This window comes from Mustela nivalis, assembly GCF_964662115.1.
Source record: "Mustela nivalis genome assembly, chromosome: 9".
In the NCBI taxonomy this organism is placed as follows: domain Eukaryota; kingdom Metazoa; phylum Chordata; class Mammalia; order Carnivora; family Mustelidae; genus Mustela; species Mustela nivalis.
The window spans coordinates 6,566,100-6,710,278 of NC_139028.1; the positions used below are offsets into that span (position 1 = coordinate 6,566,100).

The 144,179-nt window shown below is 42.8% G+C and overlaps 2 protein-coding genes and 1 pseudogene across 11 annotated transcripts; all 3 read right to left on the bottom strand.

Moving 5' to 3' along the window:
- Nucleotides 1–14,166: 14,166 nt before the first annotated feature.
- On the bottom strand, nt 14,167–57,983 carry LOC309841117 (uncharacterized protein). 4 transcript variants are annotated; one of them, XM_082684017.1, is made up of 6 exons: nt 57,368–57,983; nt 56,594–56,787; nt 33,744–33,885; nt 26,766–26,943; nt 21,202–21,405; nt 14,167–14,501 (listed from the first exon to the last, which is right to left on the bottom strand). In XM_082684017.1, exon 1 carries the CDS (start codon nt 57,831–57,833, stop codon nt 57,507–57,509), a length of 327 nt encoding a protein of 108 aa, XP_082540143.1. In that variant the 5' UTR covers nt 57,834–57,983; the 3' UTR covers nt 14,167–14,501; nt 21,202–21,405; nt 26,766–26,943; nt 33,744–33,885; nt 56,594–56,787; nt 57,368–57,506. The 4 variants fall into 4 exon arrangements, with proteins under 4 accessions (XP_082540143.1, XP_082540145.1, XP_082540146.1 ...); XM_082684019.1 differs by lacking the exons at nt 21,202–21,405; nt 26,766–26,943; XM_082684018.1 differs by lacking the exons at nt 14,167–14,501; nt 21,202–21,405; nt 26,766–26,943; nt 33,744–33,885 and adding exons at nt 40,622–40,698; nt 44,451–44,588.
- LOC309840457 (large ribosomal subunit protein eL32 pseudogene) lies at nt 39,228–39,696 on the bottom strand (annotated as a pseudogene). The gene has a single exon. The product of its transcript is annotated as a large ribosomal subunit protein eL32 pseudogene (transcript).
- Nucleotides 57,984–58,496: 513 nt separating the features above from the next.
- LOC309841115 (conserved oligomeric Golgi complex subunit 2-like) lies at nt 58,497–93,120 on the bottom strand. Of its 6 annotated transcripts, XR_014298943.1 has the most exons (5): nt 92,967–93,120; nt 91,224–91,327; nt 87,867–88,046; nt 86,083–86,210; nt 72,178–72,261 (listed from the first exon to the last, which is right to left on the bottom strand). XR_014298943.1 is itself a non-coding variant. In XM_082684014.1 (4 exons), exons 1-4 carry the CDS (start codon nt 92,997–92,999, stop codon nt 58,571–58,573), a joined length of 435 nt encoding a protein of 144 aa, XP_082540140.1. In that variant the 5' UTR covers nt 93,000–93,120; the 3' UTR covers nt 58,497–58,570. The 6 variants fall into 6 exon arrangements, 2 of the variants coding, with proteins under 2 accessions (XP_082540140.1, XP_082540141.1); XM_082684014.1 differs by lacking the exons at nt 72,178–72,261; nt 91,224–91,327 and adding an exon at nt 58,497–58,664; XR_014298942.1 differs by lacking the exon at nt 87,867–88,046.
- Nucleotides 93,121–144,179: the final 51,059 nt, after the last annotated feature.

Consider the following 144,179-nt stretch of genomic DNA (forward strand, 5'->3'; position numbering starts at 1 on the left):
ATTTTTAATCAGTCTCTTAGGTCTATAATTTAGTTTTTATACATTTCATTTAGTATTTTATTTTATCTTCATCATCTCTGAGTATTCCTGACCAGTACTCATTGGTCAAATCTTTCTTATTAATCTATTCCAAAAATTTGTTTGTTTCTATAATATTTTGTTATGATTGCTGTCGTTCTTAGGTTTTGCCTTTATATTCTTTTTGTTTTGTTTTGTTGTTTTATGCTTTGGTGTTTTTGTTGTATTGTTTTGTTTTTCTTTTGAATTAATACAATTAAACCTTTAGATTTCTTTCATACCTTTAATTATTGTCACTTATTTTCACAAATGATATTACCGTAGTACAGTAATTCTAAATATTTCTGAATTAGCTGTATTATTTCTTTTTAGGTATAAAGTTAACTTCCAGTTACATGGACTTAATATTTTGGTCATTCTATTCTAGTTTTATTGCCTTATCATTGGAAAATATAGCCTGATACTTAACTCTAGGGAATGATGTGGGAGAGCTAGGTTCTTGTCTCTTGGAGTCAAAGAAGGAATCTCGTGGGCAATGGAGAGTGAGGAAGTGACAGAAGTTTATCAAGTGAATATATAGAAAAAGCTCTCACAACTAAGAGGGGTCCCCACACAGTTAACAATGAGTGCCTTCAGGGTTTATTTTTTATAAAAAGGTAACCAGGCAACTTTAATCCTTTTAACATCTCTATCAATAACTCCTGCAATGGCTTACCTCCTTTTGAGGGTCTGATTATTCTTTTTTGGTTACAGGTGTTTATCATAGAGACACCCACCCCACATGACCCACTCCATACACCTAGGGCAGGGTGGTCCTCCATCCCACATACCTAGATCAGGGTGCTCTTCCCGGGGTAGGGTGGTCCAATTTATCTCTTTACCACATCACATTTTGGGGATTTCTGAGAGCCTGTTCACAAAGTTCCCTATGGATCTCTTCCTCCCTAGCCCCACCTGTCCGTTACTCATTTTGAGAGTTGATATTACCAAAGTACTGTAATTCTAAAAATTTCTGAATTAGCTGTATTATTTCTTTTTAGGTATGAAGTTAACTTCCAATTATATGAATTTAATATTTTGGTCATTGTTTTCTAATTTTATTACCTTATTCTTGGAAAATATAGCCTGATATTTAACTCTAGGAATTTATTGGCATATACTTCTGGCCTAAATAATGGCCTGTTTGTGTAAATGTTCAACTTATGCTTATATACTTACTGAAGACTATTGTTTTGGGGTCAGGATGGCTACATTTATTAATAGATCAGGACTATTAGATTCTCTAAATTTTGATGTCTCTTAATTTAATCTAATTAAATTATCAGTTAATGAAAGAAGTTAAATTTTTTATGTACTACTGCATCTAAACTTATCAAAGTCTTTTGCTATTATTAGACAAGTATGTCATCCTGTTTTTATACCAAGTCTTACATTAAAAAAAATCATACTATATGAAATATTACTTATTATTATTATTATTATTTTTAAAGATTGTATTGATTGGGGTACCTGAGTGGTTCAGTCAGTTAAGTGTCTACCTATAGCTCAGGTCATAATACCCGGGTCCTGGGATAGAGCCCCGCAGGGGGTTCCCTGCTCAGTGGGGTGCTTCTCCCTCTCCCTCTGTTATTCCCCCTCCTGTGTGCATGTTTTTCTTTTCTCACTCTCTCTCAAATAAATAAGTAAAATTTAAAGATTATCTCTCTCAAATAAATAAGTCAAATTATTTTTCTCAATGGGAGGGAGAAGCAGACTCTCCACTGAGCAGGGAGCCTGATGCAGGGCTCAATACCAGGACCCTGGGATCATCACCTGAGCTGAAGGCAGACAACTTGAACCGACTAAGTCACCCAGGCACTCCAGTTGTTTATTTATTTATTTATTTTTATTATGCATATGTTTTATCTCTCTTTTCTTCAAGTCTTTTTTTCGATCTTTTTACTTTTTTACTTTTTTCATAAAACTGAATTATTTCAAGATGACTTGGTCATCCTCTTTTACCCCACCCCATAGGTCATAGAGTACATTTTAACTGTTAAAATATTAGTATTTAAGTGCTGCCTACACAAATTAAGGCAAATTATCTGTGGTCTGTATTCCTGAAAATATTTTTTTTTATTATGCCTTCCTATTCCAATGACATTTTATAAGGATCTAAATGTTTACATTTGTGATTATTTTTTTCAAAATAATAAAGCTATTACTTCATTCTTTTTTATATCTGATGTTATTTAAAAAATTTCTGTCAGTCGGATTCTTGTTTCTTTATTAATGAATTATTTTTTTTCTCTCTAACACTTATGATTTTTTTTTTGTCTTTGGTATGTATGCCCTAGTTTGGGATTCATAGAGTCAACTATAGTTATGAATATTTTCTTTCTTTTTTTGTATGTAAGTTTTAATCCAGTGTCTTGACTATTTTATGCTTGAGAAATAGATGTACATTAATATTCAAATATTTCTTTCCTTTTTCTTCTTTCATTTTAAAAAAAAAGTCATTATTTTATTTTATTTAAAAAAATATGTATTCATTTATTTGGAGTAGAGAGAGAGGGTCATGAAGAGTGGCTGATTATATACTTTCAATTTGGGAGGAGGTTAGGGATAGCACAAGCCTCCAAGGTATTTTATAAACAAGGTTTCCAGGACCTTGAGGGGGCTAGCTATTGTTAGGGAAAGGTCATTTATTACTATTTAGTAAAAACTCAGGGAAGAGACTCTTCTGATGTGTATCAGTGGGTATATGCTTGGGAGATGATTGCCAATGTATATCTTGAGGGCAGGGGTGGGGAATAGAGATAAAGAAGTTTCCAAAGTAATTTTTACATGTGAAAGTAGATTTTCAGTATCCTGGGGGGGGGGGGTTGACTAAGAATGCTTTTTGCCCTGAGTAGATGTGTTTACATGGAAGCAGCTGAGTCCCCAGAGGAACTTCAAGGACTTGTCAACAGGCTATGAGTAGTAAGGAAATCTAATTTTTTCTCTAGCTTTTGTTCCACACGTATCACCTACATCTTACACCTCTTTTATATTGATAATTTTAATGCTTTGCTGGTATCCAGATGACTATGTCCTTAAGTGACTTCTTTTTTTTTTTTTGGCTTAAATAATAGAAATTTATTTCTCATAGTTCTAGAGGCTGGAAGTCCAAGATCAGAGTGTTGTAGGTTTGGTCTCTCCTGAGGCCTTTCTCATTGGCTTACTAAGAGCCATCTTCTTGGTTGAACTAACATAGCCTCTTTCTCTGTGTAGACTCATCCTTATGTCTCTTCCTCTTCATATAATGACACTAGTCCTATAAGTGCCCCATCCAAACGAACTCCTTTAATCTTAATGACCACTCTAAAGATCCTGTCTCCATGTACTGTCACATTGGAGGTTAGAATGTCCTTGTGGGGGACACAATGCAGGTTTTAAGATGGTCCAAGTCTGTGATTTTTGAGGATGTATGTTTGGGTTGTTTTTATATTCTTGAGGCAACCTATACATTTTACTCTTTCCTAATGAATTTCTCATTTCTTCAAGTCTCTGTCAGCTTCAGTTCTTATTGGTAGCTATGTTTTCTTCATGTTCCCTGATATGCATTGCAAAAAAGAGAGAGGAAACCAATGGGCCTAACTCTCTCTCAAAGAAAGATGATACCATAGTTCTCTAAGGAGAGAAGAGATTGTCTTTTTTTTTTAAATATAATTTTTTATTTTTTATAAACATATATTTTTATCCCCAGGGGTACAGGTCTGTGAATCACCAGGTTTACACACTTCACAGCACTCACCAAAACACATACCCTCCCCAATATCCATAATACCACCCCCTTCTCCCAAACCCCCTCCCCCCAGCAACCCTCAGTTTGTTTTGTGAGATAAAGAGTCACTTATGGTTTGTCTCCCTCCCAATCCCATCTTCTTTCATTTATTCTTCTCGTACCCACTTAAGCCCCCATGTTGCATCACCACTTCCTCATATCAGGGAGATCATATGATAGTTGTCTTTCTCCGCTTGACTTATTTCACTAAGCATGATACGCTCTAGTTCCATCCATGTTGTCGCAAATGGCAAGATTTCATTTCTTTTGATGGCTGCATAGTATTCCATTGTGTATATATACCACATCTTCTTGATCCATTCATCTGTTGATGGACATCTAGGTTCTTTCCATAGTTTGGCTATTGTGGACATTGCTGCTATAAACATTCGAGTACACGTGCCCCTTTGGATCACTACGTTTGTATCTTTAGGGTAAATACCCAATAGTGCAATTGCTGGGTCATAGGGCAGTTCTATTTTCAACATTTTGAGGAACCTCCATGCTGTTTTCCAGAGAGGTTGCACCAGCTTGCATTCCCACCAACAGTGTAGGAGGGTTCCCCTTTCTCCGCATCCTCGCCAGCATCTGTCATTTCCTGACTTGTTGATTTTAGCCATTCTGACTGGTGTGAGGTGATATCTCATTGTGGTTTTGATTTGTATTTCCCTGATGCCGAGTGATATGGAGCACTTTTTCATGTGTCTGTTGGCCATCTGGATGTCTCTTTGCAGAAATGTCTGTTCATGTCCTCTGCCCATTTCTTGATTGGATTATTTGTTCTTTGGGTGTTGAGTTTGCTAAGTTCTTTATAGATTCTGGACACCAGTCCTTTATCTGATATGTCGTTTGCAAATATCTTCTCCCATTCTGTCAGTTGTCTTTTGATTTTGTTAACTGTTTCCTTTGCTGTGCAAAACCGAGCACACCGACCGGAGTGAAGCGGGGTCTTTTATAGGAAGGTACAAACAAGTTATGGGTGGGGCGCAACTGATTGGTGGACAGTTTGAACTTTTGAAAAAGGCATACTTGGTGTTAGTGGATTGGCCCTGGAAGACCCCCCTCGCGGGAAGAGAAAAGCGGGAAGGGGAAACAAAGAGGGGAAGTTTGACCTTATTACTGGGCAGAAAGGCATCCTGTCTACGTGACCTATGTGACCATGCAGCCCCCTTGCCTACGTGATCTAGGGGACCATGCAGCCCCCTTGCCTACGTGACCTACGGGACCATGCCCCGGCTATTAGGAGAGGGTATCTTGTTCAAACAGGAGTCAAGTGTCATGCCCTAAAAGCCAAGCGGTTACAGAAAGGCAAAAGAGCAGTTACATTGAATTCAACCCTGGGGGAAGGGTCTTTTCATTGCAAGGGGAGGAGGGGTACTTTTACACAACAAAAGAGCAGTTAATTACTTAACGACGGGGGGGGGGGGTCTTTCAAGGACATCATACCAACAATGCCAAATAATTTTCAGACAACAGCAGGATATCCAAGAATTCAACTAAATTCTGACACTATCTACCTGAACATAGCGTAAGATTTCATCAGTTAAGGGATCAGTCCTCCAAGACTATCTCCAACCCCATCTCAGATGCCAGTCTCACTGTAGGCCCCAGGTTATTACCTGTGCTTGTGACTGAGCAACTACAGGTTGGAGGTCCCAATGGCCTACTTCTTACGTTCTTTTAATTTGCTACAGGGGCTCACAAAACTCAGAAAAATACTTACTTTATGTTTGCCAGCTTATTAAAAGATATAATAGAAGATTTAAATCAATAGATAGATAAAGAAGTGCCCAGGGCAAGGTATGGAGAATGGGCACAGAGCTTCTATTACCTTCTGTAAGACTGCCACTCATCCTGCCTTTTTATACATTTAACAAACTAAAAGCTTTCTGAACCCAGTCCTTTCAGGTTTTCTGTGGAGGCTTCATGACATAGTCATGACTGACTAAATCTTTGTCATTTGCTGATCTAATCTCCAGCTCCTCTTCCCTCCCCAAATAATCCTGAATTGGGAGGAAGGGGAGGCATGTTGGGCAAAAAGTTATGAAGGCTTTCACCAAGTGGTTGGTCCTTCAGGCAAACAGCCCTTGCCTTGAGTGAGGTCTGAAGGTCACTTCATTAACATAACAAAACGCACCTCTCTCACCCTTATCACAGGAAATTCCAAGAGTTTTAGGAGCTGTGAGTCAGTAGCCATGGTTGAAAACCAAATATTCAGATGACCAAAATATATTTCTTGTAAACCACTATATTACCATACATGCTTAAGTATTTAATTATGTGATCTTTTAAACTAATATTTTTCTAAGAGTCTAAACTGTTCTGTCAGTAATCTGGATTGGGGAGTGATGTATTGCCAAATTTCTGTCGTTTCAGTCCAGGAAGTCAAAGAGAAACAACAGGAGAGCCCCTTAGGGCAGGAAGTTCAAAGTAACAATGTTGACTACTACTCCCTTTTCTTGATTTTTTTTTAAAACAAGCAAAGCATCTCTTCAGAGTTGCAGTTTAAAGCCAAGAACATGTGGAATTGGGAGAAAAAAATAGTTAAATTTGGAGACTTGCAGAGGTAGAATCAGAGTAGTGAAAGCCATTACAGTAACAGAACTAACTGAGGTCAGTCTTTGGTGAATCACAGAAACAGGTGGAGTTGTCAAACAAAGGAATCTTTGTTTACAACATACAAGGAGATCACAGGGAATAAGTTCCAAAGCCTTGACTGTTTGAACAGGAGAGAGATTTTTATTTAGTATTTAAGATGAATACTCAGAAGGGAGAGTTTTATTATCCCGTGTATGGTTGGTCATAAGGTTGTGGATGCATGCACATCCACATATGTATTTGTGCAATATGTATTGCATGTTCACCTGAATGAAGCTTGTATTCCACCGAGGGCAGAAACTTCAACGTTAGAATAAAGCAGAGGTAACTGTTGGACAAGGGAAAGGGACTCTGCAGGCTTCAAGAGCAGATATAAACTAGATGGGGTCTTGGACTCATTTTCTGGGACAAGGAATGCAAGGCCTTGATTACTTTTGAAATAGCACTAGGAGTTTTACCACTGATTTATTGTCTCAATAGCTTAGGCTATTTCCTGGTCTGGTGGTGACTGTTAGTTTTCCCATTGCCTTGTTCCCTCAAAATCCTTAACTAGTGAGGGTTTTGCATTTCTTTGTAAGAACCTCCCAGGAAATTTTGGAAGAAGTGTGCTTGGGCAAGTACACAGGTGGGGTATAGATCATTGAAAATAGCTGGGGACAAAAAATGACTTTTCTTATGTCAGGAAAACTATATCTCATCTTTAATTTTCTGGGAACCTCTAACTCTTTCTGCTGATGTTACCAGCAGGCATCTGAGATATTACTGATTGTTCTCTTGAACCTAAGGAAAAGGAAATGTAGAAAGCAAATGACAAAACTTTAAAATCTATCCTGCAACTCATAATTCACTGCAGCCACCTCTCTGTCTTTCCCTTTCTCTTTTTCTCTCTTTCTATTTCTCTCTCACTTTCTCTCTCACATACGCACAACACACGCAAATCAACTTAAAACAATTTTTAATTTTCCCTATTCCATTTTAATATACTTGAGGCATGATCATTTTCTTAGTAAATACAAGAAAAAAAATCTAGGATTCCATCATTCTGTGTGATTAAAGCATTGAGGAATTTACTTCCAATAGCACTTATAAAAACATATTTTATTTAAGTAATATTATATAATCAGGTGCCTGCATTTTTCTTATTCTCCAACTAGTGTTATTTGGCAATTAATATTTTGTCAATCAATATTCCCCTATATCTGAATGTGTGGGCAGTGAGAGATGAGTTAGAGGCAAGGATGGTGAACACTCCCAACAACCGCAGACTACATATATCTTAAGCCATGATTTTCTTTGCAAAGGTCAACATTGATAATGTTCTAGTCATACCTCCGTGTACCAGGAAAGAAGTAGCATATTTCTTGAAAGACACAGCTATCAAAGCTCCATTGAGAAACCGTAAAGATAGAGAAGGGATTTGCAAATTATATATCTGATAATGGACATCTACTCTGATTATTAAAAAATGAATAAAAATAAAAAACCTTACTAATAACCAAACTGAGTATCCAATTTTACATGTGAAGGAAATAATGGAAGAGACATGTCACCAAAAGGATATGGATGGCTTATAAGCACATGACAAATTTCTCAACATTTAGACATTAAAGAAATACAAATTAAAATCATAATGAGACATGCTTACATATCTATTAAAATGGCTAAAATTATAAAGGCTAATTGTACTTCGTCTGAGCTAGATTGAGAAGCAACCAAAAATCTAAACTGTTGTTGGCATATATCATGATACAACCACTTTGGAAAATAGTCTGAAAATTTTTTTAAATGCAAAATATGTTGCAGTTACACAAATAGCCATTTTACTTCTAGGCATTTAACCAAGAGAAACAAACCCTATGTTCATACAAGGACTTGTATATGAATTTCATAGCAGCTTTATTTTTAAGAATTGAAAACAATGGAAATGTTCATCAATGTCCATCACTAGAGCAAAGACAAATTATGATCTATTCATTAAAGAGATTACTATTCAACATCAAAATGAACTATTTACAGTTGGAGATTCTCAAAATAATGATGCTGAGAAAAGAAAAGCCAGGCAACGAATAATATATACTGTGTGATTCCATGACTATAAAAAATCTAGAAAATACAAATTTATATATAGTCACAGTCACCAAATATATTGGTGAGATTTTAGTGCCTTCTTCTGTGCTCCCATAGCTTCCTACACTTGGATCTCCGAGCATTTGTTACACCATGTGAAAATATGAACTCTTTTTCTTTATTCTGTCTTACTACAATAAGAATCCTTGAAATTTTATGGACATTTGAACTCTCAGTTATTAGCAGAAATTCTATCACACAGTAAGTTTCCAAATATAAAAGCCAGAGTTTTACAATGACTTCTAAGCTTTTACATGATCTAGCCACTCATTTAACCTCTGTGACCTCTTTCCCTGCTACTCTTCAGTCACTCACAGTGGCCTCCTTGCTATTCCTCAGAAATGCCAGGCATGATCCAACCTTATGGCCTTCAAGATAGCCAATTCCTTTGTCTGGAGTGACCTTATTGCTGATAGTTCTGGGCAAATTCATCACCTTTCCATACCTTTGTTCAATTGTCAGCTTCATTGTAACTACCCTGATCTTCCTATTAAAAATTTTAACTCATAATTGCCTAGCAACCTTGATTTTTCTCACCCTGATCGAATTTTTCTTTTTCCCCATTATACTCATCAATTTTGAATGCACTATGCAATTTTTATTAAGGTTTATAGCTTTTAATTGTCTCACCCATGAAAATAAAAGTTCTACAAAGCCAAGTATTTCATTTACCAGTGTAGTCTGAAGTAATATCTGCCATATAATAGGTTCAATAGACAATTGGTAAATTTCAGAATAAATTAATGTTGAGAGTATACTGAATTTCATAAGTCATTTCAATAATTTTTTTCCAAAATATAAACTATGTAAAACATACCTTAAATTTACTTTCAAAATATTTTATAGCATATAATGGACAATATACATAAGCCTTAAAGAAACAATCATATAAATAACCATTTCATACCTACTTAAAAACTGCATAATACCGCACTCCTAGATCCTCTCTGAACGTTCTAAATTAACCCTTCAAAGGAAATACATTTTTAAAAATAACAGATTTTTTGTCAAATAATTTAATAAAATAAAAGTTTCATTCATCTATGTAGATCATAATAAATGTTTTTAATAAGCATGAAATTATAACTCTGAAGTGTGCTAAAATGAAACCACCTGCGAAGGGGGAGAGAACAAAAATAAACATCATTTTTCCAAATAAGAGGAATTTATTACTTTTGAATCCAAGCATGTGGATTTGTTCAAACTGGCAATAAAGGAATATGGAAACACAAACCATAGAAAGTCATATTTTAGATTTCTAAAAGACTTCGAAGTGAAGAGTATACATTTTTTAAATGCTACATAATGCTACATAATGACAAGATGACAGGTTGTGACAAATAGCATTTTAAAAGCTCTACTCATAATGGAACGGAAGGTGTCATTTCCCTATAATTTTATATATATATCATTAATTTACTATATCTGGATACAACATATTAACAAACAGATGTTCATCAAATACTAAATCATTTTTAATGGAACATAATAATTTGAACCTACATGTATTAATCATTTTTTTCGATCTAACATTTATAGTCTCGCTAAACATTTTATCAGTTGTCGACAAAATTCAAAAAAAATAGGATAAAAAGTCGTGTTTGGAAAAGTAGATTTTTTTTCAAATTTGCATTTAAATGAAAATATTTGATGATATTTTTAAAACTTTAAATGTAATTTTATATATATCTGACCTATCAGATGATATAAAATTTTTGGAGAAAATATGACATATTTTTTGATCTTGGTTGAAGGTATTAATAAAGAGCAACTGTTTGTATTATTTGTATTGTGATATCTTAGTTAATAAATATGAATAATTGGTATAAAATATGTTTTTTAAAAAATTTTATTTATTTACTTGACAGAGATCACAGGAAGGAAGAGAGGCAGCCAGAGAGAGAGGAATGGAAGCAGGCTCCCTGTTGAGAAGAGAGCCCACTGTTGGACTCAATCCCAGGAACCTGGAATCATGACCTGAGCCGAAGGCAGAGATTTTATCCCACTGAGCCACCCAGGCGCCCTAAAATATGTTTTTTTTTTTTAATATATATAGAATTATAGTTCTTGCCAAAATATGGAACTAGCTGGAACTGAATGCCTCCTTCAAAGTCAGCTCTGGAGAAATTATGCAAGTGTAATATGGAACTATTTCAGATATTAACCAAAAACAAAGAAATGATGATAAATTCCTTAAAAGACTCAAAGTTGCTCTTGACTGGTATGTTTCAAGCTCTATTCCTGGTTTGAAGACAGGTTTTAACAGGCCTGTCACTGTAGAAATCAGCTGGATGTTTAGAGGCTATCAGAACTGTACAAAAACCTTGAAGGGGTAAAGACTTGAAAATTCTTTAGAGAGATTAGCTCCCTAAGGCATTATTCCTCCACACGTTTTCCTCCAATCAATTAAGACTGATGGATGAGGGGCACCTGAGTGGCTCTCTCATCACGTGGGTGGTGGGTTAAGCCTCTGCCTTCATCTCAAGTCATGGTCTCTGGGTCCTGGGATCCAGCCCCACATCGGGCTCTGCTCAAAAGGAAGCCTGCTTCCCTCCCTGCTTGCCTGCCTCTCTGCTTACTTGTGATCTCTCTCTCTCTCTCTCTCTCTTTATCTCTCTCTGTGTCCAATAAATAAATAAAATCTTTAAAAAAAAGGCTGATGGATTATGAAAACTGCTCCCTCCAAATGATGCTTCTTCATAAGGATTTAAGAATTTAAAATTGTAAGAATTTAAAATTGAAACTTGATCGTAGGATTTATCTTATAGAATAACATCAAGTGAAGGCAGTTATTATTAGTTTTGAAGTATTTGTGATGCTGAATTCTTGGCCTCATTAGTAAATTTATTTTTAAATTCTCCCATGGAGTGGTGATTGGCCTTCAGTCTTTCATTGATGTACATCATTGGGTCAAATGAGATGTGTGTGCCCAGAACTATATATAATCTTCTTTGTATTTCGCTGGAGATGGCATTTCTGAGTTTTGTTCAATTGAATTTGGACAGATGTTTTAATAGTCACTTCTAGAGTTGGCCCTGGAGAATATCCTCCTTTTTTTCTCTTCCCGATTCTCTGAAAAACCCTGACTAATTCACATTATCACAGTGATATCACAATTCAAGTTTTTCCAAACACTATAGCTGCAAAATAGAAGGAAGCTACTCAGAATGTAATACTATTGTGAATGGTTGAGAAAGAAAACATTATTATAATTAAGCTACCAGGTTTCAATGTATTTTATTGTTGCTTAGAAAATCCTAGCATACCCAGACTTTACAGAGATTTGATGATCCGAAGAAGAGCTGAACTCATGGACCAAAATAACTATGCATATAAAAAGTACAATTACTTACCTAAAAAAGATAATGTGGTTAACTTTATATGGCAATCCAAGTGTTATTGAAACAGGAATTTAAAAAATAGCTTAGGGGCGCCTAGGTGGCGCAGTGGATTAAGCCGCTGCCTTCTGTTCAGGTCATGATCTCAGGGTCCTGGAATCAAGCCCCACATCGGGCTTTCTGCTCAGCAGGTAGCCTGCTTCCCTTCCTCTCTCTCTGCTCGCCTCTCTGCCTACTTGGGATCTCTCACTGTCAAATAAATAAGTAAAATATTTTTAAAAATAGCTTAAAAGTATATGATAAAATAATGATATACATATACAAAGAAAAGATACTATACTGTGAATATAAATTAAGTGAAAATTGTTGAAATAAAGAATACAATAAATGGAGACTAAGATGAATATAGCTGTAAAATGTATAAATGAGTTGGGAAAAACAAACAAACAAACAAACAAATTAATGACTTCTTCCCAAATGCAGCAGAAAAGAAAAAAATAAAGAAAATATTTAAATAAGTACTGAGATAAATTTTGGAGAATTAAAGAAAGATAAAAATTACCAGACTTAAAATGATGCCAAACATGAGAAATCAGAAACAAAACAAAACAAAATCCACACACACACAAAACCACTCATATACATTATGATGAGTTTTAAGAATATCAAAAACATAGAAGAGCATAAATGATGCCCAAGAGAAGAACAGATCACCTAAAATGTACAAGAATAATACTGACAGCAGAATTCTCAATAGTAATGGCATATAAAGGAGACAGCTGGGGGTTTGTATAGATGGAAAAAATATTTGAAACTAGATATTATACATCAAGCCAAATTATTGATTAAATTTGAGAGTACAGTAAAAATACAATGAAGCATGTTAGGTCTTAGAACATTTATCACACAGACACACACATTTTAGAAAACTTCCTTGGAGGACAGCTCAATTTAGATAGAGAAAACAGAATTATGTACTCAAAGGCACATTTTGAAGGAAGGATTGAATATAGTCTGCACTGCAAATATTCTTTAATCGTATGTTCTGAATTTCCTAAATTTAAGAAGTATTTGTTCAAATATTTATCTTTAAATAAACCCTAGGAGACTTTTTCTTGGATTCTGGAAAATCAGTCCATTTGGATACAAATCTTTTTGTCACTGATGGAAATTTTGATATCCCTTAACAGTGGAATGCCTAATGTATTGTTACAGCAATTGTAATTTGTCAATACATGGGTGATGTGTGTGTGTTGTGTGTGTTTATTATTATTTTTGATGGTTTTACTCTTCTATGAGATTTTTAAGTAGACATAATTTTAATAAATTATGATTTGTTGAAATTTATCTGAGGTTATATATAATAAAATGAAATTTGTGTGAACTAAAGAAGTGCGTCTCCATTTTTTTGTTTTAAGAGTAGACTGGTCTTTTAAAATTGTCCAAAGAAGTACATTTTATTCATTATTAAATTTGATGATATACAATAAAGTATTTATGGGCATATGGAACCATATAAAATTCTATTAATTCATATTAATAATTACCATAAGAGGAAAAAGGGATATTTTTCGAAATGAAAATTAGCGTATTTTTCAGAATATGATATAGTGTTATTCACTGAACAGAGGGAACAAATGTCAAAGTTTAACACAGTTTACAGAATGTTTTAACATAAATTGAAATTTAAATCTGACCCAATTTCACAGTTTTAAGTAAAATGGTAGCACTTATAGTTGGGGATGCCCAGCTTGCTCAGGGCGGAACACCGCCCCTTCACAGAAGCTGGGCAGCGGGGGATACCTCGCTTGCTCATGGCGGAATGCAGCCCCCTCACAGAAGCTGCGCTGGCTGGAAGCCCGGCCGGCCCAGGGCGGAATGCCGCCTGCTTCAGGAAAGCGGAGCACCCGGGAATGACAAGTTAGCTCAGGGTGGAATGAAAACCGCCTGCCTCCCTTATTTGCCATAGAGCCTTTCTCTTCCCAGAAGTGCCTGTTGCTAGTTAGAAGAGTTCTTTCAATGTGCTTGTTTAACTATAAACTTTATCCTCCTTCTTGCTTGTCAGCAAGATGGGATTAACATTTGACCTTCCTCAATCCTTCTTTGGCTATTGTTTTCTATCCAATAAAAGTGAGACTGTCGAGTTGCTCTTGGCAGACGTCCTTTTCGACTGTTGTCCCCTGCTCCCAGTCTTTTCCAGCTGACTGGTTCGTGCCTAATTCTTCTCTCGTCGCCATCTGGAAGCGGCACCCAAGCTTTCTTGGGCTTCCTATTTTTGGTGTTCTGTTCCACTCATCTCTGCCACCGCCCCCAGGTCCTCAAAATGGTTTTCTATGGTATCTTCCAGAAAACTTCTGATGTCCTCTTTAGTATGTAGGCTACATCAGTAGGGAATAGCGTTAAAACCTCTTCTGTTCCATGTGGATATTCACGTCGTTGAGCACCGCTTGGTCAAAGTCTGCCCTTTTCTGTTGGTCTGTTTTCTCTGGTCACTTCAGGAGTCCTTTTGTAAGAAATCCTATCCCATCAGATGCTCCTCTCACTCTCTTTCTCCCTTACTCTTGCTCTGGCTTCTTTCTTCAGATTTGCCGGGGAATGACGAGTCCTTTTCATTCCTATGAAGATAGAAGAATTGGCTAATCCACAGATACCATTTTTAGTGATATACAAGTGTATATATAATAACTGATATGGAGATGTACATGTGCACCTACATATATATTCTTTAATCTATAAAGTATGGAGGTTGGATTAAGTCTGAAGTCTCTCATACAGCTTGATAACCTGTGACTCTTTGATCAATAACTTCCATTTTCCCACAGGTCAGAGAAATGGGAACAAATGCACATATGAACATATGTAGCATGTTAAAAAATGATCACAAATCCTATGACTCCCCATTCCCTTTGATTCACATGGGCTATGTGACTGTGTTAAACAGTGAAATAAATGTGTCAGTTTCAGGCCCAAGTCCAAAAGGAACCCCTCTCTTGGAACATTTGCTATTGGAGCTCTGAGTGGACAGGAAATAAGTCCAACAACCTTGTTACAAAGACTGCACGGAAGTGGAGGGCCATCTGAGCCTCATCTCCCAACTGTACCCATCAAAGTGACAGGCATGTGCATAAAGTCATCCTGAATCCTCTAGACCAAGCAGCCGCCTGCTGAAGGCCACCACCCACTGACCTCAGTTAATGCCGTATTAAGCATAAAAATTGCCCCATGAGATCCTGCCCTAATTTCTGACCCCCAAAACATATGTAATATGACAAAAGGGTTGTTTTAAGCCCCCAAATTTTGAAGTCATTACATAACTAATTGGGTAACATGGCAAATACGTATCCAAACTAATGGAAATCAAGGAATATGTTTAAAGGCACCAAGTTATCTTAAAAAGTTCTCTGAACACACAGAAAAACAGAAAGAGACCCATAACTACAGAGAACAAATTGATCGTTTCCAAAGAGGAGGCAGCGGGTGGACAGGCAAAATGCGTGAAATACAGTGGGAGATAACAGGCTTCCAGTTACAAAATTAATAAGTTGCAGGACGAAAGGCACAGCATAGGGAATATGTTTGGTGGTACAGTACGGCGAGCACAGCATAACATACAGACTTGTCAAATCTTGTTGTTTTATATCTGAAACGAATGCAACATTGTGGGTCAGCTATAATTCAATTAAAAAAATCAAAGGAAGTTTAAAAAAATTAAGAGTGAGCTCTGTTATCCAAATAGGACATACGAGATGGATTTCCCATCATACCATAAATTGAAAACGACTTCTCTTGATAGAACAATGCTTTCCTTAGTCTTAGTCCCTACTCCCTCCACAAAAACAAAACAAAACAAAACAACAAAAAACAAAAAAACAACTACTTTTGAAAAACATCTTGGTATTTTGAAAATTATAACTGCAGTGAGTGATGAGAGTGAAAACAAACTGATAATCCACGTTTCCTCATTTCTTATCCCTTTTATGAAGATGAACAGTAAAATCATATGTAAGAATTAACCAGAGAGAGGTCCATTTTCCACTCACTATAATCAAGCTGGAATTCTCAACTATTATTTAGTATTAGTTGATTCTGGTGGCAAATGTAAATATGGTTTCACTTCTTGGGCACATGAGGAAGATTTGGTTGGTGAAACAGACATAACCAGGTTGGCCCAGGCCTGCACTGCCAGGGTTCAGAAAATTGCAAGATACAACCTGACACTTAAAACTTCCCATCAACAACTACCGCTGCCCCCCCAACATCTTGTTTCTTCCCACAGACAGCTCATACTGAGACCTGTCCACTGTCAGGGTCAAGCTAAAGGGGGATGCCCACAAACTAGGTGGGAAATGAGAGGATGCAACTGCAGCTCTCTGGGGATGCCTAAGGCCACTGAATGCCCCGTCATGATTCTCCAGCACAGATGGGGGCAGCCTGCACCACGTGGGTGGAGCTCGAGGACACAGAAAGTACTGGAGTGGCAGTCAACAAACAAATGTGTTTGTGTAATATATAAACCCCCATAGGGTTGTCAATTGGTGGGATTCACTTTTTCTAACTGTTCACCCCATGACATACAACTTCAGGAAACCCAGAGCCCATGGATTATTGTTGAAGGGCACATTCGGACTCAATCAAAGTGTAACTAAGCGTAATCATACAAATAAATACAAATATCATTAAAAAATCAATACCACCTCAAACTTTCTTTTTCATTCCCAAATGAGCTTTTATGGGTTTTAATATCAATTAATGTGCTTATAGAACTGGTAAAAAAAAAACAGTCAATGATGAAATTTTAAAATTACCACTCTGCTTTCCCTAATTTCTGTTGATGTACTTTTATCTCACACAAAAATGAATTACTAAGGAATAAATCATACTTCACTGAACACGTTTCAGCTGAAATGATGCACCAAGATGTACAGCTTTGGTCAGGCTTATACTGTTGTTGTCAACATAGTATATGGGGTGTAAGAGCTACTGTCTTTTCCTTCTCCCATGAATATTAGTCCTAACAGATTCTTCACGTGGAAAGAAAACTTAGTCTAGAAGATACACTAATTCATCTCCTTCCTGGTGAAAAATACTGTTAGAGGTATTAGTTTTAGATAGAGAAGCAAGTTCACTTTGGAAAAAAGCACACACACACAAAACCCTCCAACATGACCTTTAATACAGTGATAAGGGTGAAAGTGTAAACTTCATTTGGAAACAGCACTCAAAATACTGTTTTGAAGGGCCTTTACAACAGCGGTATACTCTTTGAAAAGATTTTTCAGATCAACTGATTGAATCATATTTAATTTACCTAGGGACAATTAGATAAAATTTAAAATTCCAAACAAAAACTTTTAGGACACAAATAAAATTATATGTGCTTTTATTCCTGCAACTATCTCCAAAATCTAATATTCAATGGTTTAAATTGCTGCATTTCTCATTTGCAATGCAGATGAAGAGAGGAACACAGCAGACACATGTGAGATGAGGTGTGAGGCATAAAAGGGAGCACAGGAGGCAACTGACCAGCTGAATAGCGACTGCCCCAAAGATGACCATATCCTGAGCCCAAGAAGCTCTGAGTACTTTACCTTACCTGGCAAATGGGATTTAGCAAGCATGATTAAATTAAGGTGTGAGGGGGGAGAGATTATCCTGGATTACCTCGGTGGTCCCAATGTAATCATGAGGATCCATAAGGAGACAGGAGGATCAGAATCAGAAGGCAATGTGAAGTTGGAAACAGAGGGATAAAAGGTGGTGCAATGAAGGGCCACAAGTCAGGGAATGCAGGCAGCTTTAGAAGCAGGACAAGGCAAGAAAGTGGATTCTCCTCTAGAGCCTCCAGAAGGAACACAGGCTGCTAACACCCCGATTTTACCACACTGAGACTGATTTTTGAACTTCTGACCTCCAGAACTGCAAGATAATCAATTTGTGATGTTTCAAGCCACTGAGAATTTGTCATTTGCTACAGTGGCACTAAAAACTACTAGAAGAACTCACTGAGACATATTGAGTCTGTACAATGGCAGGGACCATTTCTAGGTAGGACTATCTTCAGGGTGTGGTAGTACTGGATCTGGAGAGTTGACTGCCAGCATCCTTCCTCCCTCCCCCTCCCTGAACCCCAGTGCACTGTGTGCCTCCTCCACTGCAGCCCAGGTGACTCACAGGAAGCTGGCCCCATCCACACTACAGGGAAGGGGTCTGTCATGGAAGCCAGTCATGTTCCTCCTGGGCCATTCACACAGCCAGCTGCACGACAGTCAGTGCCTTGTTACTGTTCTATGAGAGACAGTAACCTAGGTTGTCCCACACACACAAACAGGAAGGGCTTTACAGAAATATCTGGGTTGTCTCTGAATGTGAACAAGAAAAGCAGTGCCCCCACTTCGGGCAGCCATCACACAGTCAGCAGGGGGTTGAAGACAAACTGGCCAGAGGGAAAGGGCACAGTAGGGAAAAATGGAGAAAATCATGGAGACAGTGTGAATAAAACACATTCTCCGCAAGCACTGCCATGAGCTGCTTCTTCATGAGATTGAAGGTTTTTTTTTTTTTTTTTTTTTTTTAATCTTTAAGACAGTTTGAGTTAGGATGAGACAACCATCCAAACTGATTCAGGAGGTCAGACTTTACGGAAACTAAGAAATCCAGATAATAAAAGTAGATGACTCACATGTGTGAAAAGTTTCCTTTCCCACTAAGGGCGGGGGGAAAACTAGAACCTTGAATTTGTGGCTATTCCGTTATACTTGCTATTTTTCATCACTCAAATGTATTTTTCAAGAATGAGGAAATTATTCTCAATAAATACAGTGATGGTTCCCTGAAAATTTGTAACCAAGTAGGGAACAGTCAGAGTCTCTAAACAGATTGTTTTGAATTGACTTAACAATCACACAAAATAGACTGTAAAATTTATCAAAGAGTGGGGCTGAGTTTCTTATATATGATTTCATGCAAATTTTTGTCTACCTGATGATTTTTAGTTTTTGTCTACAGGGTGAGTGAATAAAGGTGTCTCAGCATGGTCCAGAACTAATGGTGTTCCCTGGCTCACTATGAAATCCAGGGTCATTTCTGTTTCCTTTTCCATGAACTTCTCCTTCCTCTCATTTGGTCTGTTTTTCAATAGGACTGTTTGTCTTCTTCTCAATTTGTAGGCACGTCAGAGACATGAACTCCTTGAACAGCTGATGTTACAGATGCTTTTCACAGCCTGTTGCCCACATGCAGCTTTACTCTTTTTTGATATACAAATCTTTTTCAAATTTTTAAAATAAAGTGGCATGTCATTTCTTCTATGGCCTGTGGGTCTTATCTCTACCTAAGGTAGTCTACCACTTCCCAAATTTTTACATGCCCCTAGATTGTCTCCAAATTCTTTATCATTTTGTTTGTAGAGTTAGAACTTAAACCAATTTACAAGGTTAATCAATCTGACATCTGCTTACATATGTGATAGGAAGCAAGAGTTCTAAGAAAGAGAGTTCTTTCAGCTCTGAGGAATAGAGCTTAAAGTCAATATTCAATGATACTCTGTCTCATTTTCGAGAAGGAACTGGTGGTTTCTGTTTGGAACTCTGACAATTTTTTTCTTAGTCCCTGAAAGTCAAATAGGTTTACGGCTGTTTTGGTTTGAGTCTGTTCAGCTAATTCTCCCTGGGACTTGAAGGCTTTATGAACTGAAGGCATGACTGTTTTTCAGCTCAAGTAAATGCTGCATTAGTTCAGTTATAACTTCTGTTATTTTCTCCTTTTGTCCTCAGGGTACTTGCAAGGTAGATTTGGACCTGACCTCAGATCTTACTTATTCGTTTCTCATTTCCATCTCTTTGAAATTTTCCTCAGTGTTCTGGGATATTCCTTTGGAAAATCAATTTTGTGGGGCACCTGGGTGGCTCAGTGGGTTAAGCCACTGCCTTCAGCTCAGGTCATGATCTCAGGGTCCTGGGATCGAGTCCTGCATTGGGCTCACTGCTCAGTGGGGAGCCTGCTTCCTCCTCTCTCTCTGCTTGCCTTTCTGCCTACTTGGGATCTCTCTCTGCCAAATAAATAAAATCTTTAAAAAATCAATTTTGTTCTCAGCAGTGATCATTACTGTTTACAGGGTTCCTATTACATGTTACAACTAGTGAATTTAAGTTTCAAATCTTTATTGTATTTTTATGTTTTAAAAGATTTATAAAATTTATTTGACACAGAGAGAAAGTGAGCACAGACAGGGAGAGTGGCAGAGGGAAAGGGAGAGGGAGAAGCAGACTCCTCACTTAGCAGGGACTCCCCACCCCCCACCACAGGGTTTGATCTCTGGCAGACATTTAACCAACTGAGCCATCCACGCACCCCAAAGCTCCCTTTCAAAATCTTCAGTAAGTATTTTGCTGCTCTTTACTGTAACTGTATCCCCCTCAGACTTCTTGACAATAAGTTTGTCTAGCTTTGTAGTCAGTTCTTAATCAATGAGGACATGTGCTCTGGACCTCAGTTTGGTGCTCCTCCACCAAGATGCTACTTGCCACTCAGGTGTGTGAACTCTTGCAGCTCAGGCCTAGTCACACTTTTGGGAACTCTGGGGCATCAGCGAAGCTGCTCTAAGGGGACCATGCTTTGTGCATAAAAGCAGGCCCCTGCCATGAAGCAGCCCCTCTCAAACCTCCCCAAGTTGTCCTTCCTTACACAGCAAAGTCTCTAAGAAGCTCAACCTGCTGGGAAAGCCCATTTCTCTATGACCAAGGACCACAAGAGAGGGAAGGTATACCATGGGCCCCACACAGAAAGAGGTCTTCACTGAAAGCCTTCGAAAGAGAGTCTGCCTTTTCTTCCAGGCATTCCATCATGGCACCTCAAAATCCTGAGATGCTCTTCCACTGCTCCCTCTGAGATGCCAAGAGGCACTTGGCAGTCAAATAGGTTCTTCCCACAGCCCACCTACATGATTCTTGAGGGCCTGCCTGGTGCTGGGGATGGGTGAAGGCAACACAGGCCCCTGGTCTTATGCTCTGATGTCACTGGCTCTTGAGCAAAGGAGGGAAAATGAGAGGGTCCAGGAGACTGCACTCAACACCATGTTCTCAAACATCTCCCTGGCCCCCAAGATCACCTTGTCATGGCAATGTCAGCAGAGCATGGCAAGTGCTATCTCAGAAGTCCCTCTGACACCTCAGCAACAGAGAGAGAGCCCATCCATAAACATAATCCCTAGAACCAGCATCCTTTAGGAACCAAAACCCCTATGAGTCAATTACTTTGGTATGTGTTAGTGTACTTTTACCTATGTAAAATATAAGAAAAAGATGAATGACATACCTGTATGATTTGGGGCAGTACAGCAACTCGATTTTGAGTGTTTTGGATTATAGCTAGATACTTTTTTTCCAAAAAGAAATTTATAATCCATTTAATAAAAACAATGTGAATTGCCATGTATGGAATTTTTATACTATAAATGTTTTCATTGTCTTGAGTTGTAGTAATGTACATACACTGGCGCTGGTCTCAAATGGGGGATGTCTGGAAGGAAACAGAATACATGATTAGGGGAGTGAGTGTAAGCCACCACCCTAAACAGTTCAATTTCTCACAAACATATATCTCAGCTATATATTTGATTGGATGAATATCAACTAAAATTTTAAAATTAAAGTACCGGAAATTATTAGGGATGACATTTTTTGGTAGACTTGTTTCTGATTCTACCTTGTGACCTGACAAAGGTGGGATGGTGACTCCTGTTACTGCTTGCTTATTATAGCTATGGCATACAGCGGTGGAAGTACTAAGTACTAAGCCACTAGAAAATTTGAGAAATGATAAGCAATTCTAATAGTAAGGATATTTTCACATACATTATAACTAATTTAATATTTTAGGACTGAAACAAATCTAGAAGAATGTACAGACATTCTTCATCATTTCAGGTACTTTAACATCCAATACTACCCTAATCAAATCCATGGGACTTTAGTTTTATAGCCTTTTCCTTGTAGATGAATCTGAAGAATAGAATCAGTATAAACAACTTTATGTCTGAAAGAATTTATCTTTGAGTATCAGACTTGACCAGCTCCACAGAATTAATAACAAGTCCCTTTCTTGGTGCAGCCACATTGGGAAACAGTGTGGAAATTCCTCAAAAAAATTAAAATGGAGCTGCCCTATGACCCTGCAACTGCACTCGGTATATACCAAGAAGATACAGATGTAGTGAAAAGAAGGGCCATCTGTACACCAATGTTCATAGCAGCAATGGCCAAAGTCACTAAAGTGTGGAAATAACCAAGATGCCCTTCAATGGATGAATGGATAAAGATGTGGTCCATATACAATATGGATTATTATGCCTCCATCAGAAAGAATGAATACCCAACTTTTGTATCAACATGAACTGGTCTGGAAGAGATTATGCTGAGTGAAATAAGTCAAGCAGAGTCAATTATCATATGGTTTCTTACTTCTGGAGCATAAGGAATAACACAGACGACATTGGGAGATGGAGGGGAGAAGTGAGTTGAGGGAAATTGGTGGGGGAGACAAACCATGAGAGACTGTGGACTCTGAGAAGCAAACTGAGGGCTTTAGAAGGGAGGCAGGTAGGGGGTTGGGTGAGCCTGGTGATGGGTATTATGGAGGGCACATATTGCATGAAGCACTGGGTGTGGTGCATAAACAATGAATTCTGGAACACTGAAAAGAAATAGAATAATAAAAAAAGTCCCTTTCTCCTTTAAATTTCATAATCAATACAAAAAGTTACATGGTATTGGACTTGAGCTACTACTTGCTGTATGTCCAGCTCTCTTACTTTCTTTTTTTTTTTTTTTTATTTTCAGCATAACAGTATTCATTGTTTTTGTACCACACCCAGTGCTCCATGCAATCCATGCCCTCTATATTACCCACCACCTGGTACCCCGACCTCCCACCTTTTATATACCTGGAGGCACTTGCATGAGGCAGACAAGTTCTCAATAAAGAACTTTAATTCAATATAGTAAAGTATACTATGTTTTCCACAGTGAATATAGACTATTTATCAAATCAGAATCAAGTTCTGAAAAAAATACCCATATACAGATAGCTAACAAATACACAGCCCGGTACCTCTAAAGGTTAGTACTTCTACATATTTCAAAAGGCATCAAGTTTTTGCTGCTTTCCCCTGATCCAAGCATGCACATTTGTGTGTATGTAAGTAAACACCCAAAGACAACTGAATTAGTAGTCCACATTCACCACATGGATTAATGCCTGTTGTGATCTCTTTCCCTCCCAAATTGTTTCTGATTATTCACTTTAACTAATTTTGCCTGCTTTCCAATAATAGGGAGAAGAAAATTTGCTTCCCCACCCCAGCACCAATCAAAGGGATACTTATGTCCTGTGAGCCTTCATTTTTCATAGGGGAAAACAAACAAACAAACAAACAAAAACCCAAAAAACCCTGAGCAGTGAAACTAGAAATTCCCTCATGTTTCCTTCCTTTCTGGAGCTTACTGCCCTTAGGTTGCACAGTTGCCCAAATATTGGCCCCTCCATAAGAAGCTGTAAGTAGCACGTAGTGGATGAAAGATCCAGGATATAAGGAAGGGCTACTCTGGGCAGTTGCATGGCCTGGGATGGTCTACCTCACCACTGGGCAAGGTCTGGGGTCTGGGGTCACCATACCTCAACACCGTTAAGAGAAGACTTCAACGAGAATGTTTATTTCAACATCTTTGCATGAGAAAATAAACACTGCCTTCAATAAACAGTTTCAATTAAAAATTAAAATTTTAAAACTTAATTTTAAATATAATTATACCAAGAAGAATCATGACACATGTTGAATTATTTTAGGAGCCACAGTCTTCCTGAGGTACAAATAAATAGTTTGTACAAATAGGTAAAATCATTTATTAGGAAACTTTAAACCTCTTACAATAAAGTTACCATTAAATATAAGAATAAAGTGACTATTTTGCTTAAAAATAAACAAAGGTCACTTTGAAAGAGAATGGCAGCTTCCCTGTGGACATCCTCTATACCCAGCCCAATCAGTACTTACCAAGTACAAGTTTGTAGATTTTGCTAACATGGTAAATGATGGAAATAAATGAGGAAGACAATATTTTCAAAACAGTGTAAAAAGAACTTTAAAACAAGTATCTTGATTCTCCTTATTCTTCCACTCTAATTTGTAGCCTTTGGATAATATGTGGGAAAGAACATATATACATTTAAATTTTAACTTAAATGTCTACTGAAATAAAATGCTATCTTATTAAAATTCCTATCCAAAATTTAAAAGAAGTCATGGTGACAAATAATGTTGACAATCATGTAATGTAATCCTATCTTAAAACTCAAATTATGCTAAGAATGAATATTTCAAAACTAAATGGTTCACTTTGTTAAAAATATTCTTACTGAGTATTAAAAAAATCACCCAATGGTATCATGTTTTTAAACTCATTCTACTCATCATGCCTGTATTTTATCTTACCAGTTCTCTCTAATGACAGCATTCTTTCTTGTCTGCTCTCCTCTCTCATTTCCTTTCACCAGCACCAAAAACACAAAGACTCCAAAGTCCTGAGAGCAGACTGGAGTATCCCTTTGCCTTCTAGAAGCTGTGCATTTTGACCCTACTGGTCCATTCCACCTGCCCAATAGGCAAGATTGCCCAATAGGACAGTGCAGTCAGGAAGGGAGGCAAGGACAGAATCTTGAGGGATAGCAGAGAGAAAGAATCACCTTAAGAAAACTGGCAAGAATTCCTATCTTACATTGAGGTCTTCCATCCATTTTGAGTTTAATATTTTGTTCTAATAACACAACTCTGGGTGGGCTCCGAGATGGCTCCTCAGTAGGGACACATCACCAGGAAGACCACACCATGATTAGAATTTAGAATCTTCGGCACCCCCACCCCAACCCCTACATTCCCCCAGAGAGGGGAGGGGGCTAAAAGCAGAGCACATCTATGTAAGGAAGCCTCCATAAAAATCCTCATAGCAGGGACGCCTGGGTGGCTCAGTTGGTTAAGCAGCTGCCTTCGGCTCAGGTCATGATCCCAGCGTCCTGGGATCGACTCCCACATCGGGCTCCTTGCTCAGCAGGAAGCCTGCTTCTCCCTCTGCCTCTGCCTGCCATTCTGTCTGCCTGTGCTCGCTCTCTCCCCCTCTCTCTCTTTGATAAATAAATAAAATCTTTTTAAAAAAATCCTCATAGCAGGGGTTTCAGGAAACTTCCAGGTAAGTCAACATATCCAGGTACCAGGAGGGGGATAAAACCCAGCTCCACAGGAATAGACATTCCTGTGCTTGGGACCCTCCCAGACTGTGCCCTTTGTGTCTCTGCATCTGACTGTTCATCTGTATCCTTTATCATATCTTTCATAAATTGCAAATGAAAACAAATGTTTCCCAGAGTTCTGCAAGCCACTCAGTTGAACCAGAGGAGGAGTTGAAGGAACCTCTGATTTGTAGCCAAGTTGTAGAGAATTTGTGGGTAACCTGGGCTCCTCCTACTTATGACTGGCACCTGAATGTGATGGAACAGTCTCACGGGACTGAGCCCTTAACCTGTGGGATCAGATGCCATATCAAGGCAGACAGTGTCAAAGCTGAGTAAAACTATAGGACACCCAGCTGGTGTTGCAGAGTTGCCTGGTGAGGGAAAAATCCACAGCCTCAGCCACAGTGTTAGAAGTGAAGTGTTCTGTGTGAATATGGTAATATAAAAGCAGATGGGAGAACTGAAATGTTTGCTTGACATACACTCTCACACAAAATATTATGTATGCCAGGTCTTTGCTGATGTGATATAGCACATATTCAAGTTCTAGTAAAATATCATAAAGTCAACTCAAAAAACAAACAAACAAACAAGCAAACATACAAAATATGGATGAGCTGGGAGAAAATAAGCAATGTTTCCTCTTTCCTATCAAGAGAAAGACCATTCTTGAATTATCCAAGATTTTGCTTTTACCTGAATAACCATACAGTTCAATAGGACTTGAAGGAAAAAGCATGTTTGATCCTCAGCGATCCTTTCCCCTGATATGGCCGGCAAGAGTGGAGTGATTCTTGTGGATATATCTTTGCTCCAGAGTGGGGAAAAAAAGGAGTTCTTTCACCAACGTTCAAAGGGTTTTTAAAAAATGGCCTTCATTAAAATACATCTGCCCCTCCTTTGGAACCTGCTCACGCTACACTCCAGGCCAGCGAGCATCAAGGGGTTGGAAATACGGTACAAACTCCCATGAAGCCACCTCTCCCTCTAAACTATTCTTCTCTCTGCCAAATTCTGCTTCGGTCAGCCTAAGGATCAAATACCTGTCTTTGGGCAATAAAGTGATGTGCATTAATCAATCATTGGCCCTAACTGGCAAGTTCCTTAAAAACTCATGGGACACAGATGGTTGCCATGACTTTCCCAGGAAGCAGCTACTGTCTTTCCATGAATGCGGCATGAAAATACAGGGCTGGGTGAGCAGATGAATGTCCACTCGTGAAACAATCATGCTGAGGACAATAAACAGTAGTTTTGGATGGCAGATTTAAATTTCATTCACAGCCAAGAAAACACTCCAGATACATGATGTGTCTCCAATTCCTGTTGTTCCCAACATCTGAGTCCTCCCTTCCATTCCTGTTTCCACCACTTCAGTAAATGTCTCCCATCCTCATTGCATATAAAAAAGGCTCTGATTCTTTCTATTCTAATGTCTGTAAGACATTACTGTGAACAAGAGCAGGAAATAATTCCTCCTCCAAACCCATCTACGAAATAAAGGGTTCTATTCAGGATCATGACAAGCTGAGGAATCCCTCAAGAGAACTTCCAGAGTCATTTCAACCTGTAAGGCTGGCTAAAATGTTTCTCACCATCCGCCACACCAGGGCTAGGACTGATGAGTGTCTCCACCATGCAGGTCCCTCTGGATGACATGATCGCTGGGAAACCAGGCACGAGGCAAGCAAAAATCAGCACCTGCTCTTCTGCAAAGTTTGTCTGAAGTGCTTGAAGCCACAGAAGAAACAGATTGACTCCTTCAGATCTTACCTAAAAACAAAATTAAAGGTGACAAAATTAAACACATGTTTATGCAGAGATGCACTGCAATGCAGATTCAGTTCTGAGAAAGAAAAACTAGAAGTTAAAGGTACCGTTAAACTCCTGCACCAAGTTCTTAGTGACAAGAAATCAGGCGTGCTGCAAGAAGCCCAAGGGTGAAGAGTTGGGGTCTGGAGCCACAGTGCCTGGTTCCAATGCAGGCTCTGCTTTTTGCTTTTTGCTTGCTTAGCTGTGGCCAGTGGAGAACCACCAAACTTCTCCCTTTGCATCAGTCTCTACCTCTGAAAAATAAGGATGATAAAAGAATTTACCACAAAGTGTTTGCACAGGGATAAGTGACTTACAACAGTGCCTGTATCATCAACTGTCATTTAATCACAAAAATAATACAAAGACAATCATCCTCCAAATTTACAGTGTGCTTTGAATAGGGTTTTTTCTATAATATGCTTATGTATCATGGAAAGTTCTTGAAAAATCTCAGAGCTAAATAAGACCTTAAAGACCTGGCTCAATTATTTGACCTTGAAGCCCATTCATCAGGCATTTCTACACCAGCCCTCCTTTTTTTTTTCTTTTTTTTTTTACCTGTGCAGGTAGCTACCTTGAGGGCTGCCGCCAAATCATCACTTCCACAAAGAACCATTCAGAAATTTCTGGAACTCATATCATTGCTGGACTTCTGGCATAAGTCCATTGTTCCTGGTGGATGCTTCCAGTAGTAGGAAATGGAACATGCTCAATGAGGGCAGGGGGTTGTGTTTGACTTGCCCACTGCCATATCTCCAGCACCTAGAAAGGTGCCTGAAACACATAGCTGGCATCCAGTAAATGTGTGCAATAAATGAGTGAACTAGACAAAAATAGATATGCACTGGTAGACGTGGCCTGTGGAGTACAGCTTCAAAAGCAGGAGAGTATTGAGAGTCCTACATGGTAGGTTGCATGGCACTGAGTTAAAGAAAATGGGTCCTACAATCAGACCAAAGGTTAAACCTCGAAAGTTGTGCGATCTTGGACAAGTCACCTACAAGAACAAAGACCCCTGTCTTCTATTGATAACAGCTGCGAAGAGAGAATCCATTTCAGAATGAAAGGGGACACAGGACGGCTGTGTACGACACTTATATTGTGGTCAAGTTGGCAGGGTAAATTCACTTCATGGGGTCCCACACCATCATCCCTCACTACCATTTGAAATACATGGTAATAAGAGATGAAATATATATATGTATATATATTTTTTCAGTGTAACAGTATTTGTTGTTTTTGCACCACACCCAGTGCTCCATGCAATCCGTGCCCTCTAATACCCACCACCTGGTTCCCCCAACCTCCCACCCCCTACCCCTTCAAAACCCTCAGATTATTTTTCAGAGTCCATAGTCTGTCATGGTTCACCTCCCCTTCCAGTTTCCCTCAACTCCCTTCTCTCCATCTCCCCTTGTCCACCATGCTATTTGTAATGCTCCACAAATAAGTGAAACCATATGATAATTGACTCTCTCTGCTTGACTTTTTTCACTCAGCATAAACTCTTCCTGGAAGAGATTATATATATATTTTTAAAAGATTTATTTACTTACTTATTTATTTGACAGAGAGAGATCAAAAGTAGACAGAGAGGCAGAGAGAGAGAGGAGGAGGAAGAGGGCTCCCTGCTGATGCAGGACTCAATCCCAGGACCCTGAGATCATAACCTGAGCTGAAGAAACAGGCTTAACCCACCCACTTAGCCACCCGGGTGCCCCTAGATTAAACACATATATTTTTTAAAGATTTTATTTATTTATTTGGCAGACAGAGATCACAAATAGGCAGAGAGGCAGGCAGAGAGAGAGGAAGGGAAGCAGGCTCCCTGCTGAACAGAGAGCCTGATGTGGAGCTCAATCCCAGGACCCTGGGATCATGCCTTCAAGCCGAGTCAAAGGCAGAGGCTTTAACCCACTGAGCCACCCAGGCACCCCTAGATTAAATATATTTTTTTTAAGAGAAGAGAAAAGTTAGCAAGTGAACCTCGGTAAAAAACAAAACAAAACAAACAAAACCCAAAACTGACAAACATCTCCATGAAGCAGCAACCGCAGAAATTCTCAGTGATGCACAGATGTGTAGCGACAGGAAAAGATGTCTGGAGGCTGACTTCAAGGAGGAAAAGTCGCTCCCACTGGAGATAAAGGCAGACAGAAAGGCCTGCTCGCTTGCTGCCTGAAGCCACAACTTCAACTGGGCTGCGGACTTGATTGCACACCACTTGCTTCACCAGAACACTGTGAGGTTTCCAGTAGCTCATTACATCTAAACACTACTGCCTCCTTTAACAAGGTTTCCCTTCCAGATTGCCCCTGACTTACAGGGATAGGCAGTAGGTGTCCCTCCACGTGCTCCTTCCAAATTCTCTCCTCTCTCTGCTTTCTTCTGATCCACTTTTTATTTATGGGCTAGCTTTACAGGATATCCCTTCTGTGATTAAACAGGTCTTAATAATTCTACCTTTTGTAAAGGAAGCCTTCCCCAATTATTTAGATGTTGATAAATACTTACCTCTGAATCTCCATAAATCATCACTTTATATGGCACCAACATGTAGAAAATAAGAATGAAGTTACCCAATTTTCAGAATGAACCATACAAATGACAACCTACCATCTAAAGCCAGAGACAGAAAGAGAACATCTGCATAAACTAAAGTAATGCAGGTTCCTTATTCATTCATATTTATTATGCAAAATGGAAGTTTTAGGAAGATTAGAATAATGCATACTTGTTCTATTATATAGGCAACTAATTCCTCTGTAGATGGTAATGTATCCATAACTCCATCTCCAATCTAGAATTTCTGAACACGAGGAGAGGGTATTAAAATCTCCTCTGTGGGAGGCAGAGCATTACAGTGTCTGGCTCTGGCCTTCCTGCTGCAGGATGAGACTTGCAATTAGTGATGGCAAATGGAATTCACAAAACATTTCTGGGCTTTTAAAGACATCAGAAAACTAGCAAAGGACTTAGAAAATGGTAGGAAAGGAAGCAGGAAGAGGGAGGTGGCAGAAACAAGTGAGCCAAAACCTGATCTGTAAGCAACAAGCTCAAGAAAAACAAATCAGGGTGCCAGAGAACAAATGCCATTTTCACTGCAGGATCTCTACAGGCCTGTGCCCTCCAGACCCCGTTCCCACCACACGGTAAGTTGGGGGAACTGAACCCGAGATTTCCTTAATAAACCAGGACCCTCAAATGGAACCAAAGTGATCCCAACCAAGAACACTCCCAGCCTCCTGGCAAAGGAAAGACAAACCCTCCAGGAAAAAACAGACAGACAAACAAACAAACAACAAAAAAAAAACACACCAAAAAACAGAATTAAAAGAGATTACATCTATGTTTTAATAAATCTGGTCTCAAAATCCCTTCACAGAGCATGCAAGAAATGAGGCCACTGTGAGAGACAGAAGACTGAGGGAAAATGAAGACTTTAGACACTGGAATGATCAGATACAGAATAGAAAATATTACATGTTAATTGTTTAAGAACACAAAAGAGGTTTAAAAATGAAGAAGGATCAAGAGCCTATCAAAAGCAACAGGCCAAGTGTGAACATGGAACTGAAGGAAGTTAAACAGGGACCAAAAATCACTGAGACGTAAAACACAACAGAAAAAAACACCAGAATGGTGGGGCAGTAGATGAGCCCCGAATGAAGGACTTCACAACACTGCACCAAGAAGTGAAGACATTCCCCAGAATGCAACACAAGGAGGCAGGAGAAGAGGATGAACGCCAGCTTGAGAGACACGAACAACAGATGGGAGGTTTAAATAAGAATCCTGGGAAGTACAGCAGAAGGACAGAGTCAAAATTTCAGAAGAAAACAGCTGAGGATATTACAGAAATGATAAATCCAGAAATACAGGAAATGAACAGATACCAAGCAAGATGAGAAATCTTCAATTAAACATTTTGTGGTAAAGCTATAGAACACCAAAAACTAAGAAAAGGTTTTAAGGAAAAGGCATTTAAAGGAATGAACAGGGTGGAAACAGGGTTTAAAGCTGCTACAGTGGTAAGGAGATGCTAGTAAAATGGTACCTGTAAAGGGTGACAAGAGTATTTTTACTGCCACTACTGCTAATACTGTGTCTAATGCACATAACAACTGAAGACTGCGAAGGTTAAGCTGGAGCAGAAAAAAATTAAACAAATTATGACCCTCAAAAGAAGGATCATGCCGGGGCACCTGGGTGGCTCAGTGGGTTAAGCCTCTGCTCTCAGCTCAGGTCATGATCCCAGGGTCCTGGGATCGAGCCCCGCATCGGGCTTTCTACTCTGCAGGGAGCCTGCTTTCTCCTCTCTCTGCCTGCCTCTCTGCCTACTTGTGATCTCTGTCTGTCAAATAAAAAAATAAAATCTTTAAAAAAAAAAAGAAGGATCATGCCAATGAATTTCACAACTCTGGTGATCACTTTAAAAGCATCTCTTCTTTTTATCATAGCATTTGTATCATGTCCATGATGAGATATTACAGCACACATGATAGAATATTTTAAAACAATAGTCCATTTTGCATAAAACTCCATGTTGAAAGCAAACGACTCTGTCAAACACTTTGAAGAAGGTAAAAGTAGTGGAACCATGTTTTGTCACGAAAGCCCAGGGAGAAAAGCAGGTAGTAAAACCAAGTAGCAGTATCGAGGAAGGGCAGCCTCAGGAAGAAAATGAACACCGTTTTCTTCTGCTTTGTTCTCTTTTTTGTTTTCTTGTTGTTGGTATCTTTTTTTTTTTTTTTTGGTCTTTCCCAGAAATCACTTCATATATATACACTTATCTGTTCAACTTCAGTGAAAGTTGGGAGGAAAAGGTGCCAGAACTTTTGAATGGTTGTCTTCAGCTGAGTGCTTATTTTCTTCCTTCAGTTTCTCTGGGGTTTCCCACTATTCTTCAATAAACATGTGTTGCTTTCTGGCAGGGTAAAGCCAAATGCATTTTTAAAAGAAGTAATGGCAGGTCATCCTTCCATTCAGATCAGGAGAGAGCCCATACCAGAAAAGGCAGAGAGGGTAGTAGACTCCCCTCTGTGAGTTCCTGCCCTCTTGGTCTTTCCTCAGCCCTTGCTCTCTGCTATGTCTCTCCAGTCACACCCCAAACCCAGAGAAACAAAAGGACTCTTCAAAACTTAAACCCTGTGAGAAGGGCCACGCGGAGGCAAGGAGAGCCCTGTAAGACTCTGAGCCATGTGGTCTGTATCTGAGACTGCACATCTCCTTGAGCCACGTTCCATTCCCTCCATGCCTAATGTTGGCCTTGTGTTCTACAGAAGCAGTCAGGGCATCCATACACTCCTCTCTGTGTGCTTTTCTGTATACCTGATCCCATCTCAACCCACAACATCCAGCAGCATACACCATCTGTCATCTCCCTTCAGTCAACCTGCAAATAGGTAAACACAGCCTGTAAAACCCACCCTTGTCCAAGCTATGTCTGGAGTTATGATCATCTGTGTCTTTACCATCAAACTTTCTAAAAGGCTATTCTTGTGTGTGACCTCCATGGTCTCACGCCCAGTCACTCTATCTCTATGTCTGGCTTAGGACTCCACTACTCACCTCCCATTTTCTTTCAGTACTCAGTGACAACCTCCTCGATTTACCCCCACCCCCTAATCAAGCTGCTTTGCAACTTTTCACATCAGCAAACATTGCTGACATTTCATTCCTTGAAATCTCTCTTCTCTAGACATCTGTGCAAAAATGCCTTCCTGGCATCAAAGCCACATCCCTCCCCTTCCATCCACTACTCCTTTATTCTTCCCCTTTATCTTCCCAAGAAAAGAAGGAATTACCCTAAATCCTTAACTGTCACTCTCTCTACAAGGAATATATCCCTTGGCAACAGCATGATTGCATCTCTCTTCCCCCAAGCACCCATTCCTACATTTTGACTGTCCAACCAGAACCTACACCTGCACGTCCAACAGACACCTCAACTCAGATTGCCTAAAGCTGCACTCCTCCTCTTACCTCCTGCACCTGGCTCCCTTCCTGAGTTGCCACGACTGTTGTGGCAGTTGACACATCAGACTCAACATTCTGAACGCACGGAGGCACCCCTAAGCCTACTGCAGCATTTTATTTTCCATAGCCGAGATATGGAAGCAGCCCAAGTGTCCAGCAACAGAAGACAAAGTGGTACATACACACAATGGTATATTACTCAGCCATCAAAAAGGATGAGATCCTGATATTTACAACAGTATGGATGTACCTAGAGGGTATTGTGCTAAGCAAAATAAGTCAGACAGAGAAAAACAAATACTGTATCTCCAGGGATGAATCCTTAAAAAATGCCCTACATATTCAAGTTTTAAGGCAGGACCAGAAACAACAGTTTTAGCATATATCACCACGATATAAAATAAAATCTTAAAAAAAAAAAGGAAATAATAGGACAACAGCAATTAGGGTAAAAAGACTTAACAACTGTCTTGCTCAACATCACCAGCACCACACCAGCTACACGTCTGACCCCCAGACCAGCATAGCAGGTGTGAGGACAGGTCCAAGCAGAGAAAGTGTTACTTGTCAAATTTTTTGAAAAATGATAAACATAAAAGATGCCTGGGTGACTAGGCTGGTTGAGCGGCCAACTCTTGATCTCAGCTCGGATCTTGATCTCACGGTGGTGAGTTTGAGTTCCACACTGGGCTCTGCACTGGGTGTGGAGCCTGCTTTAAACTAAACTAAACTAAACTAAAATAACACCTCTGTCAAAAGTACGTGAATTCACAACTTACATGTAAGTCAAGTTCTACTTGTTCTAAGACAGCATGAAAACCAAGATGTCGTTATCAAGACAGGAAGCAAGAGAAATTGTGTATTCCATGTGCCGTGAGATGACTCCAACTGCATCCAAGTCAGCCATGGCCCTCCACACATCTGCAAGAGAGGGTATATTATCCACATTAGCACAGAGGAAACCAAGGCTCAGAGAAGTTAAAAAAAAAAAAAAGAGTCCAAGATCATAGCATCATTTAGCAGCATAGCCAGAATGTATAGGAATTACCTCAAAACAGGCCACACTAGTGGAAGAATACCTTAGTGTGGAGTTATGAAAACCCAGGTAGAACGCTGCCTCAGAAAGGCAGATAATCAATAAAGGAAAAATAAAGAGGCGCCTGGGTGGCTCAGTCGGTTAAGCATCTGCATTGGGCTCAGGTCATAAATAATCGTGGGATCTTGCCCTATGTCAGACTTCCTGCTCAGCAGGGAGTCTGCTTCTCCCTCTGCCTCTGCTCCCCATTCATTCTCATAAACAAACAAATCAATAAAATCTTACCCCCAAAAAAAGAAAAAAATAAAGATTATAAGCTTACAATAAAGATATGAATGACGAGTCAAAGCTTTCAGTGACACACCCACACCTGCCTACAGTTCACTGGCTAAAACATGGGTGGAATTGATGGGGTTAGAAGAACAGGAGGCACATAGGCCCGGACAGCACAGCCCCAGCAGATGCAGAATCCTGGTGTAGGTTTAGCTAGCTTTCATTGTCCTTTAAAATGTCAAAGCTAAAGAAATCTGGTAGGGTTATTGAAGTCTGATCCTGGGGGATGCCTGGTTGGCTCAGTCTGTTAGGCAGCAGCCTAACATGACTCAGGTCATGATCACAGGGTCCTGGGATCAAGTCCGGCATCAGACCCCTTACCCAACCAGAAGCCTGCCTCTCCCTCTGCCTGTTGCTCCCCCTGCTTGTGCTCTCTCACTGACAAATAAATAATCTTTAAAAAGAAAGAAGAAAGAAAAAAAAGAAAAGAAAAATAAAATCTGATCCACAGTATAGAACAACACAAAGGATGGTACTTTCTTGGGCTGATTTCTGTTTGTTTGATTTTAAGTAGGTTCCACAGCCAGCACGGACACTAGTGCAGGGTTTGATCTCAGGACCCTAAGACCATGAACTGAGCCAAAGGCAGACAATCGATTAAGCCACCCAGGCACCCCACTTTCTTGGGTTCTAATGGGACTTTTCCTAGGTTCTAATCCTAGCTGTACTGGCTGCCAGGGGGAATGAAGTCCAGCACAACAAGAAAAGCATCCCAAGGCAGCAGTCCTCTGCAGAAGATTTGCTGGTGGCTGCCATCATCAAAGAGTCAGTGGGTGAAGTTGTTGAAGCACAGTGGGAACAATGATAGCCACTGCCTTTTGGGTGTCACTGAATCATCCTACTCATCTTCAGGAAGCCTGGCCCTTCTCCAGTCAACGCAGCAAAAGCAAACTTGTTAGAAGAACAGGGGAGGGGGTCATCTCCCTCCCTCCCAGAAACTGAAGCAACCAGCCAAACAGTGCAGCACTGGAGTAAAAATAAAAATATGAAGGAATGTGGCTGCACCTGGGTAGCTCAGTCTGTTAAGCATCTGCCTTTGGGTCAGGTCCTGATCTCAGAGACCTGGGATCTGAGACCCACATCAGGCTCCATGCTCAGTGAGGAGTCTCCCTTTCCTTCTCCCTCTGCCCCTGCTCCTAGCTCATTCTCTCTCTCTCTCAAATAAATAAAATCTTTAAAATAAGAAATTTAAAAATGAAGGAATGAATCAAAATGCAGAATTCAGAAACAGAACTACAGATATAAAAACTACATATAAAAACCTGAAATATGACCCGGTGAGTGAGGAAGGATTATTAAATCATGATACTGTATGAATTGATTGCCAATTTTTTCTTAGAACATAGAGCACACTGCACTACACGAAAACAAAAACACAAAATTAGGATTGAATACAAAAACAAAATTATCAGTGTTATTCCATCAAGTGTTTCTCTAACCTACTGATCAAAACCTCAGTTCATCCTCCAAAAGAATCTGGGCACCACCTCAGCACACATGAACACATTTTCAGGCCACAGTTCACACTGCTCCAGTCCCCACTCTAAGTCCTGAGCCATGGGCTCCTCCAGGCAAAGCCACCACCAACTAGGCCCCTGCCCTAGAAATCCCCAAACCCAACCACTTCACAACAGGGAGACTCAGGGAGATTCAAATGGGCAGAAACGTGGGACCTTGACTTTTTTTTTTTAATTAAAAGAAAAATACAGCAAGAAACATTTCTAGCACAAAGTGAAGAGCTCATCTTTCACAATGTCGAGAGTATTAGAATTATCAATACACCATCAGTAGTTTGATAGGTCAAACAGGCCAAAAGCTGGAAACACAAGAGGAAATGCTCACAGCAAACAGACCTGAAAGCCAGGGCCTGGACCGGCTGACATGGCTCTGCCGCTTACCACAGCGAGAAAGTGTAACTTTCCTGGGCTTCAACTTCCCTCCTGGCCAGCAGGAAAGTGGCAACACCACAAAATTCATATCTGGTCGGGGATTACGTGAAAGGAGAATGCTCAGTGAGAGCCCCGCCACACCGCCCGTCCAGCCACAGTCTGTGTCCAGTGAATGGGAATTTCCTCTACTGCAGCCACACGAAGAGCTGAAGGATCTGCACAGGATGCCTGTCTATTTACCAGTCACAAAACCACGTTCAGCCATAAACAGAGAGGGCAAGAGACCCCAAGAGATGGGAATATCCCTCACCCTTGCCTGGACCAGGCTTTCAAGACAAGTTGGAAAGCCCACAGCAGCTCTGCCACTGACTCTGAATGAGCCTTTGGAAGACAACACCATCCCAAACAGCAGTTTAATTTACTTCTCTTTAAAAAGCAGTGAGACAAGGTCTTGGCCACATCTTCATAAATTAACAGCTTAGGAGGCTAAACCCCAATGATTTAGTTATGTCCCCAGCAGGCACACCTCTACTCGTGGGCAGCTTCAGGGAGAAAGGGTGCCTCCCCATCCATGAGGACACCCTCTGACATTCATCTGAAGATGCTTCCTACCCATGGGCATTTACTCTCTGGAACCCCCCCCATCTAAGTTCCTCTCTGGATGCTGCACGAGGCTTCTTCCTCACACCCCCATCACCACTGGTGACACCGCATCTACCCCCGAGCCTTCAAGCAGGATGCACCTATCTTTGCTGCCAAGCGTCCCATCAGCCCAGCTCCATCACTGATTTCTGTACCCATAATTAATTAACTTATGCATATATGTATTTATTTATTTTTACAGCTTCATTTATTTTAGGGAGAGATAGACAGAGAGAGAGAGATACAGAGAGAGCACACACACACAAATACAGGGAGATAGAACCTCCAGCAGATTCTACACTGAGAGCAGAGCACACCTCAGGGCTCAATCCCACCACCCTGAGATCATGACCTTAGCTGAAACCAAGAGTTGGATGCTTCAACGACTGAGCCACCAGGCACCCCTCTGTACCCTTAATCTTAAGAAAAGACAGACACCGCTTCTTTCTGTCAGCCACGGCCTCATAAGCCATCTGTCACACAGCCAAAGGTTCCAGAGGGTAGGACCAGGTCTGCAACACCAGTGATGCCAGAGTATCTCCATAAAACTACAATCTAGTGAGTACCAGACTCTGCTCTAAGCTCCTAATATGGCCTTCTATTTTGTACCCCTCACAGACCTACATGCTAGGTATTATCCACAGTGCACAGAGGAGGACACTGAGGTCCATGGCTTACCCAAGCGATCTACTTTTATGTGGCAGCAGCAGGGGCCTGAACCCAAGTCTGTGACTCCAAGGCCCCTCCGTCAACTCTGTTACTCATGCAGCCCCAACACAGTCATCAAATACCTCCCTAAACCCTCATCCCTCCTGTGAAAAAGCATGGTCTTCTGCCATTTCCCAGATGGGAAGAAAGCCGGCGTGAGCCAGATATAGTGACCTGCCCATGATGGTACAGGCGATGTCCCCCCTGTTCTCCCTCCAACACCCATGTCATTCTGCACGAAGCCCCATGGGGTCCTTCATGCTTCCAGTGGAAAACTCTGGTGAGACCACCAGTCTCCTGGCAGGCCTTCATCTTGACCCTGGACGACACGACCAGTTAGGAGAAACCGGCTAGTTAAGCCTCTGAAATGGGGTCCTACCACCCAGGAAAACACCCTTATCTCCAGGGCATCGCCCGTGTGAATTAGCTGGATTTGTAGAGGGCTCCACAAGCACCAGCCTTGCTGAGTCACTTTCTCTAAGGTGGTGGCTGAGACAAAAAGGACCCAGGAAAGAAAGGCATAGGCTGTTGTGGAACTCCAGTGCCTTGGCATCAACAATTAATGTGAGCAGCTGCCTCTGCTCACCAGATCTGCATTTTATGTGGGGCACACTGTTCAAAGTTTACACCCCCCATCTCTGTAACCTTCACGACAACCCCTGGAGCTCCCTGCACCATCATTACCACCTCACAGACAAGGAGACAAGGCATGAGGGGTGTGTAGAATGATGCAGCTCTGTGCTGGGGCCAACCTGGGGAGGACCCCACAGGCTTGCTCTTCCCACTGCTGCAGAAGCAGCTGAAAACAATGAGTTTTTCAGTTTGCATTATGTAGAGTGGAAAAGTCAACCATAAAGATCATTCAATTTTTAAATGGGTTATTCCTCAGGATAAAAACAGTTCCAAAAAATAATTTCCGAGAAGTTCAACATATTCCTCCTTCCAGGTGCCTGGCATGTGATGGAATGTTGTTAAAATAAGTTCTGGCCCATCAGCATGCCAGACAGAAACTGGAAGTAAGCTGTTACAGGTCCCCAAAGGCTCCGTCACAACCCTAAGGAAAAGACATAACTTTCACTGTCCCAAAGTGGTTATGTTTAAAAAAAAAAAAACCAAAAAAACAAAAAAAAAACAGGCACAGGTGGAACATTTTAAATTACAGACTTTCAATGCAGGGGCAGTGGGGGCAGGGGGGGGTGTCCCCCAACTACCCCCAAATGTTTCAGCTATATATAGTGACTTACCAAAGTGACTCCTCACAAGTACCTACAAGGCGACTGACAGGCAACTGACCGATGAGGAAGGTATTCGGACTGCTTAACAAAACCAACACAACTTAGAATCTTCATTATTAAGAAGAGAAAACCATTTATTAAACACTCGCCAGGCACCAAACCCTCTAGGCACTGTCACACGATCTACTCATCACACGGCTGCCAAACTCAGTGCAGAAACTGAGGCTGAGTAAGTCACCTAAGGTCATGCAGCACCAGAAACTGGATTCCAACCAGGTCTGACATCAAAGCCCACCCCAGCTTGCTGCAATGCTTCAGAACCTAAGCTTTGTGATGATCAATAAACTACATGCTTAACAATGTTTACACATCTCTGTTAGAATTCAGAGAAAGGTTTTTTTTTGGTTTTTTGTTTTTTTTAGTTTTATGCTTTTATTAACACAAATATGACGTGCACAACAAGCTGTCTATTCATTTTCTTCACTGCGCAGCCTGGCATTGGGATTGGTGACTCTGATTGCCAGCTGGGCTGCTCTTTCCACAATAGCTTTGCGGTTCTTGGAGGAGACGTTTTGAGCAATCTCTGCACAGTAAGATTTGCTACACATCAGCAGCACTTCAACTCCTTGACGTTGTGCACTAGGAACTTCCTGAAGCCACTGGGCAACATGTGCTTTGTCTTCTTGTTGCTCCCGTAACCAATGTTGGGCATCAAGATCTGGCCCTTGAATCTTCTGCGCACCGTATTGTCAATGCCTCTTGGCTTCCGCCAGTTGCGCTTAATTTTGACATATCGGTCTGACTGGTGCCGGATGAACTTCTTGGTCCTCCTTTTAACGATCTTGGGCTTCACCAAAGGTCTGAGGGCAGCCATGATGCCCAGTAACAGATGGCTGCCACCTCCACAGGCAGCGCCGAAGAAGAGAGCCCAGGGAAAGGTTTTTAAAAATAACATACACAAGGGGAAAAAATGATACAGGTTCTGGAGGCAGGCTGCCCAAGGTTCAAATCTTGGCTCCTCCACTTGCAAGCTGTGTGACCTTGGACTCCTTTAGCTCCCCTGTGCCCATATTTCCATGCATTAAAATGGTAGCCATAACAGACCCTATCTCCTAAGGCAAATAAAGCATTTTGGTGTTGTTGTTCTTGTTTTAAGATTTTATTATTTATTTGACAGAGAGAGAGAGACAGAGTGAGAGGGAACACACACAGGGGGAGTGTGAAAGGGAGAAGCAGGCTTCCCACTGAGCAGGAAGCCTGGTGAGGATTAGATCCCTGCACCCTGGGAGCATAACCTCAGCTGAACAACTGAGCCACCCAGGTGCCCACAAATAAAACATTGAGAATCATTCCTGGCAGGAGTTAAACCTCAGAAGGTGTGGGCTGGTGTTACTTCTTGCTGGCCACTAGATAGGCCACTGTTTTAGCAACTCATTTGCATAAACAAAGACCAGGCTCAGCCACTTTGTGCTTACCCTATGGTTTCTTCCTGTCACTAACATCTCTCCTCACTCCTGCTCTGTGGCACTAAGCTCTGGGCCTCAACTTCCCAACTGTCAAATGAGGTGAGGAGCCCAGCTGATCTATCTGAGGTCCTTCCAGCTGGGCAACCTAGGGTTCTTGGTAACTCAGGGCCCAGAAATTTCAGAACAGTCCTAACACAAACATTACCAAATGACACTCACTCAATTTCCTCAAATCTTCTCTTCCGTGTTATGTATAAATGCTTATTTTCATGGCAAATCTTCTCCAAGATCCCAGAGCTCCACGAGCACCCATAATAGGCTGGGCAGGCATCCCCAGTGCTGAGGCTGGGGACATGATGGTCAGAAGCTCTGACCTCCAGGGGAGATGGATTCCAAATCAAGCTGCTCTGATAAGCAGGTCTTCCCTGTTAGAGAGGATTTCAACAGAGCACAGTTAAGAGGAAGTGCAGGTAAGAAACTCAGAACTTGGCCCACCGGACAGAGGGCAGTAGGACAGTGGGCAGGAGGGGTGACAGAGGGATTGAGAGGAATGGCACGATCAACAGAGGCCAGCCAAGGCAGCCCTGATGCTCAATGTGAGAGGGTGGGCTGGGGATACACTGTGAAAATGGCTTCAAAGGCAGGAAGCAAGCCCAGCTCAGCACAAAGCAAAGTCCTGAGCAGGAACCTTCTGGGACCAGGTTGGACACTAAGGTGAGCTGATAATGGCTGTGGCACCCAGTGCAGTCTGAATCTCACCCATGCCTCTCACAGGCTGGGTGACCCCGGACCAGTTATGCTATGTCCTTTAATGTTTCCTAAAGGGTATATTCACTCCATAACCCTGAGCCATGTTCTCATTTCGGTGAGTGTGGGAGGCCGCAATAAGGCTTGAGACGAGAACCAAACCAGACCCTGACTTGTGCCTCCTTTAAAGTCCAAATAACCTAACAAAAGGTTTAGGACGGGAAAAGTTCAGTAGCACTGGGAAAGAGTCTGTGCTATGTGTTGTGCGCTCGTCTACGTGACTTCCCACACACTTACTAAACAAATGAGAACAATTCGGTTGGGCTAAAAAGTTCGTTGCTGGTCCTTGCTGCCTTAGTACAGCCCATAAATTACTTTCAGGTTTGCTGTATTTGTACTGGCATCAGCCATTTGGCATCATGAGGAACCGTAGTTGCTTAACTAAACACAGATGTAATGTCACTATATATATGGCCTTAATGCTTTGAATAAACTTAGCACTGTTGGACATCCTCCTCAGTGCTCCTCCTGCCCCCCATCTCTTTGCTTCTCGATTTCTTTTCTTCACCCTCTTACCCTCATGTTCCTGGTTGATTTGTTGCGCCGGCCACAACAGGTGAGGATCTGATGGTGCCCACAATCTACTGAGATCCAATATATACAACTAGGACAGCCTGGAGGGGGGTGGGCAACCCAGGCTGGACAGGGAGTTAAGAAGGAGTCAGGAAGGGCGCCTGGGTGGCTCAGTGGGTTAAGCCGCTGCCTTCGGCTCAGGTCATGATCTCAGGGTCCTGGGATCGAGTCCCGCATCAGGCTCTCTGCTCAGCAGGGAACCTGCTTCCTCCTCTCTCTCTCTCCGCCTGCCTCTCTGCCTACTTGTGATCTCTCTCTGTCAAATAAATAAAATAAAATAAAAAATCTTAAAAAAAAAAAAAAAGGAGTCAGGAAGAAGTCATTCCCACACTTGAGGCATGGGTTGGTACTGACCAGAGACACTGGGCAAGAGACAGTGTCCTAGGACTGCTGTAAGACTAGCCGGGTCCAGGCAAAGCACCTAAGAGTGGGTAGATGTAACCCATCTGTAAAAGGTGGACGGGGGGTGGTGGTTGCAGCTGGTTGAGCATCTGACTCTTTGTTTTGGCACAGGTCCATTCACCTGGCCCATTCACCTGTGCCTGCATGTGTTCCGTGGTGTGCTCTTTATCTCTCTCTCTCTCTCAAATAAATAAATCTAAAAAAAAAAAAAAAAGGAAGTCAGGAAGGATCAGGAGACCTGCTGTTAAGGTCCCAAAGACTCCACCCTCCTCAACTAGCCTCCGGAAATAAAGTAAGTGGATGCCCAGGAGCCTCCTGGACACAAAACTTTCCAAAGCAAAGTTTTCAATTTCATACTGGAGAAAAGGTTGCTGTGCAAATTCAAGACAAAAAAGCCAGCCAGGGTGGGGTGGGTTTGGACGGGGTTGGTCCTGTAGGGCTCTGGCCACTAAATGCCCACTGCCCAAGCCAGGAGCCTGGAGTCTGTGCAGCCAGTGCTTCCTGAGGCTTCCACATCATGGCCTCGCCCTGAAGTTTCCTCCTGGAAGCTCCTTACCCAGGGAGGCTATGTGTGAGCAGCCCCTCACACACACCCCAGCTTCTGCCCCTCCATCCAGCTGGAGTGAAGGATCCCCAAGCTGCTCTCTCTGGTCTCTCCTGCACAGAGAGGAGTATGTGCCCCGGAAAGGAGGGTCCCTGAGGATACCTGAGTCCCTGGCCCGAAGACAGCTGGCTTGAGAATGTGGGGTTTCGGTGCTCTAGGCACAGCAGTTCCTAGAGGAAATAGGGTAGGGAGCTCCAAGGTGGAGGGGAGTCCCGGGAGTCTGGGATGGCAGATGCCAGTGGCCCCCTAGTGGAAGGGTTTCAGTGACCCCAGAGGTGAGACGGGCCAGGGGTCAGGCCTGGAGGTGTACAAGGACCTGTGGGGTAGGGGGCCGGAGATGGAAGTGAACCCAGGGTGGTTTCAGGCACAAAGTAGAGGTGTGGGGGTGGGGTGGGGGGAAGGGGTCCATGGGCCAGAAAGGAATGGTATCCTGGGGCTCCTGGGTAAAAGTCACTTGAGGTGGAGGGGGCCCAGTGGGGCCCAGGCCGCGCGGAGCCAGCTCCTCTCGGGCTGGGGAGCCCGGCGATTCTGAGGGACAAAATTTTCCATCAAGTTCTGGAAAAGAAGCCTGTCAGCACAGGCGTCTCTCCGGGGGCCAGACGAGCCCAGTGGTGCTGGGCCCCTTGATGTCAGTAGGGCCCCACGGGTTCCCTGGATACCGAGAAGTGGAGCGAGGGCTGTGGGGCAAGGGCTGTGGGGCAAGGGTTATGGGGCATAGGAGCACCAGGCCAGCAGGAACCTGTCCGCCAGGCCCCCCTCCTGCTCCCTTGGACGAAGCAGCAGGTGGCAGCGGGCAGGAGGGACATAGCCTCCCTCTCTCCCTAGCGACCCTACCCCTCCCCAGCCCCTCAGTACCTGAGTCAGCAGGGCACCAATGCACTCCCCAGCGCCCTGCCCTGCCAGCCCAAAACCCCTGCCTCCCCGGGTGGCACTACTTGCTCAGTGAGTTCGCTGGGCCCACAGAAGGCGGTGGGCGGGGCAGGCAGTTGCGGGCGAGCTGTGGCGTGTGGGGGGCGGCAAACAGTGGTGCAGGCCTCTGCAGACCCGCACGCCCTCGCCCAGCCTCCTGTCTGTCCTGTCCAGTGAGGGGCCTGGCTGCGCCCCCTGCCGGCTCCTGCTGCTCTTCTACTGAGTCCAGGACCCCAGTCCCCCGCCCAGTCCCAGCCTCCCTGCCCCTGCTTGAGCTCCAGGCTAGGCCCGCTGCCGCTCCTGGGCGGCCGAGCTGCGGCCCTGGTGCAGTGTGGCTGGCCCTTTTCTCTCCCCAGGGCACAGTGGAGCCGCGAGGGAAGGCCTGAGCGGATCTTCCGTCTGCTCAGTGCCAGTGGACACTCTCCAGGGGCCTCTCTACCTGGTGGGCTCCACCTATGGCCATCTTGGAACCCCTGGAATCCCCTTCAGAGACCAGGTGAAGCCCTCCTTGGGGAATCCAGGCTCCTGGGACCAAGGCGAGTTGATCTTGTGTACTGCTGTGTTTGTTCCCTGGCCTGGCATGGATTGACAGTTGCTGAATTGATCTATTCTGGGGTCATCAAGGGCAGAGCAAAGAGTTCAGGGCTGGGATCCCCAGGCCTGGGGTCCACACAGGCTTGGAGCCCTCTTGGCTGTCCCTGACAGAATGACCAAAGAGGAACCCTCAGAAACATGGATCTGCCTTGAACTGGCAGAGCATTCAGGGACAGGAAGGGGAATGTCTCCTTCGCAGAGTATCTGGAAGCCTGCAGTGGAAGATGGATTTGTCTGAGCCATGGTCATTAGTGTTGGGCCAAGGAACGCCTGGATTGCTTCTCCTACCTGCATCCTAGGTCTAAAAGGGTGTCTGGGTGGCTCCCTCAGTACAGCATCTGTCCAGGGTCCTGGGATCCAGCCCTGCATCTGGCTCCCTGCTCAGTGAAGATCCTGCTTCTCTTTCATCCTCTCCCTCTACTTGTGCTGTCAAATAAAATTAAAAAAAAAAAAGTTAAGAGGGGGGACAAAATGGCGTGGAAGTAGGAGGAGGTGTCTTTTCAACTTGTGCCCCAAAATGAGCTGATTACCTACCAATCACCCATGAACTCCAATCACCCATGAAATCAGCCTGAGATAAGAATTATACATGTCTGGATCTCTACAGGGGGAGAAGAAGCCAGTGGGCAGGTAAAGCGGAGTGGGAACTGTGAACTGATATCAGAAGATAAACAAAAGGGGGAGGGAGCTACCAGGGGCAACCAGTTGGAAAGTAATACCCCAATACAAGCGAGAGTGCCCTGCGTCTGGGGACCAGCATTAACTCGGAGACTGGTTGAAAGCACTCCAAAAGAGCAAAGCATCTCTGGGAAAATTGTGGGAATCGGGGCAGCTAGGGACAGGGGCTTAAGTCCCTGGTCCCAGGACAGCCTCCCGTGGCGCTGAGGCAGAGAGTGCGGCAGAGAAACCAGCTCTTGGTCCCTAAGCTGCCAGCGCAGGGAGAATGCATGGGGTCCGTTTCCTGTGAGGGGATGGGAGCCACACCAGGGGGCAGAATGCAAGAGTCCTGCTATAGAGCCTGAGATACTCCCCTGAGAGAGGTATAAAGGCCCAGCAGGTGCCCTTTGATACACGCCCTTGTTTCAGAGCCTGCACCAAACTCTCACCCCAGAGAGGTGCGCGAAGGCCCAGCCTGGTGCTCTAGGACCTGTGCCCAGTTCTCAGAGCCTGAGACCCGCGCGCGAACCTCTGCCTTCCCTGAAATTGGTGCGTGCAAGGTGGGCGCTCTTAGACCCAGAAAGACCGGGCACTCCCAGCCTGGGCCAGCGGGAAAATCTCAGTGTGCGATTGCTGCTTGGAACCTCTCTAGCAGTCTAGAGGTGCCCAAAGCTGCTGCTGCCGTGCTTTTGGGTACAAGCAAAAGATCCTCCATCCCCAGGGACAGCGACTTGGAACCTGCTCTGCCAGCGGCCAAGGGGGAGCTTAATAGGGCTCTGTAGCCAGACTGAGGCTTCTCTCTGAGAGAGAGGATCAGGGTGCGGTTTGTTTTCCTCTAAAACTACAAAAACCATCAAAAGCGGTCAAAGTGAGAAAAAAAAAAGTGAACAAACAAAAAACCGCCAGAGAACAAAAGCCTGAAAAAAAAAAAAAGTTTCCTCAGAGCCCACCCCCTTGAGGGGGGCAGTAGGACTTAAGTCAGGGAACATCATTGACTGAAAACCCACATGGCAGGCTCCTTCCCCAGAAAACAAACCAAGAAAGAAAAAAAAAAAAAAAGAGAGAGAGAGGGAGAGAGAAAAAAAGTACTACAAGAGAACTACCACTACTTCATAGGAAAACCTTTATTTTTCATTCATTCCCACGATTCTGGTTCTTTTTTTATATATATATAGGTAATTTTTTTAACCCCATCAGGATGGAGGAAGGGGTACATGGCTGAGTGCCTCCCGGGACTGACCCTGTGTGACGCCACCCGGTGCCTGCAGCTGCCCTCTGGAAGGTGTTGCTTTAGCGGCAGAGCCGGAGGGCACCACGCGTGTGTCTGTCTCCAAAGTCCTGGGCACCACATCCCAATGCCTTCCTGAGAAGCAGAATCAAGGACAGTTGCTGATCTTCATTCCTTCGCACCAAAGGTATCTCATACACCATCTTTGGAAGTTGGAGCCAGGGGGCGCCTGGGTGGCTCAGTCAGTTAAGTGTCTTTCTTCAGCCCAGGTCATGATCCCAGGCTCCTGGGATCCAGTCCCACACATTTGCCTCCCTGCTCAGCGGGGAGCCTGCTTCTCCTTCTCCCTCTGCCATTCCCCCAACTTGTGCTTTCTGGCTCTCTGTGTGTCAAATAAGTGAATAAAATCTTTTAAAAAAGTTTGGGCGAGGGGGCGACTGGGTGGCTCAGTTGGTTAAGCCACTGCCTTTGGCATAGGTCATGATCTCAGGGTCCTGGGATCGAGTCCCGCATCGGGCTCTCTGCTCAGCAGGGAGCCTGCTTCCCTCCCTCTCTCTCTCTGCCTGCCTCTCCATCTACTTGTGATTTCTCTCTGTCAAATAAATAAATAAAATCTTTAAAAAAAAAAAAAAGTTTGGGCCAGGGACGCCTGGGTGGCTCAGTTGGTTAAGCTGCTGCCTTCGGCTCGGATCATGATTCCAAGGTCCTGGGATCAAGTTCCACATCGGGCTCCTTGCTCGGCAGGGAGCCTGCTTCACTTGCTGCCTCTGCCTGCCTCTCTGCCTGCTTGTGTGTACTCTCTCTCTCTATCTCTGGCAAATAAATAAAATCTTTAAAAAAAAAGTGTGGGCCATACTCTTTAGCCATTCTACTTTCCCTGGGGTAATTTGCCACCTCCCTGAATTTACCTGCATCTTTCCCAAAATCTACTTATCTTCCAGCCTTCGTGACCATAATGAGTCTATAAATTTTCAATAGACAGTGTGAACTTACACTTGCTAATATTTGCATAACATGCACCTCTTTCGATCTCAAAGAAAAGCTTCACACCGCAATGGTCTCTAATCTACAATTAGGTTCTGTTCTGAGATCCCACTGGAATTCTATGCGCCTGTCCCCTAAGATCCCATAAATTGTGGTCCAGTTTCCCAGCCAGCCAAGGAAAGCACATGGGAAATCTTGCTGAAGTATGAGTAAGAGCCAACGAAAGGGAACATATTTATCTGCCTCGAATGCTGGGACCTGAGGAAAGCAAGTTTCATTACAGACAAATCAGGAAGGAGGTGCAGATTGCTTTTTATGTCACTCTGGAGTGGAGGTCTGCTCACTCACAGAAGCTCAAAATCTGCACAAAGGACAATGCCCCCCACCCCCAAAGTCAGCTGGGGATTCTCAGGAAAACTTTAATTGAAAGTATTACGGATTCTCCAACTTCCCAAAATGCAGGAGGAACATCTACAAGCAAGACTGTCACCACTTTTAGAAAATTACACTTATTTACCTTTTTTCTTCCTAGAAAATCATCCTCTCTCCCAATCCATGATCTTCTTTTTGTAACAGTTTCCTGAAGAAGGAAACAGGTGTCCTCCCATTTCAGTTCCATCCAAAATAATAAAATAAAAATCTTTAAAATTTAAAAAAAAAATTGTGATTTGTTGAGACAGAGCACATAAGCAGAGGGACAAGCAGACTCTCCCACTGAGCAGGAAGCCCGATTTGGGGCTCGATCCCAGGACCCTGAGACCATGACCTGAACGAAGGCAGATGCTTAACCAACTGAGGCACCCAGGAAGCCCCAAAATAATTCAATTTTTAATCACTTTGCCATAGACACTTTTGGGTGGCTTTGAAACACCAGAATCTCATGGACTTATCAGTGTCCTCTTCACCATCTCAGAAAAGGACTGGGTGCCTCTCAGAGGCCTCTCTCCCCTCCTGACCCAGGTCCCAGCCAAAGGTCCTTCACATTAGAGTATGAGGAACTGAGCGGGATGGGGTGTGGAAGCACCCTGGGGTGGGGTGGGGGACTCTGGGGCCCTCCCACTCCCAACTTCAAAGACAGCGCCTGCTTTCCCCTGCCTCATATAGGTACCCTGGGTTTGCCCTCTTTAAGGTTCCTGGTTGCTGCAAAGGTCTGAAAATCTCCTAAGTAGCACAAAAGCCATCATGTGCATTATGGCCACACGGGACAGAGGGAGTTTAAAGGAAGAAAGATAAAGCTCCCCAGAATGAGCCAGCAGCTCTGGGCTTCCCCGCACATCTTTCCTGACCCTCAGAACCCTGGGAAGGAGCCCCTTGGTGCAAAGTCACAGGGGGAGCCCACGCACAGCCCAGGCCTCCTGCCCCAGGTCCTCTCCAGCCATAAACTGACCCCCTAGCCCCTTCCAAACCGTCTACATCCTCGAACCACCGACGTGCGGTTCAGCACCCATCTCCAGAGCGCAGGATGCACGTGGCTTCCCGGCACCCTTCCGTGGCCGCTCCCAAAATCACCGTGGGAATGTCGCAGCAAGGAGACAGGCAATCGATTTTTATCCTCTGGGTTGTCTTCCCTCATAGCCCCTCAGGAGTCCCCACGCAGCAATGCCGCGTGGGCCCTACTGCTCTGAATACACTTCCCCGGAGGAATCCGCTTTTCTTCAGCATCTGTGTCTGCAAACCCGGCTCCTCTAACACCCCCCACCAAACGTACCAAGAACCAACAGGGGAAGAAGTTCATTTCTGGCCAAAAAGCCTTTAATCCCTGAGAGCTGTGGCTGATGCAGGAGCACCTTTTCTCCAAATGGTGATTTCGATACGAGGTCGTTTTGCCTGCCGGCCCCCAACATCCCTGACGTGTGGCTCCCAGGGGCCTCCCCGCGGCCAGGCCTGAGAGTGGAGCCCAAACTTGGGCTCATTTTCCACCGCGCTGAATCCAGGCAGCAGTCCCGTCTCACTACAAAGGGTGCTGAGTAACGAGGTGCCGCCACCAGGAAGAGAGGCAGCAGGTCAGACAGATCTGGAGAATGACACTGGCCTTCAAGGGCCCCTCACAAGGGAAATACCATTAAGTAGCAGATCTGAACAGATATACTGTGTTCCACATTCACGCCGTAAGGATGGGGTTTCCTCGAGCCCTAATCAAAGGAACTCTTTCACCTGAGATCACTTGACCAATCGTTGACTCAGTTTCCTTATACTAAAAATGAGGATAATAATACCTCACAAGATTGTTTTGAGGAGCACACACGTTACAAAATGTTTAGAGGCACCTGGGTGGCTCAGTGGGTAAGCATCTGACTTCAGCTCAGGTCATGATCTCAGGGTCCTGGGATAGGGCCGTGTCAGGCTCCTTGCTCAGCGAGGAGTCTGCATGTCCCTCTCCCTCCCTCTTCACTTCCTACCCTCTCTCTCTCTCTCAAATATATAAATAAAATCTTAAAAAAATGAAGTTCTTAGAACACTATATGCACATAGTACAGGACACAGAAGTACTTGTTAAACAGATAAAAGGGTACAAGAGGCTGGCTTCCCTTTAGATTTCTAATAGGCTTTTGTCTGGGGGTCTCTAGCTCTTAGGAAGTGGGCAGGCCGCAGAAGCCCAAGATTGTAGAGTTCCTCCGAGGCCAAGTTCAGTTTTCTATGCAGGACAGAAAACCTGTAAAACACATCCCAGACTTACTTCGCTGCCTTCCTAGTAGGGAATCCGTTCCCTCAAGAGTGGTCCAACCTCTCTTCCACTATTTGGGATGTAGAAAACGTTTAGACATTTCTCCATTGGTGCTGATTCCATCCTCATTTTTAACAATCTAGCTGTGTGTTCATCTTGTCTTCTGTTAGTTCCTTTATTCAACAAACACAGAGGACTCACGTGTCCTAACTGTGACCAAGACATCCAGCATCTCATCCCACAAGGGAAACATATTAGCAAATGTGGCAGCAAAGAGGGATGGGGTAAGGCAGTGACATCTGAATCAAGACCAAACTAACAAGCAGAGCCTGCCATGAAGAACATTCCAGGTATGGGCCCCATAGGCATGAAGGCGGAAATGAATAGATTATGTGCAGAGAGCAGGACAGGGGACTAAGGGGACACTGGAAGGAAGGCTGCGGAGCAGCTGTCGGCATTGGAGGCCTTGCGAAGGACTCTGGAATTCCCTTTGGTTTCAGCCGGAAGCTACATGAAGGTTTAAGCGGGGAATCATCAGATTAGCCTATATTTGTAAAAGATCGCTCCTCTTCCACAGAAGAAATGGGGATGGGGTGGGGGTGTCCACGAGCCTAGAAGCTGGAAATGGAAGCAGATGAAGTTTCAAATATCCTGGCCAAGGAGTGAGTCTGTCGCAGCGAGAGTGTCAAGATTTGCAGTTCTAAACTTTTTAGTAAAGTGGCTTATTAAACACACAGCTAACTATTGCCCGGGGTTCCTACTTTTGTAATAAGTTTTTTCTGAAACTCAAAAAGGGGAGAGGGGCTCTCTGCACCACGTGCCAGTCGGGGCGGAACATCATCATCACATTACAGGGGGTTTTCAGAGCCTGTTATCCTTTTAGTACGACATCCCTCCCACCCCGAGACAACACCGTGCCTCTTTCCGCCAACAGAAGTTGAGTTTTTCCCTTTCCCTCTTCCTTCTTTCGAGGGCAGAGCTCAGGGCTTCTCCAGAGATTCCATCCTAAGTTCATAGATCTCACCGAGCCGACCACATTCCCCTCTCTGTGGGCGCTAGGAAATGCCGGAAACATCTGTATCTGCACCTGAACATGGGACCTTGGATCCCAGCTACAGTTACTTGTGCTGTGGTAACAAGGACATCATGTCGCGTTTCAGGACATTTTCGTATATAAGGCCTCGGGTTGGGATGCTCAGGGTAGGAAAAGGGTGGGTTCACCCCTGGGCAGAGTGGCATACCTTCTCTCTCCTCCTGGCCTTTGCCCGAGTTGGAGATGCCCTGTTCCTTCCTCTTCACCTGAGTAATCATTATCTCTGCTTCCAGAAGCAGCTCAGGGGGCCACCTCCATCCGAGGGGCCACCTCCTCCCCAACCCCGCTGGACCAGGTGACTCTCCCCAGAATTCCATATAAATCCCTGTTAACGTTTATCCCACTGCTTCCCAGAGGCTCTTTCTCCTTGTCTTTACTTTGTCTCTCCTGCTGGACCCCAGGAGACAGGTCTCACTCATCATTTTATCACAGCAGGGTTCAGTATGTTGCTGAATTAACACATGGCATGTCCCGCACATCGCTGGCAGCTGGATGAACTGGAACACAGTGTGGCAGCATGTACTGAAGCAGGGGTTCTCAGAGCACCAGGGGATTCAGTCGGTGAAGCATCTGCCTTTGGCTCAGGTCATGATCCTAAGGTCCTGGGATCCAGGCCTGCACCGGGATCCCTACTCAACAGGGAGTTGGCTTCTCCCTCTCCCTCTGCTTCTCCCCTCCCTCTCAAATAAATACATAAAATCTTTTCAAAAAATAAATTTTAAATAAATTTTAAGAATATTAAGCAGTTGTTCTCAGCTGCAGGTGATTTGGCTCCCCAGGGGACATATGGCAATGCCTGGAGAAACGTTTGGTTGATGTAATTGGAGGAAAGGGCGCCACTGGGCATTTGGTGGGGAGAGGCCAAATGGAGGTGGCCAACATCTGGCCATGCACAAGACAGGCCTCAGCAAAACATCACCCAATCCACGAGGTCGACAGGGGAGACCCGCATCTAATCTAGGACCTGGAAAACCTTTTCCTAGGTTTACATGATCAAGGGAAATGTATCTGTCCATCAAAACCACAAGAATGTCTAAAGAAGCTTATCCTCGGAAGCCCCAAACTGGATGCCATGTAAAAGACCATTAACAGGAGAACGGATAACTGACTACAGTACCTACGTGATGGAAGACAACAGACGATAACGAAATTTAAGATGCCACATACGCGACAACAAGAAGGAATCCACAGATGTCCTGAGGAACCGAACCACCAGAGCAAGGTAACAGGCAAACTTGATCACTGGTGATGGAAGAGAAGCAGGGGGCAGGGAGTGACTGACTGGGAAGGAGCAGGAGGGAACCTCTGGTGTGCTCAGAATGTTCCTGATCCTCATCTGGGTAGTAGTTACACACAGCGTGCCGCATGCTAGGACTCATGTGCTGTGTGTGTGTATTACACCTCAGCAAGCTTTACCAAAGGCAACGGTCCTCTAAGAGCCCCGGCGGGCAGGATTCACACACTGGAGCAGGTCCTCCGAGCATGACTTTCTAAGGATTTCTGTGCACAGCCGGCAGGAGCATTGTAGATATGTTTATGGAGACCTATTTCACCACAGACACCAAAAACCTTACAGTGGGTCCTTGATTCAATTCTGCTTCGGTCATTTTCTGCTAAGGATTGTGCTACAGATGTGCACACAGACTTAGGTTTCAAGAATATTTATCACAGCAGAACAAATACAAGAGGGAGGCAGCAACAACACGGACCCAGAGGAAACTGTGTGATACCGCGGACTCATTAAAATCGACATTAAAAAATGTAAATGGAAAACGACTACAATATATTAATTACAATTAAAGAGCAGGTCACCCAACAAGCTGACACCTAAGATATATGAAGAATATACTCAATATGATTAACTATGATTAGCTAAGGTCATGAGGGATTATGGGATTTCTTAAAATTTTATCATTTTTCCCTAAAATGTACATATATTACTTATTAATAAGAAAAAATACACAATCACACTTTTTAAAAATAAAGGTGAGTTTTCAACTCTAAAACTGAGTACCAGGGGCGCCTGGGTGGTTCAGTGGGTTAAAGCCTCTGCCTTCGGCTCAGGTCATGATCTCAGGGTCCTGGGATCGAGCCCCGCATCGGGCTCTCTGCTCAGCAGGGAGTCTGCTTCCTCGTCCCTCTCTCTGCCTGCCTCTCTGCCTACTTGTGATCTCTATCTGTCAAATAAAATAAATAAAATCTTTAAATAAATAAAATAAAACTGAGTACCAGACCCCACACAACTCCCAGATTCCCCATGGATTCAGAGCCCTGCTGCCTGCAGAAGCGCTCTAGCTCTATCGACGCTCATCACAGTGGCTGAGACAGATTAAATAAAGAGATAACATTGCAGATTTCCTGTCTCTTATCCGACTGTGCAGATTGGTTACACAAATCCAAATCCAAACATGCATTAGATCTCACTGAACTGCGTACGCCCTGAGAAAAAGACCCTGTAAAGCAATTCCCTGTAAAAATACGAAAGTATTTCTGACAGCAAAAGTTTTCAGATTGCTGTAACGAAAAAAAAAAAACTAAAAAGGCACGACCTTCCCTGATTAATCAAGTCTCCCTCGAGAGAAGGCTACCACTTCCCCAGGTAATCTCATCGCCTCAGACGAAACCATGTTTCTCTGTGAAGTGGAGGTGATCGCGGCTCTCTCGGAGTACTCACAAAGGTTTGGCGTGATTATGAAACGGAACATTATGACCGGGGCCCGCTGGTTGTGGTCACCGTCATGCCCACAGCCTGAACACCACCTCCCTCCAGGAAGCTCCCTTCTCTGAATTCTGTGTGGTAGGGGCACGTGGCTGACTATTAGGGAGCACTGCATAAGGCGTACCCTGTCGCTCGCCCAGACGCACAGCTCCTCCCGGAGCCACCGAATGCCATACAGAGCTAAAGCTGGGAGCAGTGGCTCACCGTGGACACCAATGACGAGGGCCCAGGTACCTCAGCTCACAAACCCATTACAAGCATATACATTTAACTCTAGCTTTAAGATGTTTCTCCTCTTACTTCTCAGTCAAAAAAGACTTTAAGCTGAGTAAACCAACAACAAACCCTAAGATAAAACATTTAACCGTGTTAACTTCCTAAGGCCTAAGGTCGTCTTCAGCTTCTCAAGGTCACACCTCCCTGCTGAATGATTACCGAGGGTTGCTGACACAGTACACAGAAAAAAAAAAAAACTCTTAGGATGTCCAGCCTCTAAGAGAAAAAGCAAACAGCTCAGAATGCAGCCAGCCATGGCAAAGGAACCACCGACAAAGCCAAACACAGAGGGGCCCCTGAGCATCTGGGAAATCTGCCTGTTCCTTTGCCTCCTCAGAGGAAATGAGTCACAAGACTGCTCAGAATGGGAAATGAGAAGGGCAGAAGCCCGGAAACCAGCGCGTCCTGAATTTCGTGCTGCTTCCAAGGAGTGAGCCCGCCTGCTGTGCTGCTGTGTCAGTTATTTACACAGTGGGCAGGTGAGGCTGACAGCTTGAAGGGGTTATTTTAGAGGGAGAGCTGTAAGTCTGATCAGGAGAAGGTTCTGGACCCTGGGGTCCCAGCACGCATCTCCAGCTTCCAAGCTGACCCTCCCTTCAGACAGGGTTTAAGAGGCAGCAGGGCAAGCATGGTCTTTGTATTTAAATCACCTCAAGGGGGCCCATATCTCCAGGCACAACCAGAAGCCAGGGAGGAGAGGGAAGGGGGAGAGGGAGAGGGTACCTCCACTCCTATCTGCTGGCTGCACTTCTGGAGCACCTGATCCAGGAAGCTAAATGTGTGGACAGAACAGAAGGAAGAATCTGGGAAGACTGGAAGACTAGAAGAGCTGTTCGTGGACTAGTCTCAACCTGAACCACAGAAACACCTCTGCCTCCCTGCCCTCCTCCCCTCGGCTGGGCACCAGGTGCCTCCCTACTGCACTCCAGATGCAGATCCAAGCTCAGGGGTGCCCAGTGCCGATGCCTCTCTCCGGCGCAAGGACTCTAGGGCATCAGCGGGACTCCTAGACAGCACCTGTGATCTCTAATTTAAAACCAAAACCAAAATCCCCAACCAGCCCAATCCAGCACAAGCAATACATATTTATGTGTAAGACACCTATGCACACATACACATTCACTTATCTACACACACACACACACACACACACACACACACGCTTTTGCAGCAGAAGGCAGGCATGAAACCTGTTCCCTAAGTCCTTTGCTTTCCTCATCTGCTTCTAGCAGCAACAGCCATTTCTGCTACGGATTTTCCTATTCGAGGGTTGATCACAGATCCAAATGCCACCATCCTGTTTGCCACCCTTTCCTACCCCACCGGCCCGCTGACGTCTGTCAGTGAACCAGGGAACAAAGATGGAAGACAGGCCCAAGCTGCCTTCCTAAAGTGGGGTTATATTTGACACTTTAATAAACCTCAGAGCCTGAGCCTCTCTGCTCTCAGACTGGCCAGGGTGCAGCTCTCACTCTTACCAAACCCGTCCATCTCTCCTCCCCCCACCGCGGGGCACAAGGGTTTTCTCTGCCCGGCATCTATTTCCAGGCCCCATAAATCATATCCCATTGTTCCAGGCCATCTGAACTCATGCTTAATAAACCATCCACCTCACCCTTCCGCCACCACCCCGAATTTCCCACAGGGAAAGACTGTTTCAAGAAGAAAAGGAAATTCTTCATTAGGGCTGGATTTTAAAAGCAAGCTTCCACAAAAAACCAGAAAACAAAATTGGGTATAAATACCATCCAATAACCACTAAATGTCTTTGGTTAAAGCACCTGCCTGCCTGTGATTCTCAGGTCCAGATGTGAGCTCAGTGCACATCCAAAGGAAGCAGAATTTGAACCTGATGCTAAATGACAAATGATCCTGAACTTCATGACCATTTAAGTGCCACAGTGGCTAGACTAAATTGCTCTGATGCAGAATTTCTCCCAAGTATAGATTACTGAGAAACAGAATATTGCTTGAAAATGTATTTAGGTGCGCTCATCCTTCTCAGACCAACACTCATGGGCTCTTAGTCATAACCAGGCTTAAGCTAACACGATTCCCCTATTTTCCCCAGAGAGGGAGGGAAACAAGAGGACATGTCTCTCATGTTCCAAGATCAAAAACTGGATCACAGCACTCACAGCATCAAGTCTGCCAAACCAGAGCTCTGGGTACGTACAATTCTTAAAGAGCTAATTGAATGGAAAACAGCCATCTGGGGCTGGAAACCCTTATGACATTCTGGGAAATGTATGGGCTTTAAAAGGATTATGCAGGGTGATGGGACTTTCAAAATTCCCAAACTCTGAACTGAAGCCTAAATGAGAATATGTTAAATTCACCCATTCCAAAACACAGCACAGTTGACTCGGACCCTAGAGCCCAGCTGTAGCTCAGGGTGTCCACACTGCAGCCTGTCTGTGGGAGGTCTGCAGACCACTCCCTGCTGAGAGAGTCCAGCCAACCCAATCAGCCTACCAGCAGGCTGTGGCACAAGGTCCAGATCCTAGCCCAGGCACCAGCCAGGGTTCCCTTTGGCCTGCCCTCTTATGGTTGAACAACAATCATGGAGAGCCACAGGGAGAGCGGCATTGGGTCCAGTATGGCCACTCCCTGGTCCTCCACAACACTGGTTGCACACTCTTCAACACAAGAAAATGGTGTGCAGAAACAAGGGCCTGCCACAGTAGGCTGTCGAGCAAGGAACAGAAAGCATCAGGGGACAGGTGGGACTGCTGGCTGGTCTCCACCTCTCCCAGAGGGCAGAGGCCACAGAGCTTCTGCAGGCTAAGCGGAGACGTGTCAGAATTACCTTCCCAAAAAGTAGGCAGTAAAGGAGGATTTCAAGCAGCCACAACCACCAGCAGGCCTGCGACCTCCAGATATCAGGGGCTTGACCATGACCGTGTCGGTAAGCAGAACACACAAGTGCCTTCTGGAGCGAGAGAAGACAGCTTAACGCTGATAACTGGTCCTCTCACTCTTCTCTGCTCTCAGCAAGTGATCCTGAAAGAGATGGACAAAGTTGGTCAGATTCACTGGAGAAAACACGAGCCAGTGAAGACGTCCCAGCTCGCACTAGGCCTCCCTCCAAAGGCTGGCTGCCCCACCCCTGGCACCTGGGTAACGCTGCTCTGTGGCCATCCACACAAAACGATTTACGTACCCCCCACCCGCAACAAACACACACAGACACAGACACACACACACACACACACACAAGCTGCATCGGGCTTTAGGAACCTAACTCAAACGCACCCCTAACAACAACCCCACAGGTGTGACTGGGTTGGACACTCCCAGCAAGGGAGGGAAGGCCCCCCCCTTGGGTCCTTGCCAGTGGCAGGGTGCCACCTGGACCTCCGCCTCATCCTCTCCATCCACGGGGAAGTCAAAGCGGCCCCCACCAACCACCACCACGCAACCAGATTGATTCTCGCACTTCAAATCCCCGCTGCCAGGGCCCCATCTGTGTGCTGACCGAAAAGCCGCCCTCAAGCAGCCGGCCAGCGGAACGTCTGGAGTTCTCCTAGCCCCGCGCTCACACCTCCCCAGGCCGCCCCCGCCCCCGCGGGCCGCGCCTTACCGCCAGTGTCCACGAAGCGCGGGGGCGGGCGGTCCCGCAGCGTGGCACTCCAACCCGCCCTGGCCTCGTCCTCATCGGACTCCTGCCCTTCGGGGGCGTCGGGAGGCAGCGGGGGGCCGGGGCGCTCCTGTTCGGCGTCCTAGGAGGCGGCGGAGGAGGAGCGCGAGGCGGAGGACGTGCTGTAGAAGGCATTCCCGCCGCTGTCCGGGCCGGACTCGCCGAACACTTCGTCCCAGATATGCAGGCTCTCGTGGCGCGCAAGGGCCGCCTCGAGCAGCGCCGGCGCCCTCCTCCGCGCGCTCCCGCCGACCTGGGCCATGGCCCCGGCCGCCGCCCGCGCGCCCGCCCCCCAGAGCGCCTCCCAGCCACACGCGCCGGGCACCGGGCCCGCGCCGCGGCCCGCCGCCCCCCACCAGCGCAGCCCGCAGCACAGCGCCTGCCGCCCCACGCCCGGCAGGCCCGCCATCTTGGCCGCCTCGGGCCCAGCGCCCTCGGAAGCGCCCTCGGAGCTCGGGCGCCGCAGGCTGCAGGCCGTGGAGGGACGCAGGGCGCGAGGGCGGGAGGCAGGGGCTGCGGCCGGGCCCAGGTGCCCCCGCTACCGCCGCCGCTGCGTCTCCTCGGCGCCCGCTGCGTCCCCGCGCGCCCTCCCGCCGCACCCCGCGCTCCCTGGCCGACCTTCCCGGGCGCGAGCCGCCAGAGACGGACCCGCCTCCTCGCACCTCCGGCCCGCCCGCCGGCCAATGGGGAGCAGGCAGGGGCGGGGCCGGCGCGAAGCACGCCCCAAACCCCTCGGCAGAGCGGGGCGAGGAGAGCAGCTGCGGCGGCGGTGGCGGCACGGGGGAGGGCGGACGGTGGCTTCCTCGCCTGCGGAACCTGTGGCCCGGGACGGCCACCCGCAGGCCCCGCGCGGCCCCGCAGGGGGAAGGGAGGAACTGAGTGGATGTCGGGGGTTGGGGGGGACGCAGCCGGTCTTCCCGCCGCCCCAGCCGGCTCACGGAGCGTGAAGCCCTCGCTCTCGGTCCCCTTCCGCAGTCGGCGCCGGCGGCGGCGGGGAGCTGTCCGCCCCGGTGGTTCTGAACCAGGCGCTGCGGAAATTCCAGGTAGGCGCCGGGCCTGAGGGTCACGATTCCCGTGGCTGCTGTGGCTGCTGCTGCTTCGGTGCTCCACAGCCGGCTGTACCTTGAGCTCTTGCAAGCACAAGGGCTATCTGGCTTCCGGGAGCCTTGCTCTAATAAGGAGCCCTCCTCGCTGGTTCATTCCTGGGGTCAGGTGGTGACTCAGTCTCGCTTCAATACCCCTGTAATTTGAGGGGGTCAACATCCGATCTTAGTCATTCCTTCCGTCTTTGACCTTTGACATCTTTAAACTCAAAATATTCATTACCTTCCAAATATTAATTACTCTAACACCACCACTGCAACATCTTCACCCATACATTTGACACACTTGTCTGTTAAAGTACAGCACAATCACCCAGGCTTCAGTGTTCTGATAAGCAATAGATCAGAAAGGTTTCATCCATCCCTCTGCCTTGGCCAGGAGTGCGTGGCACTCATTCCATTGATGACGATACACGTGATCAGGCGTTTCTTGCTCCTCTCTCCCTCCCACAATAATGCAATAAGTCACAATGATGGTAATTGGGCCATAAAGTCACTTGCACTCTGAAATAAAATAAATCCACAGAGATGTGAAGGGCTTGCAAATCCTACTGGGTATTAACTAAATAAGGATTACACAAAAGGGAAAGGCATATTGCTATTTCATGCATAAAGGATGCAGATGCATAAAGGGTGAAGATGTTGGTACCACCAGCTAAGGTCGTTCTAACAGCAGGTGAGCAGCTTCTGCTCTTGCCCTCCCCTCGCAAGCCCCTGTTTCCTCCTCCCAAACCAGAGTCTCTGTACCAGCATGAATTCCTGATCATCACTGAAAGATGATATATAAAAAGGAAAGGATTCACATGACATTGCTTTGTATATGAATTGGCTGATATACGTGAAATTGTTTGCAAAGCATTTCAAATCCGTTGGAAGAATTGTGTCACAGAAAAGAACTGGTTTCCAGCACTTCTCTATACTGTGTTAACCAGGGAAAGATTCTGAAGAGAGTTCATACAGGTAATCAGACTTTAAAAGGTCATTGACACATAGATTAAAGACGAAAAGTAAGATTGCATAGCTCAAGTTCAAATTCTGCAATTAGGAATTCTGTAATACTCCTGTAAAATTTAATGACATATATTTTAAAAAATAATTAAAAGGGATCAAAACACTGAAATACATAGGCAAGAACTCCTTCTCTTCTCCAGGCAGCCAATGAAAAAGTCAGCAGCTAAAGTAAGTGAGTATTTTAAAAACAGTAGCTAGCTTTGCTACCCAGAGGAAGCAGGAAGTAGAGCAGTAACAGTTACAAGCATGGAATCAGTCTTCCATTGTGCCAAATCTGCATTTGTATGGTGCTAATCCCAAAGAAACCTTGGAGTATTTGTGCTTATGAGCTCTCAAGTGCTTGTAGCTCACAGAGCATGCAACACTGGGAGAGGATTATATGGTCACAAAAGAAACAGACTGGGAAATCAAATTGTTATCCAAACCCTGGCCCAACAAAAATGAGATGGCTATGTCCATTTAGAATCAAGGGTTTAGCAACCAGTGCTACTTTGTTTAAACAAATGTTTCCGACCAAGAACAGTAAAAATACTTCAGCCTTTAAAAACAGGTGGCTGATTCTCCTTGTAAAGGAGGGGAGGAAAGAGAAGAAAACAACTGGAAAACAAAAACCAAAAAACTTTCCCATCTGCTTGGCAACCTCCTACTCGATGCTATGATTATGGTTCTACATCATTAAGTTTTACAAGTAATGTTTTCTGGGAGGATAATTATAGAACCAGCATTATACTGAGATCTTTTAACTTTGAGTCATTTAAACACATCTTCCAAATAATACAACTTTGTAATATAATTAATTTTAAGATTAATTATAATTAATATTGAGCTTTTGGTTCATAGTCTGCACAAAAGGCTCCAGGGTAGTAAGAACAACCCATTTCTGTAGTAGATTCCTTAGGCTTTGTTAAGCCAGAGAGGTTCATGCTCTTGTGAAACTGGGGATAATAGCCATATTTCATTGAGTCTTGGCCTCCTTTCCTGGTATAGTTTAATAAGAAACAAAAAATGCTACCATTCAAACTATGATACAATGTTTTCTTTTCATTAATATTTTAATTTAAATGTATTCAAAAAGCTCTTTGGTAAGTATTTAGACAGATTTTTATTACATATGGCCTTAATGCATACATAAAATAAAAGTTAAAATTTTGGGTTAACGTTTTTCCAAACCTCACATTAAGAATCTCACTACTTTTATTTACTTTCTAACTGAGAGATTTCAGTGCCCAGATTTTTCTCACAATATGTTCCTCTGAGCCACCCAGAGCTTTTGTCATGCTGCACTTAAAAAATTATTATTAGACATATAGCTGACATTCAATGTTAAATTAGTTTCAGGTGTACAACATAGTAATTTCACAATTCTATACATTACTCAGTGATCACCACAGTAAGTATATCATCACGTCACCATATAAACTTATTATAATATCATTGGCTGTATTCCCAATGCTGTACTTTTCATCTCCAGATAAGAACAAGAAATTATTTTATTTATTTTATAACAGGAAATTTGTACCTCTTAATCCCCTTCACCTATTTCACCCATCCCCCATCCACCTTCCCTCCCATAACCACCAGTTTGTTCTTTGTATTTAAGAGTCTATTTCTGTTTTATTTTTTGTCTGTTCACTTGTTTCTTTTTTTATATTCCATATAGACGTGAAATTACAGGGGCCCCTGGGTGGCTTAGTGGGTTAAAGCCTCTGCCTTTGGCTCAGGTCATGATACCATGTTCCTGGAATCGAGCCCCGAGTCGGGCTCTCTGCTCGGTGGGGACCCTGCTTCACCTGCCTCTCTGCCTGTCTCTCTGCCTACTTGTGATCTCTCTCTCTTTCAAATAAATAAATAAAATCTTAAAAAGAAAAAAAAAGGAAGTGAAATCATATGGTATTTGCCTTTCTCGGTCTGACTTATTTCTCTTAACCTAATACCTTCTAGATCCAGCCATATTGTCACAAATAGCAAGATCTCATTCTTTTTTATAGCTGGATAATATTCCATTATATATCTATATGCACCATATCTTTACCCATTCATCTACTGATAAACACCTGAACTGCTTCCATATACTGGCTATTATAAATAGTGCTGCAGAAAACCTAGGAGGGCATATATCTTTTTGAATCAAGTGTTTTTATTTCCTTTGGGTAAATATCAAGTACTAGAATTACTAAAGCATATGGTAAATCTATTTTTAATTTTTTGAGGAACCTCCATACTGTTTTCCACAGTTGTTGCACCAATTTACATTCCCACTAAAAAATACAGAGGTTCCTTTTTCTCCACATCCTGGCCAACACTTGTTCTTTCTTGTCTTTTTAATACTAGCCATTCTGACAAGTATAAGGTGATAGATCTCCCTGTGATTTTGATTTTATTTTCCTGATGATGAGTGATATTGAGCATCTTTTCACATGTCTATTGGGTGTCTGTATGTATTTTTTGGAAAAATGTCTATTAAGTCATCTGCCTATTTTTGAATTGGATTATATGTTGGGGTTTGGGTTTTTTGGGGGGTTTGGTGTGTGTGTGTGTGTGTGTGTGTGTGTTCTTTACATATTTTGGTTATTAATTCTTTATTTTATTTATCATTCACCACTGTATTCTCCCATTCTGTAGGTTCCCTTTTGGTTTTGTTGCGGGTTTCCCTTACTGTGCAAAAGCTTTTTATTTTGTTGTAGTCTTAATAATTTATTTTTGTTCTTGTTTCCCTTGCCTAAGCAGACATACCCACAAATAATGTTGCTAAAACCAATCTCCAAGTGATTACTGCTTATTGTCTTTTAGGAGTTTTATGGTTTCAGGGCTCTCATTTATTCATTTAATTTTTTTTTTTAATTAAGCTTTACACTGAATGTGGGACCTAAACTCACAGCCTCAAGAATAGGAGTCACATGCTGTAAAGGCTGAGCAAGACAGGCACACCTCACACTTCACATTTAGATCTTTGATCCATTTTGAGTTTCTTTACGTGTATGGTAAAAGAATGTGGTCTAGTTTCATTCTTTTGCAAATGGCTCTCCAGTTTTCCCAACACTGTTTTTGAGGAGACTTTCTTCTGTTACATATACTTGCCTCCTTTGTCAAAGATTAATTGACCATATAATTGTGGATTTATTTCTGGGCTCTCTATCCTGTTTCTGTTGATTTATGCGTATATTTTCTCCCAGTACCCTACTGTTTTGATTACTATAATGTTGTAGTATATCTTGAAATCCAAGAAACTGATACCTCCAGCTTTGTTCTCCTTTCTCAAGATTGTTTTGCATGCTATACTTCTTATAAAAGTATTCTGAGGTCATCCATTCTGCTTGGTTTGATGCTGGTAGGGTTTCTCTTTTTCTTTTTTCTTTTTCTTTTTTTTCCTTATCTGAGATTTTGTTCTCAAAATCTCTTGAGCTTTGTTCTCCTTTCTCAAGATTGTTTTTTTTTTCCTTATCTGAGATTTTGTTCTCAAAATCTCTTGAGCTTTGTTCTCCTTTCTCAAGATTGTTTTGCATGCTAAACTTCTTATAAAAGTATTCTGAGGTCATCCATTCTGCTTGGTTTGATGCTGGTAGGGTTTCTCTTTTTCTTTTTTCTTTTTCTTTTTTTTCCTTATCTGAGATTTTGTTCTCAAAATCTCTTGAGCTTTGTTCTCCTTTCTCAAGATTGTTTTTTTTTCCTTATCTGAGATTTTGTTCTCAAAATCTCTTGAGCTTTGTTCTCCTTTCTCAAGATTGTTTTGCATGCTACACTTCTTATAAAAGTATTCTGAGGTCATCCATTCTGCTTGGTTTGATGCTGGTAGGGTTTCTCTTTTTCTTTTTTCTTTTTTATTTCCTTATCTGAGATTTTCATATAATAAACAGTTTATTTTCTTTCTTTAAATGGTCCTCAAAAGGCCTGTGGCTTGGCATGCCAAGGGATGTAGATGATCAGTTGTGCCCTAGGAGCAGTAACCACATGGCACAGGGTCAAGCTGTGGTAACTTTATAGGGACTTCCACCTGCTCAGCCCCAACTATAAGACAATTCCTGACATTGGAGATGTGAAAGAAAATGGGAGGGGAGGGGCATCTTAAAATCCATAAAATATGGCATATTGTCTCCTGTTTGTACTTTTACAATTTCTGATTTTGCAAATGGCCAAGCTGCCGCAGGGAACAAAAATGAGGTCCTAAGGTGGCAGAGACTGACCTGGCCAGCCCTGTACTGCACAGGCTATGCGTTACTGGATCAGTATGAATGGAGAAAGCAGGGGTGAGTCAGGGAAGCTGCTGCTTCTCCCTACATTGCCTTCATCACCCACAGGGAGGGGGCCCAAAGCCAAGGAGGACCTCCTAGAACTGAGACAGGGGAGGGGAAAAGAAAGCTGAACGATGCCACAGCTGCTGAACCATGACCAAAATATGGGGGAGAAGGCTGGAGGCAAATGTGCATGGTACACCGTGACATTTGGAGTCCTAGGTGACATAGAAGCTTAAGGATCCAACCTTGCTCAAACTGATTTTACATGATGATTTTATCTACTAATCAACCCAGAGATGCAGAGGATGAAATAGGGCAATACTATAGAAAATGCTTGAGAGAAATCTCTCTTATGATTGAGATAACCTGATATTTCCATTGATTCATTCATTCATTCATTCATTCGTTCAACAATTATGTACTGAGTATTATGTATCAAATCCTCTTCTGAACACAGAATAAATAAGGAAAAAAACCCACAAATACCATTTTTATAGCACATGCATTCAAATAGAAGAGAGAGAACAGACAGTAAATAAATAAATATATAATATGTCAGCTGTTGATAAGAAGTCAAAAGTAGAGAGGGACAGAAACTATGTTGATTGTGATGGTGCTGGTGCTGGCTGTGTGTGCAGTTAGGGGAGATTACTCTGATAAGAAGACATTGGCAGATCCTTGAGTGGATTCAGAGAACAAGACGGGTACATTTAAGAAGAGGAAACAAGTGCAACGCCCCAAGAAAGGCACGCACTTGCTGTACTCTGTTAAACACTAAGGAGGCTGGTGAGCGGAGGCAGAGACAGCTGAGTGAAGAGGTAGGAGATGAATTGAGAAGGAAGTTGAGTGTTAAATTTTGTAAGACTGAATTTTGTATTGAGTGAAGTGGGGAGCCATTGGAGATCTTAGAGCAGAGAAATAACAAGGTCTGACTTTTGTCTTAAACGGATTGCTTTAACTGCTGAGTGGAAAATAAACTAGAACAGAGCAAAGATGGAATCCAGAAGACCAGATAGGAGACTATTACAATAACTCATAGAAGACGGTGTTTTGGACCACAGTGGGAGTAACTGAAATGTGGAGAACTGGTCAGATTTAGAATATATTTTGAAGATAGAATCCACAGTTTCTACCAAAGAATTAAACGTGGGCAGTGAAAGAAAGAGATGAATCAAGAATGACTCTACAGTTTCCTGTTTGAGCTATTGCAAGACCAGCAGAGCTCGAGAAGAATAAGAGCTTGGTTTTGAACATGTTGGGTTTAACTCATCTAGGTAGATCTGGAAAGCAGGCAGTGGAAGAAAGCTCAAAATCCAGGTCTGGACTGGAGGTGGAGATGTGGAGTCATCAGGAGATAGATGGTAGAAGAGGGACAGTCACCAAGGACTCAGTGTAGACAGAGGAGAAGTCTGAGGTTGGGTCCTGGAGCACATTCATACTCAGAGATCAGGGAAATGAGAAGAAATCCCAAGTGGAGGGGCATGTCCTCACTCAGAAGGGATTGGAGTAAGGGTTCCACCCAGGTAAACTTAGTGGGATTCTGTGGGTCTTCTTTCCTTACCGATTTTTCTTTTCAAGATTTATTTGAGAGAGAGAGAGAGAGAGAGAGAGAGAGAGCAGGAGCACACACATGCAGGGGGAAGAGACAGAAGGAGAGGGAGAGAATCTCAATCAGATTCCCCGCTGAGCATGGAGCCTGACATGGGGCTCGACTCCATAACCCTGAGCTCATTACCTGAGCCAAGATTCACACGCTTAACCACTTAGCAACCTAGACACCCACCCAGTTTGTTTTTCATTCTTTTTTAAAAATATTTTATTCATTTATTTATTTGACACAGAGAGAAAGAGAGAGAGAGAGATCACAAGTAGGCAGAGAGGCAGGCAGAGGGAGAAGGAGAAGCAGGTTTCCTGCTGAGCAGAGAGCCTGATGCGAGAGCCCGAGACCCTGAGACCATGATCTGAGCTGAAGCCACCCAGGTGCCCTCAATTTACTTTTCTCAGTGAAGTCATCAGAATGGTCGGTCATCAGCTGTATCTGATGGAAGGTGTTCAATTCTCACTCTGAACAAAATGGCTGTACATTAGAATCACTGGGAGAATTTTAAAAGCACACTTATATCCAGACCCTAATTGGATATTAATCTAATTGGTTCTACACCAATTAGATCAGGTCCTTTGGAGGTGGGCACTCCTGTGTTTTAAAGTCTTCCAGGTGATTCAAAAGTGTGGCCAGTGTTGAGAAGCCCTGGCTTAAGGTTGGAGGAAAGAAGATGTGAAATAGTCAAAATATTTCACGAGAAGAATGGAGATTCTGTCGGTCAGAGAAACATACTTGGATTTGTGGCTGAGAATTTAATGTGAAAGGGGCGCCTGGTAGGCTCAGTGGGTTAAGCCGCTGCTGCCTTCGGCTCAGGTCATGATCTCAGGGTCCTGGGATCGAGTCCCACATTGGGCTCTCTGCTCAGCAGGGGGCCTGCTTCCCTTCCTCTTTTTGTGATCTCTTCCATTCCTCTCTCCTACTGTGGTCTCTCTCTGTCAAATAAATAAATAAAATCTTAAAAAAAAAAAGAATTTAATGTGAAAGCTTCCAGCATTGTTGCTTTTCTCACCAACCACCTTCAGCTGCCAGGGGCAGACATAGGGTGGACAGAATGTTGGGTTTTTACCAGGGTGGGGTTTTATCAGGTATGTATGATGTATGATGGAGGTGAGAGTATGGGACAGGGATTATAGTTATGGGAGCGGACTCTGTGCCAGCTGCGGAGGCCTGTGAGAATTTGGGGTAAGGATCAAGAACCACAGAAAATGAAATAGGGGGATGCCTGGGTGGCTCAGTTGGTTAAGCAGCTACCTTTGGCTCAGGCCATGATCCCAGCATCCTGGGATCAAGTCCCACATCAGGCTCCTTGCTCGGCAGGGAGCCTGCTTCTCCCTCAGTCTCTGCCTGCCACTCTGTCTGCCTGTGCTCGCTCTTGCTCCCTCTCTCTCTCTGACAAAGAAATAAAATCTTAAAAAAAAAAGATTCTCTTCAAAAAAAGAAAATGAAATAGGTAAATGGATTCTTCTGAGTGACTTAGATAATTAATACTTCTTGAAATAATTTAGTGCAGCCAGACCCCTGCAAAGCAGCACAAACAACTCTGATGAGTGCTTCAATCTACCACTTCTTCCCAGGGCTTCAATCAATTGCTTTCAACAAGTGAACATTGAGATATTTAGAGCAAAGGAAAAAAAAATAAATATTGGAAGTTCGCATTTTTTTTAAGATTTTATTTATTTATTTGACAGAGACACAATGAGATAGGGAATACAAGCAGTGGGAGAGGGAGAAGCAGGTTTTTCCTCTGAGAAGGGAGCCCGATGCGGGGCTGGATTCTCAGGCCCCTGGGATCATGACCTGAGCCAAAGAGCAGATGCTTAACAATTGAGCTACCCAGGCTCCCCTGGAAGTTAGCTTTTTACATTCTTGGAAAATGGGATTTTGTACATTTATGTCCTTTTTCTGTCCCCTTGTGGATATTTTCCCTCTTGAAACACACCCAACCCCTGCTCCACAGGTGTCCAGTAAAAGAAAGGGATCTGAGTGCCATCCCCAAAGTTCACTTGCGTTTAAAGGAGAAACAATCCTGGGAAGCTGTTTTACACAAAAGAGTAGACTGCTCAGTTGTAGAAACTCAGGTATTATAAGAAAATGGGAGAGATATTCGTTACTAGAAGGGGGACTTGCTCAGCGTTTCTAAATTCACATTGGTAGATTGTTGAACTGTTGTAGGCTGAGTGTTAAAATCACATCTTTCCTTCCGTTTTCTTACAGAGACAATGATGGTTCTTCCAAGATTGTCTGTGAAAGGCTAGGCACCTGCAAAACCACACATTTGACCTGAGCCATCACCCAAGTAGAATGTAATCCGCTCTCAGATCATAGGAGAAAAAAGAGAGAGAGAGAATCCCAAGAAGAAACACTCACGTCAGGATTTTCATCAAATTTAGTGCACGTCTCACCATTTATCTTCATTTGCGGTAATTTTTTAAATAAACACTAATGTCGAATTGCCCTGCGTTACAACGAGCAACTCAATTATCAGAAAATCACGAGTCTCCAACGTTTGTTCTAATTACTAAAGCAGAAGAGTGGACAGAGTTTAGAAAATTTTCAACAAGGCTTAAACAAGAGACATTTTCCACTTTTTTCTAATCAGGTCAACATAGATACCACTTTCCATACAACCTTGTAGGCAGTTGGTATTTTTCAGAGATATCATTTGGTTCTTTATAGAAGGCTTAAAGTTGGAGGTCCATAAAAACGACAATCAACTTTTATGTGTGCCTTCTATAGGCCAGGAACTGTGCTAAATGAACAGTATCTAACTTAATCCTCCTAACAAGCCCTGTGAAGTCAACACTACTGACTATTCTCACTCCAAGGGGGGGGGGGCAAAGCAGATGCTTCGAGAGTTGAACTCAGTTTTCCAAGTTTATACAGCTCGTATATGATGGAATCAGGACTTGGGCTCAGTCTAATGCCAGGTTGGACCCTCAGTGGCAGCTACTGTAATTTTTTTGACCGTCACCTGCTTCCCTCCCCCATCCCCGCCCCCATCTCATTCCCATTTAGGGATAATCAGCCATACCTAAATGACAGTGGCCAGGCAGGAAGGGTGGCTACTGGGTTTAATTATTTATATCCAGGGGGAAGAGCCGCCTCGCCCCATACGTTCTGCTTCAGTTCTTGCCCTGCCAGGGGAGTAGCCATCCTTCAAACCATCAGTGTTAATTGCTGGTGAGGGATAAATTAGGCGGCAGGGGTCACACACAGTTTACTAGTCATGCATATTTCTTTCAGAATACCTAAGTACCATTCCCTTGGAGATGAGAAGAAATTATGGGAGGGATGTTAAAAGGGACTCCCAGAAAAATTTCTGGACCAGTCATGATCACTAGCCCTTATGATACCCTTGGAGTCATTTTACTGGTTCTTGAAATGAGTGCACTTGCCCTAGGATAGCTTGGACCCTCCCAGTAATCAGAAGCTCCCAGGATGGGTCAAAGATTACTTTATTTGCTATAATTCTGCAAGTTGAATGTATCTCTCAGCCATTTCCTGTGAATGCTATTATGGGGCAGGCACAGGGGGATGACTATGGGACAGAAACATATCAGGTGAGAGGGATCCTATGCTTTTGTATGAAGGAGAAGCCCATTCTCCTTGGTGATGGGAGTTTCCCTTCTGCTCTGACTCCTTCCCAGCCGGGATCAGTGGGGAGCCTCCTCCTTTGGGCGACAGGTCTCTTTCTTTCTAAATCTTCTTTTTTGGGGCCAAAAAGAAAGACTACCCTTCTTTTCATCTTTCAGCTTTTTCATCCTGGCCAACGACACTCAAACACCCTCGCCCCCAATTTGGGCTGCTAGACTATGCCAAGAGGCCACATACTGGATATATTACCTCAGGCCCAGTGTTTGGACTTCACTGAACCTTAATTGTAACATCTGAGAAGGGTTGGGGAGGCGGATGTTGTGAGGATTCATTAAGACAATGTTAAATTTTTATCACGGAGTCAAGAAAGATCTCTTGTTAGGAATGTGTTCAATCTTACCAGGATAGAGGGCAAAATAGCATTTTACATATATTTTTTTAATAAAGTATTTCTTTTTAAAAAATTATTTATTTGACAGAGAGACAGAGCAGGAATACAAGCAGGGGAGTGGGAGAGGGAGAAGAAGTCTTCCTGCTGAGCAGGGAGCCCAATGTGGGCCTCCATCCCAAGACCCTAAGATCATGATCTGAGTGGAAAAACGACACTTTAAGGACTGAGCCACCCAGGTTCCCTGCAAAACAGCATTTTTTTTAAAGTTTTTATTTATTAATTTGACCGACAGAGATCACAAGTAGGCAGAGAAGCAGGCAGAGAGAGAGGGAGAAGCAGGCTCCCCGCTGAGCAGAGAGCCCGAGGAGGGGCTCCATCCCAGGACCCTGGGATCATGACCTGAGCTGAAGGCAGAGGCTTTAACCCACCGAGCCACCAGGCACCCCGGAAAACAGCCTTTTAAACAATATTTTTATTTTTATTTTATACATATATATGTAAACAGAGAATTGAATGTATACATATAAATATAACTTGTAAACACATTTGATATATATTTATGTTTATCCTAGGATGCAACACTGCCCTCCTGAGCAGCGCAAGAGGGTGGGTTTTTACAAAGAATCACCAAACAGCTTGACCCAACTGAACGGCCTGCCTTGCGCTGCTGCTTAAGAGAAAGCCTTGAGTTGGGAAAGGTTTGGCAAATACTGAGAAAAACCAGTCAATTAATATGTTAAAAACACTACCCAACCACAGTATGAACCATTTAGACATATGGCTTTAATTTTGACTTTAGTCTCCAAAGCCTAGGGGTCCCTGGGGAAAGGAGGCAGAGGGAGAGAAAGGACCAGCTTCTCTGTGGGCCAGGTTTCTGGGGTTGCTCCCAGCCCTGCCCCCAGAGGGAATGCCCCCACCCAGGGCTTTGCTCCCAGAAGGGCCCCTCCCACAGAAAGCCCCTTCCCAAATGGCCCTGACCTTTGGCCACACCCTCAGAGGTCCCATTATCCACCCCCAACCCCCTCACACCCCCCTACCCTGCCAAGCACCGCCCTCAGAAGGGTTCTAAGGTGAAGTCAGTGTGCTTCTCTCTCAATGTCTAGGAATTACTCAGTTTTATTTTTGACTTTGTGTTTTTTGAGCGAAGTGGGTGGTGTAAGGACCTACTTTATATTTTTATATTTTAGCCAGAGGCTTCCATTGAGGTTACACAATAACCTTGTTGTTTAACCCTTAAGCTGTCCCTGCTCCCCTTCTCCCAGGGGACTTACTTAAAAACAAGTCCCGGAAATCAACCTCAAGTAACAAAGCCCAAATACAAGGGTGGGTCAGGCCAGGTAAGACATCTGATCAGTGGAGGGCTGCATACTGTCTCCCTAGCTACCAAGGAGTATGGGTCCCGCCCTTTGTGAGTCTTTTGGGCGAAAATCCTAACCAAGGTGATAGGCTAGGTCAAATATCTACTAAAAGGTAAGTTGTAATTCAATTGGTCACCTAGCATCACTGTGCAGCTTTCTCTGTGTGTTACAATTTCATTGGCCACCTGTGCATGACCAGGCCCAACCGCATGGCCTATGTCCTTAAAAGCTAGTCTGTAAAGGAGAGAGGGGTTGACTTCTCTGTAAGAAAAGCGGCCCTGGCTGGTCAGTTTGATTCTTGATGCTTGGTGCCAAATAAAGCTTTGTTTGACCTTCGCTTTGTATCAGTCTCGCTCTTTTAATCATGGACCCATTATTGGGGCATAACAGGTGGGATAGTGGAGCACGTACATAGTGGAGGGGACAGCCCACTGTGGGTATCCACCATTCCTTGCCTGTACTGCTCATTTGCATGTACTGCTCGCCCTGCCCGGTGAGCACAGCATGGAAATGGACACCTCGTGAGTGGTGGTCAACGAGACTCGCTGACCACGTGATGTCTATGACCGAGTCAACCGGAGCTCGCCTTCCCTACAGACCAGAGCTTGCTCTGAGCACCGGCAGGAGGCGGTGGCCTCTTGTGAGCAGCCCAGAACCCTGTCTTGTCATTTCTCACTCATGTCACCTCCCTGTGTTAGCCAAGCCTTGGAAGTGGTGACTTAGGAGGGAAGGGAAAGAAAGGCAGCCCCTGGCTCCTGATCCTGTCAAGTTCCGTAATCATCAGGAAGCCGAGGGCAGCAGGGTTGGTGGAACAGGTGTGAGTCCCCAGGTGAGGTAAAGATGGCAGAGCTTGTCTTGTGCAGGATTTCAACGGTTCTGATAAGAAGAGGGCACGTGGGTGTGCCCCAGCTGTGGAATCCCTGCGTGAATTATTTAACACTGACATTGCACCCGGTGAAGATGAATGGCATAAATCATGCCCACAATCACATTATAAAATTTTTATTTGCTTGGAATGACATTAAATGCAAATAGAAAACAGCAGCCATGCCCCTTCAGAAGACAGATGATGGAGGAAATGAGCTTTCTATTTTAGTACCTTTAACAAACACTTCCTCCCTGTCTTTGCCCAAAGGGCCCTATATCTTCATTTTGCATGGGGCTTGTAAATTATGTAGCCAGCCCTGGGGACAGCTGTGCAGTGTCTCAATGACCCAGTGCAGGGAATGGCAGGAGCCTCCCTCCTTGATACAGTAGTATTACACAAGCCCCTGAAGCTGAAACAGAACTTCAGGATAAAGTCTGGGGGGGAGGTCCTCAAATTTCTGAGTCATGGGCTGTCGTAAACAAAATAACAGCCGGGTGGCTTAGGCAACATACAATTTATTTTCTCATGGTTCTGGGCGCTGGAAGTTCAAGATCAAGGTGGCAGTAGGGTTCGATTCTTCAAACTTCGCTCCTTGGCTTGCAGATAGCTGTGTTCTCCACTCTGTCTTCAAACGATTGTCCTTCAGTCTGTACTGTCTGTGTCCTAATCTCTTCTTCCTGTAAGCACACCAGTCCTGTTGGCTTGGTGCCCACCCCCAGTGAGCTCGTTTTCCCTTTATCACCTCTTTAAAAATCCTGTCTCTGAATACTGCCACATTCTGAGATGCTGGGTGTTAGGACGTCAACGTAGGAATCTGGGGGCATCCAACTAAGCCCATAACAATAGTCAAAACTGGATCCGAAACTGAAATATAGACACATTTTAAAATGCTAAAAGTGTATATATATAATTTTTGTGGTAGGCCTGAGATGGTTGGTAGGCTGAGATGTATTTGTAACCTTTGAGGGAAACATCCTTTGGAATGATCAAAGAGAGCTTCTATGTAATTCCATACATCCACAATTAAACCCCAGAGCTTTTTAATTTGGAATTTGGCTGTTTTGTGCTTGGTGGTAACCAAAACCAGCCTAGGGCTTTTCTTTTGTTTTGGCAGAAAAGTAGGAGGCAGAGGACTTGAGCATTTAGACATCTTGCTGCTCTTTGGTTTAATCATACTCTACTGAGTTGCCCGAAACTAATTAAGCTCTTGGCTCTGTAGAGGAGAGATGATGTTCCTTACATGTCATTGGCCACAATGTTCCTTTTTTAAATTGTTGTTAACATTTGTGTTATTTTTCAGTATAAGAGACAAGCTTTACCTTAGTTTGGGCTGATGTAACAAGAGCTCCATAAACTAGGTGCTTTAAAGACATACTTATTTCTCTCAGTTCTGGAAGCTGGGAAGTCTACGATCAAGACCCTGGAAGATTCCGTGTCTGTTCAAGTGCCCACTTCCTGGGTCACAGATGACCATCTTCTCCCTATAACCTCCAAGGTGGAGGAGGCGAGGGATCTCTGTGGGGTCTCTCTTATGGAGACACTAATCTCGCCCATGAGGACTCCACCCTCATGACCTAAACATCTCCCAAGGACCCCATCTCCTAGTTATGTCCCTTTGGACATTGAGTTTTCAACTTATGAATCCTGGAGGGATACACTGTCTACAGTGAGCTTCGTCAAACATCTTTTATGTTCAAGGCACTGTTTTTTGGCAAAATTAATCATTTCCTACACATCCTTTGAAGCAAGAGTATTTCTGCACTTTGCCTTCCTTTAGAACCTTTCTCTAGAGAGGATCCTAAAAAGTTCAGAAAAGATGCAGAAGAAACCTGCTGGTTAGCTCGTTTTTCACAGTAGAGCAGAATTCATTTTGAAGTAGGTTAATCTTAGAAATCCAGGCGAAGACACTTCGCTTGAAAATCATCTCAAATGATCAGTTAGTTTTGTTAGTAGGAGTAATAGTAACTATAAGATCAATAGAACAACTTTTTGTTCTACTGTGGGCCTACTGTGTGCTGGCTACCTCGGAGCACCTGAGTCGAACCATCTCGTGATCCTTTCAACAGCCCACTGAGGGTCACACTGTCTTCTCCTCCACGTTATGGATGAGCCTTAAGTCTGGGCCAGAAATGACACAACTTTCCCAAAGCCATATTGCTACTGAGGGGCCAGCTGGGATCTATGCCCACTCTGGTGCCAGAGCCTGTGATTGCAAACGTGGGCTGCACTAGCTGTTCAGAACAAAGGACTGTTCATGGAGGTGACACAGCTAACCCGTGAGACCCACCACCCTTTTCCCTAAGGTCATCCCGGTACAGCCTGCAGTGATGGCCCGAGTTAAGCATTTGAACTTGGTGCTGCAGAGGGCGTGTTTTAGGGACAAGATTGGTGTTAAGGGGGTCTAATGAAGCCCAGAGGGAATGGAAGGAAACAGGACTTGGGGAAATATCTGGGTCCCTGGAGCTGTCATCTCCTTTTATTACTGTGCACCTCTCTTTCACAAAAATAAATAAATACATAAATACATACATACATACATACATACATACATACAAAAAATATTTGTGGACATAGCACAAATTTAAGCAAATTTTTGATAAATTATAAACTCTACTACTCTACTAAATTATTATAAAAGGCATGCAAAAGCTAAACAGTTAAATGGATGACATGAAATATGAATAAAACTTATAATATTTTCTTCCAGCCCCTTACTGGACTATTTGTCAAACTCCCTTTGGAGAAGACTTTTTAAAGATTTGTTTATTTATTGAGAGAGAGAGATACAACACGTGTGTGCACATGTGAGTAGGGGGGTGGGGCAAAGGGAAAAGGAGAGAAGCAGACTCCCCATTGAGCACAAAGGCCTCACTAAGGGCTCAATCCCATGACCCTCAGATCATGACTTGAGCCAAAATTTTGAGTCAGACATTTAATCAACTGAGACACCCAGGTGCCCTGGAGAAGACTTTTTAAGAAAGAGATAGGACACTGGATTTATAGCAATAATTCCTAGAATTAACCTTTAAAAGTGGGAAGATAGAAATGGTTTTTTAAAATTTTTTTAAAGATTTTCTTTATTTATTCATAAGAGATGGGAGGCAGAGGCAGAAGCAGGCTTCCCGCAGAGCAGGAAGTCCAGAGTGGGACTTGATCCCAGGACCTGGGATCATGACCCTAGCTGGAGATAGACGCTGGAGATACTGATAAACCAAACTTTAGGGAAAAATACTGAACTTTACTGGGAAGATGAAGCAGAACAACAGCATATGGCAGCAACATGAGTTTTAGACAGTTGTTGGTCACCCAGAAGGCTTAAGGTGGAGAGAAAAACAAAAAGGCTGTAGTGACCCAAAATTGTCCGAGTTGTGTAATTTGACCCAGGAACTTCCGGGTGACATAAAGATTTGTTTATTTATTACACGGACAGTGCCATGTGGGGACAGAGCGAGGGGGAATGAGAATTCCATACAAACGTGTGAGTGGCTCTTCTCCCATCTCCAGGGGGGAAGGAAGAGATTGGGTTTACTCCAGTAAGCATGGTGATGAGTTGGTGAGGTAGGTTGACTAGATGTCTGGACACCTGAAAAAGACAGCTAAGGGGGCTTCCTGGCCATCTTGTCAGTGTTTTATTGAAAGCTTGTCATGTGCAAGACTTTCTTTTAACAGGTTGCCAGGTGAATTGATGTACAAATCAGACTACCGGCCACCATGTGTCATTGCTCAGGTGGTCCATGACACAGTGCCCTGCAACTAAGGGGATGCACTTAGCATTACAGACATCGTTCTGTCTTTGTTATTTTGAAATTTAGAAAATATCTTATTAATTTGTTCACCCCAAAGAGGCAATTTATTGCTTACTATGACAGTCTTTTGGTAGAGGACACAAAACTGCTTTCTTTGTTATGAAAATCAATGTGTTACACCAATTTTCTGAAAGATAGAAATGAATTGCCTCCTTCCAGCTGGGTCAGGACATAAGTGTACCCTATGTACTGGTTTTTCAATAGATTCCATTTACAGATTGTACATGTCTCTCAATACAGAAGACATTTGCTCACATTTATGTGTAGAACATTCCCGACCCTGGTCCAGGTAGCGGATGAAACCGTCACTCTGACTGGCAAGGCATAACGAAGAAGAGTTTTCCTGTAAACAATATGTGGTCATGGAAGGAATCAGCACTGCAATTCGTGGCTGATTCCAAAGGCTCTAAGAGGTGGTAGATGCACAGGCAAAGTGGTGACTTTTGCAGAGGAAGCAGGCTGGGGAGAGATAGCAAAACAGAAGTTTGAGAGGGCCCTAAAATCTCCTGTGGGATTATTGGCCATTGAGCTTGAGAAAGGCTATGGTGAAAAATTTAAAGAGCATCAGATCAAACCCTTGGCCACGGGAGGTTGAAACTGACATGAGCAGCACTATCTCTATTCTTGACCCAAGGCCACAGGATGACAAGCTTTGCTTTTTCAATGTGGTCTCAAGTCTCTATACTGCCCTATAAAGAAAATAATACAAATAAATGCTGAGAGTGTAAAGTGTAAGCAGAGCTCCCCTTGGCCATTTCCTAAGTTTTGTCCACTCCGAAGTGAGTATCACTTTGGTGAGTGCATTGCAGGAAATGGCCTTAATGATCAATGGCAGACCTCCACTCCAGAGTGACATAAAAAGCAATCTGCACCTCCTTCCTGATTTGTCTGTAATGAAACTTGCTTTCCTCAGGTCCCAGCATTCGAGGCAGATAAATATGTTCCCTTTCGTTGGCTCTTACTCATACTTCAGCAAGATTTCCCATGTGCTTTCCTTGGCTGGCTGGGAAACTGGACCACAATTTATGGGATCTTAGGGGACAGGCGCGTAGAATTCCAGTGGGATCCCGGAACAGAACCTAATTGTAGATTAGAGACCATTGCGGTGCAAAGCTTTTCTTTGAGATCGAAAGAGGTGCATGTTATGCAAATATTAGCAAGTGTAAGTTCACAAAGTCTATTGAAAATTTATAGACTCATTATGGTCAAGAAGGCTGGAAGATAAGTAGATTTTGGGAAAGATTCAGGTAAATTCAGGGAGGTTTTTAATTACCCCAGGGAAAGTAGAATGGCTAAAGTGTATGGTCCAAACTTTTATAAAAATTTTATTCACTTATTTGACACACAGAAAGCCAGAAAGCACAAGTAGGGGGAATGGCAGAGGGAGAAGGGGAAGCAGGCTCCCCGCTGAGCAGGGAGGCAAATGTGTGGGACTCGATCCCAGGACCCTGGGATCATGACCTGAGCTGAAGGCAGACACTTAACCGACTGAGCCACCCAGGCACCCCCTGGCTCCAACTTCCAAAGATGGTGTATGAGATACCTTTGGTGGGAAGGAATGAAGATCAGCAACTGTCCTTGATTCTGCTTCTCAGGAAGGCATTGTGATGTGGTGCCCAGGACTTTGGAGACAGACACATGCTTGGTGCCCTCCAGCTCTGCCGCAAAAGCAACACCTTCCAGAGGGCAGCTGCAGGCACCAGGTGGTGTCACACAGGGTCAGTCCCGGGAGGCACTCAGCCACATACCCATTCCACCATCCTGCTGGGTTTGGAAGAGCGCTATCAAAGTCCCTGCTGCTGAAGGACCATCCAGAGTGACATGTCCCATGGGGCATGACGGCATTCCTTTAGCCTTCAGGTTATTGGCAGCAAGGCTGGAAATTTTTTTAATTGCCTGGGAAAATTATAGCAAACAGCTCCAAAAAGGAGTTCCAGAACGCAGACTTCATACTATGTTTTGAGTACATTTCATTCATTTGGCAGGTACTGACAGGGTGCTTAAGTGCCAGGTGCTGCTGCATTAGAAACGGACTTGAGAAGTTAACAGGAGGGGGCTCCAGCCCTCAACCAGCACAAAGTTGATCAATGGATGCATGTGACAGACAGAGCACTGTGACGGGGAGTACTAGGTGCTGTCATAAGAAGGGTATGTCTGGAGTTAAAGGAACTCTCGGGGGGAGCCAGCACCAACACTCGGGGAGAGCTGTGGGAAATATGATGGATGCAGATGGCTCCAGGGGAAACCAGAGAACTGCTCAGATCCCTGCTTCTTAACAGCTCCAAGTGCCCGCCGCTTCAGAGTGGGGGCTGGGCGAGCAGGGAGCTGGGGTGGGCGCAGCGATGCCTAAGTTCCGACCTCAAGCCCCTGCGCTGTTTCACCTGTCTCTTTAGGAGTACAATGACATAGGATGTCACCAACGGAGGATCTACCCCTGCATCCTGGTACTGGGAAAGCACGCGAGGGCTGCAGAGCTGAAAGCAAGAGTTGGTAGTTCCAGTAATGTGTGCAGGGTTTTAAAAAACTATATACCGGAAAATATCCGGTCTTATTTGCATGTGTTTGTATCATGCACAATTTTTAACTGCAATCCTCCTTTTACCTTCTTCCTGTTGTTAAGACTCTCCTCTCCTCACCGCTGCCTTTGTCCCTATAATACCTGTTGACAGCCTGGTGCTCATCCATGAGCTCATTCACCTCTATCCACGCACGCATGGGGCTCTGTCATTGTTTAACAAATATGGGCTCATTTTATCTACCTCTTGATCTAGTGCTTCCCAGTTAATAATCCCTCCTGCATAACGTCCTTCTGTTTTTATCTTCATTTTTATAAAGAATGGCTGCTCACCTTTTATCAGGTGCCTTTATTTTTTTTATCAAATGCATTTATTGCTATGGTCTTAAGAGTTTTTTCACAGTTAATTTAGTGATGAGGTAAATCTTATTGATTTTCTGGTCTTGAGCTCCCTTTATTTTCCTGGAATGAATCCAAGTTGGTCTCAGGATATAGTCCTTTGATAGATGCCTGACTTCTGTTATTTGCTAACATTAGTTCAGTTTCTGTTAACTAATCTGTCCTAAGCCAGATTTGTTAATAGCTTCCCCGTTCCTCCCTCTCAGGTTTGGGTATTAAAATTGTGCTCAGCTTCATCAAGTGAATTGACTTATTATTGTTTAATTGCCTGTTGCCATTTAACAGTAGAATGACAGTTATCCAGCTGCAAACCTGTCTGATCTTGGAACTCATCTTCTTAATTTTCCATTCTTGAATCATTTGGATGATTTTGTTTTCCTAGGAAATCATCGTTTCTTCTAGGTTATCAAATTGATTAGTATAAAGTGCCTTGCAGTTTAGTGATTCTTTTATATTATGCATTTGCTTTTATATCTCTGTTCCCAATCCTTATCTGTTTTGCAACGCTCTCCCTCTCTCTGTCCCCTCCTCCCTGAAACCCCCCCTTTCCCCATTCCCCTTCCCTCTTCCCACCTCCTCCCACACCCCATCTTCCCCCTCTCTTATCCTTAATAGGGCATGTGAAGTTTTTTTTATTATTATTATTTCATTAGTCTTTCATAGAAACAACTTTGAGTTTATTTGCCCCTGATATTTTTTATTAGTTTAAAAATTTATCTTTATTATAACTACTTCCTTTCTTTGGATTGAGCTGCCCTTTTCTGATGGGTTTAAATGAGTACTTTCTTTTATTTAAAAAAACGTTTGAAATTGAAGACATTTGACACTAAAGTCTCCTTAGAGTATAACTTCTGGTGTCTTCTGTAAGTTTTGGTATGAAATAGTCTCCTTTCCATTGTTTTCAAGATTTTCTTCAGTCGTCTTATGATTTCTTCTTTGACTGAAGACTGTATTTCTTAACTTGTATGTAGTTTCAATTTTTTTTACCAGGTTATCTAATTCTGATTCTACCGGATTGTGATCAAAGAACTGTTCTTTAAATCTTTAATTTGGAAGGCTTGTAAAGGATTCCTTTGTTGCCTAGTATGCAATTAATCTTTACAAATATGGCTTTCCTTAGGTGTAAGAAAGAAATGTTTTCCGAGGAAAATAAGGATGTCTATTTTCTTTTTTTTTTTTAAAGATTTTATTTATTGGGGCGCCTGGGTGGCTCAGTGGTTTAAGCCACTGCCTTCGGCTCAGGTCATGATCTCAGGGTCCTGGGATCGGGTCGCACATTGGGCTCTCTGCTCGGCAGGGAGCCTGCTTCCCTCTCTCTCTCACTCTCTGCCTGCCTCTCCATCTACTTGTGATTTCTCTCTGTCAAATAAATAAATAAAATCTTTAAAAAAAAAAAGATTTTATTTATTTATTTAACAGACAGAGATCACAAGTAGGCAGAGAGGCAGGCAGAGAGTGAGAGAGAGGAGGAAGCAGGCTCCCCGTGGAGCAGAGAGACCGATGTGGGGCTTGATCCTAGGACCCTGGGATCATGACCTGAGCCGAACGAAGGCAGAGGCTTTAACCCACTGAGCCACCCAGGCGCCCCAGGATGTCTATTTTCTGTGTGTCCTTGTTTTTCCCTCCTTCTAGTAGATACTCCCATTTGAAAAGCTAAAATTTTACCTTGTTATTGCATTTTTAGAGTCTTCAGGTATTATGTTGTTAGATGTATACCTGCTTATACCTTTTACATCTTCTTTCCAAACTCTGCCTTTACAAATGTCCAAATGCCATTCCGGCTTTCTCTTTTGCATGGTATCTCCTCACCTGATACATTCTCAATCCCTTTTGCATTTTAGTATGTTTCTTGAACAGCGTGGATCTGTAACCTCCTGATAGGCGCTTTAATAGAAAAAGTCAGTCTGTACACATTTAAATTAATGATAAACAGTCATAATTTTATTCCTCCCATCTTATTTTGTTTTTATTTTCCCCATTTTTGATGTTTTTAATCAAGTTCATTCTTTTTGTACTTGATAAATAGAGAAGTTCTTTGCATTTTTCGATGACAGCTTAATTGAGATATAATTCACAGGCCATACCACTCACCATCTAATGTGGACAATTTAATGGCTTTCACTATATTTAACTATACTATACTGAACTACCTACACATTTTCATCATCCTCAAAAGAAAACTTTAGCCATCACCACCAGTCTTAGGCAACCGCTAATCTACTTTCGGTCTCTGTAGATTTAGCTATTCTGGAAATTCCATATAAATCAAATTATGCAATACGTGGTTTTCTGTGACTGACTTCTCTCAATCAGCAGAATGTTTTCAAGGCTCCTCTGTGTCGTGGCACATATCAAAATTCTATTCCTTTTCAAGGCTGAATAATATTCCACAGGCTGGATGGATCACATTTTATTTATCTCTTCATCAGTTGATGAACCCTAAACCTTCATGCACAAGTGTTTGTGTGGGCATAGTTTTTTCTTGGCTCTATACACAGGAGTGATATTGGTGTGTCATATGGCAACTCTGTGTTCTGCATTTTGAGGAGCTACTAAACCATTTCTAATGTGGCTGCGCCATTTTCCAAGCCCACCAGCAATTTACAGGTTCCAGCTCTTCACATCCTTCCAACACCTGCTTTTGGGGTTTTTGATAGTAGCCATCCACGTGGGTGGGAGGTGGTATCTCACCATGGTTTTGATTTGCATTTCCCGAATGATTAGTGATGTTGAGCATATTTTCACGTGCTTATTGTCTCATATATTTTATATATACCTTATATGTATCTTTAAATATATATTATGTATTTCATATTTTATTTATATTTAAATACATATTCAAGAATGTAAATATATTTACATAAATATGTTTATATAAATATATGATCATGTAAAATATATTTATATATACACTTATATATTAATGTATACATTTGAATATTAGAGAAATGTATATTCAAGTTCTTTGCTCATTTTTTAAGAGATTTTATTTATTTATTTGAGAGAGATTTATTGAGAGAGATCACAAGCAGGCAGAGAGGCAGGCAGAGAGAGAGGAAGAAGCAGGCTCCCTGCTGAGCAGAAAGCACGGGGCTCGATCCCAGGACTCTGAGTTCAAGACCTGAGCGGAAGGCAGCAGCTTAACCCACTGAGCCACCCAGGCACCCCTCTTTGCTCATTTCTTAACTTGGTTGTCTTTTTATTTGAGTTGTAAGAATTCTTCACACAGTCTGAATGCATGTTCCTTATATATGACCTGGAAATATTTCCTCCCATTTAGTGGCTTGTCTTTTGACTTTGTCAATGGGGTCCTTGGAAGCACAAAACTGGGATATTTTGGTTGAGTCCCATTTATTTGTTTATTATTTTTTTTAAGTTGCTTGTACTTTGGTGTTTGGCTGAGGAGCCGTTGTTAGATTCAAGACCACTAACATTTACCTTTGTGTTTTCTTCTGAAAACTTTATCATTTTACTTTATTTTTATTTTTTAAAAGATTTTATTTATTTGAGAAAGAGACAATGAGAGAGAGCATGAGCGAGGAGAAGGTCAGAGGGAGAAGCAGACTCCCTGTGGAGCTTGGAGCCTGATGCAGGACTCAATCCGGGAACTCCGGGATCATGACCTGAGCAGAAGGCAGCCGTCCAACCAACTGAGCTACCCAGGCATCCCGAACTTTATCATTTTAATGCTTACACTTATGTCTTTGATGCATTTGGGGTTATTTTCTCTGTATGGTGTGAGGCAGGACTCCTGTTTCATTATTTGCATGTGGCTGCTTGGGAGTAAAATACTGTTCTTACCCCCATTGAATTGTTTGGCACCCTTGTCAAACATTAGTTGACTGTAATTTATTTTCCTTTTTTTTTTCCCCATTGAGTCATTTCACGTGCCATGTATATTATATTTCTAGGAAAAAGGAATCCCAGGATTTTCCCTCCTGCCTGGATTCTTCCTTCTTCATGGTGCATGATGCCAGAAGAATTTTTCCATGCAGTGAAACCAAACTGAGGGGATGGAAATATTCTGCCACTTTTCTAGATCTTTCAGTTATACAAGTCTAGGGCTGGTCATGCCACACTTGTTTAACTTGCCCGTGAGGTTCACAGCAGTTTTCCCAGCTCTGTGGTCATCAATAATTTCAAATTTGCCAATGTACTCATGCTTCGTCATCACAGTGAGGAAACGGGACGATGACTTTGGTGCAGGGCCTTCTAAGAACCTGGCCTTCACCCCCCTTTCAGCAGTGTTAATGTTCTTGAGGGCATCTGTGGGACATTTGTTCACACTGTTACTGCGGCACGGAAAGATGGCAGAAAAAGCTTTTTTCCCTTTTATTAATATTTGGTCTTGTTCTCCTTCCCTTTCTCATAACCGAATGCGTATTTCCCCTTCGTCATTTGAAAACTGCATACTGTTCTCCAGCTGTTTTCCCCAGACGAGACCTTGTGTATCAAGAATTCTTATTTCACGGTTATTATACACAGTCTTAAAGATTTATGACTGTCCGCTTATTTTACACATGCATACACACGAAGCACTAAATACGGACTTTATCTGAATGGCTAAATGTTGGCCAAGACAGAAGCCAGTTGTAGTGGGAACTGATAGGATAAAGATATAGTCTGAAGTTTTTGTTCTTTAAAAAAAGCCTTCATGGGGCGCCTGGGTGGCTCAGTGGGTTAAGCCGCTGCCTTCGGCTCAGGTCATGATCCCAGGGTCCTGGGATCAAGTCCTGCATCGGATTCTCTGTTTAGTGGGGAGCCTGCTTCCCCCTCTCTGCCTGCCTCTCTGCCTACTTGTGATGTCTGTCTTTCAAATAAATAAAATCTTAAAAAAAAAGGCCTTCATATTTTATTTAAAATTTTAGGTGTCCGAATTAAAAAGGTTAACAATATAGTACAATAATAATAATAATAATAATAATATATCATCTAATAATAAAATAATAATAATTTCTCCTGCATAGTCACTGCTGCACACTAGTAAAATGAAATGTTTCTTTTCTTTTCTTTTTTAAAGATTTTATTTTATTTATTTGACAGACAGAGATCACAAGTAGGCAGAGAGGCAGGCAGAGAGAGAAGGAGGGAAGTGGGCTCCCGCTGAGCAAAGAGCCCGACGTGGGGCTCGATCCCAGCCAAAGGCAGAAGCTTAAACCACCCAGGCACCCCGAGATGTTTATTTTCATTTGGGATTATGGAGGGGCAAGGTGTTTTTGGCTCTCCTGCTGAAGTAGGGACTCAGTCAGTATTGTCTCCAACTTTTTCCCTAATAGTAGCTCTGGAAGATGAAGACGTCCCTCCATCTCCCAGACATGAGGGTTTGACCAGGACATGGGATGGTATAAGCTCATTGACATAGTCTCATGAACTAAGCCCTGGTTTATTGGTCACAGTCATTCTCCAAGTATTTTCAGGAATAAACTTCAGGTGTTGCCCTTACTCTAATTTTTCTTTCTGAGATTTCTGACTGCAATCGCTACTTCCTGCAGTCACTCAAGGAGAAACGAGGCATGTGGCAGCGCAACAGTGTGTTTTTCTTTCAAGATGACAGAACCACTCTTGATTTCTGTACGCATCTCGGATTTTCATATATGAACATGGATTTTGGTGTCTACCCTGAGGAGATAATACATATGGTGTGAGCTACACATGTATTCTCATGACACGTCACCTGGGTTACCCAGAACTTTCTGGGCCCGGCAGAAAGGCAGAAACCCAGGTGAATTCCTCATTGTTCCAGCAGGCTGTCAGCCCTCAAAGGCCTTCTGGATGTGTTTGTGCATCGCAATGTCTGCTGTGTAAAATACAGAAAGAGCACAGTAGTTCAGGGGGAAAATATTTAGGAACACATTTTCCAGGAGGAACCAGGATTCAGTTTGGGTGACTCTTGACCATTTTTCATCTTCTGACGACTGAAAGTGGTAGTTAATCTACAGTCATGGTTTTAACATGCATTTCGAATGTAATGTGAGTTTCTATCAACATAAAACTATAAGAACTGTCTTCCTAAAGGGCATTCATGTAAGGCCCGTTATTTTCCAGCTTGATTAATGAAAAAATTTTTCTTTAATGCTTTCTTCCTACTCTGTATTAGTTTTCAGAACTGGATTGAAAGTGATTTATTGTGGATAGGGTTATACCTGCTCGTGGAATTTTTTTCTGTTCCTGGGTTTTTAAAGGTGGCAGAGTTGACTTTCTGATTTTAATTCATCTTCACTAGATGAAGAATTCACAAATAGGACTTTTTCTTGAAATAACCATAGCCTGGGGGCGCTTGGGTGGCTCAGGTCATGATCTCAGGGTCCTGGGATTGAGTCCCACATCAGGCTCCCTGCTCAGTGGGGAGCCTGCTTCACTCTTTGCCTCCCCCTCTGCTTATGCTTTCTCTAATAAGTAAATAAATAAATAACCTAAAAAAAAAAAGAAGTTGTATTTGACTGGAGCTTCATGTGGAGTGACAGATCAACAGAAAGACAAAGGAATAAGAGACAGGAAGCAATGAAGGAAAACACAGAGGTGCACAGTATAGACAGATGTTCCTTGGCTTATGACAGCCTCGGCTTCTAATAAACCCATTGTTCAGCTGGAAATCTCTTTAGTTGAAAATGCATGGAAAACACCTAAGTGACTGAACATCAGAGCTTAGCCCCGCCAAACTTAAATGTCTTGAGAACACTTAAAGTATTGCACAGTTGGGCAAAATCCTCTAACACAAAGCCTATTTCACAATAAAGTGTCTGGTATCTCATGTAACTTACTGAACACTGCACTGAAAGCCAGAACAGGACGGTTCAAGTGTGTTGGTTGCTGACCCTCGTGATCACGTGGTTTGCCTGGGGGCTGTGCTCGCTGCCCCTGCCCAGCATTACAAAAGAGGACCCTACTGTAGATCGCCAGCCTGGGAAAAGATCCAAACTAAATGCATATCACTTCTGCACTATTATAAAAAGTCAAAAAACCATAAACTGAACCAAGGTGAAGTCAGGGATCTTCTGTACCAGGTGTGTTAGGGAAGGTCAAGTGCTCCTGTCTGGCCAGGAACCATAGTGGTATGGGGGAAAGTTCCACAGTAGAAAGTTCTACAGCGGAGAACCACTAGGACTCAAGCACCAACGGTCACAGGTTACGCCAGGAAGACTGGATGCTCTTCTGTGGGCGATGAGAAGGCACGAGCGACTCAGGAAGGCTGAAGAGCTCTGGGCAGGTGGGACAGCTGAGGGCTGCAATGAAGAGGGACAGGTGGAGCTGGGAGACCAGGTGGGGAGAGCCCGCTACCCTCGAACAAAAGGCAACAAAAGTCTGGACTGGGATGACGGAGATGGTGGAAGGTAATGGGATATTCATGAAACAGAACTGGAAAGCCATGGAAATGAAATAAGAGAGGGAGGGAAAACCGTTCATGACTTTAATTGCCATCAGTATAAAACATGTTGAATTAAAATGAATTGGTATTTCTAGACCGATGATGACATCACAATAATGGAAGGAAACCAATTTTGATTTTGAGCCTGGTTAAGGAGACAGTATAGACAAGAGAAAAGCAGAGGCTCTGGAGTCACACAAATGTCACCATTGAGATTCATCCCCACTCTTCATTCCCTTCCCTGTAAACCCAGGCAAGTGACACCTGCCTCACAGCACTGGTAACAAATAGGGAAGAGCACACGTTCCCACGTTCCCGGGTCAGACAGGACAGCCAGGGATCAGCGGCACATGAGGAGGTGACAGGTGGTCACTAAACTGAGCTCAGGTGCATACACAGCATTTTACGTCACCTTGAGATGGCTCCTCTTGTGACCTCTCGAAGAAGGTGGCAGTGGTGAGGAACGAACTCCAGGAGCTTATTAGCATACATGATCTTCAGGCCGTCTGGATGAGACTCAACGATCTGCTCTACAATCACCTAGCAGAAGGAAGAGCGTTTTATTTTTATTTATTTATTTGTTTGTTTGTTTGTTTGTGTTTTTGTTTGTTTTTAAAGCACCTAAAAGAGAAGTATGAACTATACACTACAGAGAAAAGAATCGTGTAAACCTTAAAAATGCACTTCGTCCTTCCTCCTCCCCACTCAGTATGCTTTCTAAACAGGAGGTAAGTAACAATGGCATGAAAATCTAGGTCCCGGGATTTGGGAATACTGCTCCAACCCTGGGGGACACAGAGGCTGAGGGACAGAGACTGGCCTGAAGCTAAAACATCACACACACCCATCTGCTTCTCTTCTGAGCTTAAAAGCGAAATACTGTATCTGCAGACAACAGCTCTGTATCATCTTCACCCTGGCCTTATCCTCTACCGTCTCCAGAACAGGGAAAGGGCTGAGATGGAAAGTGATGGAAGAAAACACATCTTATTTTGCTTTAGTATTTAATTTTTTTTGGTGAGGCTGAGTTGCAGGAGGTGAATGTCAAGCATGCAAACTTAAAATACAAACGTGGCCACAGTTCATTTAATGACACGGAAACGTAAAGTACTTCCCTAATTTAGCATATTAGATTCAGTTCAATGAAAAGGGCATAAATTAAATAACTAAAATATTTTCATTTAGTGACAAAGAATAATGTGATCTTTTTCACCCCCACAGAGAGAGCTATGAACTATAATAGGATACATACAAAGAACTGACAGATCATTTACTTTTAGTAGTCTTAATGAAGCTGAGAAGATTACTGAAATTAATCCTTCAATTTCACTTATATCACTGGGATACTGTCTCGTTTTAAAACTGGAAGCCTTTCATCCTGAAGTCATGGTGGGTAGCTTTATACTTACCAGACAGAAAGAACACTCGCACTGGCAGGTGACTGGAAGAAAGCCCTCAAACGCTGAGACTGGCTTCATGACTTCTGTCAGCTTGAACTAGATGAAACCGACGCTCTCTAAGTTGGAAGCTGCTGATTGCTGGCGGCCTCACATGGTGCAGCCCATACTCTGGCCGCTCAGAGGCAGGATACACTGACTCCCTGTATTTTACTGTATCCTTATAGGTCAAGAACACTGGGTAACCAAGTTCTGGACTTAAGGTACTACCCCGCTAACTCGCCCTTCAAAGCCCTTTATCTTTGAATATTCCCTCCCTCCCACCTTCCTAGCCTGGCAAACTCCCCCATGGTCTTCAAGACTTAGGCCACATCAATTCTGCGAAGACGCTTCCCCTCACAGACTTTCCCTGCGCACAGAGCTGTCTTCCAGCTCCTCCAGTGGGCACGGGCGCCTTGGTGGGGTCACGCTTTTCGGCAACTTCATTAACGTATAACTTATGGAAATGGAAATTGACCTGAAAATGTTCTGATCCGTACCTTCTTCCTAGGCAAGTCCCTCACCCCTACTAAATTAAGATGATCCCTGAGTTATGGCATCACTGTAAGAGACCAGAGCGCATGCCTGATTCCTGCCATGCTGATGGGCACCAAGCGGGACCAACCTTTTCTTACAACCAGAAGATCAGGAACTAAGAGCATCTTCAAGGAAGAGCCCTGAGCTCTCTCACACCCAGTCAAGAAACAAAGCCAGATTAGATGCTCTGTGTTTGTGGAATGAGGTGCATGGGGGCACAAACCTCATCCATGTATGGTTTCACCAGTACTTGACCGACTAACGCCTCTGCATCCCGTGTCTTGTCAATTGTAGCGTAAGTCTGGAGGCAGTGCCGTATGATGTCCACATTGGAAGTCTGAAGCCCTTCTAGCAGCAGGCCTCCCAGGGACTGCTGCAGCATGGCCGTAATGTGGGCTATACGCTGCAAGAACAGAGAAACCAGGAAAGAAGGTTCAGGTACCACAGTTTCTAAAAGCTCAAATATATGTGTATAATTTATATACATATGTGTTATATATATAAAGCGAGCCTCTAATTCTACCAGAATATATGTAAGATTAAAATCCCAACATTTCCTAGAGAATAACAATGAATCTCTTCTCCCCATGATTTCTTTCTTTCTTTTTTTTTAAAGGTTTTTATTTATTTATTTGTTGAGAGAGAGCACAAGCACACAAGGAGACACAGGCAGAAAGAGAAGCAGGCTTCCTGCCAAGCAAGGAGCCCAAGGTGGGACTCAATCCCAGGACCCTGGGATCATGACCCAAGCCAGAGGCAGTGGCTTAACTGACTGAGCCACTGAGGCGTCCCCTCCCTATGATTTCTTTGAAAGTAAGTCGGCTTCATCAAAGTGAAGTTCAGACAATTACGGAATGACAAAAAGTTATTTGCCTCTTAAGCTACAGAGTAAATCTGACAAACGTGCATTTAAACCCAGTCAAGGGCTTTGGATAAATGAACTCTGACTACATCATATGATGTGTCAAGTTACATGAAATTCAGAATTAATTTTACTTGCATAGTTTGGAGACTACGCTTGTGTCTTTACACAAAATCTATCTAGTGTGACATAATGGAAGCAGGGTCCCAAGCAGGAGACACTGAAAAAAAAAAGAATTCAAAGCTAGCTTCAAAATCCTGTAGAGTAGCAATTATCAGGGGCAATGCTAGGTCAAACCAAAATCATCCAGGAAATTCGCAAACAGCAAATTGAAAATCGAAACCAACACTTGCTGGTCTTACTTTGTCCAGAAGAGGCATGCCTTTGCTCTGAACAGCATGAAAGTGTAACTGGTTAAATTCTGTGGCAATTCTCTCCAAAATCTGTCTAGTCCAGAGAGGGCTAGTAGAGACAATTAGAGAAATGTAATTCCCAAAGTTAAAAACCTACCACCCCCACCGCCCCACATGCCTTACAGCGCTCAGGCACCTGCACCTGAACGCCATCAATTTTCATGACAAACTGTCTGTGCAGCAGGCCCCAGTGCAAGGGGTGAGGAGCGGGGAGGTCGTAGAAGCCACCGACGCAGCCTGGCCCGGGCCACAGGGCCCAGGCAAGGGGATGGAGCTATTTTAGGTCAGTGTGGGAACAACTGCATGATTCCTCCACGTTCCTCGGGCTCTCCCATTTGTGCCCTTCTTCTCCCTTCTTCTCCTATTCTCTAACCCCCTCCTCTCTCTTGCCCTGTCCTACCGTTCATACCCGAAGCCCCCTCTTCTTCTCTGCCTGCCTCATTCTCCCTCCCAAGTACCTCCCCAGTACCAACTACTGCTGTCTCCTCAATCAGCTAAAACTGACCGCCTTGCAGCAACCTGGGAAATCGCTCAGAGCAGCGGACTCCAAGTTTAAATTTACCCAACGGCAGAAAGAGCAAGCTCGGTGCTCCGGGAGCTGGTGAGAAATCACTCACAGTGCATCTGCCATCAAGTGGACTGGATACACTTCCCTCTTGCCCCCCACATTAGAAAGCGTCAACCCCATTCAAAAGGAAGTCGAACAGTGAAAGAAAAATAAACACACAACAAAGGCCCCAAAGCCCCTGCTGGGCTCTATGAGGCATCCCACATCTGAGGATGGGCAGTCAGGTAGTAAGGAAACACACTGTAAGAAAACCCAAAATCGCTGGAGACCTGCCATGGTGTGCCCCATCCCAGAGCATCAGAACTGGTGTGGAGGGAAGGCAAGCGCTTGGCACGACCAATGCAGAAGCCTAATCCCAACCTCTACTGACTGATCCCATGTGCATTTCCTATTTATCCTTTTCTCGGCATTTCTGGGCCTGGCAGAGCATGATGGATTTACTGTGCACTGACGCTGCTCTGGCTTTCCTGACTCTAGAGCTCAGAGCTGCTCTTCTGGAGAAAAAAGTCCTCCAAGGTAATTCTGAGCAAGAAAGTGCACAATGTCTGTTTATCAAGGACAGTGTTGCAAAGGCACAGGATTGTAGACACAGAGCTCACTGAGGTGTTTCTATCCGATGAGCACAGCAGCAACAGCAAAGACGGGAAGAACACTGGAGGGCCAGCTCCCCAGGGGCCGAACGTGGACATGGCTGGAGGGGCTGCAGGCGCTGCCAAGGGCCGCAGTGAAGCAGAGCCGCTGGAGACACACGGGCTGCAGAAGGGCCGCGTGCAGACTGTCTGCTAAGTGTGGACGAACGGGGCAGAAGCACGAGTGCAACGGGCTAGAGACACAAACACAGTGGAGGCTGACCACTTAGTTGAATGCCTTGATGTGAAAGGGGACAGAGACCTAGGACCAGAGAATCGCTTCCTTTGGGATGTGTCCGTTCTTAATCTCCATCATGAGACATGCGGAGCATATGGTCTCTCAAGTTCCTTCCAAATCTAAAACCTTAATTCCTAAAATTTAGAAACCTAACTCCGCCTGCAAGGGGATGGACTGTTAGCGTCACACAACAGAGCACTCAGGGCACCAGGCGACCTTGACGCAGGCAGCCCAGCTGGTATGTGTAGGACCAGCCCTGGCTACTCCCACTGCACCACTGTGTGTCTCACAGTGCTGACAGGACCTAACTACTCATTTTCTGAGTCACTCTTCTACCCTGGATGATTGAAAATTCACACCAGGAAGGGAACAAGACAATCACAGTGTAACAAAGAGAGCCATCATCTTTTTCCTATTTCATAAGTTTTTCCTTTCCTGTTTGTAAATTTCAACTGGATATGTCCTATACTGTTTCATAATAATATAATGCTGGTGCAAAATACATCAATGGTAATACTCTGGGCATGTCTAGGAAAAAAAATGAGATGGAGAAAAACCAAGATGAATGGTAGGTATGCCTTAAAGATCAACAGGACTTTGCTAGTCCTCAGGGAAGGTGATTCCAAATATACTTTTACACTGCAAGCATAATGACGTGTTGGAACTGTGGTCTATAACCAAAGCGTTTATAGGAACATGTTATAGATTTTACCATTTCATGCTCTCCACTCTCCTGGAGCTACATTCTAGCCACAAACCTGGATTTTCTTCTTGTTCAGAAATGAATTCTAACTAAGCCGTCCCCGCCTAATTAGATTGGATGTGAAGTATTAATTTATGTGCTACTTAGTTAAAAAAAAAAATGCTTACCTGCTTGCTTCTAGTGCAGAGGTTTCTTTCGAACTTTGTGAATTTAAGATTTTTTCAATCTTTTCCACTGATCAAATAACTTGTATAAGCCTCAACACACACATCTATAAAAATAAAAATTAAGCAAACAAAAAACGTCACCATCTTTACTCTTAATCATCTTTATTTCCCATGCTAAATGCAGGAAAATATAAGACCAAAAGTTAACTTCAAATATATAGGGCATGCTATATTTTGAATATTTCTATGAAACACAGAATTCTCAAGAATGCAAATCTTAGTTCTAGAATAAGCATACTTCCATATTCTATTGCAAGTTTATAGAGGAAAAAAAAAAAAACCCTAGACTTTGCTTTCTCATATTCTATACTCTTATTTCTTTTTTTCCCCATCCTGAATCTTTCTATGGGCATTTCTTTCCTATTTTCTTAAAAAAGATTTGTTTATTTGAGAGAGAGAGAGACTGCATGTGCGCGTGCAGGGGAGGGGCAGAGGGAGAGAGAGAATCTCGAGCAGACATCCTGCTGAGCACAGAGCTCAATGCGGGGCTCAATCTCATGATCCTGAGATCATGACCTGAGCCAAAATCAAGAGTCGGACGTTTAACCAACTGAGCCACCAGGCGCCCCTCCATTTGTTTTCTTATGGCCCTTTATTCATGTTTTAACTTTGGCTTCCGATTGTACTGGCCCTCTCAGTTTACATGTGCATATACCTATATGCCCAAGCACCAAATCATTAAAGACCTTTTACACTACAAATATTGTCAAAGAGGTTGAGGGACATTATGAAAACTTTCATCCTTAAAGAACAAAAAAATACAAAGTCATCCATTCAATAAATAATAATAATAATGAACACCCCTGGGAGCTCGATATTCATTCTGACGGGGGGTGGGGGGGCACGAGAAAATAAAGCAAGATATACACCCTGCTCTCACAAAGCTTACTGTTTTGTCTGGAAGCGCACGACAAGCATTCTTTGGACAAAAGCTGTGAGGAGATCCAGAGGCGAATTAAACAGAAGGTCCCTCAAACAGGCTTCTCCCCACTGAGATTTTAACAAATATGCTAATAATACACATAGAAAACATTGTACAGAGCAGCAGGCGAGAGTCAGAAGCCCAGACTCCCAATGCCCGCTGTGCCCCTACATCGTTATGATCATGAATGATATCGGGGACACTTGGAACTGGAGATAGCACTAAGGGGCACACTCCCGGGGTGAGCCCTCAGATGTACAGAGCCATTGCCTGTCTCACACACCTGAAACTAAGCCAACACCGCATGCTAACTACTGGGAATTGAAAAAATTAAAGTGAACACCAGAACATAAAGAACACAGGATCAGAAAATAACAGCAAACCTACGGCAGAATCCTGAGTTTGCTTTGGAAAGCCCACTTCTCCCCTAGTCTCTAATATAGGCCTATTTTCTTTACAGGGCCACTGACAATTTATACAGTCATTAACTGTCAAGCGCTGCACTGACAACAGTTATCACTGTTTCTTGTTCTGGAAAAAGTGGGTGATCTTGAGATCGTGTGAGTACCTCTGAAATTCTGTCTTCTTATTTCAGGTAGATAACGTGACATAATGCATAAAATGCACATGCGTGAGAGCTTTGAAAAAAAGCTAAATTTAAAAAAAAAAAGAAAAAAAGCTGAATAGTGCTGACAAGTTCACGGAGACAAGAGGAGAGGGCTTCAACTGGCATGCAGCATAAGAAATCTACTGGAGGGTACCTTTTTCTTCCTTATGTCCTCTTGTTTACACATTCGTTCATCTACTGCCCGAATTCCTTCACTGACTGATGACCTGAGACTCTTTAAAAGAATAATAAAGAAAATGTATTACAGACATTGTTTTGTCACATTATCAATTTCCTACATCTCATTCAATTCCACAGAAATTAATACCTGTGCACCAGTACTATGCAGATATTGACAAAAAAAAAAAAACATGATATACCAGACACAGACACAGTTACTGTTGAGGGGACTCATGACCTGGGGGCATAATGACACGAAGGCAGGGTCGCATGGCTAGAAGAAGAATGACATATACAGTGAAAGTTATGGGGATGAGGGGGCTTAGAATGGAGAACAGATAATATGAAGCAAAGTACAGGAGAGTCTGGAAATGCGACGGGGCTCGAATCGGACTCTGAAAGCCATGTGTACACAGTTGCCGACGTGGGGAGGGGGTGGGGAGCAGATGTAAGTGCACACACACTCAGGGGCAGGGTCAGACAGGCACACAGCCATGTGCACTGCAGGCTTCCTTCTGGAGAGAAGCAGAAATAGGAATGGAGGGCCAACTTCACTGAGATGAAGTCTTTAGATTCTGCATATTTTGGAGAACGAAAGAATGTCAAAGCACTGATGCATGATGATGAAATGTGGGTATGGAAATACCAGGAATCAAGAATGAAGAACAGAAGACCAGAAAAAGGCAGAGCACAGAGGTAGAGAAACATGTCCAGAAGCTAATGAATAAAGAGATAATTAGGAATTAGGGCCAAAACAAAGGTTAACAGAAACAACTAGAATGAAGTAGGCAGATCACAAAAATTCCACAGGAAGGTGAATTAATTCACTCCATCAACATTATGAAACACCTCCTGGACGTCAGTATTGTGGCAGCCTACAGGGATGCAATGAAGACAGATATAGTCGTATCCCTCAGTGATCTGAGAATCTCACAGAACAGCTTCAGAGTTGGGATCAGAAAGGCAGGTCAGGCCTGTGGCTGAGCAGGACCAAAGTGGCCATAAAAACGGGCCATGGAAAAGGGAGGGGATATGGTGATGGCAGGGGTTGAGGTGGGACGGGAGCCTGTGTGAGTAGAGCAAATCTGCCTCCAGGGAGGGGGTTCGAGAGAAGAGTGGGAGGCCAAAGGAAGGCTAGGCTTGGGAAACAACACCACTATGAGGCCCCGGGAGGAAGAGGCACACCAAGGAGGCAGTGGGAGAGCCCCACAGCGGCTGGTGTGGAATCCAACAGCGGACCATGAAAATCCCTTCCATTCCAAGGAAAAGTATCTTTAACAAGATTTTGTAAAATTCAAATGAGACATAAACCATGGAAAGTATTGGCTACCTCAAGGCACAACTCAAGATTTTTACCTGTTTCACGAACTCTTTCCTGCCTGCCCCTCCCCTAGGCTTCTCAGCACTGATATTTCCATTTCTTCGCATTTTTTTTTGGTTCTAACCATGTACTGTGTCTTCCCTTAAATTATGTTCTCTTTATATTCTCTCTAGGATGCACGCACTGTCTTAGGGGAGGGACGCAAGAGGCCACTCAAGCTAGAGGAGACACACAAGGAAGGATGGTGTTGTTTTTGACAAGTTTACGACAGGGCATCAGAATGGACAGAGGCCGTAAGTCAGGGCACCAGACACAGACGGGGAGGGGGGCCGGAGGGGAGACAGGGCAGCACAGTTTTCTGTTAGAAGTGATGCCACAACTGCCCCTCCACTGTTCACCCAGGTGGAGTTCCTATTCCCAATGGCTTAGAGGTGGGGAGTCCCATTCCCACAACAGAGATTTTTCTGAGAGAACATGCAAATGTAACATTTATTAAGTATTACATTTTATTTATATTATCCTTCAGTTCCATTAGGGATTACACAGTTTTTGTAGATCAGCCCAGGAACCTAACCACACGTAGCTTACATGCGGTGGGGGGGGGGATCTTTACAAGATTACAAACTGTTAAAATACAAGTCATTCGTAAGTTAGAAACCACTTACATATGACCAAAGTGGCATTAATAAGTTGAATTTGGAAATATGCTTCCTCTCCCCTGACCTTTTTAAGGTTGTCTACTCTGAGAATAGGTCTTCTTCAATTCGAACATGTTTTTTTAGGTTTTTAGCATATGCAAAAACAAAATCATTTACAACACTTCTGAAGGTGAATATTATAACCATGAACCGTTAAAATACAACCACCAGTACCACCAAACTAACAGATGAAAAGAATTCGTAGAGAAAAGCCGAAGAGGACAACAGGCGTCAGAGCAGACTGTTTTCATTAATTGGGGACTTACCAGAACTTCTCATAACTGTAGCAAAGGCACAGAAAGTTGATTGAGGGCTTTGTCCATTCCAACCTAAAGGGGCACTTCCCCTCTACCACTGTTGCCAGACTAACCTTACCTATCCTGCAGGGTCAGGTCGGCCTGGCCCTTTATATGTTGCTCTCCTCTGAGTGGTTAGTTTTTCATAGAAACTGTGCTTTGCTTTTGTCAGGATTTACCCTGGATTATCAAAACCCTTTCCTTGTGCCAGTGAAGCCTAAGAAACAGTCCTAATGAGAGAACCAGGAACTCAAACAGATCATATTTATCCTGAATGTTCTGTCCAAAATGAAAAATTCCTGAGGAGCCTCAAGATCTCTCAGAAGGGAAGTTTCACCAACTCTGTCATGTAGGGGCATCAATTCCGATTCTGTGTCAATTGACCTACTTTCCCAGCTAGTAATTCTCTACCTCAGAAAGCCCACTCTCAACCGTTTTCTCTTTCAAAGGCAGTTGCTCTTAGAGTCTGCACATGGCACTTGGGGCCTGCTGGTCGTTGGCTACTGCCCTCTGTACCTTGGGTCTAACAGCTGCAAGGCTTCAAGATGAGCACGTCTCTTGTTCTAGTACTTAATATAGTTTGGGGCACATGGTAAGCAATAATCACTTCTTTAGTTGATCCAAGTGTTGGATCATTCTTAATTATTCTACTACCACAATTTACTTGTTCTAAGATTGGTCCCCCCCCATTTTAATATCTCTTAAGGTGGCACTCACCTTGCACTTGATGACATATCCTACTTTAACTGACAGCATTTCTCTTTCTTAGTCAAACATAAACTATAGTGCATCTTACACTTGATGAAAGCTAGGATGCAATGAAATACTCTATTATGGTTACGATTCTGATATTTGAAATCCTCCGGTAGCTCCCTGTGCCCCCACAGTGTAGTACCTCACCTCCTCGCAAGTGTATACAAACCATCTCACCCCCAGTGTTAACCCCGGGGCTCAGCCTCCATCCCCAGGTGATGCTGCCAGATCAGCTGTCGGTTGTCATGAACTTGCTGTAGTTTCCTGAATGCACTGTGCTGCCTCCTGGCCCTTTGAAACTTGAAACACTCATCCTCATTCTTTGCTTTGCCCTTGTCTATCACCTCCCCTGAGAATCTGTTCCTAAGTGGCTTTTCCCAGCTCCCACCTACCCTTGGCAGTCTATTATCTCCCTGTGGTAAAGCCTGTCACACTGCATCATGGACATGCCCGTTGTCCCCCTGAGAAGAGAAAAAGGACAATGAGGGCCCCCAGCATTTGCAGCTCTAGTGCAGAGCCCCATGCCTGGCTTGCAGGACATGCCAGATCATGAAGACAAACGGAGATCATCCTCTGGCTAAAACCAGCTCTTCTTTGCCTACCGCAGGATCTGGTCAATAAAGAGCAGCCAGTTATTATTGCTGTTTTTCTAGGGATTCTTACCCCATATATTTCCCAGGTCTTTACTCGTTTTGTAGCACTTTAATTCAGGCTTCAACCACTTCCTAGTCAGATCAGGTGAAATCATTTTCCTTCCCATACCCTCGATGTATTTCACATCTAGTAATTCTTTTTTTAAAGATCTTATTTACCCATTTGACAGACAGATCACAAGTAGGTAGAGAGGGAGGCAGAGAGAGAGGGGGGAAGCAGGCTCCCCACTGAGCAGAGAGCCCGATGTGGGGCTCCATCCCAGGACCCTGAAATCATGACCTGAGCCGAAGGCAGAGGCCTAAATCACTGAGCCACCCAGGAGCCCCCATATCTGGTAATTTTTAACCAACGTGGATTTGCTGCATCAAATAGTTCCTTCTTCTTCAAATATAAATATATAAATAAAGTGATTAGGTCACTCGCATGGCTTAGGAGAATGTCATACCTTTAGTAGCAAACTTGAAATCTTGGCAATTGGTTTTGATTTTTGTTTTGGTTACATTTGGTTCGGTTTTTGTCATTTTAAAAATCCCTCCAGCCCTTGGCTCTGTCTGACCCGATTGCTTTCAGCTGTTTCTGAACCAAAATTGTCCTGGCAGCGAAAACTCTCATTGTTTACAGTGGCGCCCCTTCTGAACACTCTGTTAATAAAAAGTTTTTTTTTGTTTTTCTTTTTGTTTTTCGGCTATTGTAAATGTGGAACAACAATGAGGTATTTCAAAGAGGTGAAGCACAGATAAATTTCTCTAAGGGTGGGTGAAGGTTACTCAAAAAGGAACTTGACAAGGCTTTTAAAGATATCGACAATCATTATAACATAACGTGACTGATTGTTACCGTGCTCTTAACTGGGCAAACACTTGTTGGCTTCCAAGAAAGAATAACATAGTTGAGATGGTTCTAGCGGTCTTCTAGCACTGGGTCTCATGAGGCAGGGATTCTAGCCACTGGCTGTGCAAGGCATGAGGCCTGTTAGTGATTCTAATTTTTTCTCTGAAGAATGGGTCTTTCTACAATCCAGGTCCTTTCTAACCCAACAAATAATGCGGCGATTCTCTCAGTGAGTTGTATATTTGGTTTAAACAGCCAACTGTCTCTTAAAAAGGTCTTTTGTTTAAATTCCTTTTAAAAAAAAAGTCCTTTAAAAAAAATTTTTTTATTTTTTATTTTTAAATCCCATATGTTTACTCTGATCATGGAACTTTGTCATTTTGACCATCTCTGCTGATTAAAATATCATTAGCACCTACTGCTCTCCTCTCCTGGTGGTCTCTCTGGAAAGGGTCTTCTCTAGCTCATCTAGCAGGAAATGGGAACTTCCCCTCTACCCCTGTTGCCAGACTAACCTTACCTATCCTGCAGGGTCAGGTCGGCCTGGCCCTTTATCTGTTGTTCTCCTCTGAGTGCTTAGTTTTTCATAGATCCCGTGCTTTGCTTTTGTCAGGATTTACCCTGGATTATCAAATCCCTTTTCTTGTGCCAGTGAAGCCTAAGAAACAGTCCTAATGAGAGAACCAGGAACTCAAACAGATCATATTTATCCTGAATGTTCGGTCCAAAATAAAAATTTCGTTTCTGAGGAGCCTCAAGATCTCTGAGAAGGGAAGTTTCTCCAACTCTTTCATGTAGGGGCATCAATTCCGATTCTGTGTCAATTGACCTACTTTCCCAGCTAGTAATTCTCTACCTCAGAAAGCCCACTCTCAATCGTTTCCTCTTTCAAAGGCAGTTGCTCTTAGAGTCTGCACATGGCACTTGGGGCCTGCTGGTCGTTGGCTACTGCCCTCTGTACCTTGGGTCTAACAGCTGCGGGGCATCAAGATGAGCACGTCTCTTGTTCTCGGACTTAAAATAGTTTGGGGCACATGGTAAGCAATAATCACTTCTTTAGTTGATCCAAGTGTTGGATCTTTCTTAATTATTTTACTACCACAATTTACTTGTTCTTAGCTTTATCCCCCCCCCCATTTTAATATCTCTTAAGGTGGCACTCACCTTGCACTTGATGACATATCCTAGTTCAACTGACAGCATTTCTCTTTCTTAGTCGAACATAAACTATAGTGCATCTTACACTTGATGAAAGCTAGGATGCAATTAAATACTCTATTATGGTTACGATTCTGATATTTGAAATCCTCCGGGGGCTCCCTGTGCCCCCACAGTGTAGTACCTCACCTCCTCGCCATAGTATACAAACCATCTCACCCCCAGTGTTAACCCTGGGGCTCAGCCTCCATCCCCAGGTGATGCTGCCAGATCAGCTGTTGGTTGTCATGAACTTGCTGTAGTTTGCCGAATGCACTGTGCTGCCTCCTGGCACTTTGAAACTTGAAACACTCATCCTCATTCTTCGCTTTGCCCTTGTCTATCACCTCCCCTGAAAATCTGTTCCTAAGTGGCTTTTCCCAGCTCCCACCTACTCTTGGCAGTCTATTATCTCCCTGTGGTAAAGCCTGTCACACTGCACCATGGACATGCCCGTTGTCCCCCTGAGAAGAGAAAAGGGACAATGAGGGCCCCCAGCATTTGCAGCTCTAGTGCAGAGCCCAATGCCTGGCTTGCAGGACATGTTAGATCATGAAGACAAACGGAGATCATCCTCTGGCTAAAACCAGCTCTTCTTTGCCTACCGCAGGATCTGGATCAATAAAGTCAGCCAGTTATTATTGCTGTTTTTCTAGGGATTTTTACCCCATATATTTCCCAGGTCTTTACTCTTTTTATAGCACTTTAATTCAGGCTTCAACCACTTCCTAGTCAGATCAGGTGAAATCATTTTCCTTCCCATACCCTCGATGTATTTCACATCTAGTAATTCTTTTTTTAAAGATCTTATTTACCCATTTGACAGGCAGACCACAAGTAGGTAGAGAGGGAGGCAGAGAGAGAGAGGGGGGAAGCAGGCTTCCCGCTGAGCAGAGAGCCCGATGTGGGGCTCCATCCCAGGACCCTGAAATCATGACCTGAGCCGAAGGCAGAGACCTAAACCACTGAGCCACCCAGGAGCCCCCATATCTGGTAATTTTTAACCAACGTGGATTTGCTGCATCAAATAGTTCCTTCTTCTTCAAATATAAATATATAAATAAAGTGATCAAGTCACTCGCATGTCTTAGGAGAATGTCATACCTTTAGTAGAAAACTTGAAATCTTGGCCTTTGGTTTTGATTTTTGTTTTGGTTAGATTTGGTTCGGTTTTTGTCATTTTAAAAATCCCTCCAGCCCTTGGCTCTGTCTGACCTGATTGCTTTCAGCTGTTTCTGAAACAAAATTGTCCCGGCAGAGAAAACTCTCATTGTTACAGTGGCGCCCCTTCTGAACACTTTGTTAATAAAAAGCTTTGTTTGTTTGTTTGTTTGTTTTTGTTTTTCGTCTACGGTAAATGTGGAACAACAGTGAGGTATTTCAAAGAGGTGAACCACAGATAAATTTCTCTAAGGGTGGGTGAAGGTTACTCAAAAAGGAACTTGACAAGGCTTTTAAAGATATCGACAATCATTATAACATAACGTGACTGATTCTTACCGTGCTCTTAACTGGGCAAACACTTGTTGGCTTCCAAGAAAGACTAACATAGTTGAGATGGTTCTAGCGGCCTTCTAGCACAGGATCTCATGAGGCAGGGATTCTAGCCACTGGCTGTGCAAGGCATGAGGCCTGTTAGTGATTCTATTTTTTCCTCTGCAAAATAGGTCTTTCTACATTCCAGGTCCTTTCTACCCCAATAAATAATGCGGCGATTCTCTCAGTGAGTTGTACTATTGGTTTAAACAGCCAACTGTCTCTTTAAAAGGACTTTTGTTTAAATTCCTTTAAAAAAGAGTCCTTTCAAAGAAATCTTTTTTCTTTATTTTTTATTTTTTATCCCATATGTTTACTCTGATCGTGGAACTTTGTCATTTTGACCTTCTCTGCTGATTAAAATATTCTTCATCATCAGCACCTACTGCTCTCCTCTCCTGGTGGTCTCTCCGGAAGGGGTCTTCTCTAGCTCTTCTAGCAGGAGATGGGCACTTCCCATCTACCCCTGTTGCCAGACTAACCTTACCTATCCTGCAGGGTCAGGTCGGCCTGGCCCTTTATCTGTTGTTCTCCTCTGAGTGGTTAGTTTTTCATAGATCCCGTGCTTTGTTTTTGTCAGGATTTACACTGGATTATCAAAACCCTTTTCTTGTGCCAGTGAAGCCTAAGAAACAGTCCTAATGTGAGAACCAGGAACTCAAACAGATCATATTTATCCTGAATGATCTGTCCAAAATGAAAAATTCGTTTCTGAGGAGCCTCAAGATCTCTGAGAAGGGAAGTTTCACCAACTCTGTCATGTAGGGGCATCAATTCCGATTCTATGTCAATTGTCCTACTTTCCCAGCTAGTAATTCTCTACCTCATAAAGCCCACTCTCAACCGTTTCCTCTTTCAAAGGCAGTTGCTCTTAGAGTCTGCACATGGCACTTGGGGCCTGCTGGTCGTTGGCTACTGCCCTCTGTACCTTGGGTCTAACAGCTGCGGGGCATCAAGATGAGCACGTCTCTTGTTCTCCGACTTAAAATAGTTTGGGGCACATGGTAAGCAATAATCATTTCTTTAGTTGATCCAAGTGTTGGATCTTTCTTAATTATTTTACTTCCACAATTTACTTGTTCTAATATTTATCCCCCCCCCCATTTTAATATCTCTTAAGGTGGCACTCACCTTGCACTTGATGACATATACTAGTTTAACTGACAGCATTTCTCTTTCTTAATCGAACATAAACTATAGTGCATCTTACACTTGATGAAAGCTAGGATGCAATTAAATACTCTATTATGGTTACGATTCTGATATTGGAAAATCTCCGGGGGCTCCCAGTGCCCCCACAGTGTCGTATCTCACCTCCTCGCCATAGTATACAAACCTTCTCACCCCCAGTGTTAACCCCGGGGCTCAGCCTCCATCCCCAGGTGATGCTGCCAGATCAGCTGTCGGTTGTCATGAACTTGCTGTAGTTTCCCGAATGCACTGTGCTGCCTCCTGGCCCTTTGAAATTTGACACACTCATCCTCATTCTTCGCTTTGCCCTTGTCTATCTCCTCCCCTGAAAATCTGTTCCTAAGTGGCTTTTCCCAGCTCCCACCTACCCTTTATCTCCCTGTGGTAAAGCCTGTCAACCTGCATCATGGACATGCCCGTTGTCCCCCTGAGAAGAGAAAAGGGACAATGAGGGCCCCCAGCATTTGCAGCTCTAGTGCAGAGCCCCATGCCTGGCTTGCAGGAGATGCCAGATCATGAAGACAAACGGAGATCATCCTCTGGCTAACACCAGCTCTTCTTTGCCTACCGCAGGATCTGGATCAATAAAGAGCAGCCAGTTATTATTGCTGTTTTTCTAGGGATTTTTACCCCATATATTTCCCAGGTCTTTACTCTTTTTGTAGCACTTTAATTCAGGCTTCAACCACTTCCTAGTCAGATCAGGTGAAATCATTTTCCTTCCCATACCCTCGATGTATTTCACATCTAGTAATTCTTTTTTTAAAGATCTTATTTACCCATTTGACAGTCAGATCACAAGTAGGTAGAGATGAGGCAGAGAGAGAGGGGGAAAGCAGGCTCCCCGCTGAGCAGAGAGACCGATGTGGGGCTCCATCCCAGGACCCTGAAATCATGACCTGAGCCGAAGGCAGAGGCCTAAACCACTGAGCCACCCAGGAGCCCCCATATCTGGTAATTTTTAACCAACGTGGATTTGCTGCATCAAATAGTTCCTTCTTCTTCAAATATAAATATATAAATAAAGTGATCAAGTCACTCGCATGTCTTAGGAGAATGTCATACCTTTAGTAGCAAACTTGAAATCTTGGCCATTGGTTTTGATTTTGGTTTTGGTTAGATTTGGTTCGGTTTTTGTCATTTTAAAAATCCCTCCAGCCCTTGGCTCTGTCTGATCTGATTGCTTTCAGCTGTTTCTGCAACAAAATTGTCTCGGCAGGGAAAACTCTCATTGTTTACAGTGGCGCCCCCTTCTGAACACTTTGTTAATAAAAAGCTTTTTTTGATTTTTGTTTTTGTTTTTCGGCTATGGTAAATGTGGAACAACAGTGAGGTATTTCAAAGAGGTGAACCACAGATATTTTCTCTAAGGGTGGGTGAACGTTACTCAAAAAAGAACTTGACAAGGCTTTTAAAGATATCGACAATCATTATAACATAACGTGACTGATTGTTACCGTGCTCTTAACTGCGCAAACACTTGTTGGCTTCCAAGAAAGACTAACATAGTTGAGATGGTTCTAGCGGCCTTCTAGCACAGGGTCTCATGAGACAGGGATTCTAGCCACTGGCTGTGCAAGGCATGAGGCCTGTTAGTGATTCTATTTTTTCCTCTGCAGAATAGGTCTTTCTACATTCTAGGTCCTTTCTACCCCAATAAATAATGCGGCGATTCTCTCAGTGAGTTGTACTATTGGTTTAAACAGCCAACTGTCTCTTTAAAAGGACTTTTGTTTAAATTCCTTTAAAAAAGAGTCCTTTCAAAGAAATCTTTTTTCTTTATTTTTTATTTTTTATCCCTTATGTTTACTCTGATCGTGGAACTTTGTCATTTTGACCTTCTCTGCTGATTAAAATATTCTTCATCATCAGCACCTACTGCTCTCCTCTCCTGGTGGTCTCTCCGGAAGGGTCTTCTCTAGCTCTTCTAGCAGGAGATGGGCACTTCCCATCTACCCCTGTTGCCAGACTAACCTTACCTATCCTGCAGGGTCAGGTCGGCCTGGCCATTTATCTGTTGTTCTCCTCTGAGTGGTTAGATTTTCATAGATCCCGTGCTTTGCTTTTATCAGGATTTACACTGGGTTATCAAAACCCTTTCTTGTGCCAGTGAAGCCTAAGAAACAGTCCTAATGAGAGAACCAGGAACTCAAACAGATCATATTTATCTGGAATGTTCTGTCCAAAATGAAAAATTCGTTTCTGAGGAGCCTCAAGATCTCTGAGAAGGGAAGTTTCACCAACTCTGTCATGTAGGGGCATCAATTCCGATTCTGTGTTAATTTTCCTACTTTGCCAGCTAGTAATTCTCTACCTCTCAAAGCCCACTCTCAACCGTTTCCTCTCTCAAAGGCAGTTGCTCTTAGAGTGTGCACATGGCACTTGGGGCCTGCTCGTCGTTGGCTACTGCCCTCTGTACCTTGGGTCTAATTGCTCTGGGGCATCAAGATGAGCACGTCTCTTGTTCTAGGACTTAATATAGTTTGGGGCACATGGTAAGCAATAATCACTTCTTTAGTTGATCCAAGTGTTAGATCTTTCTTAATTATTATACTACCACAATTTACTTGTTCTAAGATTTGTCCCCCCCCCTATTTTAAAATCTCTTAAGGTGGCACTCACCTTGTACTTGATGACATATCCTAGTTTAACTGACAGCATTTCTCTTTCTTAGTCGAACATAAACTATAGTGCATCTTACCCTTGATGAAAGCTAGGATGCAATGAAATACTCTATTATGGTTACGATTCTGATATTTGAAATCCTCCGGTAGCTCCCTGTGCACCCACAGTGTAGTACCTCACCTGCTCGCCATAGTATACAAACCTTCTCACCCCCAGTGTTAACCCCGGGTCTCAGCCTCCTACACAGGTGATGCTGCCAGATCAGCTGTCGGTTGTCATGAACTTGCTGTAGTTTCCCAAATGCACTGTGCTGCCTCCTAGCCCTTTGAAACTTGACACACTCATCCTCATTCTTCGCTTTGCCCTTCTCTATCACCTCCCCTGAAAATCTGTTCCTAAGTGGCTTTTTCCAGCTCCGACCTACCCTTGGCAGTCGATTATCTCCCTGTGGTAAAGCCTGTCAACCTGCATCATGGACATGCCCATTGTCCCCCTGAGAAGAGAAAAGGGACAATGAGGGCCCCCAGCATTTGCAGCTCTAGTGCAGAGCCCCATGCCTGGCTTGCAGGAGATGCCAGATCATGAAGACAAACGGAGATCATCCTCTGGCTAAAACCAGCTCTTCTTTGCCTACCGCAGGATCTGGATCAATAAAGAGCAGCCAGTTATTATTGCTGATTTTCTAGGGATTTTTACCCCATATATTTCCCAGGTCTCTACTCTTTTTGTAGCACTTTAATTCAGGCTTCAACCACTTCCTAGTCAGATCAGGTGAAATCATTTTCCTTCCCATACCCTCGATGTATTTCACATCTAGTAATTATTTTTTTAAAGATCTTATTTACCCATTTGACAGACAGACCACAAGTAGGTAGAGAGGGAGGCAGAGAGAGAGAGGGGGGAAGCAGGCTCCCCGCTGAGCAGAGAGCCCGATGTGGGGCTCCATCCCAGGACCCTGAAATCATGACCTGAGCCGAAGGCAGAGGCCTAAACCACTGAGGCACCCAGGAGCCCCCATATCTGGTAATTTTTAACCAACGTGGATTTGGTCCCTTCTTCTTCAAATATAAATATATACATAAAGCGATCAAGTCACTCGCATGTCCTAGGAGAATGTCATACCTTTATTAGGTAACTTGAAATCTTGGCCATTGGTTTTGATTTTTGTTTAGGTTAGATTTGGTTCGGTTTTTGTCATTTTAAAAATCCCTCCAGCCCTTGGCTCTGTCTGTCCTGATTGCTTTCAGCTTTTTCTGCAACAAAATTGTCCCGGCAGCGAAAACTCTCATTGTTTACAGTGGCGCCCCCTTCTGAACACTTTGTTAATAAAAAGGTTTTTTTTTGTTTTTTTGTTTTGTTTTGTTTTGTTTTTTGGCTATGGTAAATGTGGAACAACAATGAGGTATTTCGAAGAGGTGAACCACAGATAAATTTCTCTAAGGGTGGGTGAAGGTTACTCAAAAAGGAACTTAACAAGGCTTTTAAAGATATTGACAATCATTATAACATAACGTGACTGATTCTTACCGTGCTCTTAACTGGGGAAACACTTGTTGGCTTCCAAAAAAGACTAACATAGTTGAGATGGTTCTAGCGGCCTTCTAGCACAGGGTCTCATGAGGCAGGGATTCTAGCCACTGGCTGTGCAAGGCATGAGGCCTGTTAGTAATTTTAATTTTTCCTCTGCAGATAGGGTCTTTCTACATTCCAGGTCCTTTCTACCCCAATAAATAATGCGGCGATTCTCTCAGTGAGTTGTACTATTGGTTTAAACAGCCAACTGTCTCTTTAAAAGGACTTTTGTTTAAATTCCTTTAAAAAAAAGTCCCTTCAAATAAATCTTTTTTCTTTATTTTTTATTTTTTAATTCCATATGTTTACTCTGATCATGGAACTTTGTCATTTTGACCTTCTCTGTTGATTAAAATATTCTTCATCATCAGCACCTACTGCTCTCCTCTCCTGGTGGTCTCTCCAGAAGGGGTCTTCTCTAGCTCTTCTAGCAGGAGATGGGCACTTCCCCTCTACCCCTGTTTCCAGACCAGCCTTACCTATCCTGCAGGGTCAGGTCTGCCTGGCTTTTTATCTGTTGTTCTCTTCTGAGTGGTTAGTTTTCATAGATACCTTGCTTTGCTTTTGTCACTATTTACCCTGGACTATCAAAACCTTTTTCTTGTGCCAGTGAAGCCTAAGAAACAGTCCGGATGAGAGAACCAGGAACTCGAACAGATCATATTTATCCTGAATGTTCTGTCCAAAATGAAAAATACATTTCTGAGGAGCCTCAAGATCTCTGAGAAGGGAAGTTTCACCAACTCTGTCATGTAGGGGCATCAATTCCGATTCTGTGTCAATTTTCCTACTTTCCCAGCTAGTAATTCTCTACCTCTCAAAGCCCACTCTCAACCGTTTCCTCTCTCAAAGGCAGTAGTTCTTAGAGTCTGCACATGGCACTTGGGGCCTGCTGGTCGTTGGCTACTGCCCTCTGTACCTTGGGTCTAACAGCTGCGGGGCATCAAGATGAGCACGTCTCTTGTTCTAGGACATAATATAGTTTGGGGCACATGGTAAGCAATAATCACTTCTTTAGTTGATCCAAGTGTTGGACCTTTCTTATTTATTCTACTACCACAATTTACTTGTTCTAAGATTTGTCCCACCCCCCATTTTAATATCTCTTAAGGTGGCACTCACCTTGCACTTGATGACATATCCTAGTTTAACTGACAGCATTTCTCTTTCTTAGTCGAACATAAACTATAGTGCATCTTACAATTGATGAATTAAATACTCTATTATGGTTACGATCCTAATCCAATCCATTCCTCTATTACTGACTACTACAAAACCCTGTCGTTGACACTAATGTGGACTTTAAACCAATACCTGATCCCGACCGTAAACCTGACACTGACTCTAGGCTTCACCTTACCCTGACTCCGGCAAACACCAGAAACCTAACCCTGAACCTAAAAGTGACCCTGACCCTGACCCTAATACTAACCCTGACACTGAATGTGAGCCAGACCCTAACTCTAACCCTAAACCTAACCCTCCCTGACACTAACACGGCCCTGACCCGAAACCTAACGCTGAACCTAACCCTAAAACTAACCCCTAACATTATCCCTGACACTGACCCTAACACGGTCTAACCCTAACCCTCAACCTACCTCTACCCTAATCCTAACCACAATTTAACAATAATCCCGAACCTCTCCCTAACCATGATCATAACCCTAACTCTGAAATTTGCCTTTGTCAGACCTTAAACTTAAACCTGACCCTGGCCTTGACCTTAACACTGACCCTAACCCAGACTGTAAACCTAACTCTGACTCAAATCGTGATCCTGAACAGAATCGTAACCCTAAAGCTAACCCTGATCCTGAAACTACTCATAAAACAGAACCTAAACATAAAGCTGACCTTACCATAACCATGAACCTAACCCTGACCCTGACCCTACCGTGACACTAAACCTGTCCTAAACCTAATTCTGAACTGACATGACCTTGCCCCCAAACAAAAACTTGAACCTGACCCTAAATCTGACCATCATCCTGAACCTGACACTAAACCTAACAGTCACCCTAACACTGACCCTGACCCTGACTCTGACCGTAACCCTATCCCTGACCCCTACCCTAAGCCTCGCTAACCCTGACCCCAACGAGGTCTAAACCTAACCCTGACCCTAAGTCTTTCTTCTCCCTAACCTTAACACTAACCTGGTCTAAACCCAGCTCGGTTCCCTCCAGTGGGGACAACAGCTGCACCCAGGCCTCCCAAGGGCTGGGGGAAGGCTCTATGGGGGTAACTGGATGGGCACTGCATTGAGTGGAGTGTGAGCCTTGAGCAGCTTGGGGACCAGTTCTGGTGGAGCAGAACGTTTGGTAAGGAGCCCCCAGGCAGTGGTGACCTGACTTACCTGACGATAGAGCCCAACAGAATTGGAACCCACGTATCCAGGCACCCCATAAAGAGAAAACCCTCCTGCCCAGCTCATTTCTAGGCACATCCTAAAGGAAGCGACATGTTCTTCTGCTGTACTGAAGCCGAGAGGATACAGGGAGAAGAGAGCTCGCCGCTTGACATGTCGCCTCCCTGGCAGGTCATATCAGGTTTCACCAACGCCTCAGGCCCTTTGGCTAATAAAATCAAAAGGTGACACGAGGGGGCTCAGAGTCAGAGAGTCCCACACCTTCTGATCCACTGGTGTAGCCCTAGGTCTCTTCGCAGTCTCTCTCTCACTGTGTGTGTGTTTGTGTGTGTGTGTGTGTGTGTGTGTCTGTGCGCCTCTGAGTGTCTGTGTCTTTGTGTGTATAGAGGACCTGGCCATGCCATCATGGGTGGAGATGCCCCTAGCAGGATCAGGCTGATGAGGGGTTAGATGTCTGGTGGGCAAGTCATGTTCACACCCCAGTTTAAGGCTGCTTAAGTGGGATCGGGTGGAGGGTCTACACCCTTCTGCCCAGTGTTTATCCGGAGACCTTGAAGGAATGGGTCATGACCGTGGAGCGGGGCTATACCAAACAGTAACCACAAACCCTGACCCTGACACTGACTGTGATCCTGCACCAAACCCTAAACCAAGCCCTGACCCTGACCCTGACTGTGATCCTGACCTGAACCCTAAACCTAAACCTAAGCCTGACACTCACCCTGATGTGGACCCTGAACTTAAACTTAAATCTGACCTTACCGTAACCATGACTCAAACCTAATCATGACACAGACCCTGACCCTAATCTTAACCCTGACGCAGACCTAACCCTTACACTAACCCTAGCCCAGACCGTGACTGTGAGCCTGACCCTAACCCTAAACCTAAAGGTAACTCTAACCATAACCCTAATATGGACCCTGAACCTAAACCTAACGCTGACCCTGACCCTAACACTAACCCCTACACTAAACCAAACCCTATCCTTGACCTTACGCTGTCTAACCCTAACCATAACCCTACTTCTAACTCTAACCCTAACCCCAATCCCAAAACCTACCGCCAAAACCAAACTGTGACACTGAACCAAACATTGAACCTAAACCAAAGCCTCACCCTAAACCTGACCCAGGACCTGACCTTCACCTGACCCAGACCCTGACCCTAATCCTAACCATGACACTAACACTGACCACTACATAATCGTGTCCCTGACCCGAATGTGGACTTTAAACCAATACCTGAACCTGACCCTAAACCTGACACTGGCGTTAAACTTCACCCTGACCTTGACCCAGACCATGACGATAAACCAAACCCTGACAATAACAGTGAGCCTGACCCTGACCTGAACCACAACCTGACCCTGACTGTGAGCCTGACCCTAACTCTAACCCTAAATGTAACCCTGACTCTGACACTAACACGGGCCCTCCCCCGAAACCTATCGCTGACCTAACCCTAACACTAACCCCTAAACCTACCACGGACCCTGATCTTAACAAGTTCTAATCCTAACCGTCAACCAAACGCTAACCCTAACACAAACCCTAAACTTTAACAATAACCCTGACTCTATACCTGACTATGATCATAAGCCTAACCCTGAACTTTGCCTATACCAGACCCTGACCCTAAACCTGACCCTGGCCCTGAGCCTAAACCTAACCATGACCCTAACACTGACCACTACATAACCCTGTCGCTGACCCGATTGTGGACTTTAAAAGAATATCTGGTCCTGACCGGAAACTGACCCTGGCCATAGACTTCACCTTGACCCTGATCCTGGCAAAGACGATAAACCTAACCCTGACCCTAAGCGTGACCCTGACCCTGACCCTAACACTAACCCTGATACTGAATGTGAGCCTTACCGTAACTCTAACCCTAAATGTAACCCTGACCCTGACACTAACACGGGCCCTGACCCGAAACCTAACGCTGAACCTAACCCTAAAACTAACAACCTAACATTGTCCCTGACACTGATCCTAACCCGCTCTAACCCTAACCCTCAACTTACCTCTAACCCTAACCCTAACCCCACTTTAACAATAATCCTGACCCTCTCCCTGACCCATATCATAACCCTAACTCTGACCCAATCCGTGATCCTGAACAGAATCGTAACCCTAAAACTAAGCCTGATCCAGAACCTACTCATAAAACAGAACCTAAATATAAAGCTTACCATGAAACTAACCCTGACCCTGACCCTAACCCTGACACTAAAACTGTCCCAAATCTATCCATGACCCTGACATGAATCTTGCCCTCAAACCAAAACTTGAACCTGACCCTAAATCTGACCATGACCCTGAACCTGACCCTAAACCTAACCGTCACCCTAACACTGAGCCTGACCCTGACTGTGACCTTAACGCTAACCCTGACCCTACTGTGAGCCTGACCCTAAACCTAACCATGAACCTAACCCTAACCCTGACCCCTACCCTAAGCCTTATGCTAACCCTGACCCCAACGACGTCTAACCCTAACCCTGACCCTAAGGCTTTCTAAGCCTAATCCTAACACTAACCTGATCTAAACCCAGCTCTGTTCCCTCCAGCGGGGACAACAGCTGCACCCAGGCCTCCCAGGGTTGGGGGGAGGCTGTATGGGGGTCACTGTATGGGCACTGCATTGAGTGGAGTGTGAACCTTGAGCAGCTCAGGGCCCGGGGACTCAGGGAGCTCTGGTGGAGCAGGAAGGTCGGTGAGAAGCGCTCCGGACGTGGTGATTTGGCTTCCCTGACGACAGAGCCCAACGAAATAGGAACCCATGTATCCAGGCACCCCTTTACAGAGAAAATCCCCCTGCCCAGCTCATTTCTAGGCACATCCTAAAGGAAGCGACATGTTCTTCTGCTGTACTGAAACCGAGAGGATGCGGGGAAAAGAGAGCTCACCCGTCAGACACGTCCCCTCCCTGGCAGGTCATGTCAGGTTTCCCGAGTGCCTCAGGCCGTTTAGCTAATAAAATCAAAAGGTGACACCAGGGAGCTCAGAGTCAGAGAGTCCCACACCTTCTGATCAACACGGGTGTAGCCCTAGTTCTCCTCCCCGTCTGTGTGTGTGTGTGTGTGTGTGTGTGTGTGTGTGTGTGTGCGTGTGTGCCTCTGGGTGTTTGTGAGGGTGTGTGTAAAGAAGAGCTGGCCATGCCATCGTGGGTGGAGATGTACCAGGCATGATCAGGCTGATGAGGGGTTAGATGTCTAGTGGGCAAGTCATGTTCTTACCCTATTTTAAGGCTGGTTAAGTGGGTTGGGTGGAGGGTCTACACCCTTCTGCCCAGGGTTTATCCTGAGACCCTGAAGGGTAGGGTCCATACACAGGAGCGGGTCTTACCCCAAAAGTAACCACTAACCCTGACCCTGACCCTGTCTGTGATCCTGACCTGAACCCTAAACCTAAACCTAAGCCTGACACTGACCCTGATGTGGTCCCTGAACTTAAACCTAACGCTGATATTACTGTAAGCAAGACTCATAACTAACCATGACCCTGACCCTGACCCTGACCCTAATACTAACCCTGACGCTGACCTAACCCTGACCCTAAGCCTACCCATGACCGTGACTGTGAGCCTGACCCTTACCCTAAACCTAAAGGTAACTCTAACCATGACCCTAATACGTACCCTGAACCTAAACCTAACGCTGACCCTGACCCTAACACTAACCCCTACCCTAAACCAAACCCTAACACTGACCTTACGCTGTCTAACGCTAACCCTAACCATAACCCTACTTCTAACTCTAACCCTAACACCAATCCCAAACCCTACCGCCAAAACCTAACTGTGACACTGAACCAAACGTTGACCCTAAACCAAAGCCTGACCTTAAACCTGACCCTGTCCCTGACCTTCACCTGACCCAGACCCTGACCCTAATCCTAACCATGACACTAACACTGACCACTACATAATCGTGTCCCTGACCCGAATGTGGACTTTAAACCAATACCTATACCTGACCCTACACCTGACACTGGCGCTAAACTTCACCCTGACCCTGACCCAGACCATGACCATAAACCTAACCCTGACACTTACAGTGACCCCGACCCTGACCTGAACAACAAACTGACCCTGACTGTGAGCCTAACCCTAACACTAACCCTAAATGTAATCCTGACCCTGACACTAACACGGGCCCTCCCCCGAATCCTATCGCTGAACCCAACCCTAACACTAACCACTAACCCTACCACAGACCCTGATCCTAACAAGCTCTAACCCTAAATGTCAACCAAACGCTAACCCTAACACTAACCCTAACTTTAACAATAACCCTGAACCTATACCTGACTATGATCATAACCCTAACCCTGAACTTTGCCTATACCAGACCCGGACCCTATACGTGACCCTGACCCTGAGCCTAAACCTAACCATGACCCTAACACTGACCACTACATAACCCTGTCGCTGACCCGAATGTGGACTTTAAACCAATACCTGATCGTGACCGTAACCCTGACACTGGCCCAAGACTTCACCCTGACCCTGACCCAGACCATGACCATAAAACTTACCCTGACCCTAACAGTGACCCGACCCTGACGTGAACACTGAACCTGACCCTGACTGTGAGCCTGACCCTAACTCTAACCCGAAACGTAACCCTGACCCTGACACTAACGCGGGCCCTAACCCGAAACCTAACGCAGAACCTAACCCTAAAACTAACCCCTAACATTATCACTGACCCTGACCCTAACCCGGTCTAACCCTAACCCTCAACCTACTTCTAACCCTAACCCTAACCCCACTTTAACAATAATCCTGACCCTCTCCCTGAACATGATCATAACCCTAACTCTGAACTTTGCCTATGTCAGCCCTTAACCTTAAACCTGACCCTGGTTTTGACCTTAACACTGACCCTAACCCTGACTGTAAACCTAAGTCTCACCCAATCCATGATCCTGACAGAATCATAACACTAAAGCTAACCCTGATCCTGAACCTACACATAAAACAGAACCTAAACATAAAACTGACCTTACCATAACCATGAACCTAACCCTGAACGTGAACCTAACCCTGACACTAAACCTGTCCCAAACCTTACCCTGACCCTGACATGAACCTTGCCCCCAAACCTAAACTTGAACCTGACCCTAAATCTGACCATGACCCTGAATCTGAACTTAAACCTAACCGTCACTAACACTGACCCTGACCCTGACTCTGACCATAACCTTAACCGTGACCCTACTGTGAGCCTGACCCTAAACCTAACCATGAACCTAACCCTAACCCTGACCCCTACCCTAAGCCTTACGCTAACCCTGACCCCAATGACGTCTAACCCTAACCCTGATCCTAAGTCTTTCTTAACCCTAACCCTAACACTAACCTAGTCTATACCCAGCTCTGTTCTCTCCAGCGAGGACAACAGCTGCACCCAGGTCTCCCAGGAGCTTGGGGGAGGCTGTATGGGGGTCATTGGATTGGCACTGCATTAAGTGGAGGGTGAGCCTTGAGCAGCTTGGGGACCGGTGGCTCAGGGAGCTCTGGTGAAGCAGGAAGTTTGGTAAGGAGCTCCCAGGCAGTGTTGAACTCACTTACCTGACGACAGAACCCAACGGAATTGGAACCTTTGTATCCAGGCACGCCATTACAGAGAAAACCCCCCATCCAAGCTCATTTCAAAGCAAATCCTAAAGGAAGCGACATGTTCTTCTGCTGTACTGAAGCCGAGAGGATGCAGGGAGAAGAGAGCTCGCCTGCCAGACACGTCCCCTCCATGGCAGTTCATATCAGGTTTCCAAAACGCCCAAGGCCCTTTGGCTAATAAAATCAAAAGGTGACACCAGGGGGCTCAGAGACAGAGAGTCCCACACCTTCTGATCAACCAGTGTAGCCCTAGGGCTCCTCCCCGTCCGTATGTGTGTGTGTGTGTGTGTGTGTGTGTGTGCCTCTGGGTGTCCGTGTGTCTGTGTGTAAAGAGGACCTGGCCATGCCATCGTGGGTGGAGATGCCACAAGCAAGATCAGGCTGATGAGAGTTTAGATGTCTGGGGGGCAAGTTATGTTCACACCCCGGTTTAAGGCTGGTTAAGGGGGATCGGGTGGAGGGTCTACACCCTTCTGCCCAGGGTTTATCCTGAGACCCTGAACGGATGGGTCCATGACCCAGGAGCGGGGCTAACCCTAACAGTAACCACTAATCCTGACCCTGACACTGACTGTGAGCCTGCCCCAAACCCTAACCCAAACCTTGACCCTGACCCTATCTGTGATCCTGACCGGAACCCTAAACCTAAACCTAAGCCTGACACTGACCCTGATGTGGACCCTGAACCTAAACCTAACATTGATATTACTGTAACCAAGACTCATAACTAACCATGACCCTGACCATGACCCTAATCTTAACCCTGACGCGGACATAACCCTGACCCTAACCCTACCCATGACCGTGACTGTGAGCCTGACCCTAACCCTAAACCTAAATGTATCTCTAACCATGACCCTAATACGTACCCTGAACCTAAACCTAACGCTGACCCTGACACTAACACTAACCCCTACCCTAAACCAAACCCTAACACTGACCTTACGCTGTCTAACGCTAACCCTAACCATAACCCTACTTCTAACTCTAACCCTAACCCCAATCCCAAAAGCTACCGACAAACCTAACTGTGACACTGAACCAAACATTGACCCTATACCAAAGCCTGACCCTAAACCTGACCCTGGCCCTGACCTTCACCTGACCCTGACCCTGACCCTTATCCTAACCATGACACTAACACTGACCACTACACAATCCTGTCCCTGACCCGAATGTGGACTTTAAACCAATACCTATACCTGACCCTAAACCTGACACTGGTGCTAAACTTCACCATGACCCTCACCCAGACCATGACCATAAATCTAACCCTGTCGCTAACAGTGACGCCAACCCTGACCTGAACACTAAACCTGACCCTGACTGTGAGTCTGACTCTAACACTAACCCTAAATGTAACCCTGACCCTGACACTAACACGGGCCCTCCCCCGAATCCTATCGCTGGTCCCAACCCTAACACTAACCACTAACCCTACCACAGACCCTGATCCTAACAAGCTCTAACCCTAAACGTCAACCAAACACTAACCCTAACACTAACCCTAAATTTAACAATAACCCTGACCCTATACCTGACTATGATCATAACCCTAACCCTGAACTTTGCCTATACCAGACCCTGACCCTATACGTGACCCTGGCCCTGAGCCTAAACCTAACCATGACCCTAACACTGACCACTACATAACCCTGTCGCTGACCTGAATGTGGACTTTAAACCAATACCTGATCCAGACCGTAAACCTGACACTGGCCCAAGACTTCACCCTGACCCTGAACCAGACCATGACCATAAATCTAACCCTGACCCTGGCAGTGACCCTGACCCTGACCTGAACGCTAAACCTGACCCTGACTGTCAGCCTGACCCTAACTCTAACCCTAAATGCAACCCTGACCCTGACACTAACACGGGCCCTCCCCAGAATCCTATCGCTGAACCCAACCCTAACACTATCCCTAACCCTACCACGGACCCTGATCCTAACCAGTTCTAACCCGAACCGTCAACCAAACGCTAACCCTAGCACTAACCCTAAACTTTAACTTTAACTTTGACCCTATACTTGACTATGATCATAACCCTATCTCTGAACTTTGCCTATACCAGACCCTGACCCTATACCTGATCCTGGCCCTGAGCCGAAACTTAACCATGACCCTAACACTGACAACGATATAACCCTGTCGCTGACCCGAATGTGGACATTAAAACAATACCTGATCCTGACCGTAAACCTGACACTGGCCCTAGACTTGCCCCTGACCCTGACCCAGGCAAACACCAGAAACGTAACCCTGACCCTAACAGTGACCCTGACCCTGACCCTAACCATAACCCTGACACTGAATGTGAGCCTGACCCTAACTCTAACCCTAAACGTAACCCTGACCCTGACACTAACACGGGCCCTGACCCGAAACCTAATGCTGAACCTAACCCTAAAACTAACCCCTAACATTATCACTGACACTGACCCTAACCTGGTCTAACCCTAACCCTCAACCTACCTAGCCCTAACCCTAACCCCACTTTAACAATAATCCTGACCCTCTACCTGACCCTGATCATAACCCTATCTCTGAACTTTGCCTATGTCAGACCTTAACCTTAAACCTTACCCTGGCCTTGACCTTAACACTGACCCTAACCCTGAATGTACACCTAACTCTGAACCAATCCAAGATCCTGAACAGAATCGTAACCCTAAAGCTAACCCTGATTCTGAACCTACTCATAAAACAGATCCTAAACATAAAGCTGACCTTACCATAACCATGAACCCAACCCTGACCCTGACCCTAACCCTGACACTAAACCTGTCCCAAACCTAACCCTAACACTGACATGAACCTTGCCCCCAAACCAAAACTTGAACCTGACCCTAAATCTGACCATGACCCTGAACCTGACCCTAAACCTAACTGTCACCCTAACACTGACCCTGACCCTGACTCTGACCGTTACGCTAACCGTGACCCTACTGTGAGCCTGACCCTAAACCTAACCATGAACCTAACCCTAACCCTGACCCCTACCCTAAGCCTTAAGCTAATGCTGACCCCAACGACGTCTAAACCTAACCCTGACCCTAAGTCTTTCTTAACCCTAACCCTAACACTAACCTAGTCTAAACCCAGATCTGTTGCCTCCGGCGGGGACAACAGCTGCACCCAGGCCTCCCAAGGGCTGGGTGGAGTCTGAATGGGGGTCACTGGATGGGCACTGCATTGAGTGGAGTGTGAGCCTGAGCAGCTTGGGCACCGGTGGCTCAGGGAGCTCTGGTACAGCAGGAAGTTCGGTAAGGAGCCCCCAGGCAGTGGTGACCTCACTTCCCTGACGACAGAGCCCAACGGAATTGGAACCCACGTATCCAGGCAACCCATTACAGAGAAAAACCCCCTGCCCAGCTCATTTCTAGGCACATCCTAAAGGAAGCGACATGTTCTTCTGCTGTACTGAAGCCGAGAGGATGCAGGGAGAAGAGAGCTCGCCCGCCAGACACGTCGCCTCCCTTCAGGTCATATCATGTTTCCCCAATGCCTCAGACCCTTTGGCTAATAAAATCAAAAGGTGACACCAGGGGGCTCAGAGTCAGAGAGTCCCACACCTTCTGATCCACGGGTGTAGCCCTAGGTCTCTTCCCCGTTTCTGTGTGTGTGTGTGTGCCTCTGGGTGTCTGTGTGTCTGTGTGTAAAGAGGACCTTGCCATGCCATCGTGGGAGGAGATGCCCCAAGCAGGATCAGGCTGATGAGGGTTTAGATGTCTGGTGGGCAAGTTATGTTCACACACCAGTTTAAGGCTGGTTAAGTGGGATCGGGTGGAGGGTCTACACCCTTCTGCACAGGGTTTATCCTGAGACCCTGAACGGATGGGTCCATGACCCAGGAGCGGGGCTAACCCTAACAGTAACCACTAACCCTGACCCTGACACTGACTGTGAGCCTGCCCCAAACCCTAACCCAAACGCTGACACTGACCCTGACCCTGACACATTATGCCCCGCCAATGCTTAAGTACGAAGAGGGCACAAACACGCATTGTGACCCTCAGTGTGAGTCCTGTCCTCTAATAAGTCCTCTCAGTGGCTGGACCATTAGACGTCATAATGGGCTTGCCATGCCCCTAGGCCCCAAGTTTTAACCAGCTTTCTGGTTGTCCCCTCACCCCTCCCCAGGGCTCTGCTCTGGAAACTCTCTTTTGGTGGGACACCTGAGGTAAAAACAAAACAAAACCAACTCCTCCCATCTCAAAGAATAACCCCAAACTCTTCGGATCGTGCCAAATGCCCAGAGAGGAAGACTCGTCCATGGCCCAGGAGGCCACCCGGACATTCCACGGCCATCAGTGACACAATATCCAGAGACAAAATCTTGAGCAAGCGTCTCACGCTTGCCCCCTTGTTCATATCCTGAAGAGTTCTCCTCACTGTCTGTAGATCAGTCCTGCAATACCTACGACCCGAAACCTAAGCCGAGTTTGTGTTTTCAGACAACTGTCCCCACAGCCCTGGCCCACAAAACCTACAGGCACAGGTTCTTGGAGCCAAACCTGAGGACTGTACCTGGGAATTCTGCCCATTCCATTGGCCACAAACCTAGAAATAGGATGATAAACCTCCAAAGTGCCCGGGGCCATCCCAATAGTGTTGACTGCCCAGGAAAAACAAGGGCGGTCTGACACCAGATGAGCATCTACCTGCACTTAGACCCGTGGACAGATGTCCCCAGAGGTAAATTGCAGTGAGTAGGCCCCTAGATCCTAATCGGATCCATTGCTTTGTTGTCCAGGCATCTCTCCTCAGAGGCCTGGATTCCAATAGCAGCATATGGCTGTTTCTTGAAGCACCCATCAGAAGAAATCTCGTCTCCACGTGGGAATCTTGCACGTTGGAGCTGAGTCAAAGCCTCTGGTTAGGAGAACCCTTCAGGGACCCTGTGCCACTGCCTCATTCCAAGTTCTCCATGGACACAAATTCACATTAGGACAAATCCACAAGAGAGTCCATTTCAGCTCAACCCTCTCAGTTTCTCCCCCAGATCCAGCAGATCTAACCTGTCTTGTCACTAGGACACAAGAGGAATGAGAGTCGGGCTTCCCAGCCATCCATCCTTAGAACCCTACTCGGAATCGATCCGTATGGGAAGTCCTGGAGCCAACCAACAGGTCTCAATCTCCCTGCAGAAGAATCTTTACGGTTTGGAGCATCTCACAACTCCCATCGTGGGAAAAATTCCATGGCCTCGTGATCCACCACCTCTTCATGAAGAGGGCCATAAGGGACAAATACTCCAACCTGAGCGTTTCTCAGATCCTCACCTGATTTCAGATGCACGAGATCTTGTTTCATCTGCAGAGCGTACCTGCCATGCCCTTGCCCAGACCCTAAGGTTGCTTGTGTTCTCAGACTTCTGTCCTCAACTCCAGGCCCACAAGCCCTCCAGTTTGGCAATTCCAGAACTACAATGCAGCCCTCTGCCTGCCCTCCAGAAGAAAAAACATTGCCCTCTGGGGCTAACCAGAAACCCCTGAAATATATGGGGGAAATATCCCTAGAAAAAGAGCTATAATAACTGGTTGCTCTTTATTGATCCAGATCCTGCGGTAGGCAAAGAAGAGCTGGTTTTAGTCAGGATGATCTCCGTTTGTCTTCATGATCTGGCATTTCCTGCAAGCCAGGCATGGGGCTCTGCACTATAGCTGCAAATGCTGGGGGGCCCTCACTGTCCCTTTTCTCTTCTCAGGGGGACAATGGGCATGTCCATGGTGCAGTGTGACAGGCTTTAACACAGGGAGATAAAAGACTGCCAAGGGTAGGTTGGAGCAGGGAAAAGCCACTTAGGAACAGATTTTCAGGGGAGGTGATAGACAAGGGCAAAGCAAAGAATGAGGATGAGTGTGTCAAGTTTCAAAGTGCCAGGAGGCAGCACAGTGCATTCGGGAAACTACAGCAAGTCCATGACAACCGACAGCTGATCTGGCAGCATCACCTGGGGATGGAGGCTTAGCCCCGGGGTTAACACTGGGGGTGAGATGGTTTGTATACTATGCCGTGGAGGTGAGGAACTACACTGTGGGGACACAGGGAGCTACGGGAGGATTTCAAATATCAGAATCGTAACCATAATAGTGTATTTAATTGCATCCTAGCTTTCATCAAGGGTAAGATGCACTATAGTTTATGTTCGACTAAGAAAGAGAAATGCTGTCAGTTAAACTAGGATATGTCATCAAGTGCAAGGTGAGTGCCATCTTAAGAGATATTAAAATGGGGGGGTGGAAAAATCTTAGAACTATAAATTGTGGTACTAGAATAATTAAGAAAAGTTCGAACACTTGGATCAACTAAAAATGTGATTATTGCTTACCATGTGCCCCAAACTATATTAAGTCTTAGAACAAGAGATGTTCTCATCTTGATGCCGCGAAGCTGTTAGACCCAAGGTACAGAGGGCAGTAGCCAACGACCAGCAGGCCCCAAGTGACATGTGAAGACTCTAAGAGCAACTGCCTTTGAGTGAGGAAACGGTTGAGATTGGGCTTTATGAGGTAGAGAATTATTAGCTGGGAAAGAAGGACAATTGACACAGAATCGGAATTGATGCCCCTACATGACAGAGTTGGTGAAACTTCCCTTCTCAGAGATCTTGAGGCTCCTCAGAAATGTATTTTTCATTTTGGACAGAACATTCAGGATAAATATGATCTGTTCGAGTTCCTGGTTCTCTCATCAGGACTGTTTCTTAGGCTTCACTGGCACAAGAAAAGGGTTTTCATAGTCCAGGGTAAATCCTGACAAAAGGAAAGCACGGTATCTATGAAAAACTAACCACTCAGAAGAGAACAACAGATAAAAGGCCAGAACGACCTGACCCTGCAGGATAGGTCAGGCTGGTCCGGCAACAGGGGTAGAGGGGAAGTGCCCATCTCCTGCTAGAAGAGCTAGAGAATTCCCCTTCCGGAGAGACCACCAGGAGAGGAGAGCAGTAGGTGCTGATGGTGAATATTTTAATCAGCCGAGAAGGTCATAATGACAAAGTTCCATGATCAGAGTAAACATATGGGATTAAAAAATAAAAAATAAGAAAAAGATTTTTTTAAAAAGACTTTTTTCTTAAGGAATTTAAAAAAAAGTCCTTTTTAAGAGACAGTTGGCTGTTTAAACCAAAAATACAACTCACTGAGAGAATTGCCGCATTATTTATTGGGGTAGAAAGGACCTGGAATGTAGAAAGACCTATTCTGCAGAGGAAAAAATAGAATCACTAACAGGCCTCATGCCTTGCCCAGCCAGTGGCTAGAATCCCTGCCTCATGAGACCCTGTGCTAGAAGGCCGCTAGAACCATCTCAACTATGTTAGTCTTTCTTGGAAGCCAACAAGTGTTTGCCCAGTTAAGAGCACGGTAACAATCAGTCACGTTATGTTATAATGATTGTCGATATCTTTAAAAGCCTTGTCAAGTTCCTTTTTGAGTAACCTTCACCCACCCTTAGAGAAATTTATCTGTGGTTCACCTCTTTGAAATACCTCATTGTTGTTCCACATTTTTCATAGCCAAAAAAAAAAAAAAAAGCTTTTTATTAACAAAGTTTTCAGAAGGGGGCGCCACTGTAAACAATGAGAGTTTTCTCTGCCGGGACGATTTTGTTGCAGAAACAGCTGAAAGCAATCAGGTCAGACAGAGCCAAGGGCTGGAGGGATTTTTAAAATGACAAAAACCGAACCAAATCTAACCAAAACAAAAATCAAAACCAATGGCCAAGATTTCAAGTTTGCTACTAAAGGCATGATATTCTCCTAAGACATGCGAGTGACTTGATCAATAAATTTATATATTTATATTTGAAGAAGAAGGAACTATTTGATGCAGCAAATCCACGTTGATTAAAAATTACCAGATATGGGGTCTCCTGGTGGCTCAGTGGTTTAGGCCTCTGCCTTCAGCTCAGGTCATGATTTCAGGGTCCTGGGATGGAGCCCCACATCGGGCTCTCTGCTCAGCAGGGAGCCTGCTTCCCCCCTCTCTCTCTGCCTCCCTCTCTACCTACCTGTGATCTGTCTGTCAAATGGGTAAATAAGATCTTTAAAAAAAGAATTACTAGATGTGAAATACATCGAGGGTATGGGAAGGAAAATGATTTCACCTGATCTGACTAGGAAGTGGTTGAAGCCTGAATTAAAGTGCTATAAAAAGAGTAAAGACCTGGGAAATATATGTGGAAAAAATCCCTAGACAAACAGCAATAATAACTGGCTGCCCTTTATTGATCCAGATCCTGCGGTAGGCAAGGAAGAGCTGGTTTTAGTCAGAGGATGATCTCCGTTTGTCTTCATGATCTGGCATTTCCTGCAAGCCAGGCATGGGGCTCTGCACTTGGGCTGCAAATGCTGAGGTGCCCTCACTGTCCCTTTTCTCTTCTCAGGGTGACAACGGGCATGTCCATGGTGCAGTGTGGCAGGCTTTACCACAGGGAGATAAAAGACTGCCAATGGTAGGTGGGAGCTGGGAAAAGCCACTTAGGAACAGATTTTCAGGTGAGGTGATAGACAAGGGCAAAGCGAAGAACGAGGATGAGTGTGTCAAGTTTCAAAGTGTCAGGAGGCAGCACAGTGCATTCGGGAAACTACAGCAAGTTCATGACAACCAACAGCTGATCTGGCAGCATCACCTGGGGATGGAGGCTGAGCCCTGGGGTTAACAGGGGGGTGAGATGGTTTGTATACTATGGCGAGGAGGTGTGGTACTACACTGTGGGGGCACAGGGAGCTATGGGAGGATTTCAAATATCAGAATCGTAACCATAATAGAGTATTTAATTGCATCCTAGCTTTCATCAAGGGTAAGATGCACTAGAGTTTATGTTCGACTTAGAAGGTGAAATGCTGTCAGTTATACTAGGATATGTCATCAAGTGCAAGGTGAGTGCCACCTTAAGAGATATTAAAATGGGGGGGTGGAAAAAGCTTAGAACTATAAATTTGGTACTAGAATAATTAAGAAAAATAATACAAGAACACTTGGATCAACAAAAAAATTGATTATTGCTTACCATGTGCCCCAAACTATATTAGGACTCCAAAAATTTTATATCATTTGATAGGTCAGATATATATAAAATTACATTTAAAGTTTTAAAAATATCTGCAAACATTTTCATTTAAATGCAAATTTCAAAGAAAATCTACTTTTCCAAACACGACTTTTTATCCTATTGTGTTTTAATTTTGTCGACAACTGATAAAATGTTTAGCGAGACTATAAATGTTTGATCAAAAAAATGATTAATAGATGTAGGTTCAAATTATTATGTTCCATTAAAAATGATTTAGTCTTTGATGAACATCTGTTTGGTAATATGTTGTATCCAGATATAGTAAATTAATGACATATATAAAATTATAGGGAAATGACACCTTCCGTTCCATTATGAGTAGAGCTTTTAAAATGCTATTTGTCACAACCTGTCATCTTGTCATTATGTAGCATTATGTAACATTTAAAAAATGTATACTCTTCATTTTGAAGTCTTTTAGAAATCTAAAATATGACTTTCTATGGTTTGTGTTTCCATATTCCTTTATTGCCGGTTTGAACAAATCCACATGCTTTGATTCAAAGGTAATAAATTCCTCTTATTTGAAAAAATGATGTTTATTTTTGTTCTCTCACCCTTAGCAGGTGGTTTCATTTTAGCACACTTCAGAGTTATAATTTCATGCTTACTAAAAACATTTATTATGATCTACATAGATGAATGAAACTTTTATTTATTAAATTATTTGCCAAAAAATAATCTGTTATTTTTAAAAATGTATTTCCTTTGAAGGGTTATTTTAGAGCATTCAGAGAGGATCTAGGAGTGTGGTATTATGCAGTTTTTAAGTAGGTATGAAATGGTTATTTATATGATTGTTTCTTTAAGGCTTATGTATATTGTCCATTATATGCTATAAAATATTTTGAAAGTAAATTTAAGGCATGTTTTACATAGTTTCTTTTTTGGAAAAAAATATTGAAATGACTTATGAAATTCAGTATACTCTCAACATTATTTTTTTCTGAAATTTACAAATTGTCTACTGAACCTATTATATGGCAGATATTTTCCAAAATGGTGGTATCATGTTATATGCCAACAACAGTTTAGATTTTTTGTTGCTTCTCAATCTAGCTCAGACGAAGTATAATTAGCCTTTATAATTTTAGCCATTCTAATAGATATGTAAGCATGTCTCATTATGATTTTAATTCGTATTTCTTTAATGTCTAAATGTTGAGAAATTTGTCATGTGCTTATAAGCCATCCATATCCTTTTGGTGACATGTCTCTTCCATTATTTCCTTCACATGTAAAATTGGATACTCTGTTTGGTTATTAGTAAGGTTTTTTATTTTTATTCATTTTTTTTAATAATCAGAGTAGATGTCCATTATCAGATATATAATTTGCAAATCCCTTCTCCATCTTTACGGTTTCTCAATGGAGCTTTGATAGCTGTGTCTTTCAAGAAAGTGCTACTTCTTTCCTGGTACACGGAGGAATGACTAGAACATTATCAATGTTGACCTTTGCAAAGAAAATCATGGCTTAAGATATATGTAGTCTGCGGTTGTTGGGAGTGTTCTGTAATATCAAGCATATCTAGTTAGTTGATAATTTTGTCCAAGTCTTACATATCTTACCAATTTGATGACCATTTGTCTATATAATCTTAAAATAAAGGTGTTGAAATTTTTTTCTATTTCTCTTCTAAGGTAGAAGTTATGATTTTTGTTCTTAGTTTTTCCCTATATATCCCCAAATCTGTTATTAAGTATTAAAAGTCAAGAATTATTATACTCCCTGAGGAATTCATCCTTTTACTATTCTGTAATTTCGACTTGATCTTTATGTCTGATAATGAAATTTGCTTTAAAATCACTTTTCATTATCTTGATATAACCACCAAAGTTATAGTGTGATTAGTGTTAATATAGCATATTTTTTCTTTTACTTTTTAAAGCACTTCTATATTTAATCCTGACAAAAAAAAAAACAAAACAGCTTTTTAGCTCTGGAAGCACATTTCTAAATTATCTTTTTTTTTTAAATGAAGCAGTAGCAATTTTTGTTAAGGGACCTAAACTGAAAGTAGGTTTAGAAATTTATTTATTTATTTATTTATTTAAGAAAAGATTTTATTTTGTTTATTGACAGCAAGAGAGAGAAAGAGAGAGAGAGAGAGTGGAAGCGCACAAGCAGGGGGAATCACGTGCAAAGGGAGAGGAAGAAGCAAGCTCCTTGGGGTGCAAGTAGTCCCATGCAGGGCTGGAGCCCTGTACACTGGAATCATGACCTCAGCCAAAGGCAAACATCTGCTTAAACAACTGAGTCATCCAGGCACCCCTAGAAAATTTTTTTTAAAAAAGACCTTTTAAAAACATGTTGTTTCTTTCTTTTTTTTTAATATTTTATTTATTTGAGAGACAGAGATATAGGAAGAGGAACTATAAGCAGGGCAGAGGGAAAAGGAGAAGCAGGTTTCCCACTGAGCAGAGAGCCTGATGTGGGTCTCCATCCCAGGACCCTGGGATCATGACCTGAAAAGAAGGGACACTTATGGAGGAAGCCACCCAGACACCTCTTTTCTTTGTTTTTAATATATGGCAACTGATGCTTCCCAGCCACGAGGAGCATATTACCCATTGATTAAGTCTTTGATAACAACATATTTAAAAGGTTTGTAAATATATACTTACTCAGATTTATACACTTTGTGTTTTCTTCATAGTTTGGGGCTGGACCCCATGGTCACAACACTGCTTTCAGCCTTTGGCTTCCCATCTTTGGATACCAGGTATTTGGTCAGCAAAGCAAATTAGTATCAAAATTAATAAGCCCTTGGCACCATATCTCTGGAGCAGGGGTTGCTCTTAGCCAAGGCCCACAGCAGTTGACCTCCCCTCGCTAGTGCTATAGCCTCAAGGACTAGGTCCCTGCCATCAGAACTCAGTCTTACATGTTATGCTAAGCAGACAAAACCAAAACAGGAAAGCTCCAACAGCTTTCACTGGCATGCCTCATCTCCCACTCCCTCGACGTCCGGGCAGTACCAGATGCCAGGGAGGGGTCTTGGTCCAACATATGGGCAGGAAGGAAGTAGCCACGAGCAAGTACCTGCCTCTCTGTGCCTTTCTTTTATGAGCAGGTTGTAAGGAGGAGGAAGAGGAAGGGGAAGAGAGGTGAACTTCAAGGGGTGAAGGCCTCAGGTAGGCAGCTGGCTCCTGCCAGTAGGAAAGGGATAAAGGAGAAGGCAGTGAGTCTTGCAGGGAGGGTGGGGGGTAAGGGTTACGGCTTATGACGGAATCTGGACAGGAGTAATAGGGATACTAGTCATTTGAGTCCACCATTGGCAAGCTGGGCTGGGTGTCAAGGCAGGTAGGCCTCCCTGGGCAACGGCACATGAGAGAAGGTGGAATTCTTCTCTGAGGAGCAGGTTGAGCTTCAGGTGTTGGGAAAGCATAGACAGTATTGTTCCAGGGCCAAGGACAGGTCCAGGTACTCCTGGTTGGAGGTTAAGGCCACAGTATGATCCAGGTCTTCTACCAGCAGCTTGAAGGAACCACATGCCAGCCACCCCTCATTATTGTGTATAACTCTCTGGTGCACTTATTGGCTTATCCATCAAATGACTCCTTCAGCAGCTTGAAAGCCACTTCCACAGGCACTCCAGGATATGGGAGGCTTCCAGATTGAAGATTTTGCACAGGATCACCCCCAAAGACCAGAATTCACTCTGGTGGATGTAGCTCTGGTCAAACATGGCATTAGGGACCATCCACTTCACAGGCAGTCCACTGTTGGTTGTCTTTTTATAGTAACTGATGTGGTGATATCTCTGGCAAGGCTGAAGTCTGAGATCTTCATCATGTTGTCCTTTGTCACCAGCACTTCCCTGGTGGCCAGGTCTTGGTGTATGCACTTCTTGGAGGCAAGGTACTCCATGCCTCAGGCTACCTGATAGGCACAGGATACCAGGTCCTTGGAGGAGAGTTGCTCTGCTGCATTGTGGCTGATATTGTAACAGTACTCCAGGTCAGGAGGCCTCTGGGCCTGCAGGTACTCCTGTATGTTGTCTTTGGAGGCATATTCCATGAGAGTGTACGAAGGACCATCCTGTGTGCAGAACCCAGCAGTTTGATGGTGTCCTTGTGCTGTCCAATCATCTTCATCATCTCCATTTCTGAGATTAGGTTTAACAGGTCTTTCTCTGTTGCATCTGACTTCAACATCTTCACAGACACTTTAGTCAAATGGTTGGATTTGTCTTTGTCCAGCCCAATGGCCTCCTCCAACACCACCTGCCCAAAGTAGGCCTGTCTTAGGGGTCTGCCTAAACTGCCTACAACCAGCCTGTCTCAAGGCAGTTATGAACTCTAGATTATCCTCAAAAACATTAAACCACAAGCTAAAAATTCTATTCACTAGGTCTCTCTCGCAGTTCTAATTTTCTTATCTTTCATCATTTATCTTTTTCCTAATTCTTATTTTCAGTATAGTTTATTTTGCTTCCAGGTGTTTCCACTGGTTTCTGTATGCTGTTTCATAGGGAAGAATTATCCTGTCATAAAATTATTTCTTGAGCATTCATTACATCTCTCAGTTAAAATGGGTTCTTTTATGGTATTGATTCATTTGAGTTTTCTCAAAATGGGAAGAATTTTCAAAATGGTGTTTTCCTCAAGGTTCAGAGTATGTCTTAGCCTCATCTTTAAGCTTTTTGAAATTCACTTTACAAATTCTTGTCCCTCTTTTTATCTTTTTAAAATAAAATGTTTTATTTTTACTATTTTTTATTTGAGTATAGTGATAGTCAGTGTTACATTGGTTTCAGGTTTCAATATCTCCATACATTGTTCTATGATCACTACAAATATAGCCACCATCTGTCACCATATAACACTATTATAATATCATTGATTATATTCTCTACACTGTCCCAGATCTCTTTTTAAAATCTCTAATTTTTATGTTTTCTGTTATTCCAATTTTCAACCATCATTTTACATGGTTACTTTAATAAAATATGCCTGATTACACACTCTTTGCTGTAAACCTCTTTTTTTTAAAATTAACATATAATGTATTATTATCCCCAGGGGTACAGGTCTGTGAATCGCCAGGTTTACACACTTCACAGCACTCACCACAGCACATACCCTCCCCAATGTTCATAACCCCACCACCCTCTCCCTACTCTCCCCACCCCCCGGCAACTCCCATTTTTTTTTGTGAGATTAAGAGTCTCTTATGGTTTGTCTCCCTCCTGATCCCATCTTGTTTCATTTACTCTTTTCCTGTCCCCCAAGCACCCACATTGCACCTCCATTTCCTCATATCAGAGAGATCATATGATAGTGTCTTTCTCTGGTTGACTTATTTTGCTAAGCATAATACCCTCTAGTTCCATCCATGTCATCGCAAATGGCAAGATTTCATTTCTTTTGATGGCTGCATAGTATTCCATCGTATATATATATATATATATATATACCATTCATTTGTTGATGGACATCTAGGTTCTTTCCATAGTTTGGCTATTGTGGATATTGCTGCTATAAATATTTGGTGCACGTGCCCCTTTGGATATTATACTAGTCTTCTTTACCTCTATCAGAAGCCCAGGAAGCTTTATTTATTTATTTACTCACATAAACACATGATCCAACACAACGTTTTTTGTTGTTCAAATGTATTATAATGTCTTACCGCCTAACACTATGCTTACTGTTCTCTTTCACTGTCTGACTAAATCCTCATCATCACTATGCCATTTAATGACAAAGAACAATTGAACTCAGAGTTCTCTCCATATCAGGGATTGAAGACTCCACCCTTCTGTTTGTGCAGGTAAAATAAATGTTGATATTGTCTGTCCTGCACATACCCCATCCTGTTCACCGGAATATTCACCATCAAAATATATACAAAATAAAAACCATACCTCACCACCTCTATTACCACCCAGCATGCTAAAAACACCATCATATGTTCCTGAATTATTGACTTGATTGATAGCCCCACTTCCACACATACTGCACTCCTTTCTCCCTGCAAATTTATTTTGGTACAGCAACTTAACCTAAAAATCAAGTCAGATGATTTTATTCTGCTGTTGAAAGTCTTTTGGTATCTTCCCCTTTCACATTAAATAAAAACTGAAGGCGTTTCAATGTACTAGAAGGTACAATACGTTCTTCCTCTCTCCACCACTATGAACTCCTCATTGGCCTCCTTGCTTTTCCTCAAAAGTAACAGACAAGCTTTTCACACAAAGTCTATATACTTACTTGCTCTGCCTAGAGCAATCTTTTCCTTTAATATTTGTATAACACCCTCCTTCACTTCCTGGGTCTTTGTGCAAATAACATCTCCTAAATGAGATATAACCGCCCAACACAAAATAAAATTAAATTTCATCCCAGCATTCTCCAATGGCTTTTACCTTTCTTGTATTTCTTTGTAACACTTATCGCCATCAACCATCAATCATTATTCTATTACTGGTTTATTTCCTTATTTGAGACAGAGAGAGAGAGAATTGGGAGGGTGCGCAGAGGAAGAAGAAAACACCCCACTGCCTAGAAAGCCTGCTGGGGAGTTACATCCCAGGACCCTGAGATCATGACCCAAGCCAGAGGCAGTCACTCAATGGACTGAGCCACCGAAGCGCCCCTCTATTATTGGTTTATTTCACTATTATATTTCAAAAGAATGTAAGCTCTTTGTGGTCAGCTATTTTATATGTTTTATTAATTGAAGTATTCTCAGAAAGGTAGCTGGAAGATTGTAAGGGATCACTAAACTGTATTTTGTTGTTATTATTGGGCTCCTTTATGGGCTTTACCTCTTACGCTAGAAGTCTATCCTTCAGATGTAAGCAATAAGAATAGAACCCTGCTGCCGGGTTCAAATGAGTAAAAGGCCTGTATTAAGTGGATATTTTAAAAGCTAAATGAATGGCTTAATAGTTGTATATAGGGAGAAAGGGAACATATTTTCCACAGTTTAGAAGTGGAGTTCTTTTATAGAGTTCTTGTACAAGCCTACACTATTGAACGATAATGGGCAGTTGTACATTACAATTATACAAACACTTTGGTATTTATATCATTTTTTTGTAATTCATGACTGGATTATTTGATTCCTTAGGAGCATTACAGCATTTCAACTTTTCACGTTCAATAAACTTATTGGGGTTGCTACCTTTTTTATTCAAATGGAGAAATAGTCATGATTTAATCTAAATAAAGTGTTATTGATTGTGTTGTTTTCTTGGAATGAGTCGCACATGCTAGTTTAAAAGTTTTGTTAAATTCCCAAGTCTGTCACCGATAAAAGCCTTTTGTAGATTAGTAACTTGATCAAAACAGAAAAGTTATGTAACACTCAATTGTTATACTATCTTTGTTTCCATCTTGCATTGTAATAACGCCCATCTTAACTCTAAGACAAGTCATCAACAGATGGCTTTCTGGCATTGATGGCATGATATGAAATCTAGTATAACTAAAAGTTTTTGGTTTTAGTAGCATATAAATCAATTTAGAAAAATATATGTATTTGAATATAAGATAAAGTTTTAAATTATTTGGCAATAGTAAACTAAACTTTTTTTTGGTAAATTTTTATTTTCTAAAATTTCATTGAGCTCTTTTGCATATTGAAACAAGTTACAAAAAGTTAAGGTTTATTTACCCCAATTCAAAATTATTAGGAATATAATCATAGAGGTTGAAGTATTTAAAATATTGAACCCAAAATATTTTATTAGGTAAATTCATGAATGCTGAGCATTCACTGTTAAAATATACTAATACTATTGATAGGCTGGTAGAAGCCTAAAATAAAATATTTATTAAATATTTATATCCATATCTTTTCATGGCTTGGTAATTCATTTCTCTAGCATTAAATAATATTCCATTGTTTGCATGTACTACACTTTATTTGACCTTTCACCTGTGGAATGATATCCTGGTTGCTTCCAAGCTTTTGTCAGTTATGAATAAAACTACTATAGACCTCTTTGTGGGTATAGATTTCATCTTCTTTGGATAAATACCAAGAACTGCTACTGCTGAATCATCTGGCAAGAATATGTTTAGTTTTGTAAGAAACTGCCAAGTTTTTTCCATTCTTTATTCTCAATAGACATGGAAGAACATTCCTGTTGCTCCACATCCTCACCAACATTTCGTGTTCTGTTTTCAGTGTTCTGAATTCTGGGTATGTACGGGTGTCTCTTTTTTGTTTTAATTTGCATTTTCCTGATGACATATGATGTGAAGCATCTTTTTATATGCTTATTTGCCATCTGTAATATTTTCTTTTGTGAGGTATCTGCTAAGGTCTTTGGCTCATTTTTAATCAGGTTTTTCCCCCCTTGTTGAGTTTTAAGGGGTCTTTGTGTATTTTTGATTAACAGTCCTTTGCCAGATGTGTATTTTGTAAGTTTTTTCTCATAGTCTGTGCTTTGCCTTTTCATTCTCTCGGCATTGTGTTTCACAGAGTAGACATTTTAAAATTCAGTGCTTGTGCTTTTGTAGCTAAAATTATTGCCAAAACCAAGGTCATTTAAATTTTCTTCTATATTACCTTCTACATGTTTCATGTTTAGGTTTATAATCCAATCTGAGTTAATTTTTGTGAAGAGTGTATGATATCTGCCTGGATTTATTTTATTTTATTATTTTATTTTATTTTATTTTATATTTTTACATTTAGCTTCACCATTACTCCAGAACCATTTGTTTAAAAGATTGTATTTTGCTCTCTTGTATTGCTTTTGCTTTTATATTAAATATAAAATATAATTGATAATATATATTCTGTTCCTTTAATCTAGTCTTTCTGTGGTATTACAATATCTTGCTTACAATTATCATTATGGTCAACTTTTTTTTAAAAAGATTTTATTTATTTATTTGACAGAGAGGGATCACAAATAGGCAGAGAGACAGACAGAGAGAGAGATGAGGAGAAGCAGGCTCCCTGCTGAGCAGAGAGCCCAATGCAGGACTCGATCCCAGGCCCCTGGGATCATGACCTGAGCCGAAGGTAGAGGCTTAACCCACTGAGCCACCCAGGCGCCCCATCGTTATGGTAAACTTTGAAGTCAGTCCTCAGTCTTTGTTCTCCTTCAACACTATGTTGACTATTGTGAGTCTTTGCCTCTTCATATAAACTTTAAAGTAAGTTTGTTAATATTAAAAAACAAAGAACTTGCTGGAATGCATTAATTGTATAGATAAATTTGGAAACCAGTGACCTCTTGAGCTTAGCAGGAGATAGACCATGGTCATCAGTTGTCACAGTCGTGCCTCTGGCAGAACCTTTTGCAAATCCCTAGGTAAAATGAGACCTCAAGGATCTGAGAGATGTCTAAGAAGTACTTGATACATCCCTTGGGTATGGTTTATTGAAGTGTCCACCTGTCTGAAAGCTGGGGAATCTAGATAAGGGAGGGAAAATTAGTTATGATAAAACATATCAACAAACATGAATAAATTTTGTAAAACTAATTGTCAGTATGACCAACAGAGGGACAATCAAAAGGAAAGCATCAGTTATGTTTATTGTGAAATTTTTTTATTCAAAATAAAGCAATGTGAGGGGAACACACTATGAGAAAATTACCATTTTTTAAATGGTAAATATCTTACCAAATGGAATAGGTTTTATATTCTAAGTAGTATATTGAACAGTAAAACATTGGGGCGCCTGGGTGGCTCAGTGGTTTGGGCTGCTGCCTTTGGCTCGGGTCATGATCTCAGGGTCCTGGGATCGAGCCCCGCATCGGGCTCCCTGCTCCGCAAGAAGCCTGCTTCCCTCTCTCTCTCTCTCTGCCTGCCTCTCTGCCTACTTGTGATCTCCGTCTTTCAAATAAATAAATAAAATCTTTTAAAAAAAAAAGAAAAGAAAATTAAAACATTAAAACATAAAATTTTAATTTAAAAAATTATGTAATTTTTAAAAAAGGTTACAAATAGCAGAACCATTTTTCTTATAACTGGAAAATACATTGTATATATATCTATCAAAAATAACTTGTCATGGGGGCGCCTGGGTGGCCCAGTGGGTTAAAGCCTCTGCCTTCAGCCCAGGTCATGATCTTAGGATCCTTGGATCGAGTCCCACATTGAGCTCTCAGCTCAGCAGGGTTCCTGCTTCTTCCTCTCTCTCTGCCTGACTCTGCCTACTTGTGATCTCTGTCACATAAATAAATAAAATCTTTTATAAAAAAAATTAAAAAAAAATAACTTGTCATGTCTGGAATCAGGAGCATATGGAAAAAAAATAATATCTGAGGACAATACTTCTGCCGTTTTGTGCCTTGTTAATATTTTTAAACAGTCAGGCAACTTTTAGCTTTATTGAAATACCTGCTAAGATACCAGCAGTGCCTTTTGGAGCCCTATGACTATAAAAATTAATTGCAAATATTCAAAATGTTTACTATGGTGTCACTATTTAGGGCCACCACCAAGTATGTTTCAGAAGTAAGCATAACTGTTACTCTTCCGTAAGGCAAAAGGCATATTTTCAGGAGTTCCATCTGCTGTACCAGGAGGTGAATCAAGTAATGATTTTGTCTATAAAATAATTCACTTTTCAATCTAACATTCCTTATTCCACATTATAATAATAAAAACTAGGAGGAGACTAAAACAAACAAACAACTACAACTACAACAACCAGCTTTTCCTTCAGTGGAAAAGTAAATAGAACCTTATGAGTAGCCTGAAATTTATTTTTAAATATTTTTAAGATAAACGTTTTTGTTAGAAAACCATATATTTTATATTACTAAGAAATAACAGGCAAAGTTTTATTAACTTCTAAAAAGTCTAGTTACTTCTATTTATCTATTAACTCATCTCTTTTTGAAGTAGAACATGATCACACCTTTGGTTATTTTATGTTTGCTATTTCCTTGCTTAATTTTTACAATATTTGATACATAATAGTATCTTTAAGTCCATCGATGGTTTCACAGACTTTGTTTGAACTTCATAAAAATGTACCATAATTTGCACTGCCCTTGTTTTACTTCTCTATTAACTTTCCAAGATTTATTCACTTTAGAGTGTGTAGCTATCATTTATTTTTATTCCTCCATAATGCTATGTTTACAAATTTGTATTTATCTGTACTTTTAAAATTATCTTAATTATAAACCATTTCTCATCTCACGTAACACTCATGTTACTTCTACACTTATCAGATATTATGTAACTGAAAACCACAACTCAGCAACAATATAGCACCATTTTTCAAAATTAAATGGCTTACCAGAATTCTTTAATTCTATCCTTTATTTGTATTAGATGACCCTTTATTCTGGTATTTGGCATTGTTCATATGGAGGAAAGCTTATAAGTTGATATTCCATAAATAGAAGGATTTATTATGATTGATTAATTATTTTCATTTAGAATGCATAGAATATGGTTGATTTACTATTTCTTTCTTACTCTCTGCCTGGAACATAGTGCTATCTATGTAATAGCTACTAAAATATTAAGTTAATCACCTAGACTTTAAACTGCATATTAATAGGAATAACATACAGAACTCTTCTCAGATTGGGACACCTGGGTGGCTCAGTCAGTTAAACGCCTGAGCCTTTAGCTCTTTGGGTCCTGGGACTCAGTTCTGCAACAGAATCCCTGCTTAGCCGGGAGTTTGCTTCTCCCTCACCCTGCTGCTCCCTCTGCTTGTGCTCTCTCTCACTCACAAATAAATAAAATTAAAAAAACAAATTCTTCTCAGATAGCTAATATAGAATATCTTCTTCGTATTCATCAAAGGGAAAGTGCCATATAATAATGAAATTCAGACTACTTCAAATTCATTTTTTAACCAGTAAGAAAGTACTGGAAACAAGCCAAAAATGTCTTTAATGAATCAAAGAAATAGATTGATTTTCAATATCTTAATGTTTCTAAAATAAATTGCAAGATTTTTATACTAGATATCACTGTAAATATTCATTATACAAGGATATTCTAAAAATAAACGTGAGAAAACTACTTGTCATATATGATGACAAAAACGAGTTTGACAAAAGTCAGTTTGGGTAAAACTTACAACACCTACCACCTGAAACTCTTGTTCTATAATTTAATTATTTTAATTTACAAAAATACAAAAATAATATATCAGAGTAACTCTATTGATAGCTTTGAAGGTATGCTCTGGTTGTGCACTGTTTACTATTGAAAGGGGAATCAAATATGTGATGCTTATGGTGTGACTATATTAAAATTCAACAAGTTCAGAAGCATGCGAGGAATAGAATAAAGACAAAAGATGACCCTTACTTATCCAAAAGATAGACAATGGTATATATGTGCTAGTTGGGGAGAGAATCCAGTCAGTAGATGGAGGATGTGGTAGTGGAAAAAAAAAAAAGACACAACGTTTTGGTTGAACGTTTAGCACTATATTTAACAAAGTGAAATTGTGAGTTAATAGCCTTGAATAAAATCCAAAAAATATTTTCAATTCATTGAAGATTATTTAGGAAAAACTTGAAAAATACAACTTGATAAGGATTCCAATAAAAGATTCATAAGCAATACAAGTTTCAGAATTTTTAGTATATTTTCCCTAAAAAGCCATTTGATTTAAATTAAAAAGAATTCTATTTACCTGCCACTTAAATAAGAGGAAATTATTTGGTTTTGTAATAAGTCCATAAAATAAATTAACATATCTTTAGAAAACAGATATGCACACTAATTTAAAAATAATAGTGCTTAAGCTGTTCAGCAAACATTTGTAAAATTCCTTGCCATCAGCTAGCTCTGGAGTTCTGCTAGGTGAGTAAGGCCATGTATGTTACTGCTCAGAGTACTGACGCAAAGCAATTGTCCCCTTCACATCCATTTTTTGCTGTTGATAGGTCATGCTATATTGTTTAGAGATACATAGATGGCCCTACATGAAGGCCTTTTTTTGTGTGTATACGGGTGACTGTGATTTAACTTTCAAATAAGATGGCTCCTGATTTACAATGATTCAACTTACAATATATTTGGCAATGATGTGAAAGTGAAAGTGATTCAGTAGAAACTGTACTTTGAATTCTGAATTTGGGTCTTTATAAAAAGGGCCAGTGACATGTGGTATGGTGCCGTCTTGTGATGCTGGGCAGGGGCAGTGAACCACAGCTCCCAGTCAGCTAGAAGATTACAGGGGTGAACACCTGATATTCTTACAACCATTCTATATATAACCATTCTTTTTTGTAGTGTAATATTTAATAAACTGCATGTGATATTTGATACTTTGTTATAAAATAGGCTTTGCTTAAGATGATTTTGCCCAAATGCAGGCAAATGTAAGTGTTCTGAGTATGTTGAAATAAGCTTAAGGTAAGCTATGATATTTGATAGTTTAGGGGTATTAAATGAATTTTCAGTTTTTTATGTGTTTCTCTGTACATAGCCCCCTTGTAAGCTGAGGAACATCTCTATATGTATATGTAACCTTGGTATGGCTTACATATTATTGGCATGAAACATCTAGAACAGTACGTGTGCCATATAATTGTCTACAACATCCAACAAGTTTCTTGAAAACTTGTGCCAAAGGGGTTATGTCTTTAAGGATTCTTATTTCAGAAGGGTTCTCTCAAACGTAAGATTTTTCAGAAGTTAAGTGAAAATCTGACCAAACTAAACATTTTTCCATTTTCCCTAGTGAGCAAAGATAGCTAAAATCTATCTGCCATTTTCAACACTGTACTCAACGATTGTAATTCTAATTTAAGAACAGATGATTTATATCAAAACCACATGTTGGCCTAATCTTATACAATATTCATAAATCTCACTCAGAGCCTTGGACATTTTTTTTTAAAGATTTTATTTATTTATTTGATAGAGAGAGATCAGAAGTAGATGGAGAGGCAGGCAGAGAGAGAGAGAGAGAGCGAAGCAGGCTCCCTGCCGAACAGAGAGCCCGATGTGGGACTCGATCCCAGGACCCTGAGATCATGACCTGAGCCGAAGGCAGCGGCTTAACCCACTGAGCCACCCTGACGCCCCGCCTTGGACATTTTTATTTGTTGAGTCTATATGGTACTATGGACATTCATCTTTTTTGACCTCATAGCTTCATGTATGTCTATACTTTTGAAAATACATGCATCATAGTTCCATTGTTAAATGTCTGGGTTATAAAATGTGCTATGCTATCAAAATGGTAATAAGAACATACAAATGACCTGATGTAATGAACTGGACCAGATTGCCAGATATCACATTTCATACCAGAAAGATTCAGTGGTAAGTTTTAAAATGGCCAGCTATACTTCAACTGAATTATAACTCATTTAACTTCTTTCTTTGTGTACAGTATTATACATTAGTCAGTATTATAGTAAATAAGTACTTTGGACAGATGTAAATATGCTGTAATAAAAAATGTTTTTCTTCTTTCTTTTAGTCCTTTTTACTTGTAAGACTAGCCACAAATACCATGCCTCCCCCCAAATAATTTGCAATCCAAATATATCTCTAAATGAATTTATTGCACAGAAAAAATATATATATATATACACTTACAGTAGACATGTTTAAAAATAGTTACACAACAGCAGGGCCCTAAATGTAAGCAGTATAGTTTCTTTGTTTTGTTTTGTTTTTTTTCTTTTTTTTTTTTATAAGTGACTCTTTTATTTTTTTTTATTTAAGATTTTATTTATTTACTTGAGAGAGAGACAGTGAGAGAGAGCATGAACGAGAAGGTCAGAGAGAGAAGCAGACTCCCCATGGAGCTGGGAGCCTGATGCGGGACTCGATCCCAGGACTCCAGGATCATGACCTGAGCCGAAGGCAGTCGTCCAACCAACTGAGCCACCCAGGCGTCCCTGTTTTGTTTTTTTCTTAAAAAAAAAAAAAAAGAGGTTATGTGAAATACTGGAATTTTATTTCCAGGCCTAGTATTTCAAGACAGTTAACCACACTTACAGTGTCAACAGCCTCTTGTTGGCAGTATGATTTTATTGGCTCCATGGAATAACAGCAAGAATTTACTATTGCTTCTTTCTTTTATTACACACACAGAAAAAAAAAATTGACACATTTGCTCAAGACCATCCAGAATCATTTTAACCTATCAAAATTGATGGGAGGCCTTCACTGCCAAAGTCACTGCTGGGTTTTCACAATTCATTGCAGACAATCTGCTACTCCCATTATGATAAAGGAGAGAAGAGTCATAATCAGGGAAGAAAGCTAGATTAATACTTGTAATTATCATTGAATTATTTAGCCTGCTATAGGATTATTATTATTAGTGTCATTTGATAATTTTCTCTCATTTTATTAAACACAACTGTGAGTAATGACCCTACCTAATATTTCTCTGTATTGGCTGACTAGCTAGCAAACATTTATGAAAATATCCATTAGCCACACACATAAAATGCTGCATTATGATGCTGTTGAATCAGAACATACCACTACCTGATCCTGTAGCTCTTTGAGGATTTGCAAATCAATTAATTCTATGTTTCTTGGATTCTTCCCATACAATTAGAAAATTTATAATAGAGTCCATGAACATTATTAGTTTTACCATTTTAAACCAGCAATCACACTTTGATTTTTACAACAAAAGCAGAAATATAAACACACACACATTTGGGTCAGTTTTCTGTTAGTCTGTCTGGACTTCAAAATTCTATTCCTCAAGATAATGCACACCAAAGTTCTGGATTAAACAAGAAATTAGATGGCACCTGAACACTTGGTTTCATATTCTCAAAAGGACTATGCAACCTATTTCTTACATTATGACATTGTTTTACAAAGATCCACACTTTTATAATGTACTAACATTATTTTTAATCATGATTAAAAATCAAACATAAAAATTTCTACTTTTTGCTTTTGCCCCCTCCATTTAGAACTTATTTATAGCCTGATAATTCAAAGGTCCCTATGTTTATGAAAATCTGGACAGAAATAGCTCTAAGATCCCATTCAGAACTTGATATTAATCTAAGTCTTTTGGCTCCATTTATCCTGAGAGCAAAGAGTAGGACAAAGGATTTGAGTACTGTTAGTTTATCTGGGAGATTATCCAAGGTAGAAAAGAATGGGAAAGTGATACAGTGAAGAAACAACTTTGTCAAAGAGGTACATTGTTGATATAATTGTTGTGGATAGAAAATGAAGGCTTGCATTTACTGAAAGGTCCTGAGAAACTTCTTTAAGTTGTCCTCATGAAGACCTGAAAACTGACAATTTTATCTATGGCTCTTATTTCCACTTCACTGAGAGCTGTCCTCAGAGGACATTAACTCTCCTACACTTTTGGGTTGTGTTGGAGACATTCTAAAATGAGAGAGAGAACATGAGATGCTATCAGTGTTAAGTAACTGCAATTTCCCATGGAACTATCCACCACAGGTTTGGCTATAATCAAGTGTTGGGCCTTGATATCAGAGGGATTTGAGGCAGTATCATTTTAGGTTAATCATTATATCTGAAATTTCCAAAAACTTCAACTGATGAAACTTTGATTATAAATCTATAAATATAACAATAAATCTACAGTATTCAAATTATTATCATAGAAATACACAGACAAAGCATCAATTGATTAATATTTAAATGTTACAAAATACTGAACTGAAAGGATTTGGTCATAGAACAACGTGTAAGATGTAGAACTTAGGTTTAGGTTAGAACTCAGGATGCATTTGAGACTCAGTTAAGAAATTGAATGGAGGGACGCCTGGGTGGCTCAGTGGGTTAAGCCACTGTCTTCGGCTCAGGTCATGATCCCAGGGTCCTGGGACCGAGCCCCAAGTCGGGCTCTCTACTCAGCAGGGAGCCTGCTTCCTCCTCTCTCTCTGCCTGCCTCTCTGCCTGCTTGTCATCTCTCTCTGTCAAATAAATAAATAAAATCTTAACAAAAAAGAAATTGAATGGATGTCTGACTATCTTATAGGTTTGCTAAAAATCAGTGACTTTGTGTTCACGTGTGGCTATGCAGGAATTTTTAACTTTCTCTAAGAAGTCATTAGATTTGATTATATAATGGCAGTAAAGAATGGGGAAAAGCAAAGTACAAACCCCATAAAGACAAAGACACTGAGTATGAGAAAAGAGTAATAGATAAGAAGAATCAATGAATTTGAGGAAAATGGGAATTGAAATACACAATGATTGTTAATTTTTTTAGATGGAGAAAACAAAACTAGCTTGCAAGAAGGAAATAACAGAAGACATGTTGTGATGTGAGACAGAATCCCGGACAAGGCAGTAACGTGGAATAAAGGAGTAGGGAGAGCATATCAGGTAATTTGGATAGGAAGGAGTTAGGAGATAATTGCTTGATAAATTTTATATGGCCCACTTAAATGCACAGATTTCTCTTCTTTAATTTATATGGAGAACAGGGTGTCCTTTCTCTTCCCTTTCTGAGCACCAGAGGTGTACTCTTTCAGACTGAAAACCTGAAAAGCTCAGGACTCAGTTGCTTAAGCACAGCTGAGAGGACATATTTCAATTAAGATTTACATTTTGCTGTAGGTAGTAGACTTTCAAAAGTGGTTTAACCATATTTTTTCATTTAACAAGAAGACTACAGAGAGTGTTTTCTGGTGTTGGTTCAGCGTCTTAAGAAAGTGAAGTGAACTATCTTAGAGGTTTTCATGGCTTTTTATTCACAGTTGCAAAAATTGCTGTTGGAGTTCTCACTATTAAGCCCACATTTCTGGCAGAAAGATAGAGGTAAAGAGAATGATATATTGTACGACTGATACTTTGTCATGTGGTTACAATATAAATAGAAAAGAGACAATAAAATATTTGATGTTGTTTTAAGTTTCCTTGTTGTCAATCCCTCAGTGCTTTCTGAGATTCAAGGAAAAAGTAAATGGATATTGACCTGGCAACTATCAACACCTGTCAGTCTCTCTTGGATAACCAATATCTCTATAATCTCTTCTTCCCAGTAAAAAAAAATAAAATATATTCATAACCCACACTGTGCCATATCAAGTTACTGCACCAAGATAAAATTACAATGATTTTCAGTTGTTCCAAATGGACAGAATACCCTTCCTTATGATATCATGTCTTATAAGAAAGATAATTGGCTTGCTACCAATATACCCAGATGTGACTGTGGAAGAGACAGGAAAAAAATAATAATATTTATTTATTCCTTGGGTTGACTCTGTTTACACAGATGCATTAGTATTAGAAAAGGTTGGTTTCGGACATTGGAATGAATTTACTTAATGGGTCTGTATGTAATTCTGTTGGAGGAAATTTTTAATTTCTACAAAAATTATTAGAATTCTATCTTATTCTCTTTTGTTAATTTTCACATGTTAACAAAGCCAACGTTTTTTCTAGCAGACAAGATCTTAAATCCTAACAAAACTCAATTTTTTCCTTTTTTTTTTAAGTTTGAGAGCCTCATGTTCTCTCATGCTGCTTTAAATACAACTCAAAAAAAAAGGGGCTAAATGGGGCAGTAAGACCAGACTTTTTATTTTATTTTATTTATCTTATTTTTAATTAAAAAATTAAAGATTGTATTTATTTATTTGAGAGAGAGAGAGAGCATGAGTGGGGCAGGGGGAGGTAGATGCAGAGAGAGACTGAGAAGTATACTCCCTAATGAGCAAAAAGCCCGATATGGAGCTCGATCCCAGGATCCTGACTGAGATCATGACCAGAGACAAAGGCAGATACATGTGCAAAATCCCTTTTTTTCTGAGAAACAATACTTTACAAGAGATGTTTGAAAAAGTACTGGGAAATCCACTTTAATAGGAGATACAAACATTTAATTGATTTTTGTAAAGCTACAGGGATCCAAATGATGGGAATCCCAGCCCGTTTAGGTTGTGGACCACAGAGTATTCCTCTCTGTAATATTTTATTTTCTTCCATGTCTACTAACTCCAGTCCAAGTTCACCGATCTCTTTTTAGATAGTGCAAAACATGGCAAAGAATACCAAACGAGTGCCCAATATTCTACATTTATTATATCATTTCTAACATGTAGAAGTGTGTTATCAAGGCTGATTCTGTGAACGAACATAGTTACGCTAAAGTGTGTTTTGTTCTCCAAGAAATTAAATGCATGATTATCACACAATTATAAAATACTTGTGTCAAGAATTTTTATTCAAAAATTAATAAGAAGCAGATATTAAAACTAGTTCACATGGTTATTTGGGATATAAGCAGAGTTGTGCAGCAGAAGTGCTCTGGGCCCATAATTTGGCTTATAGAATTTATGTTTTCTAATGAAATATCACTAACTTGCATTATTGTTAACAAGAATCTTGTGCATTACCATCAGTTTTTTACATTATAACCTCTTGCTCTACAGTTTGTAAATAACTTTGTCAATAGCAAGCTAGTAATCAGGGTGACTCCAATGGATTGAGATAATCTCCAGAGTTTCTGCTACATAATACCCAGGACTCCATTGAAAGGACACCTAAGAATTTATTTTGCCCAAAAATTTGATCATTTTTTTCACTGTCCTTACCTATTTTCCAAACCTAGTCCTTTTGCTTCACCTTTCAGTCTACGGACAACCCTGTATCTGACTGACTTGTTAATTCTGGGAATGTCTTGCAGATTAATTTGCTTGCCAGAGGTGGTTCCTCTAATTGATGTCTAAGAACCCTAATTAGTTAAGAAAACTTTTTAACATTTTCATTGCTATTTATTATTATTATTATTATTGCTAATATCTCTATTATAAATAATTCACAAGGGCATCTTTCTGACAAAAGACAAAGAGCTGGCTACTAGTAGAAAAAGTACATTTGACTCTGTCAGTGAAAGTGGTAAAGGGATTTGAGAAAATAAGGCAAAGCACTGGAATTATGTGTTAAAACTTTAAATATTATAGACACATTTACTTAATTTCTAATACTGTTGTTGCTTATAATTAAATAAGATGTTTTCCATGAACCACGCATTACAGCAAATATATTGTTTATACAGATTAAATTTTCATCAAAAGGGACGCCTGGGCGGCTCAGTTGGTTAAGCAGCTGCCTTTGGCTCAGGTCATGATCCCAGCATCCTGGGATCGAGTCCCACATTGGGCTCCTTGCTCGGCCGGGAGCCTGCTTCTCCCTCTGCCTCTGCCTGCCATTCTGTCTGCCTGTGCTTGCTCTCTCGCCCACTCTCTCTGATAAAGAAATAAAATCTTAAAATAAATAAATAAATTTTCATCAAAAAATAGTAAGTGTATTTTATTGTAGGATCATGATCAGCATTTTGCAGATGAGAAAAGTGAAATTTAGAAAAGTATGTCTCTTCAAATCCCTCATACAATATCTGGCCTAGATAGAAGGATATACTATCACAATTGAGGAAGATAATTGAGATTACTTAAAATGATAAACTTTATTGTATAGGGTTTTTAAAAGTTTGCCACAGATTCAGATTCTTTTAAAATATATATCTATTTTGTGTAAAGAGAATGCACTGAGAAGTAAAAAGAAAGTGATATATCAGAGCTACCAACTAATGGCTATAATATCATCACCTTATTTATGAACAATGAAACAGTATGCAATATTTAAGTAAATTTAAATAAATTGCTATTTATTTTATATATTTATAAATTTAAATAAATTCCTATTTATTTATTATTAAAGAAATTCCTCTAACAAACAGTATGTTTTGAAGGTTGCTAGCAGGAAAGTGTTGTACTACATGGAAGTAATCAGAAAATGTGATCTAAAAGTCTGCTTTCAAGGGCGCCTGGGTGGCTCAGTGGGTTAAAATTCTGCTTTCAAGAAGCTATAACAGTAAGTACTGAGCATTAGCTATTATATGCTATGGATGAATAACTGAAATCTACATTTGAAACTAATGGTACACTATATGGTAACTAATTGAATTTTAAAAAGTTAATAAAAAAAACACTATTTTATAAAACAATATTCCCAACAGGCTCTTTTGCTTTAAAATACTCACTTTGTAATGAGAGTCATTACATTTGTCCAGCAAATTCTTACATCACTGTTTATCCCTTCCCTGCTTTATCCCTTCCCAGTATCAATAAAGGCTCACTTGGATTACCTAGAAGCCATGAGAAAGCTTGTAATAGATCTGGCTGGTTTTATCCAGCAATTTGACCACCATGTGCACAGGGAAGTCTATTGATAAAGGCTTTATTGCAATAAATTGCAAATACATGGATGATTTTGAATTCTCTTTCTTGAGGTCTTGTTTCATGATAATAAATGTAGGGTGGCTTATTGGAATGGATGTTATTAACATATTTTCATAGTTCTAAGTACATGGAATTGTAAAATAGATTAATGAATGTGGCATTACTGACAACCGTCCTCATTTTGAAATCAAATTACAGTGTACTGAGCTGAGGAGGCAAAGCAGATTTGGGATTATGAGTGAAATAATTTTAAAAAGTCTTAGGGGTATGATCAGACTATTGGGTAATTCAGTAGAAAAATATCAACTGATTGAGA

Excerpts from the sequence above, each read along its gene's own strand:
- LOC309841115 (XM_082684014.1), bottom strand. The coding sequence starts at position 92,999 with ATGTGTAAACAAGAGGACATAAGGAAGAAAAAG. Across the intron at positions 86,211-87,866 it reads TGAAACCATACATGGATGAG|GTGATTGTAGAGCAGATCGT; the intron begins GTTTGTGCCCCC and ends TCCTTCTGCTAG. Across the intron at positions 58,665-86,082 it reads ACAAGAGGAGCCATCTCAAG|GGGTATTGAAGCGAGACTGA; the intron begins GTGACGTAAAAT and ends CTCAAATTACAG.
- LOC309841117 (XM_082684020.1), bottom strand. The coding sequence starts at position 57,833 with ATGGCGGGCCTGCCGGGCGTGGGGCGGCAGGCGCTGTGCTGCGGGCTG.